Source organism: Zophobas morio, unplaced genomic scaffold (assembly GCF_036711695.1).
Source record: "Zophobas morio isolate AGI-343-1 ecotype UQ-CSIRO unplaced genomic scaffold, CSIRO_AGI_Zmor_V1 ptg000012l, whole genome shotgun sequence".
Taxonomy (NCBI): Eukaryota; Metazoa; Arthropoda; class Insecta; order Coleoptera; family Tenebrionidae; genus Zophobas; species Zophobas morio.
The window spans coordinates 22,004,242-22,148,420 of record NW_026972117.1 but is presented as its reverse complement, the minus strand read 5'-3'; the positions used below and the strand labels follow the sequence as shown (position 1 = coordinate 22,148,420).

Sequence of the window (144,179 nt, the reverse complement as noted above, 5' to 3'; positions counted from 1 at the left end):
GTTTTCGAGAATTAAATATGTTAAGAAAATAAATATATTTTCTCATTTTCAGTTTATTTACACACGGGAATGTATATGGTGTAAATCCATTCAATTACTAGAAGGATTGATTCCCATTTTTGTTATTTATAAAAGTTAAACTTTTTGTAAATAGTTGTGGATTTCATTTACAGATTTTGTTGCTGTTATGGAAGCAAACTTGAAAATTCAGTCTTGCTTTGAACATATTTTCCATGAATTTATGAGCGTGCTTCAGCGGAAATATTGTTACCGTCCAAGGAAACCAAATGTTGGAAGAAGACTGTTGAAAAAGTGTAGATTCTGAATAAGGTGGTACTACCTTTCGATTGTCATGGTAAAACAGGATGACTGATAGTTTTATAAATAAACTTTTAAGTAGCATTACTTAAGTAGAACGTGTGACAAGATGATATTACATGGGCAAGTTGTGGTACCATTAGATCTCAAGTTACAACTAGTTTGTTAAATTTTAATTTGAAGATAAGCAACTACCTTCCTGCTTGAATATCTTTCATGTTCGTTGCTACTTCTCGGAAAAAACATCGACTGAGTTCGTGGATCTAGGATTTAAGGCTTTAATATTATTACTTAATGCAAGAGGTAAATATCTACTTAGTAATAAATATACAAAGCAGTCTGAAAAGGGATTTTTACTTTCAGGAGTACTAAGTACTATTTTAAAATTTTAGTAGCATTAAAATTATCACCTATATGGTAAAATTTATATACCCACAGCAAATTGATGATTTTATATCAAAATCTTGTTCTGTAAATCTCAGTTAAAATTCGTTAAGTTATATTTTTTAACGGTACCATATTGATTAATATTTTTGGGTATTTTTTGCTTCATTAAATTTATTGCATTTCAGGTCTCCTTGAACCCCGAATACTGGATCCCTGACAAGTCTGGAAAGGTACTGCAATTTCCATATTGGAAATAAAGGTACTGATATTAATATTTCAGATGGAATTGTTGACACACCTCTGCATTGGTCAATTCAGTGTAAATTAAATAGTGTGAGCAGGGCGTTACTTAACAGAACTGCCAACATAAATCAACAAAACTTACACTCTGAAGCTACTCCACTCCACACCGCTTGCCACTTAAATTCAGGAGAATATGTCCGTATGTTATTACATTACGATGCAGACATAGGGCTAAAAGACACGACACAGTTTTCGATAAAGCAGTAAAAAAAGAAAGATTGGAGATTCAGGAAATACTATTTGACTATTTTTTCGACCTGTACAATGACTATGAGCTGAAACTAACTCACTCGGTGCAGATGATTATGAAAAAATCGCCCTTTTTAGAAAGACTAATAAAAACAGATTTTGATGTATAACTCGACAACGGCTGTATCATAGCAGAAATATATTTTTTTTCGACCGTGAAAAACTACTCTTTTTCGTCGAAAATTTTAGTTGGGTGTTGGAGAAGATTTTCAATAATTATCACTTTTATGACGTGGCTTTGAGTTTTGCCTCAAAAATGAACTACTTTAGTCAGACCGTCAGTGAAACTGAAAATGCGAATAAATTATTCCATCAGAATTTGGAAATTTTGCTCACGAGTGATTTACGTGATGACACTGTGAATTTCTTCGAAAATATACACAGCATAGCTGAGAAACTAGACAGTTTGATCTCTCAGAAATATATAGATAGTTTAGTCCGTATACTATTATCTTACGGAATGGATTTGTATGAAGTAGTTTTACATATAATCTAGATGATGTATGGTCCCGCAGACCTGTTTATGTTTGTGCTATTTTTAAATGTCAGATTTGATTTAAAAAACTTTTTGTACAATGTGCATCTGGTGGTACTCTTGAGGTACGACGTTAAGCTCTATTTGGATATATTTGCAGAAAGTCTGGACATATTTCCAGAAGATACGTTGTACGACCTATTAGGTATTTCAGCACACCCCAAATTGAAAAAGTATTGTCTGAAATCTTCAACGCCCAAACTAGTAAAAAGAGCCAAGTCGTTACCCACGGTACCTAAACTTCTAGAGCTAGCTCGAAACAAAGCCCGAAAACACATTGTAAAGAAGTACAAAATTACAAGTTCGACACAATTTTACACTATTGTGCGGAATTTAAACCTGGGATGGATACATGAAAGAATAATCACGTTTCAGCGTCGCGTGTACTTTGATTAAAAGGTAAAATTAAATGTTTTCGAAAATTAAATATGTTAAGAAAATATATTTTCTCATTTTCAGTTTATTTATACACGGGAATGTATATGGTGTAAATCCATTCAGTTTTTAGAAGGATTGCTTCCCATTTTTGTTGTTTATAAAAGATAAACTTTTTGTAAATAATTGTGGATTTCATTTAGAGATTTTGTTGCTGTTATTATGGAAGCAAACTTGAAAATTCAGTCTTGCTTTGAAAATATTTTCCACGAATTTATGAGCGTGGTTTCAGAGAAAATATTGTTCACCGTCCAAGGAAACCAAATGTTAGAACAAGACTGTTGAAAAAATGTAGATTCTGAATACGGTAGTACTACCTTTCGATTGTCATGGTAAAACAGGATGACTGATAGGTTTATAAATAAACTTTTAAGTAACATTACTTAAGTAGAACGTTTGGCAAGATTCTAATTACATGGCCTATTTGTGGTACCATTAGATCTCAAGTTATAACTAGCTTGTTAAATTTTAATTTGAAGATAAGCAACTACATTCCTGCTTGAATATCTTTCATGTTCGCTGCTGCTTCTCGGAAAAAACATCGACTGAGTTCGTGGATCCCGGATTTAAGGCTTTAATATTATTACTTAATGCAAGAGGTAAATATCTACTTAGTAATAAATATACAAATTAGTCTGAAAAGGGATTTTTACTTTCAGGAGTACTAAGTACTATTTTAAAATTTTAGTAGCATTAAAATTATCACTTATATGGTAAAATTTATATACCCACAGCAAATTGATGATTTTATTTCAAAATCTTGTTCAGTAAATCTCAATTAAAATTCGTTAAATGATATCTTTTAACGGTACCATATTGATTAATTAAATTTTGGGAAAAAACGTGTGCGGTAGAAAAAATAGTATAAATAACTCGTTCATAAGGCCATTGAGGCACTCATCCTTTATATAACTCGCGGCTTCGCCGCTCGTTCTATAAACTTGAATTCGTGCCTCAATATTTGCCTTATGAAACTCGTTCTTTAATATACTATTTGGGTATTTTTTGCTTCATTAAATTTATTGCATTTCAGATCTCCTTGAACCCCGAATATTGGATCCCTGACAAGTTTGGAAAGGTAACTACAATCTCCATACACTATTGTTTCGCTAATTGTCCAAAATGACAGGAAAAAGCTTTTCAATTACTTGTGAACTTTGAACTCACATCCCCTCAATAATTTAAACACAATTCAAAGTACTGTTTTGCACCATGCGATTAAACTGAAGAACGATTATTTTGCCTTAAAACTCATCGAAAAAGGTACTGATATTAATATTTCAGATGGAATTGTTGACATACCTCTGCATTGGTCAATTCAGTGTAAATTAAATAGTGTGAGCAGGGCGTACTTGACAGAACTGCCAACATAAATGAACAAAACTTACACTCTGAAGCTACTCCACTCCACACCGCTGGCTACTTTAATTCAGTAGAAGATGTCTGTATGCTATTACATTACGGTGCAGACATAGAGCCAAAAGACATAAAACACGACACGGTTTTCAATGAAGCAGTAAAAGAAGAAAGATTCGAGATTGAGGAAATACTATTTGACTATTTTTTTGATCCATATAGTGACTATGAGCTGAAACTAACTCACTTGGTGCACATGATTATGAAAAAACCGCCCTTTTTAGAAAGACTAATAAAACCAGATTTTGATGTCGAACTCGACAACGGCTGTATCATAGCAGAAATATTTTTTTTCGACCGTGAAAAACTACTCTTTTTCGTCGAAAATTTTAGTTGGGTGTTGGAGAAGATTTTCAGTAATTATCACTTTTATGACGTAGCTTTGAGTTTTGCCTCAAAAATGGACAACTTTAGTCAGACCGTCACTGAAACTGAAAATGCGAATAAATTATTCCATCAGAATTTGGAAATTTTGCTCACGAGTGATTTACGTGATGACACTGCGAATTTCTTCGAAAATATACACAGCATAACTGAGAAACTAGACAGTTTGGTCTCTCAGAAATATATAGATAGTTTAGTCCGTATACTATTATCTTACGGAATGGATTTGTATGAAGTAGTTTTACATATAATCTAGATGATGTATGGTCCCTCAGGCCTGTTTATGTTTGTGCTATTTTTAAACGTCAGATTTGATTTAAGAAACTTTTTGTACAATGTGCATCTGGTGGCACTCTTGACGTACGATGTTAAGCTCTATTTGGATATATTTGCAGAAAGTCTGGACATATTTCCAGAAGGGACGTTGTACGACCTGTTGGGTATTTCAGCACATCCCAAATTGAAAAAGTATTGTCTGAAATTTTCGACACCCAAACTAGTAAAAAGGGCCAAATCGTTAACCACGGTACCTAAACTTCTCGAACTGGCTCGAAACAAAGCCGAAAACACATTGTAAAGTTCGACACAATGTTATACCATTGTGCGAAACTTAAACCTAGGTTGGATACATGAAAGAATAATCACGTTTCAGCGTCACGTGTACTTTGATTAAAAGGTAAAATTAAATGTTTAGTGAGAATTAAATATGTTAAGAAAATATATTTTCTCATTTTCAGTTTATCGACGTATCGACGTATCGAAGTTGAGGTACCACTAGATATTAAGTTAAAACTGCAAAACAGCTACATTCCTGCTTGAATATCTTTCGTGTTCGTGGATCCACCATTGAAGGATTTAATTTTATTACTTAATGCAAGAGGTAAATATCTACTTAGTAATAAATATACAAATCAATGAGTTTTACTTTCAGGAATACTAAGTACTAATATTTTAAAATTTGTTTATTGTTTCATCGAAAAAGGTGCTTATGTTAATATTCCAGATGGAACTAGCGGTACACATCTGCACTAGTCTTTTCAGTGTAAATTAAACAGCGTGAGCAGGATATTACTTAAAAGGACTGCCAACATAAATCAGCACAACACACTCTCTGAAGTTACTCCCTTCCAGACCGATTCCTACTTAAATTTAGTGGAAGATGTCTGTTTCTGATTGTATTAAGATGCAGACACAGGGCTAAAAGACGATACTATTCTCGATGAAGCACTTAAAGAGAGATTCAGGGAATACTATTTGACTATTTTTTTGACTCATGCAGTGACTGTGACTTATTAAATTAAAATCAAAAACTGGAAAAATTGCTCACGAATGACATGTGAATTTCTTCGAAAATGTGCACATTATAGCTGAAAAACTAACCAGGTTATTCTCCCAAATTACACATAATTTACGTATGTATAGCGTTTCGATCTATTTATGTTTCCAATATTTTTAAAAGTTCTTTTGATGCATGATATTTAAGCTGTATTTAAATGTGTTTGCAGAAAATCTGGATATATTCCCGGAATACGTTGGACGGTCTACTTCAACACATCAACACAACCCAAATTAAAGAATATTGTCTGAAATCTTCAAACTTGAATTAGGCGTTGCACACGGTACCTAAACTTCTGGAACCAGCTCGAAATAAAACATGAAAACATTGTGAAGAGGCACAATTTTTTAACATTATGGGAAAATTAAATTTGGAATGGATGCACGAAAGAATCACGTTTCAACGTCACGTGTACTTTGATTAAAAAGTAAAACTCGTGGAAGGAGTTCCTCTTTCCACGGTAAAATTGATGATTTTTTCCTAATAAATTTTTTAACGAACAAAATGTAATTCAATTATTGGGTCCAGTTTATTCATTATAATTTGTACACATTCGATAGACTGGGAATTTTTACATATATCTATGCGGGGGTGTTGATAAGTAGAATGTGTTATGACATTTAGTATTCATTGCTGAAATATTGAAAGATAGAGAGCTCAGCAAATATTCGCAATTAACTTTACCGTTAATAATTTTATGAAGAAATAAAATGGAAAACATAACGACGATCAGCCAACAAACGAAGTTGAAAATTATTTAGTAAGAGATCTTGTGATATGTGTCGAATTGGATCAATATGTATTGTATAGTGAGTTTTTACAAAATTGGATTTGTTAGTAAGTATAGGTAACGATATAGATATAACATTTATCTGAATTCAATTCAAACCTATTATTAGGCAATGACACACTTTATTAACGTTGTTCTGAAGATGGATACCATCACTAGGACTAGTCACTTTGTGAAAAAGTTTCATTATCATCTGCATAAAATAAACAGGGAACACATAAGTTAGCGACAATATCGTTGATATATAAGTTAAACAGTAATGGTCCCAGTACAGATCCTTGCGGGACACCAGAAAGAACAGCAACATTCTTTGAAAATATTCCGTTATGTACAACGTATTGTGTCAGTTCACTCAGATAGCACCATAGTAAACTGATTAAATCGCTGGAAAAACCGAAGTTACCTAGTCAATGAGGATAGTATGATCCACTCTATCAAACGCCTTTGCAAAATCCGTGCATATGACATCCACCTGCTGTTTATTGTTAAATGCATCACATAAATACTGAGTCAGACAGGAGAGGTTAGTAACTGTAGAATGACCAGAAACAAAACCATGTTGCTGACTGCAAATCTTATGTTTGGTATGTTCCCCAATATATCCATGAAGAAGGAGCTCGAAAATTTTAGCAAAGTTAGAGAGAAGACATATTGGTCTATAGTTTTCAACTTTAGATTTGTCGCTTTATTTGGGTATAGGTCAACCCAAGATTTCTTCCACGATGCAGGAAATTTAGATGTAACAAGGGATAGATTGAAAATAGTAGTTAAAGGACCAGAAAATACTTCAGAACCATTTTTTAACTTTCAGAATTACCTACATTCGGAGGCTTTATGTTCTAAACCACATTTGGGGCAGGATTTCTTGTTTTTATAGTTCTTTGAAGAATAATTAAAACCATTGCAGTCAGTGTCGGGCAGTATCTAGATACATTTTTGGGTACCTAGTATCTGTATCTAGATAAAATCGAATTTAAGCACAAAATATCTGTATCTAGATACAAAATTAATGGCGCAGATACAGATACATTTTTTATTTCACTTTTTTTTCAGTAGTTATTAGTTGAGTTATACTAGTAGTAATTTTTGATACTTCATGTTGGTGATTTTGCTCACATAAACAAAAATAGAGGTAAGAGGTCCACTAATAGTGCTTTGTCACGGAAATTTTCATATTTTAAATACCATCATTTCCTACATTGTAGCCTTCAGTACTTATACATCTTTAAATATAATCCTGAGGGGAATAAATCTAAGCCATGGTAAGATGGTATTTTAAAAACCATAAACCACAGTTCACTATTCACTGCGTTTTACGCTTATCGAGGCAATGCATTTTGTCTGTGTACCTGAGCAACCCGGGTCCGGTAGGCCAGCTGGTTGTATTTGTGTTATTAAATAAGAGTAATTTTAATAGTAAAAATATTTGTTTAAGGTATGTTATTATTTTTAGAAAATAATAATTGCGTGTTACATAATGATTAATTTTTTCAATTAGCACAAATTAGTTCTGTAATCGACTAATCGAATGTTCAATACATACATTTCTCTCGCATAAATCGCATATTTGTTACTGTTTTATATACCCTTATTTTTCAGACAAATGTAGCATCTTTTCCTGTTGCCACATGTGTCATTTCTTCACTTTTTCATTGTTGGACCTAACGCGAGGCGGGCTTGGCAGGTCCGTTTTACCGTAGAATGTGCCGATTATGTTTAAGTGTAAATCTTGGGCAATAAAATTAATATTTTACAACCCTCGGTAGAATAATTTATCGTGATATATTCTCAGAAATCGTGAAACGAGATTAAAATAAAATGAGTTTCAACAAAAATCTGAAAATTTAAAGTTGCACTCTGGTGATTCCGGCCTGTCAGGCAGCTTTTGATCCTATAAGGGGTTTAAATACCTTTCTAAGAAATTGTACTTATTTTGCCTTATTAAACGGAACCAGCAATTCTTCCTAAAATGTATATACCTGCCGCACCGGGATAGACGATTACCGGACATGATCATAAAAACATCGTAAGCCGATATTGAAGAATAATAATTTATGACAGGTTGCCGACAACAGACCTTCAGCATAGAATAATCATTTCCCGTATTCTTTTGAAATATTAATTTTAATGTTGGACATAATTATTAGATATACTCAAACACAATTTGGACACTGTAGTATGGGAATAAAAACAAAAAAAATATTCTTTTTAAGCGTACATAATAAATATTGCACAATTTGCGACACATCAAAGAGCGAAGCGATGGCCTATTTGCAGGAAAAAAGAAAATATTTTTCAGTCCTGAATAACCATGCTACAGTAAAATGTTTATTTTTTAAATTTAATACCACAGTCCCTTCTTTTGCACCTGTGGAACGGGTGTTTAGTAGCGGAAACCAAATTCTGACACCAAGAAGAAATAATTTAGGTGACAATACGTTCGAAATGTTAATTTTAAAAAATTCATTAAACAATACATAAAAAAATACATAAACATGTTTTCAGTTATTTTATTCGCCAAACCTTCAAAAAGTATCTGTTTTCTTGTATCTGTATCTAGATACATTTCGAAAAAATCGAAAACAATCTGTATCTAGATTCTTTTATCTTCCATATATCTGTATCTGTATCTAGATACTTTTAAAAGTATCTGTTCCCAACACTGATTGCAGTTGTAACACCTTAAAATTTCTACTGCATGAAATTCGTAACAGTAATCATAACCAATGAACAAATCTCCAGACTTTATAATGACATCGTATGTTTTACTGTCTACTTGAACAATCATTTGAAAAATTTTAGCGCGTTTTTTGGTTGACCACAATTTAATCAGTTTACACTCCGTGCTTAGGTTACCAGAATCATCATTAAGTTTGACAAATTGTTCGATGCAATTGAAAATTTCTTCCTCTGTATACTTTTCTGATAAACCAACTAGTTTAATTCTAAACTGAATGCTTTTAACTTCCAGTACATGATATTTGCCAGAGACTTTCAGACACATTTTTTTTTAACGAGCATTGTCGTCCTTGGAGGAGCAACCAACAAGAACACCACCATTTTTAATACTTTTTACTTTGGAAACCGACAATTGTGATTCTAAAGGATTAATTTTAGAGTTAAGGTCGAGTGTCCTTAGGTTTGACGATAATTGCCTGCTGAGTTTTGTTCTTGAGCATATTTGAGTATGTTAACACTGGGTTTTCTTCATGAGGCCACTCCTGAGATTTTAGTTTTTCATCAGCAATCAGCGAAAATTCAGATTTTAAATTCTCAAATAAACTATTCAATGATTCCCGCTTGATCAATTGTAAAGCATTGTGAAATCGCCTGCCACAAACTCCCGATGGCCCCCATACAGGTGCCACAGGGCACTAACATTATTGAAAAAGGATGAAGTAACTGCTCGTATTAAATTGATGCTAATACACTTACACCAATACCAATTAGGTTAATAAGAAGCAGCCACAGAAATTAAATTTGAATTAATGTTATTTAAAAATAAATAATAATTTAATGAATAAATCAACAATAAAGTAATTCGCCTCCGATCGGCAGCGCAGCCGACCGATAAGCGATACGTTATCTTATACAAAAACGCTAATCCCGATGTTCGATAAAACAAAATTTAATCAAATAAAACGCAACTACTCTTTTACACCTAATGAGATATCGTTTAAAAATCAAGCACCATTATGGCAAAAATTTGGTCTGCAGAACAGTACCAAATTCACCAATAAAAGACGAAAAAAACTAACCTTTAACAAGGAAAATCGCAGAGAGATGCACACACCACAACCAGCAAGGTTTTTTGTAACATTTCTTTTGATGAGTGAAAAAAATGGCTTTCCAATGATGATTTCAGAGTACAGACTAGCCATTATGACTCAGTAAAGATTATTATTCCACGATAACAACCAAAATAATTCTCTGGAGCAACAAAAATATTTCATGGGTTTTCACCACTTTTTGAACCTTTTTTTTTTCAAATATAATTTACCAAATATCTAATTATTATTAGTCAATGCCAATGCAGTCTTGTTATGATTGGCTTACGAAAATTTGGAGGTCTAGAAGTTAATCAGTTTCTAAAATTCTCACTTTTGTTTAAACTAAATAAAATCAGTATAAACAATAACTTGAAACATTGGAGTTACACATTAACAAACTTGCATTTTCACCTAATATATTCCGAGCGTAAGCTAAGGAAGTATTGTAATCGAGTCCATCGGCCGAATTGCGGCTTTGATATTTTATTTATTATATAAGAGTACGAAAAAATCGGTCATCCGTTTCCGTCTGTCTGTCTGTTTGTCAAATTTTATGTACATTATGCATATCATGTAGATGGCAAAATGCTAACAAAACTTTGTGTAAACATCCTCACCAATAATTTGATGACGTCGCCTCAAAACTAAACATAGGAAATAGGTTTTAAATTGTATAAATACCATAGACCTAAACGTGTAGTTTATGAACCCATGTTGAGTTATTTACCCGAAACATCCAGAAAAATATATAACAGCATTTTGCAATTTAATTTCTGATCTGCAAAACCGAATGCTTTGAAATCTTGCACATGTTTTAAAACTGCCATAAGCATTGTAATTTTTTTTAATATATTTGCTTCCCCCACCCCAAAATTGCTGACGTCAGCTCAAAATTTTGCCGAATAAATCCTATTTTAAGTGCGCAAAATATGATGAGTCTATACTTGTGAATTATCACTGCATAACATTTTAGCTTCCAGTCGACTCCATCACGCGACGGGCTACTTTGAAATTTTCTCGATGTGTTATGACTCATTGCACCTATACCTAGAGTACGAAAAAATAGGTCTTCCGTTTCCGTCTGTCTGTCTATCTGTGTCTCCGCTGTCTGTGACAATTTTAATCTCCGAAACTACTACACCGATTGTATAAATTGCGGTTCTAACTCTGGTCAGAGAATGAATGGACTGTATATTTCGCACAAGGAAGGTCACTTACCCCGGTTTCTTTGATAACTGTCTGGATGCGTGTGATGCAGTAGCCCACATGGGATGATATTGCGGGAAGCACGAACTTGCGGTGGTTGCAAAGTGTATGAAGATGCGGAAATTGTGGACGCGTGTACACACTGTAACCTGTCGCGTGTAGCGTTCAGCGCGAGCTTTGAGTCGCTTCTTCTTCGGACGGTTTTTTTCAGAATCCAAAAACGTTGAGGCAAAAAGAGACCTTCGCTTTAATAAATATAAAACTTAAAGAGTATTAAGGATTGAAACCTTGGCATGATATAAAAAAAAGGAAAAATCATAACTTTACAATGCTACCTCCATTCTAATAAATTAAACAATTAGAAATTATACTAATAACTTAAAGTTAAGAAAAAAAAAAATAATGCAAAGACGGAACATTACCGCCCACCAAAAATCGCATGGATTTTTCGGGAAAATTACGTTTCTATTGGAAGAGGACAAATCTTCACAACGGGACGTCTGACAAATCCTGCTTTGGTCTTAATAGTAACGACTCGAATAATTCCATCATTTCCAGGATGTACTTCGGTTATTCGACCAAGTCGCCAATGCAGGGGAGACATTACTTCATTTTTTATAACTACTAAAGTGCCTATGTTAATCGGTACAGAAGGATTAAACCACTTGGATCGCTGATGCAAGGTATGAAGATATTCATTAGACCATCGGGACCAGAGGTCTTGAAACTTCCTTTGAATGCGCTGAAATCGTTTAAGACGATTAAGAGGAAGATCTCTTAAATTTGGTTCCGGCAGAGCAACCAATGGCTCAAAGGTTAAGAAATGACTAGGTGATAGAGCTGACAGATCGTTAGGGTCATGACTGACATGAGTTAGAGGACGGGAATTAAGCATGGATTTAATCTGCACCAATAAAGTCATTAATTCTTCATATGTTAACAACTGGTCGCCGACTACGCGCATGAGATGCGTTTTGACAGACTTCACTCCCGCTTCGAACAAACCTCCAAAGTGAGGACTGGAAGGAGGATTGAAATGCCAAGAAATGGTTTCTTCATTTGCAGCGGTATGCATTAAATGTTGAAGTTGGTTACGACCACCAACAAAGTTGGTTCCACAGTCGGAATATAAATGTTGACATCGACCGCGTCTAGCAAGAAATCGACGAAGAGCTGCTAAAAAAATCTCAGTAGATAAGTCAGACGCGAGCTCGAGATGTAACGCTTTTGTGACATGACTTGCGAAAATACATAGATATGCTTCCAATTTTTTGGCTTCACGACCTTTTGACATGGTTGTGGTAAAAGGGCCTGCAAAATCTACACCGGTGTGTAAGAAAGGCTTCGCCTGAATTAACCCATAGGAGGCTGAACTGGAACTGGATTAGCTCGAAAACATTGAATACATTTAGACAATACTCGTTGAATGGCGAATGCGAGATTAGAAGATCAGTAAACCGGTGATTTGAAGGTAAGATAGCTGGGTGATTTTCCTCAAAAGAGAGTGGGGAATTTTTGAGACGACCACCAACGCGTAGGATATTATTGTTATCGATAAAGGGCGACAATTTTTGAAATGGTTTTGGAAGACGTTTATTACTGCTCATAGCTGACAATTCAGCTGAAAACTGAGTGGATTGAACGTGACGAACAATATCCAGAACGGCAGAATAAAGTTCAGAAGATTTCAAAGTCAGTCCCGTTTCTCTTTCTTGACGTTTTAGATTATAGAAAAAACGGCGTACGAAAGCTACACATCGTATTACTTTAATGAAGGACGAAAATTTATCAATAAGGGTATCGATAAAATGAGATTCGGCGGTTGTCATTAAAACGACCTTGCGTTCTTTTTCCAAAGCTAGGGGAGAAGGTTCTATAACCGAATCAGGGAAGCTTGTAGTAGATCGGAGGAAATCTGGTCCCGCCCATCAAAGCGAATTTTGCAATAGTTTAGAGGGTAGTAATCCACGAATACCAATATCAGCTGGATTATCTAAGGAAGGTAAATATAATTAGTGACACGATGGAAGCGTTTCTTGAATAAAAGACACTCGATTACTCACAAAGGTTTTTCAACGATGTGGAGGAGATTTAATCCACGACAAGACCACCTGCGAATCTTACCATGCACATATGCGACTAAATGTTATAATATCTTGATAGATACCACAAATATAATTGATCAGACGAGTTAACAAAACCGCAGCAGAGAGCTCCAAGCGTGGTATGGACAATCGTTTTAAAGGGGCTACTTTGCACTTAACGCAAACAAAGGAGGTAGTGATCTCTCCAGAAGGAAGAATAAATGCAAAGTAAACGAACGCGCAATATCCCTTTTCCGAACTATCTCCAAAACCATGTAATTGACACGACAAAAACGTATCAGGCATGATACGACCAGGTATTCGCAAATCTTGAAAACAGGGGAGATCATTTATAAAGGATTCCCATAGTCGAATGATTTCATTTGGAGGAGTGTCATCCCAATCCAGTTTGAGAATCCAGAATTGTTGTATTAAATGCTTGAGGATAAAGGTAACTGGACTTAACATCCCTAAAGGGTCAAAGATGCGGGCGAGATGTGATAATATTTGCCTTTTAGTACAAAGACGATTAAATGGCTGTGTATGAAAGTGAAAGCAATCGGACGAAGGTGTCCATTGTAATCCCAAAATTTTCAGAGTGGTTTCCTGATCGGTTTCAAACGATCGTGATTGATTGGCAAGGTGTGATTCAGGCAAATCATCCAGTAAAGCTGGCTCATTACTAGCCCATTTACGCAGTTCGAAAAAACCTTGTTTTAATAGGCATATCAATTGTGATTTTAATTCACGAGCAGCTTCTAAAGATGTCTTCGTTACGATAATGGGACTCAGAGTATAATCTTTCACAGAGTGCGTCATCAGGTGAAACGATTGTGGCAGGAGGAACTGTTTCGAATTCCCAAAATTTACACACAGTTTCTTCTAAAGAAGGGGTCCCGTCCGAAGTCATGACAAAGGTGCGAATAGGAGACTCACGAAGGGTAGTAACTGGGCCCGTAAGTACATAACCAAAGATAGTTTGAATTGCGTCTGGTTCACCAAGATGACCAGAAATTTTATTTCCCAGGAAAAAACTGGAAAAAACATCAGCTCCGAGTAACATGTCGATATGACCAGGATTGGCAAATTCTGGATCTGCGAGAGGTAAATTTGATTTTATGTGAGACCAGTGTTGAGAAGAAATATGAGTTGATGGTAGAGGATCACAAATTTTTGGTATAATGTAAGCGTCGACTTGTATTTCGGAAAATGTTTTATAAGTGGGTCGTATGGAAACGGTAGTTGCACCGTGCGGGGTTCGAGTAGAAATTGATCCTAATCCATGAACCAGTATGCTAGTTCGTTTCTTAGGAGTCCTAACTTGTGTAAAGCTTTGCTAGTAATGAAAGAGCTTTGCGATGCGGAGTCTAATAGAACTCGAAATATTTGAGGAAATCCTCTTGAAGAAAGTACTGCGATCCTAGCAGTAGAAAGCAGGACTGTGTTGGATACACATGACGATTTATGTAAGCGAGAAATATTGTTAGGATTTTGAGAAATCAACGTAGTGGTGGTAGGTTGCGTTTCTGAAGATGAGGGTGAATTCTTAGAGTTGTCAAAATGCAGAAGTGTATGATGTTTTTGACTGCACTTGGCAGTTTTGACTTGAGTTACAATTGATAGTGGAATGAAATTTGCTTAAGCAATTTAAGCAAAGACGTTTTGATTTTGCTATATTATAACGTTCATTGGAAGACTTAGAAATGAATTCAGAGCATTTGTAAATTAATGTTCATGATTACAAATGCTACATTGAATGGGAGTTGAGTTTAGAAGGAAGGAAGTGGTGGGATTAGTTGACTTGAATTTATTTTTATTATAAGACTCAACTTTTTTTGAACGAGGTTTGGGAATTGTATTGGCATTTTTTAAGGCCATTGTTGTTCTAAAAACTTTACAAGTTGTGCGTAGGTAGGAATATCCGAAGAATTATAATGATGTTCAAAACGTGGCACTAATGTTGAGTCTATTTTTTTAATCATCAAAGAAAATAAAAGAAAATCGGATAAATCTACAGGTAATGTAAAATTTTTAATAGCTTGAACATTTTTGGCAAAGTTATCAATAAGATCGCGGATATCTTGAGGATTATGAGCATTAACTCTTTTAGCTTTAGCCAGATATTGCCAATGTGCATTGAGAATTTGTCGATTGTTCTGATACCTTTGTATTAAGGCATTATATGCTACTGTATAATTGTCCGATGTAACAGGAATATGCTGAATAAATGCTAAAGCTTCACCTTTGAGAGATGCTAGTAAATAATTAATTTTTTCAATGTTAGTTAGCTCTGCGGATTTATGAATAAGTGATTGATACATTTCGATATAGGGTGTAAAAGTAATGATGTCTCCTGAAAAGGTAGGTAATTCGATTTTTGGAAGTTTGATTTTAGCACTTTTTTAGCAACATTTTTTTGTCTCATCATCGACTTGAGGCTGTCGATGATGAGACAAAAAAATGTTGTGATAAACGGACTTAACATGATAAAGAGTTGTTTCAAAATTTTTTCTTACTTCGTCTTCCACTTTGAATGCATCATCGACGTCCTCAATTAAGCCAATAATGGCATTATGTAATTTAAAAAATTTTGAATATCGTTAATGCTTTCCATGCGCATTTGAAACTCAAGGCGCCATGGTACATGATCTATTGATGCTAATGCAAGAGTGTTGAGTTCATTGAGACGATTAATCGCGGTTTGGCGATGTAACTTGTTCCTTTTCAATTTTTCAGAATGAGCCATTATCCCAAGATTTTAAACGAAATCGTAAACACGGTAATTAATCAAGGAGTGGAAACAAAAGAATTAGTCTTTTTATACCTCAATGTGATAGTGCGAATATGCGATAAAAACTGCTAATTGTAAAGTGCAAATTAAAATGCAACGATGTGCTAGCGTCCGTTGAGAAGATTTGAAAATAGCAGTATGGATAAAGTTAACTTGCTCGCTTTGTTTGAATACTGACAATATTGTAAATAAAGAGCTGTGTTTTTGCGTGAGTTTATCAATTGTGAGTGAAAATGCGAAAATGCTTCTTAATGATGAGGGTGAATAAGGTCTAACTGACCGTCAAGACACCAATAGATGATTCACGAACAAAAGCGTGTTAATTAGATTAATCGCCACGTGATTAATGATTTGAGGTAACAGTTATTAATAATGATCAATAAGTATCAAATGTTACAGGAATAATATCGACCTTTACAAGGCTTCAATCCGGCTCGAAGGACCAATGTATAAATTGCAGTTCTAACTCTGGTTAGAGAATGAATGGACTGTATATTTCGCACAAGGAAGGTCACTTACCCCGGTTTCTTTGATAACTGTCTGGATGCGTGTGATGCAGTAGCCCACATGGGATGATATTGCGGGGAGCACGAACATGCGGTGGTTGCAAGATGCGGAAATTGTGGATGCGTGTATACACTGTAACTTGTCGCGTGTAGCGTTCAGCGCGAGTTCTGACTCGCTTCTTCTTCGGACGGTTTTTTTTTTTCGGAATCCAAAAACGTTGAGGCAAAAAGAGACCTTCGCTTGTTTATAAGCCCGCGAATTTAATAAATATAAAACTTAAAGAATATTAAGGATTGAAACCTTGGCATGATATAAAAAAAGGAAAAATCATAACTTTACAATGCTACATCCATTCTAATAAATTAAACAATTAGAAATTATACTAATAACTTAAAGTTAAAAAAAAAAAAATTAATGCGAAGACGGAACACCGATTGTTGTCAAATTTTATATGTGTATGTCTTAAATTGACCTTGTTGACTTTTTATCCGAGACATCCAGATTTTGAAAAGGAAAATAAAATATTATTTTCATTAGTGTGGCACTGTACGTATAAAAATTTATATATACATATGTGTCGCTAACCCAAACATTCCCCTAAAATTTGACATGGTGAACAAAATTTTAAAACCTGTGTTTTCCTTTTTATGACGGAATGCGTTCAAATGGAAATTGGGAAACCCCAAGTTTGGAAAAGTGCACCGAAATCAACACAAATTATTGAAATAATCATTTATTCCTCCATTCTGGAGAGGTAAAAATAATTGCCAAAAGCCGGCCTTTAACATTTCCCGAATTGAAAAATCCTCTCAAACCTTCAACAGTGAAATTCTATGTTACGAATCAATGTGGGTGTATTTGGATATCACAAATTTAAAAAAAAAACAAAAAATAGAAGCCTGAATTAAAGCAAATGGATGCATAAACTTAAGTTATTACGAATTTGTGGCGGCATGACAGTCGAGAACCCAGCAAGCGAGCTACAACGGATGTTGTAACGAGAGCGGAATTTAAGTTCTTCGTCGTGGTCTGCCACCCTTCTTCGGTGATTCTGCTCTCCTCCCGCATATTATATTCTTCGAAAAACGGACCAGCTATGGATTATGGAACAAGCTACGCGTTTCACGCGAACTTGTCCCTTGTATTTTAAATAAAAAATAAATAATTGAATAAGTATTAAAACTGCAAAAATTAAATACTCCAGACTCCAGACTCAAGGATTTCCACCAACAAAGAATTTACATGATGTTAAATTACGTCACACTGCATCAACAACTTTAAACAACCAAAAATTTACATGATTAACTTACGTGTTCATTCAAGCTATTGATTATATCAAATTGCATTTATACAGAGGCAAATACCCCAACGGAAGGTCTCTAAGTAGAAAGGTGTTTCGTATATCAGAAGCAAACCTACGGTTAAGTTGAGCGCCTATTAAAAAACCGAGAGCTTTAACTGGAATACGTTATTTACAATTTATCCGAAACATCGTACCAGAATTGTTAGAAGAGTTGGGAAATGGCGTAAGACTCCACATGTGGTTTCAACAAGATGGAGCTCCACCCCATTTTCATCGCATTGGACGCAATTATGGTAGGTTTGAAGACAGGTGACAGCTCTCTGGACTCTTTTTTACGGGGATTCGTAAAGACAAGAGTTTATAAGACCTCTATAGAAAATTTAAATGACATGGAAAACCGAGAATGAGCCATGGATATAACGCCGTAAAACCCGACATTTTGAGACATGGTGAGAGATCTTTCCTGAACTGAACTTTTGGACCTCTAATTTGCTCTAAGAGTGTATTTTGGATTGTATAAACATTAAATCATCCTGTATAGCAAGATTTCTTAATAATACAATTAAAATTAGAAATAACCATTTTCAAAAAGTAGCCGTTAGTTGACTGTATTGTTGATAGTCACAAAAATGTAGCAAATTTAATAAGGAACATAAATTTTCTTTTATTTTATTAGGTATTACTTATAGCAAAAGCAGATAAGTCACAAGTTAGGATGGTAGTCAGAAATATTAAAATCATCAATTATTAATTAATTAATCATATACTTCACTAGCTGCTTTAAAAAGCGTCACGTATATTCAAATTCATTTAGCACAGCATGTTCAGTACCATGAAACAAAATCCACATCCCCAAATAGTCACGTGAAGATTTCAAAGTTTTAAACGCATTTTCATCAGTTCTCGCAACTAATGTAATTTCCGCTACAGTCTTTCCGACGGAGGATATAATCATCGTGTCTTCCTTACTGCTTTATTGAATTAAAATTTACGAAGTTTTTAAATACAGGTTGCAGCCGACTCTGTCGACGGCGAAAGGGGAAGTCAAACATTCGCATTAAATTCCAAAAATAACAGCAAAAGTAGCAGCATAAACGCGGCAAGATAAATAAGGTAGATTTAGCTAATATTTATCTCAAACAAGTGGTGTACGTCCAAAAATTCAGTAAAACCTATACAAGTCTCTAAGGTTGAAATTTTCTCTCTGTCTGTAAGAAACTTAGTCTTCTGCATACTAATAACATACGAAGGTCTGCAACTTTGACAACTAAAAACTAGAACAAAATTTAACACAATACTGTTTTATCTATTGAAGTTGCGGATTTCCATCATACACTACTTTGTTTAGTGACGCATGAAAGACGCCGCTAGTGACACAATACTGATGTCCTGTGCATCCTGTGTTATATCAAACGTTACAAATGATTCCCAACGTGGTCGATACTGACCATAAAAAATATAAAAAGAAAGATAAAAGTAAAAATGTAAAAGTTTTCTGCCGTCCAATAATGTGGTCGTCATTTCCGGTAGAGGTGGTTCAGGAACGTCATCGACGGTGAAAATTACTGAAACGAAAAATAACGTACAGAAATAATATAGCCCTCCGTTTAACAGCTGCAAAAGATCATTGTCTTCTGTGAAAATGTGTCAGTTTATAAGATTCCTTAAATAGCGGTCACTTTTCTCAGTTAACTGGTGAGTGGGACTTGTTCTACTACAAATAATGTATGAAAATAAAAAATAACAAACTCGAGGTTCTGCTTACATTAGCCGAATTTGTATAATGCAGCAGAATAAATCTCGTCCAATAATAATTAATTCGCCACGCACAATAATAACCTTCGTAAAAACAAACGAAAACTTTTCTCACGTTCAAAAGTAATAAATTATGTATACAGTCCTAGATTATATACAGGGCACGCTTTTCTATGGTCCCTAACTTTTCTTCTAAAACCGAGAGGTCTGCTAGAATAAAAAAATTTGTCGAAGATTTTTTCGACAGAACTTTCCTCGCCCATAAAGTATAGTTTCTCAAATCCAGCTCTTTGATAATGATAATGAATATTTGTTGATAATTTGCGCTAAAGCCTATATCTGGTCAGGAGTCGTCTTACACTTGTTGTTTCATGGATCCTAGAGTATGAGCAAGTAGCTCTCACATTTCCATGTGTCGTTTGTGGTTTATCACTTATCGTTTGATGACATCATTAGAACATTTTTTAAAATAAACCCTGTTTCGTACATATGTTTATGGTTGCGAAGGATAGGCAAGCAGCAATTCCTGTCCACCCCCTTATTGCCTACCCTTAACTACCACCCACCGATAATCCCCACCCACACAAGAAAGCCGCCCTCTGGGAGAGGAAAATTTAAAAATATTTGTAACGAATTTTCATCGTTGTTCGTTAACCGTCGAAGTGAGAACATCTCGTGGCGGCCCGTTGTTATTGTTGTTTGTTGTCTCATTTTCGTTGCTGCAAGAGGCCCCAGCGCCTTTTCTTCGTATCTACAAAAGGCCCAGGTGCCTTCAATCAAGAGAAATCGTCGAGGAAGATCGTTGCAATCAGGGTGAGTCCGTTGTCCATCTTCCTTATATTGTTGTTTGCTTTTATGACTTGCGTCGTAAACAAACCCTGTAAGGACAAAATATAAACACATGCGTTTTCGTAACATAATACGCTTGAATCAGAAGTGGCGTGGTGTGGGTTAATTAAAGGCACGCTGAAGTTAAAATTGCCTTCAATTTATTAATTACACAGTCGAACAATTTTAGAAAAATTTCTTGTTACAAGCATTCTGAAAATGTATTCTGAAAGATCATTTTGTGCTTAATAACTTTCTAATAAGACATTATGCCTACGTCGTCAAAAAAATTTTTTTGGAGATTGTTCATAAATGTTCCAGTTGAAGGTGTACTATTGTATAATGGGAATAAATATCTAGTACTGCCGACTGCATACTCCAGAGAAACTGCAGAAACATATGAGAATATTCAACACTTGTTAAACTGTATTAACGACAAAAAGTTTGAGTGCAATTTGATAGGCGATTTAAAAATTGTAGCTTTAGTAACTGGCTTCCAATCTGGATATACCAAGCATATGTGCTTCTTATGCAAGTGAAATACAAGAGAGAAAGCATTTCAACATCTGAAAACAATATTTCCTAAGCTTTCTGCTGCTAAAGTAAACCAAGGTAAAAACTAAAATATTACAATGAATTTCAGTTTTCATATTATGAACGTTTTCTATATTTAGGAATTTTCATTGGGCCTGAAATTCGAATGAAGGATCAAATGTTCCACGCCTATTTGAATGATACGGAAAAATTTACTTGGGAATCAATTAACTTAGTAATCAGTGAATTTTTAAGAAACAAACGTTCCACAAATTATGTCTCATTTAAATTTCTTTTGCTGATAATCTTTTTGTCGAGAACTCAAGAAAGTCGAGAAAGATTTAAAAGAAAGACCCAAGTATCCATTCCGAATTCATGAGAAATGATAAAAATAAAGAGTTAGATCCTTCTACATATTCTAGGCAGGTTAAATATTCCTAGACGTAATTAAATATCTGTCGACAGAAATCTGTGGAACATTCTTTTAATGCTTTAAGGACAAAGGACAAAGGACACAGGACAAAGGACAAAGGACAAAGGGCCCCGAGGACCGAGTGGTTTTTTTCCGTGGGCAGAGGCGAAAGGGCCCCGAGGACCGAGTGGTTTTTTTCCGTGGGCAGAGGCGAAAGGGCCCCGAGGACCGAGTGGGTTTTTTCCGTGGGCAGAGGCGAAAGGGCCCCGAGGACCGAGTGGTTTTTTTCCGTGGGCAGAGGCGAAAGGGCCCCGAGGACCGAGTGGTTTTTTTCCGTAGGCAGAACCCGAGGACCGAGTAGTTTTTTTCCGTGGGCAGAGGGGAAAGGGCCCCGAGGACCGAGTGGTTTTTTTCCGTAGGCAGATCCCGAGGACCGAGTAGTTTTTTTCCGTAGGCAGAAGCGAAAGGGCCCCGAGGACCGAGTAGTTTTTTTCGTAGGCAGAAGCGAAAGGGCCCCGAGGACCGAGTAGTTTTTTTCGTAGGCAGAACCCGAGGACCGAGTAGTTTTTTTCGTAGGCAGAAGCGAAAGGGCCCCGAGGACCGAGTAGTTTTTTTCGTAGGCAGAACCCGAGGACCGAGTAGTTTTTTTCGTAGGCAGAAGCGTAAGGGCCCCGAGGACCGAGTAGTTTTTTTCGTAGGCAGAACCCGAGGACCGAGTAGTTTTTTTCGTAGGCAGAAGCGAAAGGGCCCCGAGGACCGAGTAGTTTTTTTCGTAGGCAGAACCCGAGGACCGAGTAGTTTTTTTCGTAGGCAGAACCCGAGGACCGAGTAGTTTTTTTCGTAGGCAGAAGCGAAAGGGCCCCGAGGACCGAGTAGTTTTTTTCGTAGGCAGAACCCGAGGACCGAGTAGTTTTTTTCGTAGGCAGAAGCGAAAGGGCCCCGAGGACCGAGTAGTTTTTTTCGTAGGCAGAAGCGAAAGGGCCCCGAGGACCGAGTAGTTTTTTTCGTAGGCAGAACCCGAGGACCGAGTAGTTTTTTTCGTAGGCAGAACCCGAGGACCGAGTAGTTTTTTTCGTAGGCAGAACCCGAGGACCGAGTAGTTTTTTTCGTAGGCAGAACCCGAGGACCGAGTAGTTTTTTTCGTAGGCAGAAGCGAAAGGGCCCCGAGGACCGAGTAGTTTTTTTCGTAGGCAGAACCCGAGGACCGAGTAGTTTTTTTCGTAGGCAGAAGCGAAAGGGCCCCGAGGACCGAGTAGTTTTTTTCGTAGGCAGAATCCGAGGACCGAGTAGTTTTTTTCATAGGCAGAAGCGAAAGGGCCCCGAGGACCGAGTAGTTTTTTTCATAGGCAGAAGCGAAAGGGCCCCGAGGACCGAGTAGTTTTTTTCATATAGCGGGGCGAGTTTTATTTTTTAAAACTTTTTAATTTTTGTTAATGCTTTTTAGCAACTAGGCTTATGAGGTAACCTACACGCCTCTGGGGTGCTCGGGTGCCAGACACGTATCTCCAGATGGTCTAATGTGCGCTCGCGGAAACAGGAGATAAAATAAAAGATGGGAAAATTAATAATAAATTGAGTTTTTATTCCCTGCCACCGGTTACACAGCTAAAATAATGCACGGCTAAATTTACGAAAAACAAGTTACAATTCGGTTAACAACACAAGACAAAAAGAATAAAACGTTCAGCACAGCAACACAGCAACACTTGTTCACCATAAGCTTCATCTGAATCGTTTGACTTGTATGTGCGTTAGCTGGGTTTAACAAAGACACAATTTTTCTTTAAATTAGCAAATTTATTTTTTAAATAGATACAGTCTGTTATTCCCTATCTAGAAAGCCTGTACAAAATTCAGCAAAGGTATATACAAAAAATATCAAAACTGCGTACTCATACAAAAATGCTAAAACTATGACAGTGCAGACTTCAGGGTCATGATACACTCCAATCACAAAATCGAGAACTACTTTAGAATTCATTTTTTTGAGTTTTGATTCAAATTAAATATCATGGCACGATTCACACAAATACTAAAATTGGAGGCTGTTATACAAAAGGGAAATGAAATACATCACTATTTATTTCATGCATCACCTCGTACTGATAAATGCGTGATTTAAAGAAAGAAAAACGCAGGTTGGCGGAGCTTGTCACAGTTTTGTCTGAATGTTTAAAACGCATACAAAAATTTATAATCACCACATTTCAAGAATGCTAACGTCATAATTTTCAGTTAATTTATTCCGTATTTTATAAACACACTGTATAATTTTGGTGTTAAAGAATGTTGCTTGTTCATGAATTCTTTCTTTAAATCGGCACCTGTACGTAATTAAATTAAATGTCGGTACTGAAAAAGGAATAATACACTGTAAAGTCGTTTACTAATAGGTATAGAATAATTTGATAAACACAAATAAACTGACACTTATTAGCAGCTATTATTTATCCAGTGGTTCTATTTTTGCACAAATATTGAGTATATCGTTGTAATTAATATTGTTCAAAACACACACTAGGAAAGCATAATAGTTTATGCATTTTTAAACACCAAACACATCATTTGGCAATTTGAACTAAACCAAAAGTCTTGATATAAAAAATGAGCAGGTTGTTTTAGTTTGGTTATAGTTTCTTTTCCTACACTAGTTTGACAAAATAACAAAAAAATATATATACAACTCAGGATTAAAAACTTGGAACAGAGTACCATGCGTGAAGAAAAGAAATTATAAACAAACACGATCCTTCAATTCGCTATTTTAATAGTATCTTTGGGATTGTACAAAATTTATATTTTATAGTAACTCTACACAAACTATAAGTATTTCTTACGGCTATTATTGAACACTCACACGTTCAAACGATAATTTACAAATAAAAAAGACTAGCATAAGTTTTTATCAGTTTTCCTTCGTCTACGTAATATAAACGAAGAAAAGTCCGAATGAATAAGTTAAAATAAAATTAAAAAATACAAACGAGAATTCCTGTTCCCAGAAACAAAGGAAATTCTAGGGTAGCTAAAAGTAAATAAGTTATGATTGAGCATGTATGCCTAAAACAATATAATGGTATCACAGTTTAGTGAAAATAACACGGGGTCGTTCAGGTAACGCATCGAAAATTAAAGAACAGAACCTGATGACAAAAAAATTCCGTAAGTCGAGTATGGAATGATGCGTCACGTATCCGAATAATAATAATTAAAAATCAACTAAAACGCACTTGAAGAACTACCACCACACCGTACGTAAAAAATTTGATAAATGCAAGGACTTAACTACAAAAGTATTCATCAGTAATAATTAGAGTGGTCCTAACAGTCGAATACAAATGTATTTTTAATTTTTTAATAGGATAAAGTTTCTATCGAAACACTACATTCACCACGTCTTTGATGGTATTGTTGACCTCGTTGATGTACCTAGTGTTTTCGGTGCTATTGCGTGATCCGGCCGACCTAAGTTGTCTAGCTTGGGTTTCTAAACGGGTGAGCAGTTCGCGGAATTGAAACTTTGTATGAGCAGGAACTACGTTATCCGCATAGTCCATGCAAGAACCATGCAGCAGACCTATTTTATCCGATAACTGAAGCCAGGTGGTCGTCGACACAGAATCGTTTGATTTGATGCTTCTGAGAGTCGATTCCAACGCTTGAGATAATTCTAGGATGTTGTCCTTGCCAACTTTATCGCCCGAATCCTGCAATCATTATTTAGTTAATACATTAATTCCTTAAATAAACTTCTATTCTAATTTCATTACAATCGGTCCGCTAATTTTCTCTGTAATAAAAATCCGAACGAAAATAGCATTTAATATGGACAAATTTGAGATGACGTCGTCAAATTATTGGTAGGGACGTTTGGATAAATAATTCTAGCGAGCGTTTCACTACATGATATGCCTAAAGTACATATAAAATTTCACAATAGTCAGTGTGGTAGTTTTGAAGATTACTTGTCTAATAAAATCGCCAATACAGATTCAAACGGGAAACCTATTTTTTCATATTCCAGGGCTCTTGGAATGTCGACAAAACATGAAAGTAACCATTCGTCTAGCTTATGCTGGGGTAGTGAAAATACACCCTACTTTATTTGAAATAAAAAAGTTGATGCCATTCGCCGAAAAAACACCATAAACATAACGTTAAGATACAGTCATTTTATAAATGTATTTCTTATATCAATGTATCGTTACGAACTAAATCCATACGCTGCCCCAGTACGACGCCTATGGGTTTTCTAGTATGAACGGTCAGGACTCATCATCATCGACGGCGGCGCTCGAATAAAGAAAAGCCTAGAAGTGGAAGTCGCGATGGGCACTCCAGAATAATCTCGATCGCGAAATTCGTTTCTAGATATTTATCTAGAAACGAATGGCGGCTGTTTAAATAGGGATCACCGTCGGGAACGCCCAGTCGAATCCAGTCAATAAAAGTATATGAACTGATTTTAATTGTGTACATAAAGCATTTTAAAAACATACTCCATTCTAATTGAAAATAAAATATTGATGTCATCTCCGCATAAACCAAAATGATGGATTTTCTGTGTGATCACTTCCAATTTGCAAATATACAGCTGGTCTACGAGATATTATTGAAAATCTTTTTGAAGAAATCTGATCATTTTTTCAATAGTCCATGACCTGAGCACTGAGACACTGTATGCTGGAAGTTTTTTTTTTTTTTGAAAAAGTGTTATTTGAATTTTTTTAACCACTAGGATTTACGCATGGTATCAGTGCACGTAAATTAGTTAAAAAATGACTTACTTTCACATCTTCCTCTGGAGTCTTATTCTCTAAATTTGCAGGCTTCGCCATAATCGGTGGCTTATTTCCCGAACTAGGCGCTATCGGTGTTGCATAAATCGCCGACCCCGCCGGCCTACCAGCAATTATCGGTTTAACCGCTTTAACTGGAGGCTTAGTCGGTATAACCGGCTTTTCCTCAGTACTCGGAGGCCAGTTTTTCTTATCACTCTTCTTATCACCCTTCATCGAATCGTCCGAAGTATCCACCGGTGACACTTCACTAATCAATTCTTCGTTGTTTTTGCTTTTTAAAGTTAATTTTGGACTTAACTGTACGTTCCCTGGAACATCCGCGGCCTCTTTAGGTTCCCACAACTTCTTCAAACTACTAATACTTCCCGTGCTTTTCCTCTTATCGTCCGCCTCTTCGATTTTCAAATTACCACTATCTGAACTAGCCGTACTCTCGCGCTTACTCGTTTCCTGCGGAAAGAACGAATAAATTAGCGTTCCTACGATTACAAACGTAAAAATATTACTTGTTCGTTTTCATCCGTATTCGCCTCTTCCTGTTTTTTGTCCCCTCCGCTATCCACTTTCCGCAGTCTCGATTTGAAATCGATAATAGAATCGTTCGTTTCCGGTTTATCTTTAGCAGTCGGTTTTTTCGTAGGGTCGATTTTCTTGAGCTGTGATACGAAGCTGACTCCGTTGTTATTTTCAGTTCTCACGTTTCCTTGTGAATTTTTTCGAGTCGGTGGAGTCTTTTCTTGGTCTTTTTTATCCTTATCCAGGTTGAACGATTGAGACAATTCAGTCACTAGTTGAGCAACGGGATCGTGGCTGATGCCACTCACAGCCAACAACGGTTCTAACAACGGTGATTCTTTCAGGTTCTTGTTGCTCTTCTGTTGATCGGCGCGTTCTTTAATCTCGGTAACCAATTTCAGCTCCATTTCTTTGACGAGCTTGTTTTTGAACACTTTCTTGGATTTATTGTCATCTAATGGAGTTTCGTCGGTTTCTTTCTCTTTGTCAAGATCACATTCATCCGCTAAAAAACAAACGCACAATAGTCAATTAACTGCCAATTTTCGTTTTTAACGAAATGTTAGGTTACAAAGCAACCTTTCCTGAGAAGTTTTAGTTAATTTAGTAAGTAAGTGCTTAAAAATTATTAGCTTCCTCGGCGTTTCATAGCTCCTAGAACATGAAAAAGTAGGTCTTCTGTTTATACCTGCCTGTCGTCTGTTGGCGATTTTATTAAGATTGTGTGATTTTAGAAGTAAGAATATCGTGAGGCTATATGAGAAAACGTATACAAAATATGTTTGATCATCCCTAACAATAATGTGATGACGTCAAAAAAAAACTGCGAAATTCAACAACTTCTCAAAAAAAGTTACAGCTGTCCTACTCTACAACGAAAAACAAAAAATAATCAGTTGTACTACTCGACTCACCAACGATTTCTGGAAAACTTGGTGGTGGAGGCAGTGGTTCTAGCGGCGATCCTACCACAGGAACATCCGAATCGACACTCATCGGACTTCTCCCCTCTTGACTCGGACTCGTTAAACTAAGACTAGTTCGTTGAGGACTCTTCTCCTTAGCATCCTCCTTGTTATCCTTAAAACTACTACAACTGTCAGTCGACGGCTCTCTCTTCTTCAAACTAACCCCAAATCTCGAACTCGCTTCCTCGACAGAAGGCTGCAGCGTGCTAACATCACTATTTTCGTTACTTTCGTAGTCTCTAGGCAACTTTTTCGACGTAAGCGGCGAGATCGGGATCACCTTCTTCCTCAACTCCGCCGAAGAAGTCATAATACTAATACCATCCGGCATGTCGATCGGTCCGTCGAATTCTTCAGGAGGCGGAGGAAGATCGGTAGGGGGCGGCGGAAATTCCAGATCGGCCAAAGTCGGCTGGACCGATCTAGACGGGCTTCCGCCCCGAAAAGTGGTGTTCTGGCTGACCCTAAATGTACGAAGGCTGCTCCGAACGTCTCCGGTGTTGTTTCTCGAGATATTTCTAGTACGGGAGAGTTTCGAAGACGTGGGAGAACTTGGGGGATGAGTTGCGTGGAAGGTCGTAACGCCGCCGGAAGAATTGCTTCGGATCATTTGCGGTTGCGTACGGATGTTGGTTCTTGGTGATAACGATCTTGGTGTTGTTTCGGATTGTTCGATGGTGACTTGAGGTGGAATGTCTTCGTTTGTAGCCATTCCGCTTTGTTTCAAAGATTCAAGGTAAGCTCCGATGCGAGCACCTTTGGGAAGGGTGCCGTAGCGGCTGATGGCTTTTCGGACATTTTGCACTTCCAGGGCTGCAACCTGCACCTAAAGAAAAATTTTAAAAATGATATCGCGAGTTTGTATAACTTAAGTTGTGTGAAACAGTTCAATTTGTATTTTCATGTCTTTAGTGTTACGGAATATCTGTAAAAAGTAGAAGCTCTCACTTTTTTATAATTTCAGTGAATAAATAAGTAGTCACAACTTAAAAGTAATAAATCTATTGACTTGGAAGAAAGATGTTTGGTAACACAATGATTTGAAAAGTGGCAATTAGTTCTGGAGTTAAACTACGTTACGTAAACTTGGATTTCTAATAACGTTGTTACGTTAATTATGCGATGAACTGATCAATACAACGTAATTACGTAAACCAAATTCAAAAACGGCAACAAGTTTATTTAAAATGGTCTTCGTTAATTTTTATTGGTTTCTATCGAATGTCTTGTTGTTAGATTTTCTTTTAAATGTAGTATCTCATACAATAACAAGCAGACTAACAACTATGATTAGTGTCAAGACAAATTGAAGCCCTGACTGGGTTCATAACCACAAATCCTCTTAACTAGCAAACCACAAGCCCGAAAATGTAAAACTGGCAACAAGAACCACATTTCCGCCCTCGTTTCGCATGTTGTAAATCACATGTAGATTGGATGTAAATCTCTTCAGGCAGCTAATGTGGTTTGAGTTTTTTGTGAATTCGGTTCCGCCTTTTGTAAGTTCGTTGGTTTAAAGTTGTATTTTAAAATTTTGAATTCAAGCAAACGTTTCGTAATTTATTGCAAGTACAGCGAGAACACATACAAAGTAAACATGTTTGTATTCGGATAAGTGTTGTGCATTCAACTGTAAAGGTAATTATCACCCAAAGATGGACACGCAACGGTATCAGGATTTCCATCTGAGGAAACTTGACAGAAAATATTAAACATTCTAATCGTATTTACAAAGAATTTGCGCAAAGTGGTACTGCTTCCAGTCAGTGTACATAACAATTTCCTGTTTGACCAGAACAGGCAAATCGGAAAATTCAATTTCGAAAAAATAAAATCGTAGTGAAAGAACACTGATTTAACAATAAAATAATGATTGTATAGATTTGATTTACACTATTTTAGTAATTTAAATCGTGTATTATTGTTTTTCGTTTGTGAAATAAAAATTGAGAACTAAAGTCCCATGCATGCGACTGAAAATAAAATGACTTAGAGTTGGCTGGGTGACCAACTGTGTGGGTGGTACTACTGCACAACTGACACATCAGATCATTCTGTCATTTGTTAGTGTCAAAAATTAACACAAGCAACCTTAAATCGACGCCAACTCTAATTCGTCTTATTTTCGATTGCGCAGTAGAAGTGTAATTTCTATTAAAACGTGCGTTTCAGTGGGCGGGTAAACATATTTTTGAAGTTACACCAAAGTCCGCACTAAAAAAGGTAGATTCTGAGCTTAAGTTAATATATGTATGGATTGTTATAGTACAAGTAAAGGAGCATCGTATGCATATGTATCTAGTTAGTTTTTCTTATAAAAATTTGTTCATGACGTCATTAACATTTTGGCAAGGACACGTATATCAATTTTGACTAAGTGCAATGTAATACTATTAATAAGAGTACTGCATCTGCAAATTTTCAGGAAAATGAGATGGACAATAAAACATGTCGCCTTTTTTATTATTTTTTTTGAACCACTTGTATAAGCAGAAATTCTTCTGACGTGATCAACTTTCTTTCTCTAAAAATTCTACTCTTTTAAAAACATACATATTTCATATGGTAATTTCTTGTCGAGAAATGAGGATTTTGCAACTAATCTCCGCCCGTCAACTCACGGTGAATAAAGAATTCATCACAATTGAGAAGGGGTGGGTGGGCGGGGCTTATATTTGGTCCATTTTTTCTTAATAGACGAAGTCTTCTTTTCCCAACAAGAAACTGAAAACATGTTTAACTACCAGGATTTTCTAATTAAACTCCGCCCTTCAGCTTAATATTCATCACAATTGAGAAGGGGTAGGTGGGCGGGGCTTATATTTGGTCCATTTTTTCTTAATATGAGAAGTCTCCTTTTCCCAACAAAAAACTGAAAACATGTTTAACAATCCTGTTGTTGAAAGAAAATTCTATGCATTAAAAAAAAACAAAGATTAAGCCCCACCCACCCGCCCCGATCTCATTTGTGATGAATTTTTCATTCGTTGTTAGACCGAGGGGCGGAGCGTAATTACAAAATACATATTTCTCTATTGATTTGAATCAGTTTGTCTTCTCAAAACAGAGGACTAAAATTATTCATTAAACCACAATCGAACAAAATGTTATGAACATTATAATTCTTATTTTATTATTATTATACAAAGACATGCGTGTTCTCGCATTCTCGATAAAATTTGGTAACTGACTCGTTTTTAATTTAACCAATAAAAAATTTGTTAAGTTTAACTTAATCTTTTATAACCAAGCGATAGATAAAAGTAAAGCTATCAAAGGTTTAGAAAACAAAGAAACAAATATGGGAATGAAATAGTTTTAGGAACACAGAAAAGATATTTTAGCAATTTAGTGAAAAACAAAAATACGGAAAAACCGTAAAAAGTGATGGCTTTTGGCAAGATCTAGAAAAGGAAAATTAATACAAATTTTAAAATCTGAAATTAAAATTATATCAGTGATTAGAGTTATATTTTTAAAATCAAAAACTTTTCCTCAAGGAAATCACAAACAACATTTAAATCATCAAACAACGGAGTAGAAGGAGAACATACTACAAAAACAAAGAGAGAGAACGGGTGGGTAGGCGGTGCTAAGTTTAACTTTTTCCTACAAAGTCTTTTATAATTAAGCAATTGTTTATGCAACCGGCCCTTACTGTAAAAGTTGGAGATGACGTTACATCATTCGGAGTGGGGAATATTAGACAAATATTGGTTACACAATATTTCTAATAAACATAAAAAAATTGAAAACAATCGGTCTGGGAATTTGAGATTATCTGAAGAGTAAAAATGGACACAGATGCGAGCAGACGGCAAATAGACAGACGGAAACGTAGTATTCCAGGAGTCATGAAACGTCAAGAAAACATAAAAGTAGCAGTCGCCCGATGGAGTCGATTGCAATACTCCTTAGCTTACGCTTCACAAGTAAAAAATTGGCCGAAAGTTGTTTCGACTTTACACAATTTTGTGACCACCTCGTCAATATTTTTGCAAGGACACGTATATGAACTCGGATTGGGGCAGTGTAGTACTTGCGAAGATAAAGACTGATTGTGGCAAATTACATACCCCATAAGAAAATAGAGGGCGGGTGGACATAGCTAAATGGTATTTGTTAAAATGAGATTAATTTTGGTAAATGACTGAACAATATTAAGAGTAATCACTGGAATGAAGAGTGGGTGGGTGGGTGGGGCTATTGCTTGCTTATAAAAAAATCTGTATGAAAAAGTTAAACTTAGCCCCACCCACTAATCCGTTCTGTCATTTTTTCCTTTAGAAATAAGAAATAAATGTCCAAATAGTCCCCATTCTCACTTAACAAAAGAACCCATAATTCACCCCACCCACGCACCCTGCATCCATTTCAGTGATTCATTTTGTCTAATCCGAATGGTAGATCTTAACTGAAGATAAAATCGGTACAATGAGAACAGTGTGTGTGGGCGGGGCCAGTATCAGCTAACATAAGATTGATTTTGGTGAATGACATACCTTCTAAGAAAATAAAGGGTGGGTGGGTGGTAGGGGTAGTTAGCAAGATAAAAGTAACTGTGGCAAACGACATACCCTCTAATAAAATAGAGGGCGGATGAGCGGGGCTATTACTTGTTAAGATAAGATTGATTTTGGTAAATGATATCTTCTAAGAAAAAAAAGGGTGGGTGGGCGGGGCTAAAACTTGCTAAGCTATACAGGTTATCATAACAATATTATGAGTAATCACTGGAACGAAGAAGGGGTGGGTGGGCGGGGTTACTGCTTGCTCATAAAACTAGAAAAAAGCTAAATTTAGCCCCGCCTACCTTCTTTCTCCATTTCACTAACTTATTTTATTTAGTGTAAAACTGAAATTGAAAAATAAAAGTATTGTATGTACTTCCAAGGTTTTCTGAGAAAATTTTCATTTCCTCAATAATATAAATTGACTCATTCATTAATTTTTTGAAGCCACCTGTTTAAGCAAATCTAGTAAAACAATTTACCATGTTTACAATAACTCTAAAACGTCTGCAAGATTTCAAAGTATTCAGTTTTGCAATTCTTGATTTATTCAATAAAAGAAATTGACTGATCCATTTTTTTGTGTCACCTTGTATATATAGACTGATAATATTTTGCACATTTTAGATAGGATTTATTCGGCTAAATTTTGAGATGACGTCATCAATTTTTTGGGATTGCAAAATGTTGTTTTATAATTTTGATTTTTTTTTCCAAAAATCTGGACGTTTCGGGTAAAACTCAATACTCTACAATTTACACCCATTTACTATGTACAATTTTGAAGTGACGTCATCATATTATTGACGAGGATGATTAGACAAATTTTGGTTCGTGTTTTACCATCTACATAATATTCCTAATATAAATACAAAATTGGACAGTCGGCTCAGTACTTTCGGAGATTATATGTCTAATAAAAATCCGGGATGGCAGACAGACGGAAAGGGGAAGCCTATTTCTTCGTACTGTAGGTGTCATGAAAGGTCGAGAAAACGTAAAAGTAAAGGGTCGACCGACGGACTTGTTTACAATACGTCCTTAGCTTACGCTCGGGAAGTAAAAATTAAAGAACATAATAAAATAGAGTTTATATTTTTTTAATGAATAATTAAGATGAACATTTACTGGGTTCAGTGTAGATTATGAATTTTTAAAGTTAGTTACTACAAACCTTACCACAATAAAACACTTCAATTGCTGGTAAAATTTTATGTCTTAATGATTTACCTTTCGATTCGATTCAACCATTTTTGAAATTTGTGGATAAAATTATAACAATAAAAATAGCAATTACGTTTCCTTTACTTGCATGCTAATTTGTTACCTTGATAAACGTAAACTTTAAATACTTATAAAACAGACTTCTTGGTATTGTCATAGGAGTCCAGAGGATATATGACTATTTTTATGTTTTCTTGAGGTTTCATGTACTCTATAGTATGACAAAATAGGTCTCTTGTTTCAGTCTACCTCGCTGTCTTACTATGTGGATTTTTATCAGACAAATAATCCCCGAAATTACTGAACCGATTATTGTCAAATTTTATATACAAGGTGTCCTCATTTCTCTCTTGTTTAGAAACACCAAAAAATAAGTTAATTTATGTAAGAATCCTGCGGAAGAAACACCAGTAATGCTTGAAAACAGCGAAGGAAGCATTAAGAGACGAATACTTCGTCTTCGTCTGGCTTGATGCACATAGACGCTGTTTTGAACATTTTGAATATTTAATTTAATCTAATTTAGTAGACAAATCTACTTACAAATAATCTTTCCTTAAAAACCTTTGCATCTTGAATAATAGGACAACTGATTTAAATATAACAAATAAAAAATACACCCATTTTCCGCATTTACCCAACCTAGTTTTTCTGCGACAATTTTGAAACACCCCAGATATGTTAAGATAGACGGTCAAACGCTAACCAAAATTTGTCTAATCATCCCCACTAATACATTGATGACGTCACCTCAAAATAGTGTAGTAACTGTTTTTGAAATTTTATAAAATAACATACTCGTTACCTGTGGTTAATGAATCTACCTTGACTTTTTCCCTTATGCATCCAGACTTTTGCATTTTTTTATTTCGCTGACTGGTATTATTTTTTTTAATTTATAGTTTCTCATTAAAAAAAACTTCCCAAAATGAAATTTTATCATTTTTCAAAGAAACTAGATTTGTTGGATTATACTTCAGAGGCTACAGAAGTTGTGTCTAAATAGCCTTATTTTTTTGTATTTTCGGTAAGAAACGGCCAGAAGACAAAAAATCTTACTTTCCAAATTGTGGTTAAAGTTAAATTGAATTTCAAAAATAATAAACCAAGAAGATAGTACAAAAAAATAATACAATTAAGTATTTTAATAAAGAGAGTAGAATTTTGTAAGTGTATTTTTAGCTATATGACAAAGACTACACCCTATAAAAAATTACAATATGTATTAATGTAGTTCCAATTCTTCAAATATTGTATTAAATAAAACTCCAAATTCATTGTATCCACGTATAATATTCAAAAATAAAAGTTGGTGAGAAGTTGTTGCCTCGAGGCAGCATCAATTAAATAAAAATTTGGTTAGCAGAAATCTCTTACTGTGGCTCTGAAGACCCATAAAAATATTCCCAAGTCACTCACTACATTCAGGAATATTTTGGTAACTTAGGTAAACATAAAAATTTAAAATAACTATTAGCAAACTCAATTAAGCACAAAACAATTATTATTAAAAAAAAAAAAAATGGCATGTATGTTGGTGTACAGTTGATTTTGTACTTTTTTTGAATTTCTGTTTAAAATGGATATTTTTGGTCTTTACATATAATTTTTTCATGAAATTAATTGGACCACGTTAACCAAAAACGTACTAAGCGACAAAATTGCAATTCGAGTAATACTAGAGCAAACTTTCATTAAAAACTAAAAATTTGTATTAATGTCGGAATAAAATTTTTGCCTGAAGAATACATGACTTTATGAATGTAGTCTATTTTGTTAATGGCATCAAAAACACCCAGTCCTTTACAGTTTTAAGGAAGCATTTTGGCGCTTGGTTCTTTTCTGAGAAAACCATAATATCAAATTTATTATTCCGTAAAAAGGCACTAAGTAATTTTTTGAAAAATATTATATATATTTATATTAATTTAACGACCTGCTACAAAAAGGAACATATGCCATGAAACAAAAACAAAAATGATTAAGTTAAATTTGTTTCCCCTAATTCCAAATCGATATCATCTGAAAAACTCTCCACATCAAATTCACAGTTTATTCCCCGTAAGTTTTTGTAAAAGAGTTTTGCACCCTCGGGAATAAAAGGACAACTGCCAACTTTTTACCCGATATTGCTTTTCCATTGGGCCATAATGTAGACAATTTTCCAAAATTTTTAGAAGTCTTTTCCTTTTATGCATCAAAACTTCATTGTAGATTTTCCTGATTATTTGTCATAAAAATAGAAAGCGGTTTATCTTTAATAAGTTTAATCACTCTTGTCTTCAAGCGTCTAATTTTTTGTTCATGTATGCATGCCTTCTATTTGTGACACTAGACTCTAAATCGGCTTCACTACAAAAATGTTCTTTCTGCATAAACTAAACAATAAGTGGATTTTTCTTTCTACAATTTAACATAATATTGGCGTAATCTTGTGGTGTATATACCTACTTAATGACTCCAAAATCTTTGTCATTTGGTAAAACACTATCTTCCGAAACAAAAAATTTCAAATAAATCGTTTGTTAAGTAGAATGTTGCTATAAAATTGATTTTAGCATGAATACAGTATATTACTATTTTGACGCCCACAAGAGTCCGACCACAGAGGCAGTTTTATTATATCCTTTTTGGTAAAATTTTCAGTAGGTATTAAGCTCTTAAGACAAGATCCCACCTTTTGTGCGCCACGACCTATTTTCTTTTTTTCCAAATAAAATAGTGTCCTTTCCTTGTTTTACCGGAGTAAATACCCTCGTTATAAAGCCAAAATTGACGCTTATAAAACACTACGTTTGTAGGATAGTTATAAGGAAACAAAGCACTGGCCAACCAATTAAAAAAAGTGCTGTGTCGCTTGGTACCTTTTTGATTAAAACATAATCCCAGATTTATTAAAGGCGCATAGTTCTACCTCAAATTTTGGTATAAAAATAATTAAGACAAATAAAGGATTTTTATAAATTAGTTTTTGACATTAAATTCTGACTGTTAGGATGTTTAACTCATTTTTTGCGATTTGGCGCTTAGTACATTTTTGGTTAACATCGTTCAATTATAATTGTTGCAAGATTCTGCCTTCCGATTTACTAGCTAAAAACGATCCGGGTTTATACAAACAGATTGATAAATCCACATCATTTTGTCTTGAAAAGTTTACTTGTGACAGATTTGGCCTTTATAATATTGCATTAAAGTATATAAAAAATTTAGGACATTCTTAAACTTATGCTATAAAGTTGCAATATAATGAAGTAGCGATGGCATGGCGTAACCAAAATCTGGAACATTTCTGTATTTCAAGGTTTCAAGTTATGCAAGAAAGGCAAACTATATGGCAATACTTTTTAAAGGTTGCTCTGTTCCAGAGTTTAAACTGGAATTTAATCATGAAAAAATATAGAAATATATTCGATTTTAAATATACTAAAAATTCGTTTTAAATGTTTTATTGCACAGTTATTCAACTAGACATGAATTTCTTTTTGTGTAAATATTTAAGTGGTATGCAGGGTAAAATTCAGGATAAGCACCCTGCATGTATTAACTTTTAATGCTTTCATTTTAAATTGCTATAGTAAGAGCTCTAAGCGAAAAAGATTTTTCAAAGCATTTTTCGAAAAACAAAAAAAAAGTATCAAATAAAATTTTACTCAAATAACGTATTGTTAACTTCTCAGAATATGGATTTCTGAATGGTGTTTATTGTATTTTTTTAAGAGACATTGCAACACCATAAATAAAAAAAAACACAGTCGTAACGTGCTAATGGACGTTTTTATCAGCGTAAAAATAAAACCATTTTAAAATTAAATAAATACAAAACATCCATTGGCAGTTCTGACCCTACAACAGCCCAAAAATAAAACTTACAGGAGTGGTGTCTTTAGCCTTAGTCTTTTTCCCTCTCTGTTCTAAGCCCCTGTTGCCCATGATTGGAGCCCGTTTGAAGGAGCCAGTGGCGCACCCCAAACTACTTACTGACGACACCTCTGGATACGAATGCGCACCAGAATCGTCAGTATCTGGTGTTTGATCCTGTAGATCACTCTCACTATCACCTTTGGTACTGGCCGTCAAGTTCTGTAAATCTCTCGTCAAACCTAAATAAACCACACAAAAATTAATACCCTCGCCAACACACCCACAAACACAAAACAATATCCGTACATACATACAAACAATGAAATTATTTTATTACAATACGCTAAAGTTAGAGCTTCTCACATCACATGTCAGTTCTACAAAAAGGTTAGTCGATACGGAAACAGGTTATCAAAGCTCTTCCACATGCGTAAAAATGAACCAAAAAATACCTTTGAATCTTTTTTTAATACCGTTTAAATCAGATCCGTCTTCGGCGGCATTGTCGCCTTGTCCTTGGTCTTCGAATGTACTATCCCGGAACGAACTGCAAGAAGACAGCAAGCTGCAAACGAATTAAAATCACCACACGATTTGTTAGTGTTAGTAGATGAATGGATATTAGAATGATAAGTGAAATGGACACGATGATTACCTTGTACGTTTCGGAGGTGCCGGAGCTTGCTTGCCTCGCTTGTTCGTTGTACGCCTCATTTGAACCAAATTGTTTTTCGAACCACCCGTGAAAGTCGACAGCTTTGATGTTACACTCACGTTGTCACCTGAAGATGAAAAAATAACCCTTGATACATGATATAAATTAGTGTATATTTTAATATTAATTTACAATTAAGTTTTATGTCATTTAATAATGTCAAACGTGTTACACTTGTAGCAGCTTTCTTGGATTTTCTGGCCAAAATTAGAACGCATTAGAGTAAATTAGAATTTGTGAATTATTATTTCATTTTTTATTTTATTTTCACAATAAATCGTAATAACAAGAATATTTGTACTTTTTTTGCGTAATATTACTCACACACAACAATATTAATAACAATAATTATGTTGTTTGGTTGTAAAACAGATTTAATTATTTTATTACGGACGTCTCATCAAAATATCCAGCTTAGACGGCGTGAAATTACGAAATTCCAGTTCTTAATTTGATCGTAAATCGATACCGGCGCATTAAAAAGTAGTGTTAATTAATTAACTTCGGTCTCACAAAAACAAAGAAAGTTGTTTTCTTGAGTAAAGTAACCACAAGAGTGCAGTGTCTCTTCAACTTTCACAACCACAGCAGACAATATGAACAACAAAAAATTAACGAACTTTCCATTTTACTTTATTTTCGATAAAACTAATGACGATGAATCTTCAACAAAAAATAATCTAGACCGAATAACCGTTACGAAATAATGCCAACAGCAATTCATAAAAAGTGTAATAAATATATACTCCCCTACAGCGTTATCGTCTTGAAATTTGACAGCAACATACATTAAATTGTTTCATATGTATCCTGGAATTTTTTATCGTCCGACCACGAAATATCCGCATTCGTGTTTTCCACCGTTCACCTTTATCAACGCAGCGATTAATTAACTACCCAAAGTTGATATACATAATTCATTATACCCCTGGCAACCCTTTCAAGATTTAAAAACGCCAAACAAACAAATTAACCGAAACACCAACAATCTCACCTGGTTGATCGCCTAACCCCACTAAACCATGAATATTCCCCGTGCTTCCCGAATGTGATTTTTTATAGGACATGTGGGGCGTCCCTAAGGGCACGGCAGTCTCGTTTCCTTGTAACTGTTTTTCTACTTCTGTGGAGAACAACACAAGGGTTAAAAAATTAATATTGTGCTTCATTTTTACATTTACCTACCTTCGGTAATGCTGGATTCTTGAAACATATTTTCTAAAGAATTGTGGATTTCTTTGAACGTAGGCCGATCTTTGGTATGCCACTGCCAACACTGTCGCATCAGTTCGTAAATTTTGGGGGGACATCCTGGGGGACATTCCATCCTATATCCTTTTTCGAGCATGTGGTAAACGTCGGTTAAATCCACACCTACAATGGTATAAAGAGATTGAGACCGCAGTCTATCTAATGGTAAATGCTACTTAGTAAGCTGAATTCATACATTGTAATAAGATGAATCAGAGTTTTGGAATAAATTTGTTCCAATCTCTATGCCTGTAGTTTCTGAACATTCAGCTTGATGAATCTTACTTGGTAAAATTTCTAGTAAGTCGTCGATTATAATAAGTTGGAAGAATTTGGATGTCACTTTTTTCCGGTGAATGGGTAAAAATTTTATTGAGCTTTCAGGTCAAGTATAACAGTAAATTAAATCAGAAGCGCCACCCTTTTATTCAAAATAAATCCTACTTGAGGTCCCATGGTAGCACCTAGGACTCTCCGATTGTGCTTGACAGCTGTCGATATCATGCGGAAGGGACTATAAACGGTTCCTGTCTTGTATTTAGGTAAAGTAAAAGCTTTAACATAACACACAATACGACATCCTTCCTCCATTTACAGTACCTCCGTGATATACGGTTACCGAACTACAAAAATGTATGCTTTCCGTGTCCATTGGTCTAGTGTTGATATATGATTTGGTACATAATCTCAGAAACTACCAAGCCGATTATTTTGAAGTTTTAGGTGCGTATTAAGATTTGTAATTTTCTAAATTAATATAAAGCTATTACAATAGGTTTTATTTTTTTTTTACGTCATTTCGATTTGTGCCTAGTAATAAACATGAGAATTTGTAGTTGCAAGATTTAACGAATCAGACAATAAATTAATGAGTATTCAGTATAAAATATCCATATTTTTTTCTTCTATGGGATTTCTCCGTGCTTTGTTTGCTGTTAATTTTGACTCACTTCAAACCACAAAGATTTAAAAAAGTTTGTTTGGGATAACCTGAGGACAGTCCACGATATACACTCTCAAAGCTAATTGTTTTAAGTAACCAGTCACTTGGATCATGGCATAATTTAACATCATGTAAATTCTTTGTTGGAATCGTTGATAAAGTGTGGCATAATTTAACAGCATGTAAATTCTTTGTATGAATCGTTGATAAAGTCTGGCAAATATTAACCTCATGTAATTTTGTTAGTTTTGCAACTTTTCACCTCATGCAATTTTTCTCTATCTCACAATTTTAGCCTCAGTAATTTTTTTTGCTGCATAATTTAAATTGAACGTAAATTTTCATGCTCTGCAGTTCCTATCCTCACGTATTTTTTTTTGTCTGCACAAGTTTTAATTCACACCTGATCTTTTTTGTTTTTATAAATCTTTGCTAGTTATTTCTACCACGTAAATATTTTGTTGATTAAATTTTTAATCATAAAATTGTCTGATGTCAAATCTTAATTTCAGGTAATGTAAATAGAATAGGGGTAAATAACACAGAAACACGTGGCAGAAGCGGAGGGCGCGGTTCCTAGTCGAGCTGGCGGTCGCGCCATCTGCACAAAAGGATGCAGGCCTTGAACAGAAGTCAGGGAAGCGGTCGGTTCCTGGTTAGATAGAGGGGTGCTGGGCGGCAAGTGCTTGCCGATACAGTGGAATCACCGTCGTGGTGGGAGAACAGCCACAACCTGGAGCCCCAAACTCCGCTCGGGTTACAACGTCATCTATGGATAATTTTGCTGTGCTCTAAAATGAAATTGATATATTTCGATCGCCACACTCTTATAGCGCTCTGGTGCCGCTGTCGCTGTGCGCCTCGCTGCATAGAATTGTTCTTTGTTGACTGTCATATTTAAATTTGGTGCCACACGTCCATAATAACTTGTGTATTTGAATCCAGTTGCTTTAATTCAAATTTTTCTTTCCTTTTTTTTATTAAATTTGTGATATTCAGATATTTGTGTTGATTCAGAACGTTTAATTTTATTTCACCCAAAGTTAGGCAAGTTTTTTTGTAGCTGAGCACTGAGGTGTCTTCAAGGGGCACAACTTAGTCGCAGCTTTTTTTTCTTTTTTTTTTTTTGTCAGTGGAGGAATAAATGATTTTGTGTCCTCCATATATTTTGTGTTTTATTTAGCAGTACTTTTCCAACCTTGGGGTCCACCACTTTGCATCTAGAGCAAAGATCTAAATAGAGCACATACCTTAATTACAAGAATTTAAAAAAAAAGTAGATCATATTCACTTGATCTCTTAATTTTTTAGTAAACTTAAAATGTAGTTTGGTGCAGTTGTTCACCATTGGAAAATATTACTAATTTATGATCAATCATGTTAGTATTTCGGATGGATTATTGTCACTAAGCTCCTGAATATCTCATGACTTTGCCAAGACTTTTGACCGCATAGATCATCACATTCTATTAAATAAATTGTCAATTCTTGGTTTTTCGAAATCTCTTTCCAATTTGTTATATTCATACATGATTAATCGGCAACATTCAGTGAGATATCGGAATTTCTGGTCTGAATCATTTACTCCAACTTCGGGGATTCCTCAAGGTTCAAATTTAGGTCCTCTTCTATTTTTACTATTTGTCAATGATCTACCCGACTTTATCAATAACGATAAGTTACTCTTCGCAGATGATCTGAAAATGTTAAGATTAATTCAATCCTGGATTGTGACAGTTTACAGGCTGATCTATGTTCTTTATTTAGATGGTGTGTCCTAAATAAATTATATTTAAATATATTAAAATGTTTTGTTATATCATATACTAAAAAAAGAGTTTCTGTGTTGTATTCCTACAAGATCGATGGTGTCACTCTAAACAGATCCCACAAGATCAAAGATTTAGGTATAATTTTTGATGAATCTTTTACATTTGTGGACCATATTAACGACGCAGTACAAAATGCATTCAAATCATACGGCTTTATATGCCGAAATTGCAGAGATTTTTCGAATAGAAAAACCATTATCCTTCTTTATTATTCATTGGTAAGATCTAAATTGGAATACGGCAGTCTTATCTGGTACCCAATATATAATGTTCACATAAATAATATTGAATCAGTGCAAAGGAAGTTCTTGAAATTTATTAGTTTTTTAGAAGATGGTGTTTATCCTATTAGGGGTATAGACAACTCAATTTTACTCTCTAGATTTAATTTTAGTTCTTTGTCTACACGTAGGATATCATTTAGTATTAATTTTCTTCAGGGATTATTAAATAATAAAATTGATTGCTGTTGGTTATTAGCTAAATTAAATTTTCTTGTCCCAAGAATAAATTCACGATTACAGCACTCATTTTATTATGATTCAAATAGAACCAGCACACTTGTAAGATCACCAATTACGACCATGTCGTACAATTATAATAGAATATCGAATGAATTTGATGTTTATTTTCACTCACATAGAAATATTTTAAAATATGTTAATGCTGTGTTCGGTTTATAATAGCTATGCATTTTATTTTGTTACAGCCTATTCAGTTTTTATATGTAGAAGTTTACTTATGTTGTACCTTTATACTTTATGTTGTTATTATAATTTTCCTGTAATTGGGCTTGTCCCGTTGGAGAATAAACCTTATTATTATTATTATTATTCTTTTAAATGGTCAATAAAACAAGCGGTTAACTTTATATATACGACTCAATTGTGTTATACACGGTGATTATAAGAAATCGAGCATCCAGTTTCGTGAATTTGCCGCTTCGTTGTGATGATTGATGGATGACTAGTCGTCGCCTGTCATAAATATCAATCATAACCTAACTTTCTTAAGCTTTTTCTTATTTCCGTCGTTTTATTGTTATTAAAAAGTCGTTTTATGACTGCAATTTAATAAAGTCAACCTATCTACAGCAAATGATGAACTACAAATACAATGAACATAGTGTCAGATACGAAATCGAAAACATCTCAGCGAAATGACCACCTGTCACAAGAGTGTGGAGAAAACTTTAGACAAAATGATCGGGAGATATTATAAATGCCACGGACTTTCAGCAAGATGGGGGCACAGCTCATATTTGAATGTGAATAGCTTCACAGATTTTTTAAATCAAGCGATTGTTAATAACCAAACTTGATGTAACCTCTATTTAGCCCTACATGAAAATTTTTCAGACATGACACATGTTGGTATTTCTGGTCATTTAACATTTAAAACATATGAAAATGCTTATGGGACATAGTCCGGTATGGTCGAAACACATCTGGAACACACGACGAAATTACGAACGCGAATGTGAAAGATAACGGGGAATTAGAAAACAGCACGACTTGAAAAAAATCGTTGACAAATTATAGTAAATGGTGCTGTCAAAGTTACAGTTATAATAAAAAATTGGGGATGGCAGTGGAAAAGATGAAAAAACTTCGAGGAGTGATAATGAAAAATTCTATCAATATTATCTTTGCAACCGCTCGCGTGCTTTCGCTGACAAAAGTCAGCTTATTTTCATATTTTTAATGTTATTAACATTTGTTTACTAATATTTTAACCAGAAAAAAATGTAAAGTTATTTTATTTACTTTTGATTGAATAATTGCTTGAGATGACGTCATGAACTTTTGAGTGGGGATAAACATGATTTTTTGAGAATTATAGAAACAATTTCCTTACTTCCGTTTACTTACGAAAATAAAATTAAAGATTCCTAAATTATTCTATTGATATAGCCATCTATTGTACAGGACATAATAAAAGGCCTTTGATAAATTCACCCCAAACACATATTAGGGAAAATATCGGAATTTATATGACATTATTTCCAGCCATTATATATAAAATGGGTTTTGTCTGTAATAAACTAAAATTTACTCAAATTTATTGTAATAGCTACCCAAAAATTACACACCAATTTCTCAATCATTTTAATAAAACATTCGACAACAACAAAGTCGACGACGTATAATCCCATGCTCGCTTATTTTCACAACTGAATTATCATCCGACAAGAACGAATTACCAAGCATAAAAATGACTAACTCGATTTTTTTCATGAATGAATCAACATAAAGCGTTTTCCGAAAACAATTTCAACTTCCATTAAAAATCCACTCTTTCCATTCCTCGAGGCTCATTCATCGCATTACGTCATACTAATTACGCTATTTCGTACCTCATTAAGAGCAATTGTTCAAGACACTACAAACATAAACTTTGGCCAAATCCCGCAAAAAACTAGCCTCACCAACATGAAATACACACCTGGATACGGTGACATCCCGTATGTAGCGATCTCCCATAACAGGATCCCGAAAGCCCAAACGTCCGATTTCGTCGAAAATTTATTGTAGGCCAATCCTTCGGGAGCCGTCCATTTGATCGGAAATTTGGCACCGGCATGTGCAGTGTAGGTATCGTCACGCATCAGTCTTGCCAGCCCGAAATCGGCGACCTTGACTAGATGATTTTCACCAACCAGACAGTTTCTAGCCGCCAGATCCCTGTGGATGAAACTTCTACTTTCCAAGTAACTCATACCACTGGCTATTTGCGTAGCGATGTACATGAGCACGACGGCGTTGATTTGCTCTTTGTTGCCGTTTCGCAGGTAGTCGAGGAGGTTGCCTTTACTCATGAATTCGGTGATTATGTAAAACGGTGGTTCGCGGGTGCATACGCCCATTAGTTGAACGAGATTCGGGTGTTTCATCTCTTTCATGATGGCAGCTTCTTCGAGGAAATCCTTCAAGGCCATTGTGTCCTCCTTGAGGGTTTTTACAGCCACCGTCATGTTGTATCTGTAATTAAAGATTCAAGTATGACTTGCTTGATTATTAGTTTCTATCTTAAATTATACTTAATACTTTAAGTAAGATGTATGTGCTTCTTTTATTATACACCTCAGTACTAATGTTTATTTTTTGTCAGGTTGGCAATGGCAATATATTTAATTTCATGATGGCATACCTGATTGTTAAACTGACATTTAGGGTAGCGGTCATCTTCTACTCTCTACAATAATTCAAAACTTCCAACACACCTTTCGTAGAAAATACAGCAGACTATGAAGTCGCACTATTTATTGATGACACTACTTTTATTCTAATTTTGTGTCCCAGCGATTGTTATTAGAAAAAAATTAAAAAGCAACTATGTATTTTTGAATTGGTCCACTTCTGAAGTACGATTTACACAAAAATGTTTTCTGTTTAATTGAAAGTATGTTAAATTCAAACTTTCAATTTCATGGTAATTTAACAACACGAAAATCTTCAAAAATCCATAGCTGACGTGACCGTTTTTTTTTTTTTGCTCTTGTAAGTTATGAAAACGACTTCCTTGGAATTTTTCATGTGGTTAAATAAATCTCACTTGAAATATGAAAAATGACACGATCTTTACATGTGGTTGAATACACCACCATCCGGGTTTTTCCGAAAAATTAACCGTAGAGAATCAAAGTTTACAATTAATATCAAAAATTACGTAACATACTTCTTTGATATGACCGAACATTAATTAAAATTTATCACTTATCTTCATCACAAAGTTGAAAATAATCAAAACAATCAGGGTATTTGAAGATTATCATGAAGATAATAAAGTGCTAACCAAATGTCTGTTTATCCCCTCCAAAAAATATATATATACAATCTCATGATACATGACTAATGTATTTAAGTGTACTGCCTATCATACTCATCTGTTTTTGTTTGGTTCAGTAATTTTTTCGATTTTTAAGTAAACATGAACAGTTATCTAATAATTGAAAAAATATATGTATATATGTACATAAAACCGAGGTGGCGTTGAGATCTCCCATGTCTCGGTATTCCCAGTTCATCATGATGAAAATAAGAACTCAGTATTTTAATTGTCATTTAATTTAACGGTTTCATGAACACAAAGAAAAACATAAACAGTTTTCCTATGAATTATTTAGTATTAAAGCGTGTCAAACATAAAATGCAACAAATTAGCTCAAAAATTTTATCCGTAAAAAAGTGAAGTGTAGAGCTTGTTACTATGCAAAACAATAGAAACGAAGTTATAGATGCGTTGCTGTTTTACCTAACTAAGCACTATTCTACCGTGTGATTTTTTCGACCTTTCATGGCCCCTACAGTACGAAAGAATAGGTCTTCCGTTTCCGTCTGTCTGTCTGTCTATCGATTGTTGTCAACTTTTGTATTTATTTTCGGAATATCATGTAGATGGTAAAACGCTCACCGAAATTTGTCCAATTATCGCCACTAATAAATTGTACATAGTAAATGGGCTTTAAATTGGTATAAAATAACACAGTCCAACACATTTAGTTTATGACTCCGTTTTGAGTTTTTATTCGGAACGTTCAGATTTTTGGAAAAAAAAAAATCAAAAATATAAAACAATATTTTGCAATTTAATTTTGAATCTGCAAAACCAAATGCTTTGAAATCTTGCAAATATTTTAAAGTTATGATAAACATAATAAATTTTTAGTAAAATATATCTACTTATCTCCTCCAAAAAATTGATGACGTCAGCTCAAATTTTTGCCAAATAAATTCTATCTAAAATATCTAATATATGATGAGTCTATACTTGTGATTCGATTCATATTTTTTGGATTTGCATATACAGGGTGACTCAAAAAAATTAATGAATGCGTGAATTTATTTTATTGATTTAATCAGGAACTGCGAAACCGAATGCTTTGCAATCTTGGAAATGCTTTAAAGTTATCATAAGCATGGTAAATTTTTGATCAAAATGTATTTGTTCATCCTCCTTAATATATATTAATACATTATATTGACTAAATCAAGAATTGTAGAACTGAATACTTTAATCAAAAATTCATGACGTCATCTCAAAATTTTGTTGAACAGATCTTATCTAAAATGTGCAAAATATAATCAATATTTTTTAGATTTGCTTATACAGGGTGACTCAAAAAAATTAATGAATCAATCAATTTATTTTATTGAATAAATCAAGAAAATGAATACTTTGAAATCTTGGAATCTTTTAAAGTTATTATAAGCATGTAACCAAAATATATGTTTATTTCCCCCAAGAAATTGATAACGTCATCTCAAAATTTTGCCGAATAAATTCTACCCAAAATGTGCAAAATATGATGAGTTTTTACTTATGATTTATCATTGCATTCATATTTTTTAGATTTACTCTCCATTTTCTCACAGGATATGTCATTTGCCAAAGTTAGTCCTACCTTAGCAAGGACTAGCCCCGCCCACCCGCCTTCTATTTTCTTAGAGGGTATGGCATTTGCCAAAATCAGTTTTCTCTTAAGTACTAGCCCCGCCCACCCACCCTCTATTTTCTCAAAGAATTTTGTCATTTGCCAGAATCAACCTTATCTTAGCAAATATGTACTAGTATTTTGGCAAATGACATACATTATATATAATTTTACGAAAATAGAGGGCGGGTGAAAATAAATCTTTCATGCTAAGATAGGATTTATTTTGGGAAATGACATATCCTCTGACCAAATAGGGGGCGGGTGGGCGGGGCTACTACTTGTTAAGATAAGACTTATTTTGGCCAATAACATACCCTCTGAAAAAATAGAGGGCGGGTGGGCGGGGCTAGAACTTGTTAAGATGAGACTAATTTTGCCTCTATTTTATTAATCTTGTAAAAACTCATTCAATTTTAAAGGTGTTAAATTGCAAATTTCCATAGAAACGAGTTAAATTCACAAATCTGATTGGGTGTTTATTTTTTATGTTTCATTCTACTTCAGGAGCGAGGGAAGTTCTGTTTAAACAACTTTCGACCAATTTTTTTATTTGTGATCTAGTTTTCGTTGTTCATTATGTCACCAAATTACGTAGGTCGTCTCTTAGAATATACAACTTTTGTTGTGGTGGGTTGCCTATAATCTCGGGGCTTAACAACGTAAATCGTGCTTTATATTCATTTTCGCAAATTGACACAAGCAGAATTTTCATATCCAAAGATTATATTAAAAAAATCATGCTTGAATCTTACTTCCGTAACTAGTGAATGGTGAATGGGTGTATGAAGCCCGACCCCGTTTTCACGAATTTTTTCAAAAATTTTTGCTGAAACTTAAATTTCATTTCATTTTTCGAAAACAATAATTTGGACACATTTTTTCGAGGAGTCAGTTACAACTATGAGATATCAGAACATCCTACAGGAATTTTTTGACGAGCTTGATCCTGAAAAATTGCAGAATAGACATTTTCCGCATGACGAACGTTTAATTAGCTCCCATGCAGACTATATCTATCCACCTAGATCACCTGATTTGACACCTTGTGATTATTTCTTCTTTCCGACTCTGAAGAACACTATTTTTGCACAAGCTGGGCATAGAAAAGTGAGAATCATGCAAGAGTATGAATGTGTTTAGTCGGAAGTTGTTACTCGAGAAATTGAGTGTGAAACGCTAAGCCAATTTATGGGGGGGGTGTCAACATTTCCAGCAATTGTTGTAAACTCAATTGGATAAGTTATTTAATAAATAAATAATTTTAAATCCAATGAAGGTTTAATTTTTATTGACTCAGCGGTCGAAGTCCAGCCGCAGACAACATTCAGTGTAATGCACATTTTTAGGAACAAAGCGGATTATTTGCTGAATTCATTACAATAATGTTATAATTTTTTAAAACTAATTTGTTCTGTCAACAAATTTCACAAATAAAAAAGTACCCGGTAATTTATATCACTTGTCTAATGTTGGACAGAATTTATTATTTAAAAACACCAAGACTAGTTTCAATGCAAATTTTAAAAGAAAACAGAAATGTATTGTAAAAAATCTTATTTGCTACATACATTTTATTGCGACATAAATTTAAGTTTCATTGACATTAGATGAATGTAACCACTTGGTCATCTCGTAAAGTGTTTGTACGACCATGGCGCGAGATATTGATTTTTTTAAAGCAGAGCATCGTTTCCTTAGTTATGCCTTAACTCTGTCAAAATATGTATTGCTAATCCCTGTAGATAAGCTGATGTAAGATTGTATTACGCAATTATTCAAACCAATAACCGATAACACGAACATAATGGAAAAGTAGGGTTGGATAACTATAAAATTCTATGATACAATCATTAGTAAGACGTTTTAAAATATAATTATCCAAACAACTGATGGCGTTATCACAAAAAATATTTAAATATACTACAATCATATACAATTAAAAAATTGATTTTGTTAAATTTTATTTATAATAACCTCTATACATTAAAACAAATGTAGTAGTAGTATATAAGTAATACCATTAAAAGTGTGAAAAGCTAAATGGCCCTAGTGCAAATAGAACTGGCAGTTTCTCTACTAGGAGGAACCAATTCATAATCAAATTCAATTGCTCAATGCAGATCCAAAATTATCTCTCCATTGATTTTTTACTTTTTAATCACAGGTGATGGTTTTAATCCCTCAAAACGTTCCACGGTGTGCAGTTTGGTATAAAGCATATATCTGACTATTGTCAAAACAATGGCAGATGTCCTCCGAGTCCTGGGGATTATTCTGTTTACTTCCAACAGCCGGATACAAAGACTTTAATGATAATTTGACACCGTTGGTGTGGCAATCGTAGTATTGTGGAACTCACCCTTTGAGGTTGGCATATATCCAACAGAAACGTCGTAAAAGAGCTGTGCATTCAATAAGAGACAGTGGTTTGTTTTATTACTTGACCTGAGACACATTTACTAGGTGTTGCACAGGGAACTTTATTAAAGTAGAACAGTAACAATGATATATCTCTGTCCTTTAATTTTGTTCGTAAATGCAGAAATCAAGAAGAATAGCTTCAGCAATTTTTGTGGCAAAATTTAACATATTTTGAAAACACGCATGTAAATTTAAAAATACAAGTGAAAGGAAGCTTTAATGAACATAATTTCTGCGGTCGGTATTCAATTCAAAAACAGCTAAATAAAAGACAGTTATGTTTTTCAACTTTAATTTTCTCAGAAAGAGATTTGCAATGTAAATGACGGGGTAATGTTATCAGTGATTATTCGTCGAATCTCCTCGAGTGAGTTTCAATAATAATTTATTCAAAATAATTTCCAACACAAATGAAGAAATGTGAATGTGAATTTGCATCAGTCTCATACAATAGATGTTTCCCAATAGTGACGAGTTGTGCAAAACATTTGAAATGAACGACACTATCTGATTTATAAACAATGCAAATTCCTTTGCTGAATATTTTAAACGTTTAATACTTTACAGATAAACCAAATCTTAAATTTTGCAAACAAATCACTGAATCTTGATAAAATATTATCTTATCTTGCAAATTCATTCATACGACAACTGCAATCCACAATTACCTTCGCTGCTATTTATGGTAATCAAACTTAACTAAAGGACTTGTGATATATTCTACGGCACGCACATCTGTAACGTGTTAAAAATCTCCTCCTAAACGAATGTTTTTGAACGACGCCCCCACAGCAGCTGAATTGAAAGCTCTTGCCAACCGAACCACTTTCTTTTAATAAATACTTGATGTATTGCTTTGTGTTGCAAAAGACAGAACTTCCGCTGTTTCTTTTGTAAACCCAATTATATAATTTGATTTTAAAGTTGCCTGGATGGGACATAATTTGGAAGTGTTTACATCATCCAAGCTGAACATCCGCTACGACGCTGTTTTTGTGATTTGTTTTGTATATTGAAGTTTCCATATATCTGTTGTTTCGGATACAGAATCTTTGGGTTTTTATGTTTTTCAAAGTAATTTATGACGGTACTAACTTGAAGTGAAAAGTTTTCTTTAAAAATATGGGGGAAATTAATGTTCTCATCCTTTGTTTTGTGGCAGTAGTAATAACGAGTTAATTAACCCTAATTATAATATAACTGCTTTTCCAGAATTTCATAAAAATTAGATCTTTTCTAAGACAACAAAATACATAAATTGGTTGCTACATTATTTTGTCTGATAGTAATCTGTAGTAAATTCTTAAAAATAAAATAATAATATTTATTAGTGATAAACAAGTTAAACATACGTCAGGCTTTTATAACACAGATTAAAAGTATATACATAATACAAAAATAAAAGACAATTAAATACAGTACCATGAAATATTTATTACTAGAATTTCGATTAAACTCATGGGCAAGGTAGTAGGCTTTGTGTAGGAGTGTACTTTCAATTGTCTTGAAGAATTATCGACTGATTGTGCAGTTATTGTATCACGTAGCTTATTATAAAATTTGATATAACAATTACTACTTTTTTAGCCCAAAACAGGCATTGTTTGAATTCACTTTTAAGTTTTAACATGAGTAGATTTCGAAATATGTATCAGCTTTTATGTGAAGAGAAAACCCCCATATTTAAAAATTCCTTGCTCCATTATTTCTAAAGCTGAACACCGTAACACAAGTACGTATAAAAAATCCAACAATGTTTAAACTTAATTATAGAGTGTGATTAAATTTGCAAACTGTGAGTATGTGGAAGTTTTCAAGCGAGACACATAATTTTTTATTATTTCGAACTTTGGTTAACTTTCTTTCGATAGCAGTTTTGTTGAAATTTATCCTGACATTAATTCTAAAAAAAAATATTTCCACAAATTTGGTTTCAAAAGAAGTCTGATTTACATCACCGTCTATAAAAAAGTTAAAAGAATCTTCAACTTTACTTCCCGAGCTGAATGGCTACTTTCATGTTTTTCTTTCGAAGCTTCATGAATCTCAAAGTAGGAAAAAGTAGGTCTCGCGTTTTCGTGTGGCTGTCGTCTGTGTCGATTTTTCTGAGACAAATATTCTCCGAAACTACTGGACCGATTCGTCTCAAATTTTGTCTAATTATTTCCATCAACAATAGGATGACGTTATCTCTAAAATTTGCAATAATAAATGTTGTTACAATTTTATAGAATAAGATACTCCTGCACTTGTGGTGGCTTATGAATCCGTGTTGAGTCTTCACCCTACATATCCAGATTTTTGCAGAAAAACAAATGAAATTGTACAACATTTTGCGATTTAGCGTCGAAACTGCACAACTCAATGTCCCGAAATCTTGCAAACGTTTTAAGCGCAACCGTAAGCATAGTAATTCGTTAATCAAAATTTAGCCGTTTGTCCCTCCTAAAAAATGTATGACGTTATTTTAAACTTTATTATTATTTTTTACATAAAAATGTAAATATATTGAAAACCGTTGGTCAAAAAACCTTAGTGTCTGAAATAATTTTTCTCCCTTCTTAATAATGTATATTAAAATTCTAAAAATAACGACGGTATTACTTAAAAAAAAGGGTTAAAGAATTTTCTTAATAGTTAACAATACATCGTTTTCAACCAAATATGGTTATATCGATTTTATTTGTACAAATTTACTGTTTTCTAGAAAACCTTGTAGGCCCAAAGTAAAAAATTGGAACAAATTGTTGCTAGCTATAAAGCATACAACCCTGTATATTTTATGTAAAATATTTTTAATAAAATTTTCAGAAAATCTCAGTTGTTAAAATTTTGATTATTTAAAACATCCGAAATATGTATTTTGTAATATGAAATAAGTAAGAATAAATTACAATAACATTTTTAGTAAAATTTTTTAACGTAATCCATACCCATTCCAATAATGATTTTTTCAAAATCGTCGATCTTGCCGATTGCTGAAAATTTGAACATTCCACAAATTTCGAAATTTAGAAAAAGCTTCTTAATTTTGAATCAAAGATTCACTCTTAACGTCTTGAGTAAAGTATTTCTAAACATATTTGGAAACTGAGTTAATCACTTTTAGTCCCTGGTTAAGCTTCACCTGCCTACTATTGAGCTTAATGCCCAGAATTTTGACCTGCGGCGTGGGGCTTTGACACATTTATGGTAGAGGCATTTATATCTCAGTGAGGGTGCAATAAAAGTATTTAACTCTGTTTCCAAATATATTTAGAAACACTTTATCCAAAGCTCTGACAACTTCAGTGAGTTACGAGAACACAAATTTTGAAAATTTTTCCAGCTGTAAAATTTAAAATATTTAGAAAATCCGAAATATTTTGCAACGTGAAATAAACTTGATAATTTGCAATAATATTTTTAGTAAAAAATTTTGACGTAATCTTTCCAAGAATGTTTTTTTTTAGATCATCGATGTTGGCCATTACTGCGATTTTGATAATTTAAAAAATTTTGCAATTTAGGAAAATCTTCTTGGCTATAAAACAAAGATTCATTGTTACCGCCTTGGGTATCCAAAGCTCCCACAACTTCAGCGAATTACGAGAATACAAATTTTGAAAATTCTGAAAATCTTCTCAGTTGTAAAATTTTACATAATTTAAAAAATCCGAAATATTTTGGAATATGAAATAAACTTGATAATTTGCAATATCATTTTTAGTAACAAATTTTGACGTAATCTATACATTCCAAGAATGATTTTTCAAAACCATCGATTTTGGCCATTACTGAAATTTTAAAAACTCCGAAAATTTAGAAATTTTGAAAAACCTTAGCTACGAAGCTCGAGTTATGAGAATACAAATTTTGAAAATTCTGAAAATCTTCCCAGTTGTACAATTTTAAATATTTAAAAAAATCCAAAATACTCGTATTTTGCAACGTGAAATAAACTTCATAATTTACAATAACATTTTTAGTAAAAAATTTTGACGTAATCTATACACATTCCAAGAATGATTTTTTCAAAATCATCGATGTTGGCAATTACTGAAATTTTGAAAATTCCAAAAATTTAGAAATAGCTTCTTGGCTATATATCCAAATTCATTGTTAACGTGTTGGGTATCCAAAGTTCTGACAACTCACCGAATTACAAGAATACAAATTTTGAAAATTCTGAAAAACTTCCCAGTTGTAAAATTTTAAATATTCAAAAAACCCGAAGTACTTTGCAACGTGAAATAAACTGGAGAATTTGCAATAACATTTTTAGTAAAAAATGTTGACGTAATCTATACACGAGAATACAAATTTTGAAAATTTTGGAAATCTTTCCAGTTGTAAAATTTTAAATATTTAAAAGATCCGAAACATTTTTCAAGGTGAAATAAACTTGATAATCTGCAGTCATATTTTTAGTAAAAAAAAATTAATGTAATCTATATACACTCCAAGATTTTTTTTTCCAAATTATCCATGTTCGCCATTACTACAATTGTGAAAATTCCAAAAATTTTGCAATTTTTAAAAATCTTGGTTATAAATCAAATATTCATTGTTAACGTCTTGGGCTATCCAAAGCTCTGACAACTTCACCGATTTACGAGAACACAAATTTTGAAAATTCTGAAAATCTTCCCAGTTTTGTAAAATTTTAAAAATTTTAAAAAATCCGAAATACTTTGGAACGTGAAATAAACTGGAGAATTTGCAATAACATTTTTAGTAAAAAATTTTGACGTAATCTATACACGAGAATACAAATTTTGAAAATTCTGGAAATCTTTCCAGTTGTAAAATTTTAAATATTTAAAAAATCCGAAACATTTTTCAAGGTAAAATAAACTTGATAATCTGCAGTAATATTTTTAGTAAAATAAATTAATGTAATCTATACAGACTCCAAGAATTTTTTTTCAAAATTATCGATGTTCGCCAATACTACAATTGTGAAAATTCCAAAAATTTTGCAATTTTTAAAAATCTTGGTTTTAAATCAAACATTCATTGTTAACGTCTTGGGCTATCCAAAGCTCTGACAACTTCACCGATTTACGAGAACAAAAATTTTGAAAATTCTCAAAATCTTCCCAGTTTTGTAAAATTTTAAAAATTTAAAAAAATCCGAAATACTTTGCAACGTGAAATAAACTGGAGAATTTGCAATAACATTTTTAGTAAAAAAATTTGACGTAATCTATACACGAGAATACAAATTTTGAAAATTTTGGAGATCTTTCCAGTTGTAAAATTTTAAATATTTAAAAGATCCGAAACATTTTTCAAGGTGAAATAAACTTGATAATCTGCAGTAATATTTCTAGTAAAAAAAAATTAATGTAATCTATACAGACTCCAAGAATTTTTTTTCCAAATTATCCATGTTCGCCATTACTACAATTGTGAAAATTCCAAAAATTTTGCAATTTTGAAAAATCTTGGTTATAAATCAAACATTCATTGTTAACGTCTTGGGCTATCCAAAGCTCTGACAACTTCACCGATTTACGAGAACACAAATTTTGAAAATTCTCAAAATCTTCCCAGTTTTGTAAAATTTTAAAAATTTAAAAAAATCCGAAATACTTTGCAACGTGAAATAAACTGGAGAATTTGCAATAACATTTTTAGTAAAAAAATTTGACGTAATCTATACACGAGAATACAAATTTTGAAAATTTTGGAAATCTTTCCAGTTGTAAAATTTTAAATATTTAAAAGAACCGAAACATTTTTCAAGGTGAAATAAACTTGATAATCTGCAGTAATATTTTTAGTAAAAAAAATTAATGTAATCTATACAGACTCCAAGAATTTTTTTTCAAAATTATCGATGTTCGCCATTGCTACAATTGTGAAAATTCCAAAAATTTTGCAATTTTTAAAAATCTTGGTTATAAATCAAATATTCATTGTTAACGTCTTGGGCTATCCAAAGCTCTGACAACTTCACCGGTTTACGAGAACACAAATTTTGAAAATTCTCAAAATCTTCCCAGTTTTGTAAAATTTTAAAAATTTAAAAAAATCCGAAATATTTTGCAACGTGAAATAAACTTGATAATATCCAAGTTTCATTGTCAACGTCTTGGGGTATTCAACGCTCTAACTTCACCGAGTTACGAGAATACAAATTTTGAAAATTCTGAAAATCTTACCAGTTTTAAAATTCTAAATATATTGCAAGACAAAAAAACCCGGACATTTTAATATTTGTAACTTTCCGCTAATGTTCAGTGTAATGACTTGTTTTATTTTCTTTTTCTTTTTTCCACAAGTTTTAGCATAAATTTAGCCATATTTATATATTAATGTTTTGCATTTTAGATTTTTTTTTTATAAAACTTCCGACTAATCGTAACTAATCACAAAAATTCAAGTGTCGGGGTTTTTTGTCTGGCAGTGTATTTAAAAAAATCTGAAATATTTTGAAAAGTGAAATAAAGCAAGTTTATTATACGTTTCAAAATTTATATAATTTATGTAACATTTTTGGTAAAAAAAAAGTGTGTAAACAATGATGAAAATTAAAAGAGGGTAAGCATAAGTAAATGTCACATATTCTCCACTACAGGATTTTTAATAAACTTAAATTTAATAAGTACTAACTTTTTCGGGCGACGTCATCTGTTTTTCGGAAGAAATGTGTAAGTAAAATCTGGTTAATGTTCTCTAACTACTTTCATGTTTTCTTGACGTTTCATTAGCCCAAGAGTCCGAAAAAAAAAGGTCTCCGTTTCCGTCCGTTTGCTATCTGTCAATTTTTATTAGACAGATAATCATAGAAACTACCGGACCGATTGTTGTCAAATTTTATATGTATGTTAGACGTATCAATAGGTGGTAAAACGTAAACCAAAATTTGCTTCATTCCCAACAACAATATGACCATGTCCTCACAAAATTCTTCATAGTAAGTACTTGTGGTTTATGAATCCACCTTGACGTTTTTCCCGAGGCATCCAAATTTTTGCAAAAAAAAAAAAAAACGTTATTGGTCCGGTCATTGCTTAAGATTGCGCATGTTCGACTGGTGCTGCTATTACCTTTTTTTATTGATCAAAACAAGAATGGTACACCCCATTGTTTTAATATTAGTATTACATTGCACGTGTCGAAATTGACATACGTGTCCTTGCTGATATGTTGATAGGAACATTTTCAAATCGGAAAACTCACTATACATACAGCCATACATATTGCCTTTCGCAATTGTTAATCTGTTTCCAATTATTGATGGAGAAGTGCACTCCAGATCAAATATAAACAAGTTAACACAGTGTGTTTTCGTAACATAGTGCGTTCAAATTAAAGGCAGTGGCGGAGCATGGGTGATTAAAGTGTGATACATTACCGAATTGAAAAAAGTAAACTCTACAAGAATCTTTAGAAAGATGTATATAGGGTGTCATGAAAAAAGGTTGGATATAGTAGACAAATTAAAAAAAAATAAATAAAGCGTGTATAGAGGTTGATGATAATTTTTCAAAGAAGCGGGATTTGTTGGACTGTACTTTATGGACGAGAGAAACAATGAAATGATAAAATGCAAACATGAACTGTATTAGAAATCACTAAAATTATTCCACCACTTTAAATTAGCGTAATTACAAATGAATCAGACAAAATTATTCTTCTCATTGGGTTGGATTTATATTTTGTATTACACTTTGAATAAAGTATGATACAATATTGTATTCTATTTTTTTTTTAGGATTGCATAGTTGCATACAGTACAATAACAAAATTTATAACAAAAGCACAAAACCCTGTAATAATAATGAAAATCTAAAAAAATGAAAAACGATTAAAATTTAAATGCCAAAGCGGAGCAAAATTTTTTAATAAAGTCGCAATATTACAAACCGTAAAAGTAGGACAACAAAACAACATTAAAATACAAAATATGTTTTTAAAAACAAGTTATTCTGGCAGGCACCAGTAAACTCTACTGTAAAAATACGGGTCTGTTGAAGTATGGATTTGGGAATACATTGATAGCCGAGTTCGCACGGTTTGTTTCCACACGAGTTTAGTTTTTTACTTTGTCAGTTTTTTCGAAACCTTTCTACTAACATCTTTTAATTAACTATCCGTTATTCACATAACCACTCCGCTAAATCCACATTTCCCTTTGAACAGTTTGAACGCTTTATTTTCAGCGCGTAGATTTCAACAAAACCCACGAAATTAATTTCTCTTCCAATCAAACATCCAACTATCCTTACCTCTTCCAAACCGCTTCGTAAACATCCCCATACTGTCCCCCTCCCAATTTATGCTTCATCACGATGTCTGTCCTGTTGATCTCCCACTCGTCCGGCTCCGGACTCAACGGGAACACCGTCGGCTTGTTGTGTTTAGGTGCCGGATACAACAGTTGCGTTATTAATCCGTCCGCCAACATCGAATGGTGATGGACTAGCTCGGCCAAAGTATTGAACTTGCTCTCGGCCGTTACGAAAACTTTACCCTCCGCATCCTCGTTTATCCTGTAGTGGTAAACACGACCCTCGTAACGTAGGGATATGCTTCTTTGTCCGGGACTGCTTTCCGATTCGCGGACCAAGAAGCTACCGTTTATTCCCGAGCTTAGCAGATATTCGGCGGCGTTTCGCGAAATCGGGCCGTGGTACCACGAGTGCTTCTCGAGGGAGTTGACGGGGGTGACGTAGTTGGAGGGTACCCAGCCGATTTGGTTCGAGGTGGAGTGGGCTTCGCACCATTCGCCGCTCTTGTTGTAACTCAGGATGCGGACTTGTTCTCCTGAAAAAAAAAAGAAACATTTTAATACTGTTGTAGAATTTTTTAACATCGATGGAAAAATAGCATATAAATGAGGTTCTCCTAAATCAAATATGTAATTTATACCATTTAACATAGTTCTAAAATTATTGTATAATATATCTTAATTTGGGGAGGAACAGTGAAATACCAGTTGCATTCGATTTAAATGACCAATCCAATCACACATAATCTATAAATAATATTTGTATCTTATTAAAAAGCTATTTAGTTTCACAAATATGTATATATTTTACGAAGTCAGTTACTTGAAATTAGAATGTTATCTTCCTGTTCATTCCAAAAATTAGTGACGTCAATTAAGTATTAAATAAATCAACTTTTTTTTTTGAAGTAGATTAGAGCCACTTCCCTAAGCGCAACTGAAGAATACAAAGATTAACATATTTACAGTGATAATCTAAATACAATAGATATGATTTATATTCATACGTACGTAGAATCAAGAATTTTAAGAACATCAAAAAATAATTTAAAAAAACTAGTAACTTTGGTTTTGTATGTGGAATTCAGTTACAAATTGTGTTTACATATGTATCCAAATATGTGTATAAGTAATAAAAAGCTGTATACAAACATGACTATGTAATAACTCATTCGTGAATTATTTACTACCTCAAGTTGCATGAAAAATGACTTATAGTAAAGTTCCAAGTGAAATTTATTGAAAAATAATATGTAACGCAATATTTATTGTTTGAACGTCGCTAACATTTTTCAGCTTGCAATCGAGTCCATCTGCCGACTCCTTACTTTTATGTTTTCTCGACCTATCATGACCCCTAGACTACGAAGAAATAGGTCTCCCGTTTCCGTCTGTCCGTTTATCTGTCTGTCTGTCGTCTGTCCAGATTTTTATTAAACTGATAATCTCCGAAACTACGGGACAGATTGTTGTAAAGTTTTGTATGTATATTAAGAATATATATCATGTAGGTGGTAAAACGCCAACCAAAATTTGGCTAATCATCCCCACCACCAGTTGATGCCGTTATCTCCAAAATTTACAATAGTAAACTTGTTTTTATTTCCATAAAACGAGATACTCTTGTAACATTTTTCGAAAAATCTGGATTTATTTACCTTCGAGCAATTTTTGAAAGCACATTTTTTGATTTTTTCATTTTCTTTAATTTTTCAAATTTTCAATCTGTGGTTTTTCAATTCCTCGATTTTCTAAACTTAAAATTTTTCAATTTTGCAATTTTACAAAATTTAGGGACACTATATAATATTTTCACTGAGACCAAGTTAACCACGCATTTAACGAGGTGTCGTCTGTCAGTCACGTGGTACTTTAACGCCCTGTCAAAAATTTAATTGCGATCAAATATTTAATTGAGCTTCTTTTTGTAAACCGGATATTAGTTTTTTCGATTTTTAACTTTCTCAATTTTTAATCTTTAGATTTTTCACTTTTTCGTTTCTTCACTTTTTCAAATTTTTGATTTCTAATTTTTAGATTTTTCAAAGTTGTCGTTTTATACTTTTTTGTTTTTGCATTTTAGATTTTTCTCTTTTACAATTGTGCAATTTTTCTCTTTTACAATTGTGCAATTTTTCTGTTTTTTATTGGAAAATCAGAAAAATCGAAAAACTAAAAAATCGGAAAATCACGAAAAATCGAAAAATTGCAACATCGAAAAGGTGGAAAATCGAAGAACTGCAGAAACGAAAAATCGAGAAACCTAAAAATTGAAAAAAATTAATGAATCGAACAATTCCAAAGGAAAAAAAACGAATTCAATCGAAAAATTGGAAAATCCGAACACTGTAAAATCGAAAAATTAATGATCAAAAAATTGAAAAATCTAATAATGAAAAATGGTAAAAGGCAAACCGTAAAATTGAAGGAGTGAAAAAATTTAAAATAAAATTATTATTACAAACATATTCAAAATAAAAACTAGAAATTGCTAATCAAAAACTGAAGAACCGAAAAACTGGAAAATCGGGAAACTGAAAAATGTAAAAGTTGAAAAAATAAACATAATAAAAACTGAAAACTCCTGAAATTGCAAATCGAAAAATTGTAAACTCTAAAAATTAAAACATCGAAAAAGTTGGAAAATCGGAAAACTAAAAAATTTTAAAATGAAAACTCGAAGAGATGTATATTGTAAAACTAAAGACAAGAAAAAATAATACATCGAAAAATTGTAAATCGAAATATTGAAGCCCCGAAAAATTCAAAAAATTAAAATTGACAAAACAGGAAATTATAAAATTGGAGCATTGAAAAATCTAAAAATTGTAAAAATAAAGAAAAAAAAAACCGAAACCAAAAATTGCAAATCGGATAATTGAAGGCGCAAAAAATGAAAAATTGAAAAGCATAAATCGCATTGAAGAAACGAAAAATTGAAAAAATGAAAATAAAAACCGAAAAGAAAAATTTGATATCAAAAAATTGAAAATTTCAAAAGTTAAAAAACTAAAAATTTTAAACTTGAAAACTCGAAGAGATGTATATTGTAAAATTAAAGACACAAAAAAATGGTAAATCGAAAAATTGCAAATCGAAAAATTGAAGACACGAAAAATTCAAAAAATTGAAATTGAAAAAACACAAAATTATAAAATCGGGGCATTGAAAAACCGAAAAATTGTAAAAATAAAGAAAAAAAACCGAAACCAAAAATTGCAAATCGAAAATTTGAAGAAATGAAAAACTAAAGGATCGCAACATTGGAAAATCTAAAAGTTGAAGGCGCAAAAAAATGAAAAATTGAAAAGCACAAATCGCATTGAAGAAACGAAAAATTGAAAAATTAAAAATGAAAAAATGAAAATTAAAACCGAAAAGAAAAATTTGAGATCGAAAAATTGAAAAATTCAAAAGTTGAAAAACTGAAAATTTAAAACTTTAAAACTCGAAAAGACGTATATTGTAAAATTAAAAACACAAAAAAATGATAAATCGAAAAATTGAAGACACGAAAAATTAAAAAAATTTACATTGAAAACACACAAAATTATAAAATCGGAGCATTGAAAAATCGAATAATTGTAAAAATAACGAAAAAAAACCTGAAACCAAAAATTGCAAATCGAAAATTTGAAGAAATGAGAAACTAAAGAATAGAAAAATTGCAAAATCGAAAATTTGAAGAAATGAAAAACTAAAGAATCGAAAAATTGCAAAATCTATACATTGAAGGCGCAAAAAATTAAAATTTGAAAAATCACAAATCGCATTAAAGAAATGAAAAATTGAAAAAATGAAAAACTGAAAATTTTAAACTTCAAAAATCGGAGAGACGTATATTGTAAAAATAAAGAAAATAAAAATCCGAAACCAAAAAGTGCAAATCAAAGATTTGAGGAAATGAAAAACTAAAGAATCGAAAAATTGCAAAATCTAAAAATTGAAGGCGCAAAAAAATGAAAAATTGAAAAATCGCAAATCGCATTAAAGAAACGAAAAATTGAAAAATTAAAATTGAAAAAATGAAACTTAAAACCGAAAAGAAAAATTTGAGATCGAAAAATTGAAAAATTCAAAAGTTGAAACACTGAAAATTTTAAACTTTAAAACTCGAAGAGACGTATATTGCAAAAGTAAAGACACAAAAAATGATAAATCGAAAAATTGAAGACACGAAAAATAAAAAAAATTTACATTGAAAACACACAAAATTATAAAATCGGAGCATTGAAAAATCGAATAATTGTAAAAATAAAGATAAAACCCGAAACCAAAAATTGCAAATCGAAAATTTGAAGAAATGAAAGACTAAAGAATCGAAAAATTGCGAAATCAAAGATTTGAAAAAATGAAAAACTAAAGAATCGAAAAATTGCAAAATCTAAACATTGAAGGCGCAAAAAATTAAAATTTGAAAAATCGCAAATCGCATTGAAGAAAAGAAAAATTGAAAAAATGAAAAACTGAAAATTATAAGCATGAAAATTCGGAGAGACGTATATTGTAAAAATAAAGAAAATAAAAATCCGAAACCAAAAATTTGAGAAAATGAAAAACTAAAGAATCGAAAAATTGCAAAATCTAAAAACTGAAGGCGCAAAAAAATGAAAAATTGAAAAATCGCAAATCGCATTAAAGAAACGAAAAATTGAAAAATTAAAATTGAAAAAATGAAACTTAAAACCGAAAAGAAAAATTTGAGATCGAAAAATTGAAAAATTCAAAAGTTGAAAAACTGAAAATTTTAAACTTTAAAACTCGAAGAGACGTATATTGCAAAAGTAAAGACACAAAAAATGATAAATCGAAAAATTGAAGACACGAAAAAAATTTACATTGAAAACACAAAATTATAAAATCGGAGCATTGAAAAATCGAATAATTGTAAAAATAAAGAAAAAACCCGAAACCAAAAATTGCAAATCGAAAATTTGAAGAAATAAAAGACTAAAGAATCGCAAAATTGCAAAATCAAAGATTTGAAGAAATGAAAAACTAAAGAATCGAAAAATTGCAAAATCTAAACATTGAAGGCGCAAAAAATTAAAATTTGAAAAATCGCAAATCGCATTGAAGAAAAGAAAAATTGAAAAAATGAAAAACTGAAAATTATAAAACTTGAAAACTCGGAGAGACGTATATTGTAAAAATAAAGAACATAAAAATCCGAAACCAAAAATTGCAAATCAAAAATTTGAGAAAATGAAAAACTAAAGAATCAAAAAATTGCAAAATCTAAAAATTGCAGGCGCAAATAAATGAAAAATTGAAAAATCGCAAATCGCATTGAAGAAACGAAAAATTGAAAATGAAAATTAAAACCGAAAAGAAAAATTTGAGATTAAAAAATTGAAAAAGTGAAAAATTGAACTTGAAAACTCGAAAAATTACAAATCGAAAAACTGAAGAAACAAAAAAAAATTGAAGAATTGAGAAATTCAATTCAAAAAAGCTGCGGGAATATTATTTGCGCCACTGGTTTTTATTTTATAGAGGTTATCAGAAAACAAATATCGCAAACATTTTTTGTAATTTTTCAAAGAAGCAGGATTTATTGGGCTGTACTTCAGGAACGAGGAAGATTCTGTTGAAATAATCTTCGACCAATTTTTAGAATTATTTAGGGAGGGCTTCCTAACACGGATTGCTCTATTTTAAAAAAATATCTCAAGAAGAGCTCCTCAATTTTCCTAAAATTATAGAAGACGAGAACATTTACTATCATTAGTGTCGCATTGTACACATAAAAAAAACGGAGTGACTATTCGTACACACAGTATGTACGAATAGTACAAGAGCTATTGATACACACGGTGTGTACGAATAACTACAGCGCTAATCGTACATACAGTGTGTATGAATAGTACGCGCGCTGTTCATACTCACATGTAGGTACGTCCACATTACAAATGATACAAACATCTGTTCACACCATTTTACTCTCTTTACTGTGAATAATCTGTAGTTCGATTACGTTGAATATTTCATGATCATCAGATCATCAGATGGATAGAGATTTTGTATATAGGTATCACTCAGTAATTAGGCGTACTAACACAAGTTGAAAGGTTTTGGCGCCACAAATCTTCGATTTACCTTCAAACTCCAGTTCAAATTTAATGATTTTTACGACCGTTGTACGTCTTTTCTAAAACTATATAGTATACTTATGCTTTTACAAATCTGTGGCTATAAATCGCAAAATGGGTATAAGTGACAAAGAAGAAAAAGCTGTATTATGTCAAATACAAGCAAACCGTAACAGGCATTAGAAATAAATCCAAGAGACTAAGTGGTAGGTAGGGTGTTATTGAAAGGTACGTACAACAAAATTGACAGTTCTTCACGAAGTCTAAGAAGTCTAAAAAACTTATTTTGTGTTGTCAAAATTATAAGGGGAAAATCAACCCTTATCCAACCTTTTTAGACGCTACTGAAGGATAAATAGGTAAAATTAATTTATTTTAGTAAATCCTAGCAACTGTAACAATAAAACTTTTGTCAAGACTAAATGTTGCTATAGAAACGAGAGATGATCTTTTTATCAGAGGCGTACAACGAATTTGGACATAAATTTTAATAATTTTTATCTCTAAAAGGAGAACACTTTTACCTGAAATTTTTGTAACTTTTAGCACCCATACTTCGAGACCAACTGCCGATTTTATTTTGTACGTACCTTTCAATAACACTCTGTATATTAACATAAGAAACAAAACACAACAAAACAGTGCTAACAGACTTAACTTTTATTTTTTGTACTTTTTTTTTTCAAAAAAACTTTAAAACAAAACAATGGAACTATTTTTAAGAAGATTATAAGAACGAAAAAAAGATAGTTTAATAATAATTAATAGAACATCTCCAAGTGTTCAGTATCATACTAAAGATTCTCGCTTTCACTGTAAACAGTACAAAACCAATCACCTTTCAGTTTTCGATATTGGCACATTTCTTTAGTACTGATTCCATTCGACATCTTGTTACAAATTCTGCAGTGCAAGTTCTTGATTTTTTTCGCAGTTATCAAAAAACGAAGTAGAGCAGAATAACCGGGTGCTGCAAAATCTTTTTGGACTAAAGATACATGCACTTCATTTTAAAAAAATTCTGATTTGATTAATTTTGGCTCAGTAGGTAAATGGGAAGTAGTATATTTAATAGTGGATTCGTAAGATAAACCAATCCATTCAAAGATCAACTTCTTTTTTTCATAATCTGATTTTAAGCTGTATTTTACTGGAACCCCAAAAGTTTGTTTTTTTCTTTTTACTTCCACAGCCGTTGACATGTGACCTTTAGGGCGCCCACAACGAATCATTTTTTTAGGAAGTTTAGTTGCTTTTAATTCAAACAAAAATTCTTCATTTAGGTTGGTTTTGGATGATGAAACAATAGTTTTTTTTGCCGGAGTAGGCTCGTTCATTTTTTGTAAAGAGCAACTAGGTAAAATATGATATTTTTCACTTTGATTCTACGAGATGGTATTACTAGTAGATTTCTGTCTATAGACTTCACTGTTAGCAAATATTTTTGCAAACGTTAATTGAACAGCATTCCCTACAGCATCTTAGATGTGCCAATCACAGCCTTAATTTTGAGGGATTAGTTTTTCTATTCTTTCCTCATTTGTCTTTGTTGCAGTTTCTTGGTGTTCATTATCCTGATGTTTATTATGTACCACTGCATTTTTCATATTGGTTTCGAGTATTTTCTATTAGTTTTTTGTTGTTATTGTTTATTTCTTCCAATGAATTACTTTGATTCAAGTCTTCAACGTAAATAATCTATTCTTCCACATTTTTTCACAGTGTGATTAAACATTTTCCTCTGTGAAATTCATTTCAATTTCTTCAATACCTGTATCAAGCACTTCGTTTTGTTAGTGACTGCATTTTTAGACGAACTTGCCAGTTCACATATAAGTACCTCTATATTCATTTCGTAATAATTGAGAAGCAATTTGGCGTCTTGCATTTTTTGCTTATATTTTTCAGTCCCAAACTCGGATATAACAACAGCAAATCTGGAACATAATTTTGCTGCTTATTCATATTTTTTGTTAGCTCTAACAGCTGTAGGTGTTGGAGATGCGAAATCCAATATTGTTACTTGTTGGCATGCATCATTTGCATACAGATTTTCCATATTGCTTGACGCTCTGTGATAACTTAAATAAAAATTCTTCTTCCAACGATTAAGCATCAACTTTTCGTCAGACGGATTCAAACCCATTTTTTCTCTTAAAGCCAAAATGTGGCAACATAGCAATAGCATTTGGTTAGAAAGCTGCAGTCACATTTGTCATTTTTCGTTTAGTTCTAGGTTTTCCTTAATTTTGTATCTTACCATAAAAGAAAATTGCTGCAGTAAAGATTTCCAAGCAAAAGGAGTAATTAAGTTGTGATATTTCCATTGATAAGTATCCCGTTTAAATTTAATTATTTCCTACTTAAGGAGTAAATCGTGAACTTCTTTCTCTTTCAATTGGTAATGAAGAAAACACCTTCTTGAAGTCAGTGAAAAACTGGTCCAAAGAAGACAGTTTTTCAATACCTGCTTTCAGCATTTGATTAATATTTTCTAATCTACTGGTTGTATTGTTTCCAAATGTTAGGCAGTGATGACGATATGCACAGACCCACTGCTCCTTTATGTCGTGCCAATTTTTCTTATAATATGCCGTAACTTTGGGAAAATTGAAACTTATTCAATTCTAGTTCTATATACTCTCCGTCACTATGGCTGTATGTTATCCTCTGTATCAAATTCAGGCACTGTTCTTTGTGGGCAGACGAAATCTTCATTTTATCCACAGTAATTTTCCTGCGAAACGTCTTTAGAGTGTAGTATAAGCATAATAACAGCCTAGCATCTGGAAATTCCTGATTGAAAATGTGAAGGTCCTTCATATCCTTATCAGTGAAAGTAGTTTTTGTTGCCTCCCAGTTAGCATTTTCTTTTTTGAATAACTGAGTCACTTCGCCTAAAGTAATTTCGTCCTCATCAATCAACAAAAAAGAACATATAATTTCACTATGTCCATTTTCATCAACAGTGAGTACAACGACATTCTCAGGTTATTGAGTTTGTAGGTGCCATCGCATATTAATATTTCCGGAAAGTACTTGAACATTTGTTTCATTGTCTTACTTTGGTAGTAAATTGCTCTTAGATTTTTGTCGCCATTTCGGAAAATTTTTACTGAGTCTCCTTCTTGAATAAGTTTCGGGATAATCTCTTCGAGTTTGTGTTTAATAGTGCTTTAGCAATTGACTTTATATTTCTTTCAGGGTTACGATTTTGTTTGTTTTTGACATAATATAGTTTTGTGCGTCTTTCGAATTGGCTTTCATTTGCATAAGATGCACCATTTCTTCTTTGTCGCTTGGATCCAGTTTGCAATTTCTAGCCATAAATTTGTAAGAGGATTCTTCAAGTCTGTGATTATGCATTTCTGTAATGCATAACTGATGATTATCGTTAATACTTATTTTTATACTAGCTGGACAATTATCTTGCATCGTTTTGTGTCTTCTTTAATTTACTCTTAAAATGTTTACCTCTTTTGGCACATGCATAATCAATTTTATAATATTGCACGTCATCACTACAGTTAGCGGCCTGTTTCTTCTTTCCTTCGGAAATTGTTACACTAATTCTTTTGTAAAAATATATATAATTCATGTCTTCGTAATTTTTTAAAGTTAGCGCCACTCTTCGTAAGTTTCGAAAGTTTTTCCGACTGTTAACATATTGTAACTTTATTATCTTGTTATAGAAAAGATGTGCAGTACTTGTAAAAATTATTAAACTCGATCTGGAATGTCTGGAGTTTGAAGGTACGTTGGGAACATTTGTGGCGGCTAAAGTTTGAAGTTATGCTTATATCTGCAAAGCTATGATTGGACTTATGTTAGTACACGTAATTACTGAATGATACTGATATACATACACGTACCTTTTATCTATTTGATGATGGTCACTAAATATTTAACGAAATCAAACTGAAAAATAGGCACAGTCAGAATCATTCGTGTGTGGGCGTACAATTGTGTGTACGAATAGCGCTGTAGTTATTCGTACACACTGGATGTATGAATAGCTCTTGTACTATTCGTACATACTGTGTGTACGAATAGTCACTCCGTAAAAAAAATGTATATCCACTGTATATCTAGCGGTCTGTATATAAAACTTGCACCGATTTAAGTAAAAGATTCTGTTCATTTTTGCAGAATCTAAACTTTTAGCACAAAAGAGACAGTCTTAGAGAAATTCTTTTAAAAAAACTCAAAATTTTAAAATGTTTCAATAACTTACAAAGCAAATTAGACAAATTTAGTAACTTGATAAGTAGTATAAACAGGGGTGAAGAAAGTGTGACAAATATGAATGCGGCAGAATACTTTCTGCAACTGATTAAAAGATCAAACTATGTTGGTCCATAAACTAAAAATTACGACTGTACAAGCTGTTCCGTTTTAAACTTACATTCTCTTAATGAGTGTGGGTCATACATTTTTACATACTTGGAGATGCAACATATGGCAGACTGAGATTGCATACATTCAGTATTTAGATCTCTAATTAAATAGAAAGTTATCTTCAATAATTCTTATTTTTGAAGAATGTATGTTCGTTTTAGATAAAAACGTTTCTGTTGCATTATTTATTTATAGATCAATTATAAGCAACAATGTGACTAATAATTATCAATACATCAAACATAACTGATAAGTGATAAGTTTCAAAGAGATAAAAATACGGATCGGGCAATTAAAAAACATATAAAGATGATCTACTTTACGAAAAGTATTGTGTTTGTATGTATTGTCACATTTTTACCGTTGTTTTTTTAATTAAATGTCGTCAATTAATCCAAAATCTTTTTTAAGTGTTTTTTAGAAACTTATCTATCTATTAATAAATTTAGTTCAACGATCTATATCTATATATAGATATTAATACAAATTTCACATGCATAATGAATGACAAACACCACATCAAAGTGACCACATGAATTAAGAATAAGATGAACAAGAATCTTGAGATCCGGTTAATTATTTACTTATTTTTACAGTGCAGTTTTTACACTGAACTTTACATAAATTTAAGTTGTAAGTTTTTCAATAGTTTGACTTGCTGCAGAATAAATTCTCTAGTTTCAACAGGTAAATAACCTTTTTTTATTAGGCGATATTTTTTATTATACACCTTTCCGGCAGAACAACAGTTAATACTAATCACTAATTTTCTTCGGGTATTTACATTTTTAAAGCACACCCAAAATATATATACACAGACCGCATGGAACTGAGTGTGCTTTTAAACGAACATTAATTGAATAACTTTTGGGATGACTGTATAAACCTTGTCGTAGGTGTGAAAGTTAATGTTTATAGGTGCAATTAACACTAATCATAACATTACTGTGTTCCAGAATTACAGAAAATAAAAGCAACAGTTTCTGAAGTAACGATTTATTCAGTAATTTTTGAGATGATGTCATCAACTGGGGGAAATGAATAAATTAATTTTAATTAATTTTCGATAATCCCTAGATTACTGGTATATCATACTAACATTCCAAAATGTCAGTTATGAAAGTTCTGAGATAGAATAATGCCATTTTAATGGACTTTGAATGAGTTTGGCCTGTCTATAATTTAAACAATGTTCAAAATGGTCACATAAACGGACACAATCAGTTAAACAAGTCCCGTTTCTTGCGGAAACTATAAAACTTGAATTTCATTTCTTTGCTATGATAAAACAATAAGTTAAAATATAAAGATAGAAGGGTTCTTGAACTACTGGCAAAAAAGCCATTTGTATGCTTCGAGTGCGATTTTCTTAATACAACTTTGTGATGACGTAATCAGTTTTTGAATAGGTAGGTAGTGTAATATTAATAGCAACATTATGTTACCAACAGTTTAAGAAAATGATGTTTGATTTAATCAATGAAATAAATTGCCTCATTCATAAATTTTTTGAAATTGATTAACTTTTGTGAGATACCTGTACAAACAATTCAAAAAAAGCCATACTTGTCCAGAACATTTCAAATAAGATTGAATTTGCAAACCTTTGACATAAAATTTTGTAAGAAATGAACAGATTAATTCTGATTTGTGATAGCTTACGATCGGGAAACAAAAATCTGAAGACCAAAATATCCACTCCTAAGTAATATTGTAACAAAGATCATAATATTAAAGACTGAACTGCCATTAATAGCCACAGTAACCGAATTGGAATCGTAATCGCCGAAAGAAGAAAGGCAAAAAGTATGTTTTTAGTTTTTTCGTTGCTTGGTTGGCTTTCGTATAATGGAGTGCGCCAGGAATAAAATCTGACTGCCCTGTGTTTCGAGATATTATTTTCAATTTGACTGAAATCTAAGCTACAAATTTAGTGGTACGTCGAACAAAGCAGACAAACATCGACTCCTACTTGATATCATCTTTAATTACCGCACATTACTTTCACTGTTGTTAATTTTTTGTAGCTGTTTAAAATTATCTACAGAACTATTAATAATGACGAATGAAAACCAGGTTGTCTTGAAAAATTTTCCAAAGTACTATTTCAAATGGTAGGTAAAAATTTTCAGATACTTGATTGTTTTTTTAACGTTTAGCATTTCTTTTGCCTCCTTTACATTTTTTTTTATGTTGAAAGACTTGTCAACGCTGAAGGTGATGGGACTGATTTAAAAGTCCGCACATGTAAGATAAGATAAGATTAAATGAAAATATGTGTGGACTGTTAAAATACCGGTAAAAAACCATACAGTGGGTAAATCACACCCCCGCAGCCCCTGCACCACAGAGGGCGGAGTCCGCAAAGGCACCGACAATGTCAAATATACTTAAAGCAGAATGAAAATAACCAAGGGGAAAAATGTATTATCAGTACAAAATTAACTTCAATTGTTTATGTTTATTACCCCTGCTTTTCATTCATCTATGAGAACTTGCATTGCTTATCTTGTCCAGTTTTTTACTTCCCGAGCGTAAGCGACGAAAGTATTGTAATCAAGTTCATCGGACGAATGGCCACTATTATATTTTCTCGACGTTTCATGACCCCTAGAGTACGAAAAAAGTAGTTTCCCGTTTCCGTCTGTCTGGTGTCTGTGTCCATTTTTATTAGACACGTAATCTCCGAAAGTGCAGGACCGATTGTCAAATTTTGTATATATATTAGAAATATCACGTAGATGGTTAAATGCTAACCAAAATTTAGCTAATCAGCTCCACCAACAATTTGATTACGTCATTTCAAAGAATTCCACGTTTATTTGATTTAACTGTCACACAGCAACATAGTCCTAAAAGTGTGGTGTATGAATCCGAGTTTTTCCTTAACCGTTTAAATTTTTGCAAAATTTACCATCTTACCATTAGCGCAAGGCATCTCGGTCGTTGTCTAGTGATTAGGAGTCAGGAATGCGGACTGGACGTCGCGTGTTCGAATTCAAATTGCCCCTTCGTTTTTTGTTCTTTTTTTTTCTCTTGCATTGTGTATTATCTTTGTTTATGACGTCATAACAAATTTTTTATTGATGAAATTACCCCACTTTCTCGAAAAGGTGAGAATAGGCCCCACTTTATTTAAAAATCTAAATCTTCTCGGGGACGCCAAATGCCTTTTTTAAGAATGTGAAACCTTCTTGGGGATCCCAATTGTCTTTTTTAACAATGAAAAGCCTTCTCGGGGGCACCAAATGTCTTTTTTTAAAAATGTAAAAACTTCTCGGGGGCCTAAAATGGCTTTTTAAGAATATTAAATCTTCTCGGGGGTTCCAAATGTCTTTTTTTAAAATGTATACCCTTCTCGGGGCCCCCAATGTTTTTTTTTTAATGTGAAACCTTTTCGGGGGCCCCAAATGTCTTTTTTAAGGATGTGAAACCATTCTCGGGGGTCCCAACTGTCTTTTTTTAATGTGAAACCTTCTCGGGGTCTCCAAATGTCTTTTTTAGGAATGTGAAACCTTCTCGGGGGGTCCCAACTGTTTTTTTTTTAATGTGAAACCTTCTCGGGGGCCCCAAATCTCTTTTTTAAGAATGTGAAACCATTCTCGGGGGTCCCAACTGTCTTTTTTTAACGTGAAACCTTCTCGGTGTCTCCAAATGTCTTTTTTAGGAATGTGAAACTTTCTCGGGGGTCTCAACTGTCTTTTTTAAGAATGTAAAACCTTCTCGGGGGGTCCCAACTGTTTTTTTTTTAATGTGAAACCTTCCTGGGGGGGTCCCAACTGTTTTTTTTTAATGAGACACCTTCTCGGGGGCCCCAAATCTCTTTTTTAAGAAAGTGAAACCCTTCCCGAGGGGTCCCAACTCAACTGTCTTTTTTTAAGAATGTGAAACCTTCTCGGGGTCTCCAAATGTCTTTTTTAAGAATGTAAAACCTTTTCTGGGGTCCCAACTGTTTTTTTTTTAACGTGAAACCTTCTCGGGGGGCCCAAATCTCTTTTTTAAGAATGTGAAACCTAAAACCCTTCCCGAGGGGTCCCAACTGTCTTTTTTTAAGAATATGAAAGCTTCTCGGGACTCCCAACTGTCTTTTTTTAAGAAGGTGAAACTTAATTTTTTTCTATTACACTGTGACTACTTCCTTCTATATTGTTTTTGCTTCATAGAAAGTATCACGAAAAAGTAAAATTCCGCAAAGTCTAATTTTATAATTTTTCAGAAAAGCAAAATTTGTTGGGCTGTACTTCAGAAGCGAGAAGTTCTGTCGAAATAACTTTCGGCCAATTTTTTTTATAATACAGAACAACTTCTTCGAAAATTTATAAAATTTGATTTTGGGAATTTTTTTATGATGACCCCTATAAGTTAAGATAAAGATATACTAAACTCACTTGACATACACTTTGTAAAATTTTATGACTTAAGCGGCTTAAGCCAAACCACCTTTATAAGTCAAACTGGCTGTTGTAAGCTTTATGGACCCGAACCGCAAGGATTATTACTGTCCATTCGTTACCATAATGGAGCTGTAATGTTTTACTAGGTATATGTGAACTGAGTTAAGTTATACAACAGCCAGTTTGACTTGTAAGGGTGGTTTGGCTTAAGCCGCTTAAGTCATAAAAGTTTTACAAGGTGTATGTCAAGTGAGTTTATTATATGTGTGTAGTAAGGGTAGTAAGCCATTCGCATGTCAAGTGAATTTTTCTATTACATACAAAATTCTGTGATGACGTCATCAACATTCCAGCAAGGACGCGTAGGTACTTCAATTTGGATACGTGGAGTGTAATACTACCAATAACAGTGCATTTTCTGAAAAATTGGGTGGGTCATTTTTTATTAAATCAATAAAATAAATTGCCTCTTTTGATAAATTTTTTTTAGTCATTCTGCATAAGCAATTCTAAATAAGCTGTCACTCACGACAATCGCACACATCAATATCAAAGAAAACAATGAGTTGTTAACGGCTTCTCTGCTATCAAGGACTAGATTTTGCATCGACACATGTGCATTTTTCCAAGAAACCATAAACTCAGAACGGGAAGCTCAGACCACCGACGACCGCAATAATTATTTACGTTTGTTACTGCTCGATTCATAATTTGACTAATTTTTTTAATCTAAAACATTTTTCTTAGAATTTTGTAATTATAAAAAAGTGAGTTCTTAATAATAATAACAAAATGGTCTAAGGTTATTTCTACCCCCTGAAGTACAGTTCAACAATTTCAACCTTTTCCAAAAATTACAAAATTAAAATAACCTTTATAATTTACAGTAATATGTATGATCTCTGCACGCTTTATTCCTTGACTATTGCAATAGTATGCAATAGAAAACCGTATTATGTGTTTAAAGAACAAGACAGATTAGATAATAAAAATTAAATAAAAATAATCAAAACCAAGATAGAATCACAAACCACAAGTACAAGAGTATATTATTTCATAAAATTTGAAAACATGAAACTAGCAATTCGTCCCTTACGATTGGGAAGTAAAAAAAAATATGACCCATGAGTCAATCAAAGCAGCGACCTTCGCATTTTACGATACAACCACCCATTTTACCATACGTCAGTGATCTCATACTGGTTTAAAATGTGATGCAAAATCAAGGTAGATTCATAAACCTCAAGTATAGGATCATGTTATTTTACAATATCTAAATGGTGTTTAAAAAAAACAACACACAGACGACAAAATAGACGGAAACGGGAGACTTACTTTTTCGTACTCTAGAGGTCTTGAGAAAGCAGCCAGAAGGCCGATGGACCATTGTAATAGTACAATACTTGCTCGGGAAGTAAAAAGGTTGTAAAATGATCAGAATCAGGCAAATTACAAACGGGTTGTCAAGTGAAAAGTAGCTAAATTTTGCTAGATGTACCCGATGCGGTACAAAAACCTATCGAAGACACGATTTTGTAGCGTCTGCAGGCAACGAAACTCGATCAATTAATACCCTTAAGTATCTTTTCATCCTTTATGGCTTCAAAATATAGATTCCAGGTTAATTTTACGCAAGTTGGGTAAATTACAACTCAATATATTGTTTGCACTGTTTACAAATTACATTGTACATCAAACAAAACAATCGAAGTATGGAAAATAGTAAATATCCATAGACCTATACAGGGATATTTATTAAATCGAAAATAAATCTCACTTAAACAAAGTTAAGAATATCTCAAATAAACAAATAAATTGTCAGAATTGAGCAAAATTTTGTGGAATATGATTAGGTTTTAAATTACCAAATTTGTAGCAGGAGCTGACTTAGTGATTCGCAAATGTGATTGTTATATGTACCCTTGACTTAGTATAAAAAGAAAAGCCGACTTTATAATGTAGCGTAACGACCACACTTGGAGTGCATATATTTAACTATTGTCACACACACGGCTGTTGCGTCATTAAAAACTCCTTAGAAGAATAATTCTGCAGTATGTGCCATTCCCAAAGTTTCACTTCTATTCGAGTGCATTCATTTAGTAATTAGAAATCATTAATATTCGTTGACTAAAAAATGAAAACTTAATTTAATGAAAGTCAAAACAGTTTTAGTTTCTTTTAATTTAAATTTTGGTTGTTTATTATATTTCGCACCTTTCATAAACGTCAAGAAATTCTGTTGTTTCAATTCAACTTGTCCAGATCACCTGTCTCCAATAATTACCTTTTTTCAAACTAAGCTGATTCTCCCCTCCCGCTTGGAAATCGTACAAAGCCACGAACAGCTGCGGATCGTCCTCCTCCTGTGCCAAAAGGTTTTCCTTGGACGTCCATCTGTTCGCGGTTTCGAGCGACATCGGTGTTGACGGTGCGCCAGAACCGGACGAGCCCGACAAAGTGCCCATCCCACCGGATCCCAGCGTGTTGGTACTGAGAGATCCCGGAGGTTCCGTTTCAGGTAGGCTGGGTATATGCGGAAGAGGTCTACTTTGCAGCAGCGCCTCTGCAAGCAAAAGAACAAAATTAAAAAATTCGAAAAATGCGCGATAACGATAATCGCAACACCTACGTCCCATTAAAATCTCCCGTTCGACCTTAAAACAATGCAACAATTATTGTTTTCACGATCGTACAATGTTATCAGCGTAACCCAGATGTGGTCGGTCTGCCATGTAAAATGGCGATAATTGGTTGACTTATTCGCGGCGAACGATTAGGATAATGGCGGAAACCGTGGCAAAACGGATCGTTTCCGTAAAACTGTACAGAAAGAAAAGATTGTGTTGCATGAAAGTGGCTACTGTCTAATTGTTTCGATGTAATACGAGTGCATAGTGATCATGTAAAGGTCAGCGAGGCAAGTGTCACGTTTCCGTGTTGTAGAATACATGTCAAAACTAAATATTAAATTACCACGACCCTGGACTGAAAATATCCAGGAAAGCTTTTAGGGCTGCGTTGTTTCATGAATAAATTAGAGCCTTTTGCTTCCTACTTTACCTATAAGCCAAAAAGAGAATTACAGAAGGGACGTTGTAATTTTATTAAACAGTTTTTAACTCGCTATGCACTTTTTAACACTGAAGGCCTTAATTTCATCATCGTGCTAGGAAAAAAATGAAAAGCACCGCTGCACTCTTTACAACGGTGTATGCTTCACGATGTAATTCTACAAATCCATTACAAGTGACCTGAATCTAAACTCAATCGGTAAATACCGCGAATATGTTTAATACTTTGTAACATATGTGACATAAAATCATTGAATTTTTAACATATACCCATTGCATCATATTAAACTATATCATGTGTTCATTGTTGTGTCAAATGTGTGCTAGTCGAATCAACAGAGCTTGAAATCATTTACCACCCCCGTATTTTCTCGATTTATGACCCGGTTCTATGTGGTATTCATCGCAACAATGATTCTAAGTGAACCGGATAGTGATGGATGAGCTTCTTTACCAACTTCTGAGCTTGTACGTAACCGCAGGTGCGTTTTGAAAAGGATGTTCAATTTTGCATGAAATAATCTATGGTTACATTAACATTAACGACTTATAACTGCAGGTAAAAGTTACTGATCATCTTTTATTACTCCTCTTTTCGTAATCAATTTCTCTTTATAAAGGTTCCATTTGCAATTTAAATCAATTTTGTATGCATTGGTATGATATTTAAATTGATTTTTTTTAACATTTGTTGGTTCAAGACAACTCTCCAAACGATTGCATTTTTTTTTAATGTTGCTTATAGCAAAATCACAGCATCTATTGTTCCACAACATACACAAAAAGTCCCTGCCCTTGACAATGCGGAACAAACTGCTGACCAAAACACTTTTTCCAAACAAACTTATTTCATAATCACTTTAAAAGATTGCTAGTTCTGACATGAATGGTGAATTGATTTTGATACACACGACTTTTATACGTGAATCTGATGGATCGGGAAAAGAGTAGACGCTTCCACAACCACTCCTGGTCTTTCTACATCTTCATTTATTGCTATGAAAAATTAGATGTTTAAAAAAGCAGCGTAGTTACAACTTTCACTACACCAGTTAAACAATTTCAAATTTATTCCTTAAATGTAAACCAAGTTAACAAATTTAATTTAGGTATTTGCATTAACATTAACTTCTGAATTCTCTTATCCAACATGTTTTATAATTTACAGTATTTACCATTTGTGCCCAAACGAGACATTTTTGCAAATAAATCGCACGAATTTAAACTGGATATTTTAATGAATCGAAAAACTTTCGTATCTTTCACACGAAAGTGAAAGTAATTAGAATTCGGTTATCTCTAGCTAATTATTTATACAAGATTTAAAATTTGAATGAGAGTAAAATTTAATTTTTTTCTTAATTTTTTTAATTAAATGGTGACATAATAGTTACATCGTTAGGATTCGCAAGCTATAAATTTGTCGTTACGTTACTGGAAAACCACTAATATGTGGACTGCTTTCTTTTTACACGATCTTTGATAATAACAATCACGTCTACGTTTTGCCAACATTGTCACTGGTAAAAATGGTTTGTTGTTTTTTTTTTAATCACAACATTTATTAATATTAATAACAATTTATCCATTACCACTTACGCTAATTACTTTCCCAAAGTTAATGAAACGTTCCTGTGGTGTTCAACCAAGTTTCTCTACTATTCGTTAAACGACGAACGGTTTATCGATTTTCCTTGTGAATAAAGAACAACTCGGTCGTTTTCCTTAAAAAGGCCGTTACTTTTCTGTTTACGAATATCTAAATAAAATTAAGTTGTTTCAATCCATTGACCACGCGATAAATATTGTAGCTTCGCAACATACACAATGGCCAACTTCATCTGTAAGCGCTTCATGACTATCCCGATTAAAAATACTAATAAATCCACTGCAGCACCCCCATGTTCTCGACGAGTCATTCATATTTCCAAGACGAAATAATGTGAAACAGCGACATAACTCAAAGCAATAATTAATTAACGCACAGAAACAGTTAGACCCCACAAGTACCACCATGAAGTAAAACCATATCCCCTTTAAGCGCTGTTAAGTGTTATCCGCTCAATACAATTTTTCAGCCTACACTTCCTTTTAGTAAAACGCAAATATGTAATTTATTATTTGGAATCCACTTATGGGACAAAATTTCGTGATCCCATCTACTTACGACACGTGACTATAAAGTTTCAAATTTTTTATTGTTAATTTCAACATTACAAGACTTCAAGAAACATCATTTATGAACAGTATTCGTAGCTCCAGAATTGATGCAAGAAAATTCTGGATGACGGACTTCCAAACATTCTCTACTACCATTTGTAATGAACATTTGAAGAAACATACGACAAGAATGGGATGTCATATCCATCTGTGTAGTTGAAGTTGTGAAATTATGAACGTTGAGAACATGACTTCTGGTAGGTTTAGTTGTTATTTCACCGAGATCGATGTGGATGGAAGTAAAAGTTCGAGAACTGTGCTCGGCATGTGTGAAAATGGTTCTAACTTCTTGTTGCTATGTGGGTGTTCCTTTTGATATTGTAGCATTAATTATGATGATTTTCAAAAAGTCTCAGCAGCAGTTATTTGATCCATGCAAATGTCGTAAATAACTCGCGAAGTCGGGAAAAATATGTTATCAATAGGTGCTTAACTCGACTTTTTGTGTTTAAACATCAAAAGAATTCGACTATTAAGCACGTACAGATATGGTTGCCCAGAATAATCGGCGGCACATAAAAATATGCATTCGTGTTAAAAGAAAATGAACTTTGAGATATTTTGTCACTCTAAAACTAAGGAAAGGACTAATTATTATTATTGATTTTTTATTGAATGGGGAAAATATTTGTTTGGAATTATTTCAATTTCTCAAAAATAACTTGATAATACTGACTACAACTTTGTCGGAAATTAATTTCGAAATGTCAGTAATTAAAAATTGATTTGCTGAAAATTTAAACACACTCATTAATAATACAATGACACTTATATTGGCAGAGTCAGGATATTTATGTATATTTCCGAAAAAAAAAAAAGGAAATATACAGATTACGTCTTAAATATGACCTGATAAAACGTATTTTTTAAAAATACAAACATTCAAGAAAAATGTGATTTACAGTGAAATTTTAATGAATAAAACAGAATTTTAACTGCAATAGATGCCGAATGCAGACTCCATGACCAATTCGATATGATTCATCTACGGATTTTTGTAGGAATTAGGAAATCGATTCGTTTTTACCAATTGACAACACGGCCGCGAATTATCTCGTATAAAATGCACTGCTAATGAGTTTGCTACGGTTTTTTGATGTTACAATGGTTAGGTTTACAAACGAAAATAACATTTCAACAAAAATTAAATATAACAAAGATACTGGTCCGTATTATTTTCCTTTGATTAATATTTACAGACACTCGTTACATTTTTTCTCTTTATCTGATAGATGCTTTTATCGTATTATGTCACTCATTCTAACCAAAATTTTAGATAATGAATGACTTGACGAAACTAGAAACGAGACTTAAATAAATCTTTATGCGATTCCTTGAGGACCATACACTAAATTTAGTTTCAACAGTATAGAATGTTCTGTTTTTAAGGCACAACACGTAACTTAGTAAGTTTAGATACAAAAAGAGGTTTATTTTTAAAAAATGGTTGAACTTTATTTCGACAGAACTTCCATCGCCCATGATCCCATGAAGTACAGTTAATTAAAGCCGCTTTTTTAAAAAATTATAAAATTTGATTTGCCGTGAGGGCGCAAATTCCGAAAATGTGGACAATATAAAGTATATTATGCCAGATAACCAACGAGAATAATATATTCTTAGTAATTACATGCTCAACTTCAAGGGTTTATGTATATACTTCGAAGAAATTCAACTATAATCAAATCACGTTCATATTACAAGCATCAGCGAGCCCATGTATTTGTGTTAAATTTGATTGATTTTATATCCTTGAAACAGAGGAGAGGACTTATTAATTAAGCTACAATGTAGCAAAACGGTCCGAAGGGATTTTGGACTCTTTTAAGACAAGAAAAAATAGAGCAAGATGAAGTTATGGAAAACAAGGTGTTCTATTTAAAAAAAACTGAAACAACTAAATTTGAAAATTGTAACGTTTTCGATTTTTTAATAAATGAAGAATATTAGGCAGTGATTTAATTGATACCACAAGAAAGCGTACCTGATTATTATCTTTTCATAAAATATTGCAATAAAGATTTAAAAAAATTGGAATAATGTGGCAATCTATAAAACAGGCTGTTATAAATACAAACATACATTCAACAAAAATAAAAAAGTATTTTTCCACATACCTTTGGTTTTAACTCATCTCATTACATTAGTTATTTCTGAGGAGACACATACAGCAAAACATTCTATAATTTTTTTCACAACCGCACATGCACAAAAAGTTATGGTGGGTCTTATGTCTATTAAACTATCTATGAAAGTCTTTCATTTTGCCATAAACACTTTTGTTATAAATAATTTTTCACTACAATTTTATCGTCGTAAGACAGAGGACAATTTTTTATTATATTATATATTATATATTCAACCGAATTCATTGTTTTTATTTATTTCACTCGCGCAGGATGAAAATGAACTCCCGTAGTTGAGTTACTGCTGGCGGTCACTGTTTCAATGTGACCCAACTCCAGCCAAATACGGCGGTCAGGGGCGTGGTTTCAAAGGCGGCGAAGTAAACAAAAAGTCTAAATGAGTCATGATTTGGACTCCGCTTTTATTGAGGCCTTATGAACGATATATCCAAGATGTAAGTTTTGATACATTTGATACAAATGGGGCGGTATAAAAAAATAGTTTTGATATTTATGACACAAACTTCTGGATAATTGTTTGGATACTGAAAATTAATAAAGTAATAAAAATAAAAGGGTTTACCAAATCTTTTTTTAATACAATATATTTATTATTTTATTAAACATAACGTTATTCATGTTCAAAACTGCAAAAATTACTACATTCTTTGAATTTTTTATTTTAGTTTTCTCATTCATCAAAATGGTAAAAAAATGCTAAAAATAAAATAAATACCTCACGAGTGCACGCACAGTTATACACAGGGGTACATTATTATTACACTACAGCTTACTACATGACGTCATCAATTTTTGAAAAGGGAGAAGAGATCAATTTTGGCTAGTACCATGTAATTTTTTAAATTTGTGCTCTAGTTGACCATAATGCGTACGTTAGCAATGCGACTGAAATGACTAACGTAAGCGTCATGGCCAATTAGAGTAGAAATTTAAAAAATCACCCGATATTTTACCATTTTCCCGAGAATGTTTAGAACATTTCCAACCGACAAACGCCGAACGGAAACGTCAAACCTTCAAATCAGACAATGATCGTAACGGCTCTATTGCAATGCATACTTAATAACTTTGGCTTCCGTTCATAACAGATTGAATCCGAAAAAAATTGGCGTCATGTTACAATCAAACAAATTCATGAGGGGATCGAACTTGCGACCTTCACGTTATAGCACAACCAAATGAGAGAATAGCGAATGTTATACAGTTTTGATTTCTTTTTGTAAAAACCTGAATGTCGAAGTTAAAAAATCAAGGCGAATTCATAAACCACACGTACAGGAGTTCGGTATTCTCAAAAATTTAAACAGCATTTGCCAGGCAAAATTTTTGGTTAGATCATAAAATTGCTGGTGGTCAAACACGTTTTAGTTAAGCTTTTACAATTTACGCATTTCTAAAATACCTATAAAACTTGAGAACAAGATCTAACGACAGATGATAGAATGATAACATACGGAAACGGGAGACATATATTTTTTCATACTATAGGGGCCATGAAATTTTCGCAAATTATATACCCTCAAAGCAAACAAAGGGTGGGTGGGTGTGACTAGTATTTGTAAAGAAAAGACTGATTTTGGCCAATGACATACCCACTATGAAAACGCACGGCGGGTGGGTGGGGCTAGTATTTGTAAAGATAGGACTGATTTTGGCCAATGATATACCCACCATGAAAACTGTGGGCGGATGGGTGGGGCTAGTACTTCCTAAGATACGACTAATTTTAGCAAATCATATACCTTTAAAACAAATAAAGGGTGGGTGGGTGGGGCTAGTATTTGTAAAAAGAAGACTGATTTTGGCCAATGACATACCCACCATGAAAACGGAGGGCGGGTGGGTGGGGCTAGTACTCCCTAAGATACGACTGACTTTGACAAATGGCATACCATCTAAGAAAATAAAAGGGGGGTGGACTGGGCTAGTACTTGCTAAGATGACATACAGTAATACGATAATTTCTCTATTGTAAATGTATTTTCAAATCATGGGCGCTCGAAGTTTAGATCTATCAAATCAAATAAAACAATGAATCGTAAATTGGTTACCTAAATATTTATAAAATTATTTAATTACTGCAAAATGAAAATTATCGCTACAAAATGGTTGAAAATTAAGCATAGCCATTTTGATTATGAAGTTACCTTTGGATACACTTCATATCTACAAAATCCACTACATACACTCACATACAGGGTACAGGGTTGCTAAAAAGTAGGGACGCACCTGAATATCTCGGGAACGATTAGATGGATCTTCTTGAACGATATAACGAAACTGGTAATGTTAGAAATCGTCAAAGGACCGGAAAACCAACCAAAAATCCAAAAACTTCAGTAACGAAATCAATCAAACGAAATCGAATTTTGGGAAATTAATCGCACACAGACCAGAATAAAAAAAAAACACAGACTAAAGTTGTATCTACGGTTCTTTGAGTAACATACCCTAAAATTATATTTTGAACATACAAAGTAAATACGTACGTAGCGGAGCTTTCAAAGCGCTCCGCTAGTACCCTTTCGAGGGCGCTGTCCTCGGCAGCGCCGATATCAACCCCACCAAGCTCACCCCCACTGGAACGCACCCCACCTGAAGTTACTTCATTGTGCAGGTACTCCCACGCATCTCAACCCTGCCTATAAAAGGGCAACTCGGACGCTTTCCAGGCAGATGGAACTCCACCATCTCCACCTTAAGGGCTGCACTGTCTCGGTCCCCTTCTGGTGATCACCAGGGCTGCACTGTGTTACGGTCCCCTGCGCCGCTTCGATATTATTACCAGGGCTGCACTGTGTTACGGTCCCCTGCGCTGCTTCGAGATCTTCACCAGGGCTGCACTGTTTTACGGTCCCCTGCGCCGCTTCGAGATCTTCACCAGGGCTGCACTGTTTTACGGTCCCCCTGCGCCGCTTCTACGACGTCATCTCCAGGGTCGCACTGTCCAGGTCCCCTGTGCCGTATCGCCGACGTCGTCATCTCCAGGGTCGCACTCTCTAGGTCCCCTGTGCCGTATCGCCGACGTCGTCATCTCCAGGGTCGCACTCTCTAGGTCCCCTGTGCCGTATCGCCGACGTCGTCATCTCCAGGGTCGCACTCTCTAGGTCCCCTGTGCCGCATCGCCGACGTCGTCATCTCCAGGGTCGCATTCTCTAGGTCTCCTGTGCCGCACCGCCGACGTCGTCATCTCCAGGGTCGCACTGTCCAGGTGCCCTGTGCTACATACATCGCCGCCGTCATCCCCTACGACGCTCTGAGTCCCAGGAGCCGCCACCATCCCCGACGAGAATTGCCACCACTTCGATAACCCATACCCATATTTTGCTTTGTATTGTTTGCTTATTATCAATAAACCGCTGAGCTACCACAATCTGTCGCCCTCACGTGGGGCCGCGAACAAGGGAGGATACCACAAACTGGCGCCCAACTTAGTGGCTCGAAGGAGGCAACATTCTACAAATCTATCGCCCAACTTAGTGGGGCTCGAGGTAGGCAAAATACCACAAAACTGTCTACCAACGTCGCGGCTCGAAGAAGGCAAGATTCCACGGCAAAAAAAAAAGAACGGCATCACTCCCAGTCCGAAGAAGTCCTCGTAACTCCACAATGGCGGCTATACAGATGACACCAGAGCAGTTCCAGCAGCTCTTGGATAGGGTACAAGTTGTCCCACAACCGCAAGTGGTCAGGAACCGCCACTTTACCCACTGCCAGGCCCGTTTTGACGGAAAGCGCGCCCACGCTGCTGTAACGGAATTTATTACGGCTGCGAGTTTATACAAGGATATGGAAAATATCACGGACGAGGACGCCATAGCCGGCTTACCCCTACTATTGACTGAAGAAGCCAATCAATGGTGGAATGGCGTGAAAAATCAGATTCACACATGGAGAGAAGCGACGGAACTTCTACGAGAAGCTTTTGCCCCCAGACGACCTAACCATCGCCTTTTTTTGGACATTTTTAATAATCCCCAGGACGAAAAGACGCCAACCGATAAGTTCATAACCGTCCAACGAGAACGACTGGCACAAATGACGAGAGACTTGGACGAGGAATGGCAGTTAGACATAATCTACGGTCTGCTGAGATACCATATTCGGGATAAAATCGCCAGGTCCGACTGCAGGTCCTTCGCCGAACTTCTCGATCAGTCCCGAATCGTTGAGGAGAACGAGCGAGAAACGAGAGTTAGAAACCACGCACCAGAAACCCCAGAAAATGGCCAAACATTCCGACGGCAAGAATTCCCAAGAATCGACCGAAGACCACGGCCCAGGTGCGATTTCTGTAAGAACTTTGGCCACGAGACACAAGAATGCAGGAGAAAAACACAGGATCAGCGACGACCGGCCAATGACCAAGAGATCATTAGATGTTACGGATGCCAACGTCCCGGCGTTTTCCGCCGGAACTGTCCAAACTGCAATTCAGAGACACGACGGACAAACCTCTGTGCAGCGAGGATAAATTCTAGAGCGCAACCCACCATAGATCGCTCACAAGAAATCCTCCGAGATATGCAGGTACCGCCACTCACCGTACCGATGCAAATCGATGACATCCGGACCTTCTCCGCACCATCACCAGCCCGAGATTTTTCCGCGATGGAATACATGGGGGCTGACGCCCACTCCGCCATTGGGAATGAGAAATTCCCCGAAATTCCGCGCATCACGTTCTCCTCTTTGCAACTTCCAGCAGAGAAAGGACGGACCTTCCGCAAAGAAAAGATGTCCCGGCGTAAAGGGCGGAGGAAGATGAGGAAACCCTTTGTGCTAACGACAGATAGCAGCTACGTACGAGGAGTAGCTCCACTCCAGGGGGAGGCCACCAACGAACTCCCTGTAAAATACGGTAGCCGCTTGTTCACGAGCGCCGAAAGGAAATACACCGTCCAGTCGCGAAGACCCGCACACGAGTACCAACCCCGAGATCAAGTACTGGTAGTAACCCATCCACGAATCAACGCTCGAAAAGGAGTCAGCGCCCAAATTGCTCCTAAACGCGAGAGGCCTTACATTAGGCGCCCACAAGGACCTACGAGTTATAAGGTATACGACGCACAGCATCCCCAAGCATCCCTAGGTTTCTACCATACTCCGTTTCACGGGAGCACTACACCTACGCCAGCGCCAGTGGCCCCGCTACGAAAACGAGGCCGCCTCAGAAAGCAAGTTCAGGACCATAGTCGGGACGCCTTAATGGTCCTGAGGGGGAGATTGTAGCGGAGCTTTCAAAGCGCTCCGCTAGTACCCTTTCGAGGGCGCTGTCCTCGGCAGCGCCGATATCAACCCCACCAAGCTCACCCCCACTGGAACGCACCCCACCTGAAGTTACTTCATTGTGCAGGTACTCCCACGCATCTCAACCCTGCCTATAAAAGGGCAACTCGGACGCTTTCCAGGCAGATGGAACTCCACCATCTCCACCTTAAGGGCTGCACTGTCTCGGTCCCCTTCTGGTGATCACCAGGGCTGCACTGTGTTACGGTCCCCTGCGCCGCTTCGATATTATTACCAGGGCTGCACTGTGTTACGGTCCCCTGCGCTGCTTCGAGATCTTCACCAGGGCTGCACTGTTTTACGGTCCCCTGCGCCGCTTCGAGATCTTCACCAGGGCTGCACTGTTTTACGGTCCCCCTGCGCCGCTTCTACGACGTCATCTCCAGGGTCGCACTGTCCAGGTCCCCTGTGCCGTATCGCCGACGTCGTCATCTCCAGGGTCGCACTCTCTAGGTCCCCTGTGCCGTATCGCCGACGTCGTCATCTCCAGGGTCGCACTCTCTAGGTCCCCTGTGCCGTATCGCCGACGTCGTCATCTCCAGGGTCGCACTCTCTAGGTCCCCTGTGCCGCATCGCCGACGTCGTCATCTCCAGGGTCGCATTCTCTAGGTCTCCTGTGCCGCACCGCCGACGTCGTCATCTCCAGGGTCGCACTGTCCAGGTGCCCTGTGCTACATACATCGCCGCCGTCATCCCCTACGACGCTCTGAGTCCCAGGAGCCGCCACCATCCCCGACGAGAATTGCCACCACTTCGATAACCCATACCCATATTTTGCTTTGTATTGTTTGCTTATTATCAATAAACCGCTGAGCTACCACAATCTGTCGCCCTCACGTGGGGCCGCGAACAAGGGAGGATACCACACGTATATATTTTTATATATTTTCATTAGTCTCTTTCTAAGGTTTATAAAAGTAGTTGTATTTCCAATTATTTTCTTCTATGGAATGGGGGTGGAAAGTAATAAAATCTAGGATGTGAAAAAAGTAAAAAAAACCCAACCTTAATTTTTTTTATATACTATTTGCCACTGGAACAGTAAAAATTGTTACATTTCAATTTTCGAAGAAACGAATCTTAAAATGACTTCTAGATGTCGAAATCTACAAGAAAATGTCTAGCTAATTTTCGAAAATGGTTGAAAAATGGTCAAAAATGTCAAAATCAGTCATATCTTATAAAATCTAGGATGTGAAAAAAGTAAAAAAAAAAGCGCTAACCGTATTTCGTGCGTTCTCGATGTGACTCATGACCCCTTGAGTACGAAAAAAGTAGTTTTCCATTTCCGTCCGTCTGTCATCTGTCATCAGATAATCTCTGAAACTACAGGACCGATTGTTGTCAAATTTTGTATGTATATTAGGACTATCATATAGAATAAGCTAAACGAAATTTTGGCTAATCATCCCCACCACTAATTTACGATCGTAAATTTGTTTTTATTTTTATAAAATAAGATACCCCTGCTTGTGTGGTGTATGAATCTGTCTTGGGTTTTTACCCTAGACATTCAGATTTTTGGAAAAAATTCCAGATCGTATAACATTTTGCAATTTAGCTTTGAAACTGCAAAACCGAATGCTCTGAAATCTTTCAAACGTTTTTAGTAAACATAATCATGATAAATCGTTAATCAAAATTTATTCGTTAATCCCTTTCCCAAAAATTGATGACGTTTCTCAAAATTTTACGGAAGAAATCTTCTCTGAATCATGCAAAATATTATGAATCGATATTTGTGGTTTGCCAGTGCACTCATAGTTTTTAGAAATACTTATACAGGGTGTCTTCAATTTCTAATAATTATAATGAGATATCGAAGATCGTAAGTTTAGTGACTCACGCTGTATATTTTACAACAAATTTGATTTAAATTGTTTATTTACTTTTTTTGGGAATAAATCAATTTACAACAGTTTGGCGGAAAAATTTGAAAAAGTTATTCTGATTTATAGCGAATACATATTTAGTAACATCATAATTAATATTATTTATTAAACTATATAAAGGTGCTCCGAATATCGATAGTTTAGCTTTGTCAGTAAAAATGTTGGAAGTTCGTGTTTTAGTTGCAAGGCCCCATGTATATACAGGGTGTTTACTAAACATGTGGCAAAAATTTAGGTGTTATGGCCTAGGTTATTTTAATATTTTTTGTCCCTGAATGATTTTAGGACAAACCCTTGGTTTCAAAAATACTGCACATATAAAGGTCTCTGCACTGATTGAAATGGACCTCACTTATGGCCTTTTTATTTTTGAAACATTAGTGTACACGGCTCCAAAATTACTGAAAAATCAAGAAGGCTTTCGAAAACGGATAATTGTAGAGTGTATTGCAATAAGAAACAACTCAGGTATTTTTGAAAAAGTTCGGCAGCGAATATCGCATGCATGCATTTTAACTGGTAGTAATCATTTTCAGCAGTTTTTACAGATTAAGAATCTTGAAGTATGAAGTATGAAGTAATAAAATATCGTTTTTCTCGAAAAGCTTTTATCGCCCTGTATGTTCGAAAGCGTCTTTTACAAAAGCATCCAAAGACAAAAAGTAGTTAAATAGTGGGGGTCCTAGCTCAAGAAATCTGAGCTAGGAGCCCCACTACATTTTAGGATTGGTGGGCACATTGTAGGTCCCTTTATTAACAGAAATTTAACGTCTAACGAATACCTCCAACTTTTGCAACAAAGTGTTATTCCTCGACTTAGACAAATATCTCCCAACTATGGAAACCCAATCTACCTTCAGAGTCTAGATGATTCCAACAAGATGGAGCAAGACTTGAATGAAACTTTTCCTAGAAGGCGGATAGGGCGAAGGGGAGCAGCTGAGTGGCCAGCTAGGTCTCCCGATTTAACCCCACTTGACTTTTCTCTGTGAGGTTATGTTTATGTAAAAAATCGAGTTTATGTCAAGAAACTACAAAACATCAAAGAACTTCAAGAAAGAATATTAAATGTGATTGCTGATATTTTTTCTAATATTCTAACAGATTCATCTGAAAATTATTGTTTTATTTTATGTTAATTTGAACTTTTTTCAATAATATAATTTTTACTTCCCGAGCGTAAGCAAAGGAAGTATTGTAATCGAGTCCGTCGGCCGACTCTCTACTTTTACGTTTTCTCGATCTTTCATGACCCCTAGAAGACGAAGAAATAGGTCTCCCATTTCCGTCTGTCTGTCTGTCTGTCCGTCTGCCGTCCCGGATTTTTATTAGACAGATAATCTCCGAAAGTACTCGACCGATTGTTGTCAAATTTTGTACTTATATTAAGAATATCATGTAGATGGTAAAACGCTAACCAAAATTTGTCTAATCATCCCCACCGCTAATGCGATGACGTCACTTCAAAATTGTACATAGTAAATGGGTTTTCAATTGTATAAAAAAACATAGTCCTACACATGTAGTTTACAACTCCGAATTGACTTTTCACCCGAAACGTCCAGATTTTTGGAAAAAAAATCAAAATTATAAAACAACATTTTGAAATTTAATTTTTAATCTGCTAACCAGAATGCTTTGAAATGTTGCAGATGTTTTAAGGCTATAAAGAGCATTATAAATCTTTAGTCAAAAAATATTTGCTTATCCCCTCCAAAAACTTGATGACGTCAGCTCAAAAGTTTGTGGAATAAATCATATCTAAAATGTACAAAATATGATGAGTCTGTACTTGTGATCTATCACTCCATTCATAATTTTTGGATTTGCATATACAGGGTGACTCAAAAAAATTAATGAATGCGTAAATTTATTTTACTGATTTACTCAGAAACTACAAAACCGAATGCTTTGAAATCTTGCAGATGTTTTAAGGTTATAAAGAGCATAATAAATGTTTAGTCAAAATATATTTGCTTATCCCCTCCAAAAAATTGATGACGTCAGCTCGAAAGTTTGCCGAATAAATCCTATCAAAACTGTAAAAATATGATGAGTCTGTACTTGTAATTTATCACTCCATTCATATTTTTTGGATTTGCATATACAGGGTGACTCAAAAAAATTAATGAATGCGTAAATATATTTTATTGATTTAATCAGGAACTACAAAACCGAATGCTCTGAAATCTTGCAGATGTTTTAAGGTCATAAAGAGCATAATAAATGTTTAGTCAAGATATATTTGCTTATCCCCTCCAAAAACTTGATGACGTCAGCTCGAAAGTTTGCCGAATAAATCATATCTAAAATGTACAAAATATGATCAGTCTGTACTTGTAATTTATCACTCCATTCATATTTTTTGGATTTGCATATAGAGGGTGATTCAAAAAAATTAATGAAAGCGTAAATTTATTTTACTGATTTACTCAGGAACTACACAACCGAATGCTTTGAAATCTTGAAGATGTTTTAAGGTTATAAAGAGCATAATAAATGTTTAGTCAAAATTCATTTGCTTATCCCCTCCAAAAAATTGATGACGTCAGCTCAAAAGTTTGCCGAATAAATCCTATCTAAATTGTATAAAATATGATGAGTCTGTACTTGTGATTTATCACTCCATTGATTTTTTTTTTGGATTTGCATATATAGGGTGAATCAAAAAAATTAATGAATGCGTAAATTTATTTTATTGATTTACTCAGGAACTACAAAACCGAATTCTTTGAAATCCACTGCGAAAAAAAAACATAATAGGCATGCAGTCGTCACGTTTCCGACAGCGAGGGAAGTACTGTCGAAACTCTTTAGACCAATTTTTTATTTAAATTTTTCAAATAGCTTTCGAATCAATGCATTCAATTACAATCATTACATCGGAATATTGTTATTTCAAGAATATTTTGTAAATTATTTGGAAACGGCATTTAAATCAATGTGTTACCTTTATTTCAGAATGTACTACCGCTCTCGGAATGTTCAACTGTTTCCATACTTTTTAACGACGCTGTATATCCAAATAGTCATCCTCTAATAATTTGTACCAGAACCCCAATCAATGTATTTAGCGTCCTGCTAACTCATTAGAAACACAAAATTCAAGAAATAAAGCCAAAACAAGAAAAATATGTACGTTGTATCAGATATAGTAAAAACTGATAGAAATCTCTTTTTTTGAACATGTGACTAATGGTTACCCGAAAACGTGTACGTACGTATTTGCACAGGCATTCCGATGACGCGATAAACAAAATGCAAACCCGTCATATTTTTCCTACTGATTTATCCTGAATAATTCCGACAAGAATAACATAAATTTATGGTTTCAAAAAAGCGGTTATTTCCGCTATCTCCCCCATCGAAATAATATCCGTTGCATTCTAAAAAACAAAACCGATCATTTTACATAACTGGGAAAGTGCCCGAAGCGTAACATCTACAAATAACCGCGACTGCATTCTTCCTCGCATAATTTTCTAACGTCTAGAAAAGATCATTTTTGATATCCGAATCACGTTAATGGCATCTCTCGTTCAATACGTCTCATTATCAAGACCACAAACAACGTGGATCTTGCAATGATCGTTACGAGCGACCGTTAAAACTTCATTTTAATTACCGCACTTAACGACCTCGGCAGTCCGCGAACCGCCGAAGAGAAAACAATAGAGAGTTAACCAAATCGATTCAGAAATCCAACTTTCGCTTTTCGAATGCGTCCACCGCAACGAGATCGTAAAAAATAAGAGCAGCAACAATGGAACGAACGTCTTCTTCATCTCGGCGTGTCTTCTAAAACAGGAACGAAGAACCTTGCCAAGGTCTGGCTTCCGTAATTACCACCTTCGGAACGTCGCTGTCGTTCTGGGAACGTACGGCTGGAGAATAGACTAGAGGTTAGTGCACTTGACGAGATCATCATCTTGCGAAAAAAATCACCCACGGATTGTGTGGCTAATTGAGATTATTGCACATGGACGGTGACCTTCGCAAGGCCACACCCCGTCACTTCACCTCCTCATACCGGAGTTTGTGGAGCGAGACAGGCCCGGATTTCGCGGCCAAATTTTAATTAGAACTCGTCTACGTCGGCTTATCTTGACTTATTTAATTATGAATGCGTTCGTACCAAATACAAATTCGATTCGACTATTCGGAGAGGAGTCACTAAATTCTCTTGGGGATGAGGTGGTCTATCTTCTACGAAATCGACTGAATCTCCGTCGTCGGTAAATAATTTAAATTGTCCCAAACGGAAACTTTGTCGAAAATGGGAAAAGTTTAGAGATTTAGATGTTTGAATCTATTCAGCGAAGGGAACAACTATACAACTAAAGAATAAAAATCGACTACCCGCCTAATAAAAACTACATTCATCATCGATAGAAGTTATCCACACAAATATGTATGTGTACAAAATCATCACTTCTAGTAGGAGCAGAAGTCGTTAAAAATTGTATTTTGAATTGACATCATTCGATTGGGAAATTATGATCCGTTTCTGGGGTTATAGAGAAAATAAATCAGTTCGTCTATCATTCTAAAAAAACATTATTTCAGAAAACTTTTTTTTTATGAGGACTGTTCATACGGGAATTCTCCAAACGACAACTTTTATTTTAAGTTTGCTAATTTACGTATAATGTACATAGACCTGTTTGACTGATATACTTCAGAAGTGAGGGAAGTTCAGTGTAAAAGCATTCGACAATTTTTTTCTCAATAAAAGAAATTATAGATAAACCAGGTCATATCCCTCATAAATCCGAAATAATTTACGCCGCCCCGTCCACATGGGGAACCGCAATTTTTCCTTCAAACTTAAACATAAATTATTTCACAACACTGCAAACACCCAACCGTCTGTTCCGCACACTGGAAAAGCTGAATTCCATTCAACTTGTCTAATCAAGCATTCAGCTCGCAGTTACCTGTACAGTTACACTTCAACCGCACCAATTTCGTCGCTATATGGTACACATATAAACCTATTAGATTTATAACATCAATAAACCGTAGTGAGATGAATACAAAATAGCAATCCAGGTGCGCCGGCCATGTTTCCAAATATGACTTAACCAACCGTCTACGCTGTGAATGAAAATAACATTCCTGGATTCTCTCGCGTTCATATCCACAAAAAATGTTCTGGCACGATAACGATCATTCGTAGGCACGGAAGTTTTTTATGTGGAGGAAATGAAAGCAACACCCCAAATTGAATTAAAAGTCGATATGTCAAGATAGAAGTCATTTTTCTTTTAAATGATATTTTGTAGAGGAAAAGTAGTGGTGTAAGCAGTGGCGGCTCGAGGTAGTTTCACTAGGGAGTGCACCTTTTCAAATTAAAACATTCATAAATAAAATAGATACAAAAATACTTGTATGAAATTAAAAGCACGGAAATATTTATTGAATTTAGCTTAAAACTTGGATGTATGCTAACAATGGAGAGTATGTATGAAATAAATAAATTTCAAGTGTTACCATGATATTTATATAAAAATACAGGAGTCGTATGACTGTTCAAAAGCTCTTTCGATTTTAAATACGACTACCTACGTCATTTTTATGTGCCCTTCATTATTTTTTTTTTGTAATCGTAATAATAATAAAATTAGGATTAATAGCGATAAAAAATCTTTTACCTTGATCTCAATCCATTACCGATCCGACTCAAGTAAGTTAGGAGTATAAAACTAAACTTTAAAACAGAATTTTATTCCACATAATTTGGATAAGTATGAATTCTCTAGATGAACAATAATAGTAAGCTTATTGTCCAACTTTCTTCTTATATTTCCTTTTGGAAGAACAAAATTTACTCTTGATAACAACCACGGACAGTAAATGTGTCCAAAAATATTAAACAAATTACGACATAAAATTAAAAGTACTAAATAAAATAAAATGAATATGATTTGTGCCCTTTATACCACAACTACTTTAAAAATTTTCTGTGCAGCCCTTCTACAGTTGACTTATAGCAACCATAAAAAGGCACCAAAAATGATCCCGGTATAAATTCAAACGATTTAGTGTTGCGCAATACAAAAACTAATAAGGATGATGTACTTGGTACTAATTCTTGCATTTTTGTTGAAACATTTTTGCATCCAATTGTGTCTTCTAACCAGTCAATATATTTGAAAATCTTAACACATTGTCGACATAAAATAATATCTAACAATTAGATACCACCGAAAGAAGGTCATTTTAAAAACATCAAGGGACCAACGTTTGATCCTTGTGGTACTACTCAGGATGCTTGATACTGAGGCGAATTGAATTCGTTTTGACTAACTTTCTGTAATCTGCAAGCGGGGGAAAAATTTGAAAAAATCGCGTAGTGAATGACTTCAGCCAAACTGATACAATTATATAAAATTAATCCATGATGTTTGGCCACTTACTTTAATGAAGTCGATCAACTTCACTTTTTGAATTTAAAAATGATTTAAAAATGGGATACCTATTTCGAAAAACTCCAGATTTTATTACAGAATTAATTAAAGCCCGCAATTAAAAAGTTGGGAATATTGTCAACAACCGACGAAAAACTAGGGTTACGTTTTAGCGAAAATTTAATGTGGGGATATTTCAATCAATAGAACATGACTTGACTAGAGAACTGACTTTCATGTAGGTGTACTTAAGGGTCCTCAGTCGTCGCCCGCAAAATCGGTTTCAGTGAGAAGAATTATTTTTTGTATTTTAACTATGCAACTCAAAGTACCGATCCACGGCAGGTAGCGACCCAAGAGAGGAGAGATTATGGTCACTGTAGGGAGTCCGTCATAAAATGCAAATCGGTAAACAACGCCAGATAAGCTTGTTTATTTTCAAATGAAGGGTACAGGAAAATAACCATGGAAATCCATTTGTATGTATTTTGAAAGAAATTGAGTTGAAAGTTTAAAATGCTGCAGAAAATAGACTGAGAAACCCACAAGGTTCAGTCTAACAAAACTTTTTATTTTCTTTATAATGTTTTAAAAATATATAAAATAAATTATGTTCAAATATAACAGCAAAAAAAATTGGTGGAAAGTTGTTTCGACAGAACTTCCCTCGCGCCTAAAATACAAAGAAACATATCCAGCATTTTCGAGTTAAATTTTTACTTTAGGTACACAATTTTGTGATGAAATCATCAACATTTAGCAAGGACACGTAAATCAATGTTGATTAGACTAAAAATAACAGTATTCAAAAAAATTCTGGGAAAATGGAGTGAGTCGAGACTGATTTAATCAATAGAATAAATTGACTCATTCATTAATTTTTTTGAGTCACCTAGGTATATAAGCAAATCTAAAAAAATATAAAAAAATATAAATGCTTTGATAAATTACAAGTAAAAACTCATCATATTTTGCACATTTTTAGTAGAATTTATTCAGCAAAATTTTGAGATGACGTTATCAATTCTTTAGTAGCATAATCCTGAACTTGTGGTTTATAAATACATTATTGAGATTTTTCGGCTTTTCGGTTTTTCGATTTTCCAACTTCTGATGTTTTAATTTTTCAGAATTTTAATTTTTGACATTTTCAATTTTTCCATTCTTCAAATTTTCAAGTTCACCATTTTTTTATTTTTCGATTTCTCAATTGTCCGATATTTCACTGATACGATTTCGCAATTTTTAAATTTTTCGATATTTTAATTTTTCAATTTTTAAAATTCTAGATTTTTCATTTCTCGAGTTTCGGCTCTTCTATATTGCAATTTTTCAGTTTTCGGGAGTTTTAAACTTTTCGATTTTTCAATTTCTCGATTTCTAAATTTTAGATTTTCCAATTTTAATTTTTTTTATTTTTTCGTGTTTGGACTATTTATTATTGCTAAAAATAAAAGCAAAAAATAACTACCAAAATTGTGACTAAAAATATGTAAAAACTAATAGAAAATAGAACACATTGCTGCTAAAACATAGAAATAACTGTATTTTCCCAAAAAAATCTATTGCATGATTACTGTTCCACTAGTATTGCTAATTTAGGACGTTAGTATCAAACGCATTGAAAGTATTAATTCTTAGTTAAACAAAAAAATAGTTGAGTGTCAAAATCGAGTGAGACGTGTGTAAACAAAAGCATCTAAATAATAACTATTTCCCGCAGAATTTCTGGAGGCTTATAGAGTCGACATTGGCCTGAGCGCGCTCCGGTCTGTGGATCATACAAGTTCTCGGGCGACGATGTATCTAACGAGGCAGTTGAAATACCTGATATGTCACAGCCCAAAAAGTATTTCTCAAAAAACTTTCAAACGTTGATGTCTTTTTAATCGAACAAAACACAATTGGCGAACGCAATAATCCAGAATGGGGCGCAGAAAAATCCTTTAGACTAACCGAACATTATTTTGGTAAAATTTGCAAAATGAGAGAACAAGTAACACGGCTAATCCTACTGTACTGTGAAAAACATTTTACATCCCTGCAGATCTAGTTCAGCATGTACTCTTCCAAAATCTTTGCATAGAAAATGAAGCAAGGGCAACTGAAGCATTTTGCAGTAACACCAAACTGACAATAAGACAATGCGGTTTGTACATTTTTAGCGGCATCGCCAGACGGCTTAATAAACAAAAACGCTATCGTAGAAATATATAAAATGTCCAATTTAAATAATGCTTAATTCAACGAGATGATAAATTTTGGGAAAATAATATGATAGAGCCCTAGAAAATTTTTATTTATATGCCTTACTTCCGGAGAGAGTAGATTCTCGTTATAAAACAAGTCAACCCATTAGGACCCGGGGTGGGCTAGTTAGCATCATGCTTGCCCGCTACACCTTGGGTCGTGGGTTCGATTCCCGCCATGGCTCTGGGTGTAACGTGTATGTCCCGTTCCCCTGTAATTGGGCCTCAGTGCCTGTTGGGGGACGTAATTAAAAAAAAAAAAAAAAAATTAGACAAATTGTAAAGAAAAAATTATACAATTAAATTTTTTTATTTGCATTCGCGTCATGTGTAGTTCATATAAATCTTTTGCCCTTGTAGTATAAACACACACAGGAATAAATAGTAATATTGGAATAGGTTTACTGGAGATATCACGTAAAAAACGTGCCTATAATACTCTACCTCATAGGTGGTGCGGAAAAGAGTATGCAAAAATTAAATTTAAATAAAAATGATTGTTCAGGTAAATAAGTGGTTAGTGAAGTGATGAGAATCTAAATCTTGTCAGTTTTGTGTATAATTATTAATATATATATATAAAATGACAGATTAATAAAAGATATTTGAATAATTTTTTGAAAGAAAATATTTTAGTAGAATATATAAAACTAGCTGTTACCCGCAGCTCCGCTTGCGTGGATTTCGCAATTAGGACACATTATTTTTCATCCCCTGATTTATTTTTTGATTTCAATTTTATTACTTTTTAAGTTTGTGCAGTCTTCATTAATAACAATATATAAAAGTGTTTGTTCTCCGCCTGACAAATCAACATAACTACTGGAGCTACGAGTAGAAACACAAAATTTGGACAGAAGGTTCCTTTCGTAATGTAAGCATCCATTACCCCTAGGTGTATGAAATAAGGACTGAAAGTTTAGGTTTAGAGTTAGAGTCCCGTGAATTTTTAAATACGACGGAGAGGGGGGGGGTGATATAAGTGGCCATAAGGATTCCCATCTTAAATTTTATACCCCATGTTAACATGTTTGAGTAAAGATTTAAAATATTTAGATATTTTTGTCGCTAATAGCTGTAGGCAGCTATGGAAAAACAAACATTTACCTGACCTATTTAACTTGGTTGTAAATTTGATATTATTCTGTATTTAATAAACTTTCGTTGTACCTATAAAAGTATGTCATAGCTAATCTCTCTGAAATAGTCTCTGTTTTGTATGACTTCTTCACGTCTTACAGGCAAACCATAGTACTCTCAACATTGTCTTCCTAAAGACAGCACCGTGTCTGTAATGGAAATCAGACACTTGTTGTACACTTCATTTATAATCTGAACACTCTCTTGACACTCTGACTGAACTTGACAAACCCAAAGCTTTGCATAATGACTGGTATGTGAAATAAACGACACTATCAACAGTTTTTAAATCCGAGAATTATGTTGGCTCTCTCATTGCATGAAGAAGAGGATCAAGGTAGAAACATTCCGCGTTATTAGGGTGAACGGTGTACACTCTGCTCAAAGCTTGATCTCTTTTGACTCCCGGCGAACCATCAACATTGTTTCCACTTTTTCATCTTTCAAATTTGGTACTTTTCCACACATAGTATTAAGGTACTTCAACATAAAGAAAGATTTTTGCAAAAGTATCCGCTTTGCAAAGCTCAAAAAATCATAGAGGAGTAGTTTTCTGTGAATTATTTACCTTTTCAGTAACATTATTAAAGTCGTTAGGACTAAAATAGACAGCAGGCCATTTTCCAAGTGCACTGGGAGATGAAAAACCGCTGGAAATTGTTCATGTATAGGAAAGGCCAAGATTCTCCAGCTGCTAATATATCGACCACTTTCATATAATTGGACCTCATCATTGTGATTTTCAAGACCAAATAATCCTGGTTGGATCCTTTATTAACACATTTGCATATAAGTATATTTAATAGATTTTTTCTTTCAGGAGAATTCAAGGATATTTTTTGGTACAGCTACCTCATTTTATACACGGAAACACAAAATTAGAATACTTAAGAGAGAAATACTCTGACAATTCGTGACATAAAACACAACCGTCAACGCTGTGTGGCCTCACGCGTCCGACCGCAGACCGCGTTCGCGTCGCAGTCGCTTACTCGGTGACGTCGCGCCCTCCCCATTTCCATACAACTTCTTAAATTTCAAACGCTTAGGACTGATTTTTCCAATAATCCTACTACCTCTAATATGCGAAAAACATATTTAACTATTTTAAACTTTGATTTTTAACCACTTTTGGATTAATACTTAACTTCTCCTGTTTCTCACATTTCCACCCAAATTATATTCCGTTGGGGATGAATATCAAAACAAAAATTTTAATCAGTCAGTCAAGACCGTCGTCTTCGTTGATTCACTATTAAAGTCTCTCCAATCCCTTAAATGTGACATGTGAGGGCGCATACGTCGGGAGGGAAAGGAATCTGTAATGTCGGCTAAATGCTGTCGTGGTCTGACTTTTTGACACAATTTGACATCATGTATTTCAGTTTTTACTTGAAAAAGAGGCAAAATTTCGGTACCGGCACCAAAGTCACAACGCCATGGGCGTGGATGGTCTGCAAAGGGATATGCAGTAGGAAAGTTTTTCTTTGAGGTGTTTACATTGTTATCGGAATGTGTCTCAAGAATTATGAAGCTGCATTCTGGATCACGTTTAGTACTTGCTGGGGAGCTTGAAGAAGTAGGTAGTGGTGACTTGGAACCATGGAGGAACAAAGTAGGAACAGAGCCGGGTTTAAGTCTTTTATTTGCGTAATAACAACTTCTCTCAAAATGTTTACCACAAATGTATAAATTATTTGCAATATTATCACCTGAAATGGTTTTAATGGCTATACATTCCCTTAGGTAAAAGACTCATGTGGGGGTACCTACTTGTAGCATTAAAAACCTTTTTGCACCACAACCTTTTGTTCACAGTGTTTGAAGGGAATCTGTGCATTATTTTATGGTCTCTAGGATCCTTGATTACCTCACAAGCAGGCACAGAGCAATATTTTTTGGACATTTTGATAATATCAATTCAAGCACAAACTGTTTTGGCGCGTAACAAAACGGATTAATTACAGATTCCTGTAACTCCCGAAGGGAGTGACATCTTTTGATATTTTCCCTTTTGACAAGTCGGACGATTGTATTGTAATCAATTGGAGAGACTTTAATAGTGAATCAACGAAGACGACGGTCAAGACAAACAATTTCACATGATTACCAAATTTCAAGTAACAAATGTGTTGGAGGGTATTAATATAACATTTCAAGTAAACATCGCCATACAAATATTTTTTCTCATATAAACTTTGTCACATCATTTGATTTTCTTAGGGGTAGAATCTCAAAAACAGCTGAAATACGCGTTACATTATTTGTGTTGAAGAGCATTAATATCAAGTTCCACACAAAAATTTACAATAGAAATATTTTTCCCATACACAGTTAGTTACCACTTTTCACCCCCTTAGGGGTTGAATCTTGGAAAATGCTGAAATACGTGTTTCATTATATGTGTTGAAGAGCATTAAGACCAAGTTCCACGTGAAAATGTACAACAGAATTAGTTTTCCCCTGCAAACTTAGCCACCACTTTTTACCCCCTTAGGGGTTGAATTTCGGAAAATGGTGAAATATGTGTTTCGTTATTTGTGTTGAAAAGCACTAATACCAAATTTCACGTAAATATTAACAACAGAAGTGGTTAGAAAATAGTCTTCCTGTACAAACTTTACCACCCCTTTCCACCCTTTTAGGGGTGGAATTTCCTAAGTTCCTTTCTTAGTGGATGCTTACATCACAAAAGGAAACTACTGTCCAAATTTCATGTTTCTAGCTTCAGTAGTTTAGGCTCTGCGTTGATGAATCAGTCAGTCAGGACAAACAATTTTATATGTATAGATTATAAAAATTTGCATACTTTTAAATCAAATTATGTCAGCAATGAAAGAAGTAGACTTGTAAAAGAGTTTCAACAATGTTGGTCAGCTAAGAGTATTTATGAGTTTTATGACCTAAAGTACCTGGACTGATTACCTGGAAGTCGGTCGGCAAGGCTCCCTGCTGTGTAAAACTCAGCCATTTATTGAAACGGATCTTTGTAAAAAGGATTGCCTAGTTTCACTTTATTTTCATTAGTCAGTGTTTTTTTAAAAAGCAAATATTTTGATAAATATAAATTTTAAACAAAAATGACCGGGTCTTACCCATAGAGCTCAATGTTGTCTTTGCACTGATATAAAAGTTGAAGCGAAAAATGCTCTCTCCTCGTCTAAAAACGCAAATTCCTTCGAAGAATGAACGATTAATTAAACACTAAACAATCACTTATTTTAAAAAATATTGTGTCTTCCCCAGAGATTTAGACATAATCTATCAATTGAAATGTCGATCTTTTTTTCCAAGTTGAAATTACGCCCGTAAAATGAAAATCTATTTAGCTCATTTTTCGGCACCCTTAAGTAGCAAAAGAGTCAACAATTAGTTTAGGCCAGTGTAGTCTTGCTTGGTATTTTACTCCTTCATTTTTATGAACGGTGACACACAAACCTAATTTTTTGGGTTATTAGCAACAGACTTTTAAATTTTTACGAACATAAACACAGACTGAGAAAGCAATAAAAAACACGCTTAGAGACAGCTATGAATTTTGAAAGTTTGTCTTTGATCAAACTCAAACTCTAGCATTGACGATAATATGACAAGAAGACAAAACTTTCAAAATCCATGACTGATTTTGATCGTGTTTTTTTTATTGCTTTCTTAGTACAATAGGTATCACTAATTTAACGTATGATTAATTAGAATTTTTAACGTTTTAAAAATTTTGAGATCAGTTGCCGTCTATGGCGTTTATAATGTTGGATAAGTCTTCCACTTAGCTTTGATATAAAGGAACATTGATAAAGAATACGATCAGATGCCACAATATATTTGAATCTTCAATAAATTTTAATTGGGGCCAGTGCAAAACTATATATCATTACAAAAAGCAAGAAAATCACAAAATTTGCGGTTACAATTAGAGTTGAAAAAAGTCGGATTAAAAAAATCCTTTTTTTAGTTTTTCAATTATTTTTTCTAAAACTACAACGAAAAATCAAAAGTTATTAGTTTTAAATAAATTAGTTCAGTTTTTGATAGCGCTTTATATTTATTTAAATTTAATTTATATTTCATTTATTTTCGTATTCACGTATTTTAACAAACATTACAAATATGCATATTCGAATCGTATCTTTGCGAGTTTTGATCAATACGAGAATTTATTTTCATTTACATTGCGAAATAGTAATAGTTTTAGGTAAATATGTTTATTAATATTTTGTTGTACCTGCTCTTAAAATAAAAAAAGTCCAGGTTATTAGACTCAGCTTCCACCATTTTTGAAGTACACTCCAACAAATACGGCTTCGAAAAATTATAAAATTTAATTTTGCATTTTTTTATAAGTTAAAAATATCGCACAAATTAGGAACATGTTATTTTATAACTTTTAAATGGCATTTACTATGCAAAATTTGTGGTGCCGTCAACAAATTGTTGGTGGGGCTGATCAAATAAATTTAGGTTAGCGTTTTACCATCTACAACACATCTGTAAAACAATCAGACGGAAACGAGAGACCTATTTTTCATACTCCAGGAGTCATGAAACGTTGAGAAAACATGATAGTAGCCGCTTTTAAAACCCTCGCGAAGTAAAAAATCAAAAGAAAATTTGCCCTGTATTTTCTTGTAGATATTTTATTCCAGTCAGTGTCTAATTTACTTTGATTTAAAGTGCATTTAAAAATGCCGTAATATGAACTTTTTCGTAATTTGAAAAGAAAGTAATAAAAAATTAGTGATTTAAATCATGGTGATTACTAAAATGATTTTTATCGAGCTAACTGCGGTCGCAATTGAGGGTGCGTCTTTGTCAAAGCAGGGTGATGATTATCTTCTGTTCGTGGTTTATGGTGCATGATCACGAAATACCGTACATTTTAAATTAGAAAAAAAATTGGTCCAGGGCTTCCCTCCCACCTGAAGTCAAACATTCCAACAAATTCAATATATGTATTAGAAAAAAAAATCTGGACGAGCAAATTCGTTATACGTTTAATCCAAATATCATAAATGTGTCGCTCGTACCGAGATAATAACGAACATTTTTTGTAAAGTAACTAATATAAAAACCGAAGGCGAATTCATAAATCACAAGTACAGGAGTGTTAACAGTTGTTATGAAAAAAAAACTGCGGTTACGCCATTGAACTGTTCATGGGGACGATTAGACAAATTTTGATAAGTTTTCTTATGTATTATATAAAAAGTAATTACACAATTTTGATTTTTTATGGAAATCTGGATGGTTAGGATAAAGAATCAAGGCGGATTCATAAACCACGAGTACACGAATATGTTATCTTATAAAATTTAAATAGCATTTATAACCCAAAGAGAGAGAGGTCCTCAAAATGTTGATAGGACAATTAGATAAATTTTGGTTAGGTATTTACTATCTGCACGAAACCTCAAATTTAATAACAATCAGTGAAATAATTATCAACGCGGAGGACATATTGGCGACGGACAGGCGGCCGGAAACAGGACATCTTTTTTCTCGTAGATATTCCAGAAACGTCCTGAAAACATCAAAGAAGTCATTCGTCGGATGGACCTTATTACAGTACCTCCTTGGCTTACGCTCGGGAAATAAAAGCAAAAGAATTTATATTTCACTTCAAGCTCAAGGGATGTTAAATTCGTAAGTAGTGAAGATATCGATTTATTCTATAACCAGTAACACTATTCGGTTAAAACTAAATTAAATTCAGCGGTCTTAATATTTATTAGGTGTTAACCAGGTTTCAGTTAGATAAATGACATTAAATTCATCTTGACTTGAGGAAGTACAAAATTATTCAAATTTATTTTTTGGGGATGTACATTTTGATAATGGTGCTGAAGTTCTACACAGCAAGGCTTTACTTATTTAAAGATTTTGTGATCTAAGGTACTCCCTTTCCGTACATATTTAACGCAATACCATAATACGTTGCAGCATATTGCTTTTAAAATTTTTATAATATCACGTTGTAAAAGAATGCGATCGGGCGAACCAGGTATGTTCCTTCAGAAATATCCAGTAATAATTGAAACTGTTTGTCAAAAGGGCTTTTTTTTTATTTACGCATGAACCTGCACTCCTAATTGTCAAATGCGTGAAACTAAATTTCATAAATAATTTGGTTGGAGCCGGTCCTGGCTCGTATGTGACAGATCAATGTACGTGGCGACGTTTAATTTACAAGCAGACGACGCTCACCCACGTGAACATGTTGTAAAATACCACATTACACAGAGTATATATACACAAACTTTACGCACAACCGAGAGGAGAACCAGAAATTTGACAGTGGAGAATTTGAGGCGGATTTGCTGCTCTTTAAATAAAAAAATTTCGAGCGCATTACCAACCGTAATTTGATTGTTGCTAAATATAAGCTCTGAATTTTAAGATTGTGCATCCAAGTTGACAGAATTGTCGCAGACTATACATTAAGTAGCTAAAATCGCCACGGACGTAAAAACCCGACGCGCCCTTGGGTAAACAACTTTGAAAGCTGTAGGAGAAGCAGTGAAACTCTGTTTGGAGAGAAAATCGATGGAATTATCTTCGTCTGGCATTAACAAGAGAAAAATTCTACTTGGTTGGGGACTTATGTATTTTAAACACCTTACAGGTAATGGATCGACGGAAATGGATTTTTGTAATAAACCTCAAAAGAAAATTAACTAAGCGACAGCCGAGGAACTTTTACAATCACACCACCGTTTCACCTTCCTTTTAAAAATAAATCAAGCTCTTCTTTTATTCGAAGCAATAAAAGTGGAAAGTGTCGAGTTTTACTTGATGTATTACAGTTTCGATTTACATTTTTTCTTCTTGCTTTACTTGAACAGTTAGTATTTCAAGCAGAACCCACACGTATACGGTTGCCTTTTAATAAAAAAGATCGCAGCAAGTGGAACGAAATCGATTCACCTTTTTCCTTTATTACGTTGTATCTCACGGCCCGAGGGTGATTTTTTCAAAAATATTGGACGGCGGCAGTGACATATCAGGGGTAGATGCTGTAATTTGTATACGGATCAGTTTCTCACAGAAAAGCCAGCGGATAACTTGTTACTTGTCAAGGCATGCTGAAAATTTCATACAAGTTTCAGCGGCTAAACAGAAAGTTTGATCATAAAAAATTCCAGTACCTCGTTAGTTGAAAAAATATACACGTACAAACTTTAAAAAATCCGCACGACTATATTCACACAAAATAAATTATGAACGGTTGTCACATCTCGATGAATTGCAAGGATTTCAGTTTTAGAACAAACTTAAATAATTATGTTGTGTGCTACAAAAACAATAATGTATATGCAATAGTCTATCAAGCATGTTTGACTGCTGTTAGGTGTGAACATAAATGTCCACATCGTTTTTGCAGATCTGTTAGAAAAATTAACATGTGGTTATCAGAACACTTTACTGCCAATAAAAACTATTGTCAAAGATAAAGCATAAAGCCCGGCTTGACAGATGTCCTTATAAAAGAACATAAAAAAACTCCAATCGGGAGCAGTAACATACAAATATAGACTAGAAAGTATAGACATCAAATCAAACTGCAATAAATAAAAAATAATTTAATGTTATCAAAATGGATGATCCACTTCTCAATTCTCTAAATTGTTACTGATGATATTTCTGACGCTGCTATTAATCTCTCCTAACTTCAGCCAAGTGAGAGTCACTATTAATTACAGCTACTTTTATGGAATTGTTTTTTTATTATCTTCACTGAGCAGACAAACAAATCGTAACAATTATTTTACCAAACTTATACAAAGATGCAGTAATCCAGGGTCTGTTAAAATGTCGTTTTTTGGTTGTAAAACTGACAAAGTCGATCAAAATCCACAAAATCGACTTGCATATTTTACTGTTATTAGAAAGCGGCAAAGACTTGAACTCTGAATCAAACAAAAAATTTCCACATGCAAACAACATGAGAATTCTGTCCACTTCAATTAATAAAAACGAAAAGCAATTCACTTAGCACCCTAATAAAACAGCCATTTTCCCCATCGTCCAGCCGAAATAAAATATTCCATCCCCTATTAATTCCACGAGACAGAAAAAAGGAGACCAACAAAAAACGCACAAACCCGATCTCTCCACGCCCGAAAGCTCCAATAAATACAAAAAAAAAGTATTCGCACAGACAGGATCATGATAATCCATCGTGTAATAATCAGCCCTGCGTAATTATACGAGACAAGCTCGGATTTCGACGTCGAAAAAATCACGCAGGTCACAAACATACTTGTTTTGTGGGATTTGCGGAACGAACGGATTTTTTATGCGCCACGAAAAACCTCGAAAGCAATCAATTCAGGATGGACTTTTCAGACAAGAATGAAGACGCAGGAAGTCGAGGGATCATCTGAAACTCAAACAATTGGCGACTTTATTGCCTGTTTTCTTTAGCGAAAACAAAATAAAACCCCTCCTATCATTAAGATCTCGTTAGGAGCTCATGTTCCGAGTTTTTTTGTGATTTTCTTTTATCGTTGACGATATTAAAGAGTTTTCCAATATTTTCACATTTACAATAAGTGTCTGTCGAGGGATGCAAATCCTGTAAACATCGACGACTTGAGTTAGCTCCTTAGCCTAATCTAAAGCGCTTCTGCTGTAATTGCTAATCCGGTGTTTGAAGTTTGTTCCAGATCTCGATAAGATCTTAAAACTTTAGGGGATGCTCACATCAAAATCGCCTTTGTTTATGCTGCAAACTTGGTAACGTTAAAGACATTCTTCGCATTTTGTATTCGTTCCGGGTTGGATTTTATTTTGATACTTTCGACCGAAATATTGCGTCCTTCCGTGACAGTTGTTGCTGTTACCCTTTGTCCACTATGGTATGAACAGACGACAAAAAATATGTAAAAGTAGTCTTGGATTTCCCATTATCATGAGATCATTTTCTACCTATTCCGAAACATCCCAGTTATGTGCTAAATGTCTCAGAAACTCCTCAAACTTTAATGCGGCTCTGTAGTATTTTTGCGTAATGCGGATTTTCCACGACATCAATAGATGTTGCGGCACACGAAAATCTGAGGAAACAAGAATGCAAATACCACGGAACTCGGTAATTCTGCGAAAATTGCCGCGATTAGTTGAAAACCGCAATCAACTCATCATCCGCATGATTATCAAGAAGATAAACAACAATTTATTAAAAACGTGGGAAGCAATTCTTCGACGATCGAATTCCACTTTTACGCAGTAAAGTGATGATTAATTTTTCTCAAAAAGTGATACCTGTATTGGAATGTGCGATGGAAAATTCGTGTAAACAGGAATCTGCATAAAAGTGTAGTAAAAGGAGATTTTCTATTAAAAACGGTCTAAAAATTTCTTCTTTGTAAAAATTTAATTTAATTATTGCAAAGTTTATTGAACGCAAACGAATTAACTGTTATAAAAGAAGACGTTAGAAAAGTAGATGTTGTTATCCACAACATGAAAAGACAATTTCATCGATGTGAAAGCACTTAAGTCGTGGAGTTAGTTTACGGAAAATTACTATCACATTTGAACCACTGACTACCGAGAAAGTGAAAAAAGGAAAAAATTGTCGACAGCTCGTTAAAGCTGCTTTACACCAACTAGAATAGATGGACAAAAAAAATACATTTTATAGAGAAAACTAACATTCCAGACATAGTAGAAGTGCAATTTTTCAAAGTCAAGACAAACACTTACAGGCTTTACGAAAATCTCCCATCGAAACTATGATGATACTTAGTAGAGCTTGTCTAATGGGCAATAAAGGCAATAAAGCTACAGTTAGAGACATTGTCGAAGAATTTCCTCTGCTTAGGTATTTTAAAAATAAAGTTCCATTGGTCTCCCAGAAATACATATAACACAAAAAGAAAATGCAAAAAAATATTTTTTACGGAATAATTCCACAGGAGAAATGAATCAAAAACAATTACACATTGCTAAAAAAAGTTACTGTGTTACGGTTGTTGTTAAAATAGAACCTTTTTTGGACGATACCTTCAGGAAAACAAAAATGTAAACAAAATTAAAAACCTTTTACTTAGTGGATCCTACAATGTTTAATTTTTTTGTCTTTTGTTTGTGTTTATATTTTATGTACATCGACACATGTTACTGTTAAATTAATTAATTAGTTTAAGTAACTACACCCTTTCAATTAAATTAAAATTATTGATTTTTTTTCAAATTTCATAAGTAATTTATTTAGAACATTGCACACATAGGTCCCTTTAGCAGGGTGGTTGACTCGCGACTTTTTTTTTAATTACTAACAACAATTTAAAAAAGTTCTGGTAAAAATTAAGCATTTTACAGCGGATTCCTCTTAAAATTGAATACTTTGAAAAAAATGTTTACTTATTAGTCTCACAATAGGAGAAGGTTTTGGATTCCTGCGCTTGTTCGTAAAAATTACCATACGTTGAGTAAGAATTAAGCCCTAACTGTACTATATCTTTGGCAAAATATGCGGTTTTTTTTCCTGATCTTTTGTTAACTTTAATTATTTCTAATATAATTAAAAAAAATTGGGAAAAGTTTTGTTCAGGTTGGTTCAAACAATAATTAAAAAATAAAAATGTAACAAATAAATGTTTTTCAATTTACGTCAAAAATATCACTCTTATTAACTTATTATTAATTAAAGAATAATAATTACAATGCTGACATTAATTGCATTATTTATATTTATAACAGTGGCGGGTCGTGGCCTTTTGAAATGGAGGGATACAATTTGATCGGTGAGTTAAATTTGAAGACATAAAACATGCTGTTATTATCAATTAATAGACGAAATTGTGTGACGGAAATAAACACAAAAATACATTCAATAAAAGTAAAAAAGTATTTGTCCTCACACCTTTTGTTTTAACGCATTATTGAGAAGTCACACAAAACAATGTATTTTTTCACAACTGCACATCCACAAAAATTTATCATACGTGTTATTTCTATTAAAATATTTATGAACATCTCTCGTTTTGCCTTGAACATTTTTTTATCAATAAATCGGAGGTGGCTCTCCCTAAATTTTTCATTATAATTTTATCGTCGTAAGGCAGAGGACGATTTTCTATATATATTTAACTGAATTCATAATTTTTATTTAAAATCAAACAATTTCTCTCGCGCATAATGAAAATGAACTGAATTACTTCTAGGCGTTAGTGTTTCAAATGTGACCCGATTCCAGCCAAACACAGCGACTAGACGCGCGGTTTCCATGGCAACGGCGTAAACAAAAAGTCTAAATGGGTCATAATTGAGTGGCCGTTGTTATTATTTAACTTTTGATTTTTTTGCTACTTTTAGAGTCTTAATTTCGAATGCTTGAACAATTAAAAAAAAATCGTGAATCTAAAAAATAAATCATTGATTTTTTTAATCCGATTTTTTTCAATTCTGGTCTATACAACTCCAGGATATTATTCAGAAAGACCATAATTCATATAGCAATAGTTTTAGCGTCTGTACTGAAAATTGTGTTACGGATCTCGAAAACCACATCTAAAATTTTTTAATGCTTTCAAGAGACTGTCGAGTCCACGCATATTCGCAACTGCGGAAGGCGCCGCTTAGTGCAGCTTAAAGCTTCGTCGTGTACGTTTATAAAAAAAAAACATAACCGTACACTGGCCTCTCGTTTATTTCATTAGTCATTGTCATTAGCTATCTGCTCAAGGATTCTTGTTGCTGAAGGATTAAACCATGTTTATGCAAGGTGATTCAAGAGCAACAATGAGCCCCACAGAACTGGGAACACAACCCAAATACATTTCCAAAGGATTCGTAGATGTATTTATTTATTTAACAAAAACATAAACATAATCTCGGGTATTATCATAATTTTAATAAAAACATCACTTCCAGAGTTTACAACAAAAATGTATTTAGTTAATGTAACAATTGCTCAAAATGACATTTTCACCCCAAGATATATTGTTTGGCTTCTCCCTTTTTATTTTCTAAATATAACATCTAACGACTGAATTTTAGACTTCTGACAGCCCCCAGTCGATCCACCTGTTACGGAAGACTACATCAAAATAATCCCGCACCCTTCTATAATGCGCAGGGGCACCATCCTGTTGAAACCATATATTTAGAAAATCTTTCTAATCCATTGCGGGCTGTTTTGGCTGTATATTTCATCCGAAAAAAAGAATCACATCGTGAAACTGATGATTCAAATTTTTGTGTTCTGTTATGCTATAAACGAATGATCATGACCCTTCCATTACAGTTTTTAAAGCAGCTTTCAACTGAAATTTGCGCAAAATGTTGTTAAATAACCTGATATCAGTTTCACGTTATTTCATTTGGAAAGTAATAACGTTTAAAAAAACTACACAAAACAGGGTAGTCTCATTTAGACTTTCACTTGCGGCGAAAGCAGAGATGCCATTCCAAGTTTATAACCTTACTAAATATGTTTTTGTGTAATTATTAATTAGAACTCAATTAATTTAGTTCCTCCCAGGTAGTAGTGGTAGCCCTCAAGGAACTTTAATCGATCAGTTCACATGACACACCCTGCATCCGTATCGAATGATCGCGCTTTTGAAAACAAACAAGTTAAAACAAACGCACGGTCCGCCGATATTACAACCTCACTTGTTTTCTCATTACACCTGCACACAAATTACCCACTTTTATGAAGCATGCGAGTGTATCTAACCCAGATTATACAATATAAAAATATTTATTTATTTCAAGATCTTATGTGTGCCGTAAATTCGACGGTACTTTTCATACGTTACCGACCGCAGTAGTAAACACAGAAGCCGCGTGTTTGTTGTTTCAACACTGTTATTTTGTTGAAATGTTTTTTATCGACAATGGGACCATTTCGAATTTATTTGGGTTGGGAGTGTTTAAATCATTGTGAGAGCGCTCGCCAGCTTCCATTTCCAGTGAGTGAAAAAATGTACATCCGGAGGGACACTGTTTTCCACTTTAATGCGATTGTGAAAATTTAAAATTTACCATGCCATCGAAATTAGGCAGTTTGATTCATGATATGTATCTTTAACGCCTCGTTTCGACGAAGCCACTTTGCGATAAAAATAATGACGCTTCGTTTATCATAATTACTTTTATTGTATCTTCAATGCAACGCATTCAGGTCACTGATTTAAGATAATTATAAATGGTTAAGTACAAAAAAACCTTGACATAAATTATGGTTTATGAAAAAGAATAAATGGTTTCCGTATTATTAAGCAGAAAAATCATACGTTATTAATAATTCTTTTCCACGGGTAATTTTTCAATGATTTTGCTCTAGTTTTCTGTTGCATATAATGCACAAGTAGGAAAAAGCAAAACTGTTGTCCTGAAACATTAGTTTACCGTTATAACCACCCTCCGAATTATTATTGGACGATGTAGCTTCTTGACAAATGTTTTCAGGAAAAATAACATTATCATGAATGTAAATTCTAATTGGCGTGGGCCGGTATTTTCTGAAAGCTTGACACCGCAGGGGTAGAGTGATAATTCCAATAATGAGATTTTCACACAGATTATACTCCTTTTGAAACTTTGGTTAAGAAGTTACATCGATCATTATCTGTGGTAATTGCTTTATAGCACCTTCCCCGAAAATTTCAAAACTTTGTTGGCAAATGTAATTTCATCAATAAATTCGGCGTAAAATTAATATATTTGCGAAGAAAGTCACCGACGTAATCTAATATAATGTAATAAATCTGGTTTTCCTCGTCTCTGAAACACAATCGAACAAATTCAGTTTTTAGATCCATTATGAAAGTTAATCACCAATTTTTTCCAAAAAACTTCTTGTGAAAACAATGCCCAGCAATTATTTTCGAAATATACGTTATTTCTTTGATCAATATATTTGCCTACTTTTATAAATAATAAAACATTATCGAATGTTAGTAATTTCTAGGGATGTACCGACTAGTGGCCGACCGGTCGGATAAGCCGACTATTCGGCCGTTTTTCATCGTCGGCTGGCAGTCGGCGACTGGTCGGCTAAACAGCCGATCGGTCGGCTTTTTTTTATTAAAATGGAAATAGTATATAAAACAATTAAACCCGGTTTACAGAACCTCAATTAAATATTTAATTGCGATTTTATTCTTAACACATAGTTAAAGTACCATGGGACCGACTCTACGCCAATCAGACTTCGCTAATGGCCTTGTTAAACGCGTGTTCAACTTAATTTCAGTTAAAATATTGTATAAACTGGCCCTAAATTGTGTTATTCTTTATTTTTGTACTGAGTTACTACAAAAAAAAAAAATGTTAAAATTATCCAAACAAATTTAACACATTTTTTGGAAAACAAAGGAACTTTTATTAAAATAAAACAAATTTTTAAGGTACTCAGAGAAATAGAAAAAAAAGCACACTGTCTGTCGCATTTATAAACCGGTTTTAGCAAAGCCGAACAGTCGGCCGACTAGTCGGTTTTTACTGGCCGAACAATCGGCTAGTCGGTTAGTCGGCCAGACCTACAGTCGGTACATCCCTAGTAATTTCCAAAATATGATGAAGCAAATCAGTGTGCCAACCTTTGAAATTTGATGTTAAAAAAATTATATTGGTGACATCTCTCGTCTCTCTTAATTAATTTAACATTTACCATCCAGTTAAACAAAGTATCAAATAACTACAATGTCACCGTCACTATTTTAAAAATAAATTTCATGACTTACTAAACGACTTTTTTCGATGATATGGTATAACAAGATAAGCTTTTAATAAAATATGCGCTGTTATTTTTAGAACACAACTGGAAACGTTTAAAATAACAAAACAAAAAAGTTGACAGTGCTCAGTTTAATACTTAATTGGCTTTTAATTTATTCATTAGCCACATGGGTACAAAATTTTAATAATTGCATATTTTAACTTAAGAGAAAGTTTTCTAGGGATAATGCACCTTTAAAAAAACTGATTTCATTTGGATTTTATGTAAAAAAATAAATTTTGAAAAAGTAATCTGTCGGAAGAGAAAATATTTCACTCAAAATATGACATTCCTTCCAATGATCAGTTTTTTAGAAAAAATATATAGTCAAAGTACAAGAAAAAAATAAAGTGTTCTATGAGGGAATCGAACCCGCCACCTTCCTTTTATTATCAAAACGCTCTAATCAAACTGTAATTTACCAAACTGGTAAAATTTTCCACAATTTTAAAATATTTTTCCAAAATCCTAAACGATTTGTGTGTGCGTTTTTTTCCATTTGACACGATACACTTAACAATACCGCCATATTTTCGAAATGTTTGTGCCATCTAAATTAATAGCCCCATATTATTTTGGTTTTATTTTTATCCTCCGAGTTTCCTCTACTTTGGCTAGTTCTCCCTCTCGGAAACTGCACTACAAAACAAACAAAACGCCTGCAGCAGCCCCTGTTATATTAAGGGTCTCATTTGTCTGCTCCGCATTTAATTTTCGACCCCGTCTAACATCATAATTAAACGACATGATCGAACAAGAAGCACGGATGCCAACAATTAGGAAGTCGAGTGTCGAAACTTCGGGTAATTACTGGTGGAGTTGACGGCGGTTAGATTATTGATGGTAAAAGTTTCAAGTTCCTTATTCCTTTAAAACCGCCAAAATATTGTCAGAAACAGTGATTCAAATATGCTTACTATTTAATAACCAAGGCCGCCGTTAATAGGAATCATTATTGCTAAAAGTATGCCTGGAATTTCTGGGGAATCGCCAGTCGCTGTTAAAATTCGACTTGCTCGTAGTGAAATTTTTACGATTTATTAAGTAGAAAGGAAACGAATTGTTATTGAGATAAGATACCACCGATGTTGTATTGTTGCCGACTTGAGGTCAAAACACCACCATAATAACGAAATGAATGTGTGTATTGTTCGCATGAACAAAAACAGTTTCATACATGATATATCTTCGTGGTGGAACTTTATGGCCGCAAGCTGAAATTTTTCAAAAAGATAACTAAAAATAATGCAAATCGGTAACAGATTTCAAACACCAAGTTTGGGTTTTACTGCCGATTATTACAACCTGTTGATTTTGCCGCTCAACTAATTAATCCATCCAGAACCATGACTCACTTCCCGTAATTAAATGAGTTCTTAATCATTCAATAGCGATCAGCAGGTTACATTCAGGTTCTTGGTAGGTAAATTAATCAGCGATAACCTTGACTGTGTATGTTTTAACTCAAGACCGTACAGGATATTGCCAAAATGAAAAGGTTATCAGACTTCAATATCGCACCCTGAATAATGGTGGATTTAGCAGTAGGTGTGCGAAATAACGCATCTAATATCGTTAAGTGGTAGCTAGGGGTTTTACATTTCAACTTTGAGTACGTAATGTATATGTAAACAATATTATAGTCTGAATTCTAAGGAGTCGCTCGGGAAAAGTGTGCATGTTTCTATGGTACTTATTAAAGGTATGTAATTACATTATTAAAGTTTTGCATATTTAAACATTTTTTTGTACCCGTAATAACCACTCATAGCAGTTATGTGTGAAGTGTTTTTCTGCAACAGAGGTGCACAGTTATGTCTCTTTGGGCGAAATACACAAATGTCAAACGAATCGCAAGTTCAAACGCTGAATAAAATAATTTATTTTTAAAAGCTGTTTTGCCCACTGATTAATGATCATATGACAGGTTTTTTAGATGAGCTGTCTTTCCAAGCTTGGTGCAACTGCATTAAGGTATATTTACGCGTTTACAACATGCAATAATTTCATCAACCACACGTTATAAAAGTTAAGGTGAGATCGTGTTTTCAATTAACTTCTAAAATGTGTTCGTTTTACAACGCTGGTAGGTGAAAAAACAAACCGCAAACCTTGGCTATCCAATTTATTGTTCCCAAGTTTGCTTTACAAATGTGCAGCTATATAAGCGACACTTTATACAACATAGTTTCTAAATTTTAAGTTCTATCTTCCCATCGTTGTTACGGCATCAAGGTACTCTTGTGTTTTTAGAGTTTTGTTTATAGTCCCTTTAGCTTTAAAAATTACAAGCTAAAAACTGAAAGAATCAAGTCAAATATAAACTCTCACTAGAGTCGTCTTCTGTATTTTGATTACTGAAATATATCGGGTGATAAATATTGACTGGAATCGAGTCATCCTTGAAAGTGTATGTCGTTAGCTCAGGTACTAAGGGTAATTGTGGTGCACTTTTTATGAATCCGGCATCGTGGATATAAATTTAAATAAATGAAATTGTAATATTTTTCATAAAAAATCTATTGACGATAATAACTTTACGAATAACACATGGGCACTGCTGTAATTCAACTTAACCTCAAATTCTCACGTTTGCTTTTCCGCTTTGTTTTGGTGTTGCTTTGTGGTTTATGATCGATGATCGAATAGTAAAGAATAAAAATCAATCCTTTAACACTTTAGCTGTGGTAGTCTACAAACTGTAATATTATTATGGTACGGTCCTATTGTCACAAAGTTAAATACCCCGACAAAGACGGTCAGAATGAGGATAATAAAGACCATTCCGCACGGGTGGATCTTTGGGTTTGGGTATCGCACGAGTTTGGAGTGTGTAAACAGTAGTTTACTAATCCATTTCTAAGCACAAAAAATTCTAAAAAAAAAAACATCAGATTTATAAATTAGTCATAGAAGTTAAGAAGGTTTGCAGTATTCGAGAAATCTGTAGACAGCTCTCAACATTCTGTGACAAATTTTTTAGGTGACCATCAATGATAACCAAGACAAAAGACAACTAGCATCATATTCCATCCTTGAGGAAATACAAGCATAAACCATCAGCAAGAAGAAATTGTATTTGATCCCACAATGAAAATAAGATCCCTTTAAATACATACTAATATTTTACAACTTTAGTCAAAGAACCCAATCCGTAAAACTCTAAAACCATAAATTATACAGGTACGACCGCCAAAAACCGCACCGTCTGTTTGGGGCAACACAGGAAATTCTGCTAGCACGCGACCTGGCTTACAAGTTTACAAGGACCCTAATGCGAAAAGCCGATTCGACATTGTCAACCAAATGATCCTAATTATGGCATAAAGTTTTATTAGTATGCATTTAAAGTGATCTTACAATACTGATGAGGGCGAACAAAATGAAGCCGCCACAAATTTGAAAAAAAAATGGCTCCTCTGCATTAAAAATAGCAAGTGAATTGCTTCAGGTTCCTTATCCAAGTGTACCAACAGTTTTAGAAAAATTTCGAACTGTTATGATAACCTCAATGCATTAAAACAAATAAACATAAGTAATGCCAGTAACAGTGAAGAAGCTAAATAATATCCTATGAAAATGATCTGACAACTTATATTTTTTTCTGTATGTATCTACGACATCCAGCTTTCTTTTAATGGCATTATACATTTGCATTTTCCAGAGCTTGTTTTTCTGAATTCATTAACGTATCATACTTTAGTCACCCGTACGATCTATGAATCGAACGCATCATGTTACGAAAACACATTTGTTTATATTTGGTCTGAAGTGCAATTGTCCTTGTAAAAAATTGGTCTAAAGAGTTTAGACAGTACTTCCCTCGCTGTCGGGAACGTGACGACTGCAAGCCTATTATGTCTTTTTTCGTATTACATTTTTGTAATTCTTCATTTAATCAATAAAATTAATTGACTCAGTCATTAATTTATTTCAGACAACCTGTATAAGCAAATCTAAAAAATATTAATGCAGTGATAAATCACAAGTATAGACTCATCACTCATTATTATTTACACATTTAAGCATTTTTTCAGCAACATTTTGCGGTGGCGTCATCAAATTTTTACGGGGGATGAGCAAATACATTTTGATCCAAATTTTACCATGCTTATGATAATTTTAAAACATGTCCAAGATTTCAAAGCAATCGGTTTTGTAGTTCCTGATTAAATCAATAAAATAAATTCACGCATTCACTAATTTTTTTGAGTCACCCAGTATATGCAAATCCAAAAAATTGGTCTAAAGAGTTTAGACAGTACTTCCCTCGCTGTCGGAAACGTGACGATTGCATGCCTATTATGTTTTTTTTCGCAGTGGGTGTCAAAGAATTCGGTTTTGTAGTTCCTAAGTAAATCAATAAAATAAATTTACGCATTCATTAATTTTTTTAAGTCACCCTGTACATGCAAATCCAAAGAATATGAATGGAGTGATAGATCACAAGTACAGACTCATTATATTTTGTACATTTTAGATATGATTTATTCGGCAAACTTTTGAGCTGACGTCATCAAGTTTTTGGAGGGGATAAGCAAATGTATTTTGACTAAACATTTATTATGCTCTGTATTACCTTAAAACATCTGCAATATTTCAAAGCATTCGGTTTTGTAGTTCCTGATTAAATCAATAAAATAAATTTACGCATTCATTAATTTTTTTGAGTCACCCTGTATATGCAAATCCAAAAAATATCAATGGAGTGATAAATCACAAGTACAGACTCTTCATATTTTGTACAGTTTAGATAGGATTTATTCGGCAAACTTCATCAAACGTCATCAATTTTTTGGAGGGGATAAGCAAATGTATTTTGACTAAACGTTTATTATGCTCTTTATAACCTTAAAACATCTGCAAGATTTCAAAGCATTCGGTTTTGTAGTTCCTGATTAACTCAATAAAATAAATTCACGCATTCATTAATTTTTTGAGTCACTCTGTATACGCAAATCGAAAAAATTTGAATGGAATGATAAATCACAAGACGAGACTCACACATATTTTGTACATTTTAGATAGGATTTAATCAGCAAAATGTTGTGGTGACGTCATAAATTTGTTAGGGGGGACGACCAAATACATTTCGATCAAAAATTTACCATGCTTATGATAATTTTAAAATATCTTCAAGATTTCAAAGCATTCGGTTTTGTAGTTCCTGAGTAAATCAGTAAAATAAATTTACGCATTCATTATTTTTTTGAGTCACCCTGTATATGCAAATCCAAAAAATATGAATGGAGTGATAGATCACAAGTACAGACTCATCATATTTTGTACATTTTAGATATGAATTATTCGACAAACTTTTGAGCTGACGTCATCAATTTTTTGGAGGGGATAAGCAAATATATTTTGACTAAACAATTATTATGCTCTTTATAACCTTAAAACATCTGCAAGATTTCAAAGCATTCAGTTTTGTAGTTCCTGAGTAAATCAGTAAAATAAATTTACGCTTTCATTAATTTTTTTGAGTCACCCTGTATATGCAAATTCAAAAAATATTAATGGAGTGATAGATCACAAGTACAGACTCATCATATTTTGTACATTTTAGATATGATTTATTTGGCAAACTTTTGAGCTGACGTCATCAATTTTTTGGAGGGTATAAGTAAATATATTTTGATTAAAAATTTATCATGCTTGTCATAACTGTAAACCATCTGCAAGATTTCAAAGCATTCGGTTTTGCAGATTCAAAATTAAATTGCAAAATGTTATACATATATACAATTTAGATTTTTTTTTCAAAAATATGGACGTTTCAGGTAAAAACTCAATTCGGAGTCATACACTACATGTGTAGGTCACTGTTATTTCATACAATTTAAAACCCATTTACTATGTACAATTTTGAACTGACGTTATCGCATTAGTGGTGGGGATGATTAGACAAATTTTGGTTAGCGTTTTACCATATACATGATATTCCTAATATAAGTACAAAATTTCGCAGCAATCGGTCCAGTACTTTCGGAGATTATCTGTCTAATAAAAATCCGGGACTTCAGACAGATGGACAGACAGACGGAAACGGGAGACCTATTTCTTCGTCCTGTAGGGGTCTGCAATCCGAACTGAACTTGAACACATGCATCTACTTCCAAAAATGACGCAAGATCTTTCTGCATACATATGTTGTATGGAATATTTTGAAATTTTTTAAAATTGCGATATTTCAAAGCACTGAATTAATTAACTAATTCTGAAGAAACGGATGAAGTTATCGGAGACCCAAAATCTACAAGAAAAAGTATTTGGTTAAATGTCGAAAATCGTCGAAAATGGGTCGAAATTTGCATGAGAAAAATTTCATTTTTGAAAAATTTTCCTAAAAATTCTGAAAAAATTCAGGGATATATATCCCGACGTGCTGATTCCAAAAATAAACCATGTTTATGGTAACGGAGCAATATTTTCGGAAAATTCGCTGTGAAATTCGAATTTTTGTTGTGTATGAAGTTGTTATTCAATTCCCTTTCAGATTTTTGCGAAAATTGATGAACCGAACAAATCGTTAATCCGAACACACCTTTAATTAGGATTATCGAAGTTCTACTGTACACTATACGTGTAATGAAAAGAACCAAATGTCATCCATGTTATGTGAAAAAGAGTATACTAGCTAAAATTTTATAATTTTTTTTTTGTTTAGAACGAATTTCTGGTAGATAGGTCAAATCACACAAAAATTGACCCCCCTTGAACGAAAACCTGTATCCGCGCCTGATTTCATTAATTATAATATCATGCATTTCGAAAATATTTCCTTAATTTGTGTTGTTTATCATTAATTTCATTTTCTTTACAACGTTTCGAAGGTAAAAAATCAATATCAAGTTTACCATAAACTTTGTCAAAATAGACAAAAAATCCTATTTGCGATAAATTACATGCAATCCTTATTATAGTAATCAATCAAAAAAATTGGTCGAAGGTTACTTCGACAGAACTTCCCTCACCCTTGATGTACTGTACAGTTCAACAAATCGCGCTTCTTTGAAAAATTATACAAAAATTTTTGTTTTCTGATAACCTTTATATAGTAAAAACCAGTGGTGTAAACTGTAAATGACACCTCGAACCCCGTGCGCCGCAGGAGCGCAAATTCCAAGGGGATATGCAGACAATATGAAATGTATTCAAACCAAATAGCCAACGGAAAGAGTGTCTTATTACCAGTGTACTTGTTTAACTTTGATTGTTTATGTTTATACATCGGAAGAATGTCACGTAGAAATTTGTTTAATTTGAATGCGTTGTCTCCTCAAAACAGAAAACAAAAATTATTAATTAAACCACAATGGAACAAAATGTTTTGAATATGATTATTATTATTCTTATTTGATCATAATTAAATAAAAACGTGGAGATTCTCACATTTTCTAGAAAATGAGGTTCTTAATTTGATCAATAAAAAATTGGTCGAAAGCTACAAATATGTATAATTAAAAAAAAGCCTAAACTCTGTAAAATAAAAACCAGAGGAATAAGTAACACCCCTTGTCCTTCAGCACTAGGTAATAGCAATCTGAAGCTCAAGTGTTTATTTATGTTTATACATCGAAAGAATGTCACGTAGAAATTAGTTTGATTTGAATGACTTTTATCTTCTCAAAACAGGACTAAAATTATTAATTAAACCACAATCGCAGTAGTAGCGCAAGGTCGCCGTTCTCTCCGATACACCCACTGCCCCACGGAGACGTACAAACCGTGTTGGAAATAAAACGTTATTATACCTTGCAAATGCTTTACATATACATTATAAGTATATTAGTATATTTTTGTGTAACACTCATATCATTTTAAAATACCATGCACTAAAATGACGTCATCAAATTCTTGGTGGGGATGATTACCCGAATTTTGGACAGGATTTTGGATATTTAAAATTTTATGATGGTATACCTGACTGCCAATGTGCCATTTATAACACCAAGTCATTAGCTGTCATCGTCTCAACCAATCAACATGTTTGTTGAGTGCTCATGTCAAAATTGACAATAAATTGTAAACTAATTTATGTACTACCTATTTGCTAATAATTCAGAACAGCTAACACAAAAATTTACTTCAATCATCAATAGTCACTTTTAATCATACGATTAAAAGAAGACAGCTATGAAATTAATTATTCAGAGACTTTAGGCGATCTTTGAAACGGATTTGAGTGTTTGTCAAATAAGAAAATTTCAAGAAAATAAAAAAAATATTTCCTTGAATGAATCCAGGTTTGACAGTCATGACGTGAAGAAAATAGGTTTATCTGATAGCAGGAGGTACCGCTCTTTAGATACCCCTCCTTTGTAAATCATAATCCTCCAGGTTGGTGCCAAAAATATTCAAAAATGCTTCAGCGGACTACCACAAGGACATTCTTTTGGAGAACAGCTATCGACTTCTTTACCGCCAATGTCGGCTATTAATAGTTATGGACAATGCTACATACCCATTCAGGGCAAGTCGATAAAAAGCAAACACACCAACACGCAAAGATAACATAATTATTAAATACATTAAAGACAGCAATACCGATAATCCGGAAGGAAAAGTAACAAAAAATGACCTATCGAATATTGTCAAAGGATTAAAATTCCTCCTAAATATGTTATAGATAAATTCTATATAGCCGATATGGTACCATCTAAAAAGAAAAATAAGAAAAAATACTACAACGCCAAGATTAAGCAATAAAGTCATTGATCAGGCAAAAAGTGTTCAAAATTGGTCAAAACTTGTGGAAAACCTGCATTCGTCACCCAACTGAAGTTCAAAATTCTTATGTATCATCGGAGTTTCAAGAATTTATTTTTAATATGAATGATGACTAGCGACATTTTGAGGACGATTTTGATACTGCAAATAGTGACTTAGACTAGTATTTCAGTAATCTATTTAATTTTACATGAAACTTAAAGCCTTTATGGTTGCGGTAAACTTACGCACTTATCAGAAAGTGGAAGGTGTTTGGCAGTTTTCTGTTCATGAGACTTGGAATGAATTCCGTGAACAATTCCTGTTTATCTTGTGAACTGTGCATGTATAGAAAAAGAAAATTAAGTAGTAGATCGAAATTCAAGAGAAGTCCCGAAAATATTAAGAATATAAGACTTACTTGACAAGTTGGAATTAATCGATATCGAAAATAGAAGTATTTGCCACCAATTTTTGTTTGTGAACATCATTGGTGAACATCGAAGGTGAAAACCCATTTTGATATTTACAGTTGTCATTTTATTTGAAATGTCAGGACCATGCAGATTAAAAGTCAACGATGACTCGACTGAAATCATTTTTGATCACCCGATATATAAGTTAAAATGAGAAAATATTAAATTGACGGTGAGACGAGTTCACAGTTGCATAGCGAAACTGTACAGCTGTAGCGTGTTTACACTTTATAATTTATTCTTTTTTCTACTCTACAAGATTGAATAAATATTACTTACATTATTCATATGTGTTTAGGTGTAACACACTTATTTATACTACGTTGTATATATTTTCATTTGTGTAAACTGATTTTAAATACGCTGTGAACACTTCTAGTTATATCCAAGTTAACTAAAGTAGATATTATTGTACTCAGCCAGCGTCTCGTTGCCAGCAAACTCACACTAGTAAGAAATAAGGCTTTTATTCGAGTTGTAACGTAAATGACTATAATGCCCTCATCATCAGTCTGTTTAAACAATAAAAATACTAATTAAAAAACATTTTTACAACACCTACTATTCAATCTATTAAAATTTCACTACTACAACAACAACTTATACATAAGCGTAGATAAAAACTTCCTCTAAGCAATGGTGATTAAAATAACGATCTTTCAAGCTTAGTAAAGTTTAACTAATTGGTAATTAATAGTAATCCCTTCCAAGCCAAGTCAACAAAGCGAGTATAAATAGGCGTTCTAAAACCTTTGAACAGCAAAATTTTGCAGTGATGGCAATACATACGACTTGATTAACCCAGTGGGGTGTCCCATTTTCACCAGACTGCAGCAGCTGATTGTGATATCGGATATCCTAAATGAAAAACTGACTCATCATTATGTAAAGTAATTCTTATTATCGCTTAAAAACAGACCACTTTAAAGAAAATATCTCACAATTATGGAGACTCATCCTCGTTTTTCCTATGTACTTTTTATCCGAATAAGTGATCTTAAATAACGACTCCTATTAATTTCCTTCACATATCGTACTATTTAATCTCTAAATTATTCCTAAATTCAGGTGTTAATCACCAACAACGTGTAGTACCTGCAAGTTAACGTTATCTAATGATTTTAATTAACGTTAAAAGCCACGAAATTATAATTTATGTCCTCTTAATTAAAACCCATTTTTAACACAAACAAGTTTTGTTCTACCTGATCAAATAGCAAGCTATAAAGTTTACCTTCAGAATCCTTTCTAAGGTCTAAATGTGATACCACAAATATTTTCCAAGGGTGCTCCTAAATATTCGGGGGATAATCATGATGCACAATGACGCAATTTCCGGTTGTTTGACGTTGCAATTTAGAGCGAACGTTAAGACACAAACTCATTTACCTAAATTACGCCAAGCCATCATTTAAACATCCGCTCTCCCCATATTTTCACTAATGTTTGATTGTAACAATTTCCTCAAGAAATCAAGACCATTGTAAAATTTCTACCTGAATGGTCATAAATGCTAAACTTAATTCTATGGCAACTAAATCTTGGCACGAAAATTCAAGGAATTTATTTATTTATATATTCAAATAAAATGTGAAACACCCTGAATTTATATCGTTTATATGTAATACCAAAAAAATGTAAGAACTCAAACAGTACAAAATACCAAAAAATTATAAAATTTTCTTCTATAGTTTTGAATCTTTTTCATTTCGGCATGCATGTGGACTTATAAATTATATAGGCATATTATTTTACACATTTTAACCAAGCAAAATTTTCAGCTGACGTCATTAAAATTTTAGTGGGGACAACACACACATATTTGTTAGTGTTATAAAATATAAACTTCACAGTAATTTACTAATTTTGGCTCATATTAATTATAACTCTAAACAGCAAATAATGCGTTAAAATTTCACGTTGTTTAATAAAAGCCGTTGCATAATAACGCATGAAAAAATAATCCTTCTTTGGCTAATTTAGCAATTCGCCCACGGCCGTGTTCACCATAACTTTTAGATCTAATTTTCTATAATCGATTACAACCTAATCATTTATGGAAAACCTTTGAGACTTGAAGTAAATTGCAAAACGCCACCACATGGCCCCCAACACACTCTTACTAAGAAATATTATTTCCCCACGGACAACCAAAGAAACATTCAATTGGATTGCCAGTGCGTGACCCTAAAACACTCTCTGCACAAAAAATAATAAGAATCGAAACACCATATAATCACCTGCCACTTTCACTTAAAAAGCAATTCCGAACTAAACTTCCACTACTGCTTTAATGTCGAACTTCGGCAATTATGAACAAAATTCGAAACGTCAATACTTGGTCGGAAAGGAAATGAAGAAGTTACGCCCAAATTCCGCTACAAGACCGGTACATTTCCGTCAAAATTTAAACATAGACGCCCTCACATCAAGTTCGTTGACATGAAGCTTATTCAATGGACATTATTAATATTAGAACAGTTTCGTACAACGTTTTCAATCGAACGTTTTATTGTTGCGTCAAAGATATAAATTCTTAATGAAAATCGATAACATAACAATTAAAATATTCATGCAGATTGGTCCAAAGTCCACGATTAAAGACGGAAAGTAATCAATGCTGATAAAATATCTATAGTTATATGTAATGTACTAGTCGAAGAACGAAAATAAATTTCGTGTTACCTTTTTACGACACTCATATAATATACATAAGTGCCGCAGTGATTACTTAGAACAGTTTCTCAACTTTTTCGTCTGGCGTCGCTTCATCGACAATATTAATGGTTTCTTTCCTTCACTCAAGCTTTCAGAACGAATTTGACTCAGCTGAAATTTATTATCAAATGATTGCTTAGTTCTTGTAATAATGGCACCTTTCACGCTTGACATTTAGTTGTAAATCTGCCACCAAAATAACACTTTTTTTCTGGAATTAAAACAACAGCTTTACAAATATATGAGACAGGAAAACATATGATTTACGCTGTGATCGAAAATATAAGGAAACCATCCATTAGTTTTTTTTTTAACATACAAATTTGAAATTTTTAGGTTGAACCTCACAAATTGTAGTTTACAAAAAGATGGCACTCGTAAATTTTCCAGTGCTGCATGCTATCCTTGCCCAGAGTAATACACTGCATTGATCAATTCATTATTATTCTTCATTTCATTATATGAAAATGTTATCCTCTAGTTTTGATGAGATTTTTTTCGCATTACGACCCTTTATACATTCAGTCAAAACCGCAGCCTATATTGTCGTTAACCACAAACACAGTGGTCGGAGTCGACAATGCGGTATTTAAATACGTAAACGCATATGATAAATTAATGTCCATCGATTTGTGACCCTTCAATTAAATTGTGTTAGTTTTGAAAACCTGGTAGGATTTAAACCTGTTTTTCCTTTTAACAAAAGCATTTCACTATCAGTCGATGCTATCATAACTACGAAAACATGTATATTCAAAAAATTAAAAAATAATAAGGTGTATTTATTTCATTCTCAGTTGATAAAAAAACTGTATTAACTTAAAAAATGAAAATTAAATGAAATGAAGGGCTACCATCATTTTACGACATTTCAAACATTTCGCAGTCACCCTGTATACTAAAATAACTTCTTTTGAAACAGATCTTGTTGGTTATAAAGTAAAGTGTGACTGCGTTATTTCATTTTTTTATATTCATAATTTTATTTTTTTAATCAACTGTAAACGAAACATACATCTAAGTGTTACAAAAAAAAATGGGAATTTGCCTTCCCCACCGTAAGCAACGGAAGTATTACAATAGGGTCCATCCGACATTTTCGGGTTTTCTCGGACTCCGAGAGTACGAAAAAGTCGGTTTCGGGTTCCCTTCTTTACAGACAATCTCCGAAACTACTAGACCAATTGTAGTCAAATTTTATGTATATGAAAAGAATATCGTTCAGATGATACAACTCTAACTAAAATTAGTCTAATCATCTCTAGCAACAATGTGATCACGTCCGCTCACATTTTTTTTAGTAAAGGCCATTCAAATTTTATAAAATAACATACTCCTATACTTGTAGTTCATGAATTTGCCTTTTATTATCGGAATCCAGATTTTCGCACTATATCTAGTACAAACGGCACGTGAAACATTACCTGAGTAGGTTATAGGCTGGCTTCCCCAACTTGTAACCTGAAACTCGTGCGTCCCAACTGCTAATGTTTTTTTTTCTAAACCTGTAACTCTTATTACCTTGATTTTTTAATTTACAGAGGTTTTCACAAAAAAAGTTGTAATTTTTATAGAAGATCGGGACATTTTCCAATGGGAAAACTGACTCAATTGTGCCCTTTATCAATGCATTCATATTTTGGAGCAACTGTTTCACCAGATTTCCTTGCCCTTCGCGCCAGACCAAATTATAAATAAACGAGTTAACATAAAGTGTTCGAATCGAGAATGGTATGGATGATTAACATATGATAAAATAAAATTTAACAAAATAGAATTTTATAATCTTTCAAAGAAGCGGGATTTGTTGGACTGTACTTCAAGGATGAAAGAGTGCTGTCGAAATATAAATAAGTAAGTTCAACCGTTGTTTTTTTTTATTTTGTAGTTTAATTTTTAACAAACAATTATTTGTATAAATTAAATTTTATTAAAAGACGGTGTATTCAAAAACAAGCGATGAATTCAGAAAAAGTTTTATGAATTAAATTGACAAAAACTACTTCTTACTATAGATGTTTGACTATACCTATGTATTACAAAATTAAAATATATATATACACACAAGTCACATTTTCAGAATTCAAAAATAAAAAAACAAAAAAAAGTGTTTAGGTAATAGTTCCCTCGCCCTCAGAAGCGTGACCCAGTACAGGCTTTTTTCTCATTCTTTAATGATTTTATATATTCTCATGAAATATTTTTATAAAAAATATAGGTGGATTAATAGACCACATGTACAGGCGATGAACATTATTTTAAACATTTTAAACCAGATTTACTTAACAAACTTTGGAGGTGACGTCATCAAAATTTTGATGGGAATGGATAGGTCTGTTAGGCTGGTGATAATACCTTAGAGGTAAATTTCTAAGCAATTAGTTTAGCAGTTTCTAAGATATTTTGTAAAATTTTGTTTCCCAATTTTTTTTTTCAAAAAATGAAAAATTTTGCTTTACAATTTTTAATTTTTTCCAAAAATTTGCAAATGCTGGATTAAAACTTAGTTTAAAAAATGTTTCTCACGAAAAATAATTGTTAAAATGTTATGGTTAAAGTGTTGAAAAAAATTGGTCCAAAGTTGTTTCGACAAAACTTCCCTTGCGCATGAAGTACAATAAAATCTGTATTCCCAAAATTTTCTGGGGAAATGGAGTGAGTCATTCCTGATTTAATAAATTTTATTCGACAAAATTTTGAAATGACGTCAATTTTTTGGGGGAATATTCAGATATATTTTACACGTTTTTTATGCTAACAATAACTTTAAAACGTCTGCAAAATTTCAAGGTATTCAGTATTATAATTCTTGATTTTGTCATTAAACTAAATTGACTGATTCATTAATATTTTTGAGCCACCCTGTATAGCCAAATCTAAAAAATATGAATGAAATGATAAATTACAAGTACGGACCGATCATATTTTGCACATTTAGATAGGATTTATCCCGCAAAATTTTGAGATGACGTCATCAATTTTTTGAGATTGATAAACAGATACATTTTGGTTAAAAAGTTACCATGTTTACAACAACCTCAAAAAGGTCTGCAACATTTCAAAGTATTCAGTTTTGCAATTCTTGATTTAATCAATAAAATACAATGACTCAATCATTAATTTTTTGAGACACCCTGTATAACCAATCTAAAAGATATATGCAGTGATAATTCACAAGTATAAACTCATCATATTTTGCACATCTAAGATAGGATTTATTCAGCAATATTTTGAGATGACGTCCTCAATTAGGGGAGATGAGCAAAAACATTTTGATCAAAAATTTACAATGCTTATGATAACTTTAAAACATCTCCAAGATTTCAAAGTTTTGCAGTTCCTGATTAAATGAATAAAGTAAATTCACGCATTCAATTTTCACTTTTTTTAAGTCACCCTGTATAAGCGAATCCAAAAAATATCAATGAAATTATAAATCACAAGTCAAAACTCATCATACTCTGCACATTTTAGTTAGAATTTATGCGGAAAAAAATTTGAGTTGACGTCATCAATTTTTTGGAGGGGACAACCATATATTTTGACTAAAAATGTATTATGCTCTTCATAACTTTAAAACATCTGCAAGAATTCAAAGCATTTGGTTCGGCAGATTCAAAATTAAATTGCGAAATGTTGTCTATAATTTTGATTTTTTTTTTCCAAAAATCTGTACGTTTCGGGTAAAAACTCAATACGGATTAATAAACTACATGTGTAGGACTTTGTTGTTTTATACAATTTAAAACCAATTTACTATGTATAACTTTAAAGTGACGTCATCACATTATTGGTGGCGATGATTAGACAAATTTTGGTTGGCGTTTTACCATCTACATGATATTCCTAATATCAATACAAAATTCGAGCACAATAGGCCGAGTACTTTCGAAGATTACATATCTAATACAGACAGACAGACAGACGGACGGACAGATGGAAAAATATGATTCAAGTGAAAAAATTTTGATATTTGTATATTTTTAATTAGCCGGATCGGATGCCATGTCTACGACAACTCTAAAGCATTTACAAAACTTAAGAGCTAGAGTTAAATTTGTTAGGACACATTTTCAAATTTTCTGTGCAATTTAGATTTTTTCCATAAATTTAAATATGTGTAAGGTAAATAAGAGCATACATTTAAAACCATATAATATCATAAGTTCATAAAACGTACATATAATTTGCTTAGAAACGTTTTGAGATGACATTATCGAATTGCTGACAGAAATAAATACACAAATACTGTTTATTATTTAAATATCCACACGATAGCGGCAATTCTGAATCAAACTTGTTAAATTTAAAGGGTATTAAATTGCAAATTTCCATAGTAACCAGTTAAATTCGTAAATCTGATTGGCTGTTTATTTTTTAAAAACCTTTAAATTTTAACATGTTTGATTCAGAATTGACCCTGATAGCCTGAAAGTACACCAACTGACAGCAATCGGTCCAGCAGTTGCAGTGATTACATAACTAAAAAACTACTGTCAACAGACGACAGATAGAGGGAACCGGAGGACCTACTCTTTCATGTACTAGGGATTATGAAACGTGTAGAAAACATTCACTTACGATTGAGATGTAAAAGAACAAAAACAGAAGCAGTAAATAAAAAATAAGAATTAAATTTTATATAAAAAAAGAACAATTAACGCGTTTCTAATTTAAAATTAACAATAATTGTCAGGATAATTAAAGAAGTCGAAGTCTGGTTTAGACGAATAATAATAGAAATTCATTAATTTAATATATATTTTTTTAACATGCATACACAAACCTGTAATTCCTATAAAAAAATTCCGATTATTAAAGATTTTCACAATCACTCCACTTACTAATTAAAAAATGTAAAATAAAATATTAAAGTACATATATGTGTTTAGTATTGCAATAGGTAGTCACATGGTGAAATACTGAAAAATGCAAACACTGACACAGATAAATTCGACCAGACAACGTAAAAATTCACAATTTATTAATAGATAAGTTGATAAAAATGAAACGACTGGATAATCAATTTTTAATCGATCACCTCTTAAAAATACACTTCTCTAAATACGCCCGCCTGCTGTGAAATTTCCAGTCTGAATATTAATAGTGATAACATTTTTTATATCTTCATAATAATCAATTATCGATTTAGTTAAACTATTAATTTGTAAAAATATTGTCCAATATTGTCAAATGATACCAAATATTTCTACGATTAAAATAATTAAGTATTTGATTCCCTTGTTAACTCAGCTATCACGAGAACGATTTTTCTCTTCCACACTACACTATTTTCGCAAATTTATCGAACATTCTCTCATATAGCAACGTATTTTTTATTAACAACGCAGCAATTTGGAGCACGAAACTGAAACTACCCACCTCAAAGAAATTAAATCAAAGAATCGTGTGTGACAGAACAAAAGAAGCATGAAGAAGTGACCACATTCTTTACGACATAATCGATGGACACGAAACGAACCGCGAATAAACGGCAATGCCTAAAGACAAACATGCCTAAACCACGGGAGTGGTTGATACGATTTGGATAAAATAAAATAGAAAGGAAACCGACCCACAAAAAACCACGACACATATCGATCATCCCGCATAAACGCTAGCTTGAATAATTGTCGACCTCCTTGGAGGATTGAAAAAGGCAACATTCAAATGACAACATGAAAAGATCTCGACACTTCAATCTAAATACAGAGCGACACGGAACGGAAAAAAGATTCTTGAAGGATTTAATGATAAAAAATGACGACAAGACCACAAGTGCTTTTAACCGAGCGTATCAAGCATGAAATTAAAAAAATGGCCAAGGATGGAAATATTTAAGGCTTGTCCGCAAGATTCTGTACGGTTTATCAACGCAGTTATTTGTATTAGTATTACATAATAATTATGAAACTCGCTTAGATAAAGAAGAGAGTTTGCCCTGTACAATTCACTGCACTACAAATTCTGCACTGCTGCGCAAAAATTGCACACAAGGTAGCCGACTACAAGAGTCTCTTATAGTAACGAGAGATGAAATTCTTGTCAACTCTGGGTTTCTACACTTTGGTCCAACAAGCAACCCTTTTTTAAGAGAGTTCATCAAAGGGGACATACAGCTTACAGAAAATGCTTTTGTCGTCTTTAAAACAAGGCCTGGATTTTTTGCAAAATCTCGCATCCAATGTCCTTTAGGATTCGCGTATTTTGTCTAATTGTCTCATTTCTTTGATATTTCGATGTTAATGGTTGTTGCGAGTGACACCTTATTTAGAATTGCTTACAAAAAATGATCAAAAAAAGTAGAATATAGTACTGTTGCTGTTAGTATTACACTTCACCTCTTACAATTATTGTTACATGTTGGTGACGTCACTACAAAATTTTGTAATGGAAACATTCACTTGAAACATGCGAATAGCATGCTTCTTTATATTTACTTTACTACACAGATATCTTAATTTTAACTTATAGAGGTTATCATAAAAAATAAATAAAATTCGCAAAATCGAATTTAATATTTTCAAGCGTTTGGAGTATGAATCATTTTTACATTTTTTGATCACCCTGTATAACAAAAACCGAGCAATGTTTTCTGGGCCAAACTTGGCTGGTGTAAACGTCGATTTGCTTTATTTATTTGCAGACTATTTAAAAAACCTAAATCTTATTATAGTATACATCAACATGTTAGCACAGATTCGCCAGTGTTAAAGTCATTATCGTCTCATCATTACAACGCGTGCAACTCTGTCCAAATAAACTAAATGGAAGCAGACACAAGCAAGCCGCAAGCGCTCATAAAAATTCAAAGAGTGACCGCAAAACCAAATAAAAAAGGAAAAAATAAACGCCACATGAATTGCTTAAACTTAAAGACGTTTAGTACTTTTAAGGTCCTGGATGTGTTTGTGTCACTTTTAAATTGTCTATTCTTGTCTGTGCGTGTCTACAGACATAACTTACACGTCGAAAAATATTCAGTTTTACGAATTCTATCGACTAAAGCACACTATGAGATACATTCGCGACAGCAAATTGTGTTGAAAAATTAAAGAAACAATAAACACTTTTCGAAATAGTTGTTAACTAATCGTTCCAACACGATGTGCACATGCAACTGCACACTAATAAGTTACATAATATAAATTATTTTTTGTTAACAAACTGTTTTATTTCACAGAGTTTGGAATGTACCAATTGGGGCGAAAAAACTATGTAAACAATTTAATTTAAGGCATATACCTTGGCTATGTACAAAATACTTTCCTGTAGAAAAATTAATGAACGAAAAAAGTGCCACTATGGAACTTAAAATTGAGTACATTGCACTAAATATCGTGACCAATTTTTCCTGCTTTAGAAACAACTGCTTAAAAGCGAAATTTAATATTCATTTCCTGTGAAAGGTGCCTTCCACGCTATTTTACATTGAAAACAGGTGGGAAAATACAATGCGATTTGGGAACCGACCTCAAACAATTGATGGCAATTATAATTTTCAAATTCGTCGCCTTTCTACGTCCTATGTTTGATTCAAATGACTACACAAAATTCGCAGAAAACAATTTATGTCGAGTATTTGGCCACGAGGATTTTTCTCGCAGTATTTATTATGGTCTGAATTTTGACACCACATCAACAGAAAAAGTGTGATGAGAAACATGAAAATTCATGAGTTTTATCAGTTTGTGGATATATTACAAAAAAAAAGATAGGTACGTGTATGGCGCAGACATAAAAGTAAAATGGCTTTCGTAAACTTCTCTTGTAAAGCAAAACCAATTTTATATCTTATAGCGGACGGATTTTTACTTCCAGAGCGGATCTTATGAAAAACGTCATCAACTTTTTAATGCGGAAAACTGTTATTAGTTATCTACTACATTTAAAAAACAAAAATCATAGATTTATTGACCAGTTTATGCGATGGGTCAATTCATAATGTATGTATGATTTAACATTAAACATTAAGTTACCATAAAAAAATCATTCTATAATTACTTTGTATAATATCTCTCGTACATAAATTTTAAAACTGATTCATCATTTAAACACTATTATACGTCATCAATTTCTTGAAGATAATACCCCACTGCACCATGGAGATGTACAAACCGTGTCGGGAATAAAACGTTATTATACCTTGCAAATGTTTTTGCGAAAATTTGAACGTTTAGCGAAAAAACAAAGTGGATTCGTACACTATAAGTATATAACTATATTTTTGTGTAACATTCAAATCATTTTAGAATACCGTTCATTGAAATGACATCATCCAATCGTTGGTGGGGATGGTTAGCATTTAACCATCGACATGATATTTCTAATATACATACAAAATTTGACAACAATCGGTCCAGCAGTTTCGGAGATTACGTGTCTAATAAAAATGGATACACACAGACAGACAAACAGACAGACAGGCGGAAGCGAGAGACTACTTTTTTCGTACTGTAGGGGTCATGAAACGTCGAAAAAACATAAAAGTGGCAATTCGTCCGATGGATTCGCTTACGCTCGGGAAGTAAAAATTAAGACGGATTCATAAATCCCGGATGTAGGTGATGTATGTTATTTCATAAAATTTAAGTAGGATTTACTTTGCAAAATTTTGCCACCAAATTGTACGTGGGGATGATCAGCCAAATTTTCGTTAAATCTGAATCTACACCATATTCCTAAAATACATGTAATTTGCTTTAACTGGATATATCTGGTGAAACTAGATTCTACTTGTTTCGTTATATACATTTATTCATATATTCACAATAATCAGTTCAGTAGTTTCTGATATTACATATCTGTGTAATAAAATCCACAACATACGATAAACAAGCGACGGGAAACAACTTTTTAATACTCCTGAGGTTACGAAGCGTTGAAAAAACATGAAATTACAAAACTTAAATTTCAAAAGTCGTGAAAATAAAAGCAAAACACAAAATATGCAACATTACTTCTGCATATTAGGAAGATTTCATCTAGTATATTAAGAGCCCTCTGGTCACAACGTCTAACGGATTAATATCAACTTAAGAAATTATAAAGTAGTACACAGTAATGCAAAATCTTTGATCCAATAAGGCTGTAATGCATAATACATAAAACATTAAATTTTTTGTATTTCTGCAGCGAAGTATTTTAATTGTTGAATTTTTTTTTCTAGAGAACGTGATTTTTTAACACTTTTTATTTTAGTTATGTGTTATTTTCATATCGTCGGCAGCGAATAATTTTCAAAAAAAAATATTACAGAAAAAAAATTAAACCTTTAGTAGCACCTACGTTAGGTTTTTATATCATGAAAATTTATGACCTTTTGTAAATCGTGAAAATGATTAGGAAAATGGAGTTCATCGAAGGTCAATAATACTACCATTTATTACATGAACTTCACTAATAATAATGCTTTACTGTTTTCATACTGAATGTTTTGATCTTTTATTTATTACTAATGGATTTAATTTGACAAAATGTTTCACTCCAACATGTTATAAACCTGCTGAATTTTTAATATGTACTGGAAGTTTGGAACAAATATATATGACAAAATAAAAAAAAAACAAATATCTGCAAACAAAGGAACAGGTAATCCATAGGATTTAACGAAAAGCATTTATACCTCGAACTGCCGTCCCTTTGTCCCTTGTTCGGTGAATCTGCGACAAATTCTCGGAAACCCTACTCAATAGGTAACAAGATTCGACCTGTCATTTTGCTGACTCAAACGTCACCGAAACGTCAAATCCCATAACTTTTTATAGCCGATATCAATAGCATTTAAACAAACACTTGAAGTAATTTTTTTATTATCATGATCATTGTCAAACTTTCAAGCCGTTGTTAAAAAGAGGTTACAAAAGATGATTTCCAGTATCTTCTCTTTTATGTCTCTTTTATACGAACACAATGGAGGTCTAATCAAAATAAATAGACGAACAGGAGACATCAGGGCCAAAGTGATTAAACCAAAGTTGTTAACCTGTAATGACGTCATTAAAAAAACAATCCGCTGTGTATATTTATCCAAAGTTTGCTGAAACCAGCTCTGAATTTACTTAAAAAAAAAGACAACTAGACGACCTTTCACTCGACTGAAACCAATTGACCACTGGCAATTACATTAACTTTCGTGCATTTTTTCAGCGTCCGCGACCCCTAAGCCGTAATTTTCTTAATTGCACCAAGAAAGTAGAGAAAGAGAATCGGCTTTATTTATTAGAAATCGAGACGGCTGGGCTAGGGGAGACTCAGCGGGGGACAAAACGGCCGAGAATCGAGGACAGAGATGCACAATCGACATGAATGAACTCGCTCCGTCGGCCTTTGAACCACCGGAACTACCCCCGTAGACAGTTTTTTACGCCTCGCTCAAAAAAATCAAATCATCTCCTGTCAATTCTGTCAAGTTCGCAGCAAATCACCAATTTTCCTCACATCAAGTACGTTGCGATTTTGCCGAATGACAATCGGCAAACAAAGCCCACTACGATTAGTCGTGATAACACATGTCACACGACAACAATAATAAAAGTAACGAGATTTTCGGATGATTCATACCGCTGTGTTCTGTGAAAATGTTGGAGACAGTCTGCCGTCCATCTTTCACTATCCTGGGTCTGCTCCTGGCCGTCCTGATAGAATGGGTTCCAACGTTAACACTTCTTTCCTTGGTGTTCTGGGCGCCCATGTCTACTCATACCCTCCCAGATTGTCACTTAATCCCTCTCTGACGTATGAACACACACATAAATGCACACACTCACTCACCGAAGGGTGGCGAATTCGAAAACAAAACGTCGAACCTACATAATATTCAAACACATCAAGCACGGAACGTCAAAGAATAGTTTGTAAGTAATTCGACATTTTAATATTGATTAAGAACCGACGTTTTGCCAATTATTCGGTCTACATCAACCCCACTAACAGTCTAATCCGCCATATTTAAGAAGTTCGTCTGTCTTTTTCTAACTTCAACGCAGCCGTCTTTGTCTGACGTGTGCATTTCGATCGGGTAGTACGACATATCGACGGCAGAGGCAGCACTGAAGATTCACTCTTGCATTTAAGTAGAAACCGATAACACGAATTTAAAATAAATGATAAAAATTTCAAGTAAAAGTCATTTTCGTTTTTTAGATAAACCAAAATTAGCTTGTTTTAAAATTTTATTACTCAAGTTGTTCAATGTTGCTGGTAGGCAACCAGTTATACACAGGTTGTCAAGTAATCGAGTTTGCGCCGTAGGTTGACATTTAAAGTTTCTTTAAATTTAAAACTTGTGTTCGCGTGATCCGTTAGGTATAACCACGGTGGTAGTATAACAAAGTGAAAACGACGTTCGCCTAATTTGTGCAAAATGTACTGTGATAATTTAATGTTAAGGAATTGTTCGTATCTGCAGGCTCGGGATCCGAGCATATTATGATATAATCGACCTCAACTATCCGAAGTTAAAACAAATTAGCTGACGAATTTGGAGAAACATCCAAACAGCAGCCACAAAAAGATGAGGTAAAATTTTTTTAAAATGAATTATGAATCTGTGACGGTGACGGTGTGTGTGCTGTAAATTCTTCCTATTTCAGAGGTATTTCTGTTACTTTAATACATAATACTTTGCTCTGGTCATTTTCATAAGCGCCTTTTGTCGGTAAGGGTTGCGCTCTCACTGAGAAAACCGTGCTAACGCCATCAATTTGAACCAGGCGCGGATACAGGATTTCGTTCAGGGGGGGGGCAATTTTTGTGCAATTTTACCTATCTACCAGAAATTCGTTTTAAACAAAAAAATTTATAAAATTTTAGCTAGTATACTCTTTTTCACATAACATGGGTGACATTTGGTTCTTTTCATTACACGTATAGTGTACAGTGATAATCCTAATTAATTGGGAAAAAGGTGTGTTCGGATTAACGATTTGTTCGGATCAGCAATTTTCCCAAAAATCTGAAAGGGAATTGAATAACAACTTCATACACAACTGAAAACAAACTTCAAGAAATAAACCAAAATTTTATTAAACAAAAATTAAAGAATTCTTAAGCAACAATGGATGATAATAGATACATTTTAAATAGTACATTATGGAACTAGTGGATGAAGTTGAATTTCAACGGCGAGAGTGATTTTTTCACACGAGCGAGTGCAACGAGCGAGTGCGAAAAAGAAACTCGAGCCGTTGAAATTTCTTCATCCGCGAGTTGCATATACTATTTTTTCTAAGAAATTAGGAAATAACTAGCAGTATTAAACGTCAAACACTAACGGGTCGTCCAGCCTAGGCGTCATGATTTTCGAAGCGCGCGAAGCGGACGGTGCGGTCGGTGCAGGCGATACGCGACACGTTTCGCTAGCTGCGAAACGCTCAGGCTGGACGACCCGTTAAAATCGTAGACGGCCGAGTATTTTTCCACTAGAGGGTGAAATGAAATTTCATCCACTGCCAGCGATGGGAAAATGACAAACTTCAACCTTAATGAGTAGAAAAAAAATATTACTCTGTGACCATAAACACGCTATCTTTTGGAATAAACACCCTGGGATCTATACCCTGAAATTTTTCAGAATTTTTAGATGAATTTTTCAAAAATGAAATTTTCCATTATGTATTCGTATTACCTCCATTATGCAAATTTCGACCCATTCTCGACGATTTTCGAAATTTAACTAAATATTTTCTTGTAGATTTTGGACCTCAGAAGTCACTTCTGGCTTCATTTCTTCGATAACTTAAACCATTTTCCCGAATCGTTGAAATATCGCAATTTTTAAAAATTTTGAAAAATTCGAATTTCACAGCGAATTTTCCGAACATATTGCTCCGTTACCATAAACATGGTATATTTTTGGAATCAGCACGTCGGGATATATATCTCTGAATTTTTTCAGAATTTTTAGGAAATTTTTTCGAAAATGAAATTTTTCTCATGCAAATTTCGACCCATTTTCGACGATTTTCGAAATTTAACCAAATACTTTCTCTTGTAGATTTTGGGTCTCCGATAACTTCATCCGCTTTTCCAGAATTAGTTAATTAATTCAGTGCTTTGAAATATCGCAATTTTCAAAAATTTCAAAATATTCCATACAACATATGCAGAAAGATCTTGCGTCATTTTCGGAAGTAGATGCATGTTTTCAAGTTCAGATCGGATTGCAAAGTTTTTGTTCGGATTAAAGAGGCATCGACTTCAAATAGCCTCTGTTCGGATTACTGGATGTTGAGACAATCGTGAGTTCGGATTATAGAGGTTGTACTGTATTTACAAAATGAAATATGATTTCAAAATTTTGAAATTGGTCAAAATAAAGTACCTCGGTCGTGTGTCAGGGGGGGGCAATTGCACCCATTGCCCCCCCCTGGATCCGCGCCTGATTTGAACTACGAGGACCACTAAATATATTTTCTACCTGACGATGAAACAAAAGACACGATTATAAAACCGAAATGAATAATCCAAATTACCTCAAATTTTCGGTGCAGGGTTAGAATAAATGGTACTACATATTTGACATATTAACGACAACGGTGTCAATGGTTTTTTCATAGCTAGGTAGATAATATTTCTAGTTGCCCTCGTACAAACCTTGATAAATTTTCTTTGTTGTTGCTGTTTTTACTTTGGTGTTATCGCGCGTATTCGAATACTCCAAAAAAATAAATTCTTGTCGAAGCCAAATATGCCTCATGTGCAGTGTACTAAATTAAGCTTTTTCCCCCCTTCATGCGAAAAACAATGACGTTTACAGAATTTGAATATCTATTCATTCTCCAGATATTAGGTCGCGAACTTTTATTTAGGACTTTGTGTAGTAAGAATAGAGGTGGCCCAAGAACGGATCCTTGCAACACCCTATACATAATACTAGCATTAAATGAAAGTTGTCTGCATCGTTATTATCACTTTTTTGCTTACCGAGCGTAAGCTAAGGAAGTATTGTAATAGGATCCATACGACGAATTACGAGTTTAATATTTTCTGGACGTTTCGTGACTTCGAAACAATAGGTCCTGTCTATTTGTCTTCTATTTTGATTAGACAGATAATTTCCGAAACTTCAGGACCGATAAATAAAATTCCCCACAAACAATTAAACGAAGTAAACTCACTTTTTTCATTGTAACTCATTTACATTTTATAAAATAACATACTCCTGCACTTGTGATCTATGAATTCACCTTGAGCTTTTACCCTAAGTATCCAGACTTTTTTTCCTTGTAATGAAATACTTCTGAAAGATATTTCGCGCTTATGACAACTAATTATTCTATACTTGGTAAAAACGTAATTTTTAAAAATTTCTGTGGCTTCTACCGCTCCAGAAATATTATATATAATTTAAATAACCTAATTGTTCCCTTCGGATGCACTGATGTAAATCCAGAAACCCATGTTATATATACAGGATGTTCCAGCGACCTGACCGAAAAAGTACACATTCTGGTGAATTACTGAAAAAAATGTTTGATGATACGATTGACAGAATTCATTTAGGGATATATACATCATTCATGAGAAGCACCAAACCTAAAAAAGTCATTGTTTCCTATTAACTTATAAATTTTGTATTTTTCCTTAAATGTAGGTAGATAGTATTTTTAATCAGTTTTGTTTTCCCCTGAGCTTTTTATCTATAAATTTCTTCTATTTCGTCTTCTTCGTCCTCCACTCCTTTACTTTCTACCATTTTCGTCTGTGCCTCATTTGGGGCTAGGGTTTAAAACATAAAGGAAAACTTTAAAAATTAGTTACAAATTTTGACATAACATTTTTACAGATTTTAAATGCGTTAATCAAAGAGAAGAAAAATGATACCAGACATAAAGGCATTTTGACAGTTTTTAAACAAACTTCTGAACTATATTTTATTTATTAAAAAATTGTATAGTTGCTGAATATGATGTATATTTAAGTAAAAACAAATAATAATTGCATTATTCAGCCAAATCTAAAAACAAGTTGTGCAAAATATTATAAAAAAATTGGACGAAAGTTGTTTAGACAAAACTTCCTTCGCTCCTGAAATACAATTATATTTTTTTTGAGTCACCCTCTATACGCAAATCCAAAAAATATTAATGGAATGATAAATCATAAGTACAGACTCATCATATTTTGTACATTTTAGATAGGATTTATTCAGTAAAATTTTCGGGTGACGTCATCAATTTTTTAGGAGGAATGAGCAAATAATTTTCATATCTATTCATTCTCCAGATATTTGGTCGCGAAGTTTTATTTAGGACTCTGTGTAGTAAGAATAGAGCTGGCCCAAGAACGGATCTTTGCAACACCCTATACATAATACTAGCATTAAATGAAAGTTATCTGCATCGTTATTATCACTTTTTTGCTTACCGAGCGTAAGCTAAGGAAGTATTGTAATAGGATCTATACGACCAATTACGAGTTTAATATTTTCTAGACGTTTCATGACTTCGAAACAATAGGTCCTGTCTATTTGTCTTGTCTATTTTGATTAGACAGATAATTTCCGAAACTTCAGGACCGATAAATAAAATTCCCCACAAACAATTAAACGAAGTAAACTCACTTTTTTCATTGTAACTCATATTTACATTTTATAAAATAACATACTCCTGCACTTGTGATCTATGAATTCACCTTGAGCTTTTACCCTAAGTATCCAGACTTTTTTTTTGTAATGAAATACTTCTAAAAGATATTTCGCGCTTATGACAACTAATTATTCTATACTTGGTAAAAACGTAATTTTTAAAATTTCTGTGGCTTCTACCAGAAATATTTGTAAACATAATTTAAATAACCTAATTGTTCCCTTCGGATGCACTGATGTAAATCCAGAAACCCATGTTATATATACAGGATGTTCCAGCGACCTGACCGAAAAATTACACATTCTGGTGAATTACTGAAAAAAATGTTTGATGATACGATTGATAGAATTCATTTAGGGATATATACATCATTCATGAGAAGCACTAAACCTAAAAAAGTCAGTGTTTGTTTCCTATTACCTTATAAATTTTGTATTTCTTTCTTTAAAAGTAGGTAGATACGCATTTTTAATTAGTTCTGTTTTCGCCTGAGCTTTTTATCTATAAATTTCTTCTATTTCGTCTTATTCGTTCTCTACTCCTTTACTTCCTACCATTTTCGTCTGTGCCTCATTTGGGGCTAGGGTTTAAAAAATAAAGTAAAACCTTAAAAATTAATAATTTACAAATTTTAAATGCGTTATTCAAAGAGAAAAAAATAATACCGGACATAAAGGCATTTTGACAGTTTTTAAACAAACTTCTGAACTATATTTTATTTATTAAAGAATTGTATAGTTGCTGAATATGATGTATATTTAAGTAAAAACAAGTAATAATTGCATCATTCAGCCAAATCTAAAAACAAGCTGTGCAAAATATCATTAAAAAAATTGGTCTAAAGAGTTTAGACAGTACTTCCCTCGCTGTAGGAAACGTGACGACTGCATGCCTATTATGTTTTTTTTCGCAGTAGATTTCAAAGCATTCGGTTTTGTAGTTCCTGAGTAAATCAATAAAATAAATTTACGCATTCATTATTTTTTTTTTAGTCACCCGGTATATGCAAATTCAAAAAATATGAATGCAATGATAAATTACAAGTACAGACTCATCATATTTTGTACATTCTAGATAGGATTTATTCGGCAAACTTTTGAGCTGACGTCATCAGTTTTTTAGAGAAGATAACCAAATATATTTTGACTCCAAATTTATTATGCTCTTTATAATCTTAAAACATCTGTAAGATTTCAAAACATTCAGTTCTGTAGTTCCTGATTAAATCAATAAAATACATTTACGCATTCATTATTTTTTTTGGGTCACCCTGTATATGCAAATCGAAAAAATACGAACGGAATGATAAATCACAAGAAGAGACTCATCGTATTTTGTACATTTTGGATAGGATTTATTCAGCAAAATTTTGTGGTGACGTCATAAATCTTTTAGGGGGGATGAGCAAATACATTTTGATCAAAAACTTACCATGCTTATGATAATTTTAAAACATCTTCAAGATTTCAAAGCATTCGGTTTTGCAGTTTCTGAGTAAATCAATAAAATAAATTTACGCATTCATTAATTTTTTTGAGTCACCCTGTATATGCAAATCGAAAAAATTTGAATGGAGTTATAAATCACAAGTACAGACTCATCATATTTTGTACAGTTTAGATAGGATTTATTCGGCAAACTTTTTAGCTGACGTCATCAAGTTTTGGGAGTGGATAACCAAATATATTTTGACTAAAAATTTATGATGCTCTTCAGCATTAAAAGATCTGCAACATTTCAAAGCATTCGAGTTAGCAGATTCAAAATTAAATTGGAAAATGTTGTTTTATAATTTTAATTTTTTTTTTTTTCCAAAAATCTGTACATTTCGGGTAAAAACTCAATTCGGAGTCGTAAACTACATATGTAGGACTATGTTATTTTATACAATTTAAAACCCATTTACTATGTACAATTTTGAAGTGACGTCATCGCATTAGTGGTGGGGATGATTAGACAAATTTTGGTTAGCCTTTTACCATCTACATGATATTCCTAATATAAGTACAAAATTTCACAACAATCGATCCAGTACTTTCGGAGATTATCTGTCTATCTACCGGGACGGCAGACAGACGGAAATGGGAGACCTATTTCTTCGTCTTCTAGAGGTCATGAAAGATCAAGAAAACGTAAAAGTAGTGAGTCGGCCGACGGACTCGATTACAATACTTCCTTTGCTTACGCTCGGGAAGTAAAAATATAAAATATTGTATTTTATATTGGTAATCGGAATGTCAGCTGTGTTGCCACTTTTTGGTTTCAATTAACAAATCAGAATTTTTAGCAAATATATTGAAACGCAGTTTAAATTTAATAAAACAACGTATTTCCACACCTGTGGTTTATGAATCCGCCTTGATTGTAATTGTAATTCAGGGGCGAAGAAGTTCTGTCAAAATAACTTTAGACCAGTTTTCTCTTTTTTCTTAAAGTGTCAAATTTGCAAAAAAATATATAGGCTATTATATAAACAAGCCTAATATTCGATGCAGTTTTAATTCTTACTGTAATTAACATATTATATGCATCAGTTCATTTCATTTATTTATTTCTTCAGGCTCGAACCATTAACGTATATCTTCGAATTAAAAATGGCTACAACTTCGAAGGCCTCTACGAAATCGAGGACAATACACTCGTCTCAAAAATCCCCCAAGGTTCAAATTTTCTCCGCAACGCTAAAGACGGAGATTCCATGATTAGAAAATACTCCTTCACAAAAATATTTTCTCAAGAAACTGACCAAAGGGAGATTTTCAACTACATCGTAAAGCCAAAAATTCTAGATTTTATCAACGGACAAAATTCCACACTCATGACCTACGGTGCTTCAGGATCAGGTAAAACCCCTCAAACAAACATTAACAAAAACTAATTTTTAACTGATACAGGTAAAACCTTCACAGTTATAGGCACCGACAGAGACTTAGGGAATCAAACAATATAAACAGTTCTCTTTTGGTTCTGGGCAGGTGTATTTCTGCTGTGCGAAATATGCAAAAACAGAATGATAACAAATTAGTACCTTTCAGGGAATCGAAACTGACTCAGTTGTTTCAAAGGGCATTAAATGGCACTGAAGATATATCAATGATTGTTAATATAAGTGCCTCTAGAGATATGTTTGACGAAACTCAGCATGTCCTTAACTTCGCCGCTATTGCCAGGGACATAATCATCGAACAAAAGCCAGAACCGATCTTTAAGAAAAAAAACCGCTTTTCGCAACTAGTTGAACAAAGTTCAGATGATACTTTCAGTTCCCATAGCAGAGAAGATTTAAAAAATGCCATCCGTCACTTGACAGATGAGCTAGAGACTCAAAAAAGTGAGTATGAGACAGAGTATCAGGCACATATTCAGATGATAAGAGAGAAATACGAACAAGCTCTAGACGATTTAGAAGAAAATGCTAAGATAAGAATTAAAAAAGCTGAAAGTGCAGTGAGAATGATGTATGAAACGAAACTAGAGGCTATGAGAACAAAATATGAAAAACTGATTGAAGAAATAGAAATACAAAATGATGCAGACCAACAACTAGAAGAAAGGCAAATTGATGTAATCGAAATTCCAAGTTCAGATGATGAAGATGAAGAATGTTGGAAAACTGAAAAAGAGAGTTATATAAAAGAGATCAAAGAGTTAAGGTCCACTTTAGCTGAAGGAGTCAGCGACTATAAAGAGCTCCACAAAAAATACGTGCTACTTGAAAAAGAAAACGCTCGACTTCGGGGCAGATGCTTAGAATTAGAAAATGAAATCGAGCTTGGATTTCAACCTACGCAGAAAATATTTTGCGAGTCGGAATCTGATGATGAGAATGTGGAAGGTGAGTACTATATCATTTCTTGTATCGCTTACTTATTAAAATTTTCAGATTACAGATTATTAGTCTATGATGAATTTGAAGGGAAATGAGTGTCCAAATCTCCTTAAGTGTTCTATTTCTTCAATCAGTTTTTCATATTTTGTTCTCATAGCCTCTAGTTTCGTTTCATACATCATTCTCACTGCACTTTCAGCTTTTTTAATTCTTATCTTAGCATTTTCTTCTAAATCGTCTAGAGCTTGTTCGTATTTCTCTCTTATCATCTGAATATGTGCCTGATACTCTGTCTCATACTCACTTTTTTGAGTCTCTAGCTCATCTGTCAAGTGACGGATGGCATTTTTTAAATCTTCTCTGCTATGGGAACTGAAAGTATCATCTGAACTTTGTTCAACTAGTTGCGAAAAGCGGTTTTTTTTTTCTTAAAGATCGGTTCTGGCTTTTATTCGATGATTATGTCCCTGGCAATAGCGGCGAAGTTAAGGACATGCTGAGTTTCGTCAAACATATCTCTAGAGGCACTTATATTAACAATCATTGATATATCTTCAGTGCCATTTAATGCCCTTTGAAACAACTGAATATTTTAACTTGAATCAAACATATTTATTTACAGAAAATCCTTTTTCTGTAAATAAATATGTTTGATTCAAGTTAAAATATTCACTCCCTATCCATACATTTTCTAAAGGAACAACGATATTTCTTGTCTTGATATCCTATCAAGACAAGAAATATCGTTGTTCCTTATCAAATGGTGACTA

The 144,179-nt window shown here is 33.8% G+C and overlaps 2 protein-coding genes across 6 annotated transcripts; one reads left to right on the top strand and one right to left on the bottom strand.

The window, feature by feature from the left end:
* Positions 1–23,119: 23,119 nt before the first annotated feature.
* On the bottom strand, positions 23,120–134,948 carry LOC135128011 (tyrosine-protein kinase Abl). 5 transcript variants are annotated; one of them, XM_064054789.1, is made up of 13 exons: positions 134,554–134,948; positions 75,220–75,498; positions 58,047–58,584; positions 44,415–44,950; positions 39,129–39,317; positions 38,938–39,066; positions 37,884–38,010; positions 37,681–37,793; positions 37,238–37,467; positions 27,576–28,455; positions 26,652–27,166; positions 26,131–26,595; positions 23,120–25,050 (listed from the first exon to the last, which is right to left on the bottom strand). In XM_064054789.1, the coding sequence occupies exons 1-13, from the start codon at positions 134,681–134,683 to the stop codon at positions 24,715–24,717; spliced, it is 4,467 nt and encodes a 1,488-aa protein (XP_063910859.1). In that variant the 5' UTR covers positions 134,684–134,948; the 3' UTR covers positions 23,120–24,714. The 5 variants fall into 5 exon arrangements, with proteins under 5 accessions (XP_063910859.1, XP_063910861.1, XP_063910860.1 ...); XM_064054791.1 differs by having other exon boundaries at positions 37,702–37,793; XM_064054790.1 differs by having other exon boundaries at positions 37,681–37,775.
* Positions 134,949–142,529: 7,581 nt separating this feature from the next.
* On the top strand, positions 142,530–144,068 carry LOC135128429 (kinesin-like protein KIF20B). Its single transcript, XM_064055336.1, has 2 exons — positions 142,530–143,415; positions 143,464–144,068. Exons 1-2 carry the CDS (start codon positions 142,578–142,580, stop codon positions 143,502–143,504), a joined length of 879 nt encoding a protein of 292 aa, XP_063911406.1. The 5' UTR covers positions 142,530–142,577; the 3' UTR covers positions 143,505–144,068.
* Positions 144,069–144,179: the final 111 nt, after the last annotated feature.

What these genes read in the sequence shown, in the direction of transcription:
- LOC135128011 (XM_064054789.1), bottom strand. Translation starts at nt 134,683, where the DNA reads ATGGGCGCCCAGAACACCAAGGAAAGAAGTGTTAACGTTGGAACCCAT. An exon ending in CGGGATGTCACCGTATCCAG is followed by an intron (nt 39,318 to 44,414) that starts GTGTGTATTTCA and finishes ATACCATTGTAG; the next exon opens with GTGTGGATTTAACCGACGTT. An exon ending in AGGCTAAAGACACCACTCCT is followed by an intron (nt 28,456 to 37,237) that starts GTAAGTTTTATT and finishes ATTTTTCTTTAG; the next exon opens with GTGCAGGTTGCAGCCCTGGA.
- LOC135128429 (XM_064055336.1), top strand. Translation starts at nt 142,578, where the DNA reads ATGCAAAAACAGAATGATAACAAATTAGTACCTTTCAGGGAATCGAAA. An exon ending in TGATGATGAGAATGTGGAAG is followed by an intron (nt 143,416 to 143,463) that starts GTGAGTACTATA and finishes TAAAATTTTCAG; the next exon opens with ATTACAGATTATTAGTCTAT.